The sequence below is a fragment of the Nansenia antarctica genome, assembly GCF_963989245.1.
Source record: "Nansenia antarctica genome assembly, chromosome: 6".
Taxonomy (NCBI): Eukaryota; Metazoa; Chordata; class Actinopteri; order Argentiniformes; family Microstomatidae; genus Nansenia; species Nansenia antarctica.
The window spans coordinates 33,964,038-34,108,216 of record NC_137676.1 but is presented as its reverse complement, the minus strand read 5'-3'; the positions used below and the strand labels follow the sequence as shown (position 1 = coordinate 34,108,216).

The 144,179-nt window shown below is 46.1% G+C and overlaps 1 protein-coding gene across 1 annotated transcript; it reads left to right on the top strand.

Annotated features, from left to right (window-relative positions):
• Positions 1–33,049: 33,049 nt before the first annotated feature.
• Positions 33,050–131,635, top strand: ubr4 (ubiquitin protein ligase E3 component n-recognin 4; the record flags this gene model as incomplete). Its single annotated transcript, XM_080534371.1, has 104 exons — positions 33,050–33,174; positions 38,469–38,566; positions 39,035–39,138; positions 39,499–39,628; positions 41,092–41,231; positions 44,447–44,549; positions 45,365–45,506; positions 46,141–46,265; positions 46,668–46,792; positions 51,705–51,764; positions 51,958–52,148; positions 52,794–52,893; positions 53,172–53,309; positions 53,811–53,928; positions 59,683–59,870; positions 60,276–60,432; positions 60,718–60,803; positions 61,058–61,227; positions 61,952–62,231; positions 62,497–62,632; positions 62,752–62,831; positions 63,006–63,134; positions 63,576–63,758; positions 64,307–64,429; positions 64,719–64,948; positions 65,543–65,661; positions 65,877–65,974; positions 66,565–66,722; positions 69,163–69,369; positions 71,499–71,600; positions 71,744–71,844; positions 72,278–72,665; positions 73,331–73,394; positions 73,486–73,677; positions 73,788–73,858; positions 73,990–74,137; positions 76,199–76,429; positions 76,889–77,059; positions 77,339–77,521; positions 77,746–77,904; positions 80,118–80,270; positions 80,426–80,653; positions 82,649–82,806; positions 82,960–83,131; positions 83,336–83,537; positions 84,080–84,243; positions 84,527–84,743; positions 85,757–85,973; positions 88,799–88,862; positions 89,522–89,656; positions 90,252–90,426; positions 90,936–91,067; positions 91,389–91,510; positions 91,994–92,105; positions 92,202–92,332; positions 92,573–92,750; positions 93,708–93,812; positions 94,622–94,759; positions 95,038–95,200; positions 96,250–96,454; positions 96,656–96,769; positions 97,179–97,388; positions 97,761–97,910; positions 98,047–98,274; positions 98,389–98,467; positions 98,715–98,939; positions 99,247–99,415; positions 99,931–100,075; positions 100,326–100,411; positions 100,575–100,662; positions 100,808–101,001; positions 101,482–101,721; positions 102,072–102,210; positions 102,805–102,930; positions 103,360–103,488; positions 106,696–107,048; positions 110,600–110,690; positions 111,182–111,266; positions 111,419–111,546; positions 111,645–111,774; positions 111,895–112,052; positions 112,215–112,324; positions 112,572–112,713; positions 113,115–113,196; positions 113,481–113,654; positions 113,865–113,986; positions 114,692–114,889; positions 115,689–115,769; positions 116,134–116,221; positions 116,678–116,805; positions 117,997–118,104; positions 118,771–118,887; positions 119,233–119,423; positions 120,585–120,758; positions 120,852–120,951; positions 121,208–121,426; positions 121,938–122,051; positions 122,409–122,551; positions 124,939–125,064; positions 125,587–125,781; positions 128,558–128,782; positions 129,385–129,475; positions 129,764–129,926; positions 130,307–131,635. The coding sequence occupies 104 exons, from the start codon at positions 33,050–33,052 to the stop codon at positions 130,369–130,371; spliced, it is 15,447 nt and encodes a 5,148-aa protein (XP_080390497.1). The 3' UTR covers positions 130,372–131,635.
• Between the last annotated feature and the right edge of the window lie 12,544 nt (positions 131,636–144,179).

Genomic DNA, 144,179 nt, shown 5'->3' with positions numbered 1-144,179 from the left:
AGATGCGCAGGGTCTTTGACCATCCTGTCGCTGGTCGGGACACCGCCAGACGTCTTCACTCCCTCCGTCAGGGGACCCGTAGTGTGGCTGAACTAGCCATCGAATTCCGTACCCTGGCGGCGGAGAGCGGGTGGAATGACGAGGCTCTCCAGAGTTCCTTTTCACAAGCGCTTAGTGAGAGACTTAAGGACGAACTTGCTTCCCGGGACGAACCAGAGAGTCTGGAACAACTCATCACTTTGGCCATTCGTCTTGACAACCTTTTTCGGGAGCGCCGTAGGGAACGGTCTGAACATCAGGTAGTGCCCACTTCCTCCTCCTCAGCCCCGCCCCGATCCTCTCTCCTGTCCTATGCCGGATCCTCCCGAGTACGGACGGAGATGGCCGAGCCTGAGCCCATGCAACTCGGTAGGGCTCGCTTAACAGCAGAAGAACGTACTCGCCGAGTGACTTCCAAGGCTTGCCTATACTGTGGGTGTATGGGGCATTTTCTGTCGTCTTGTCCTCTCCGCCCGCTAAACGAGCAGGCTCGACCGTAATTGACGAGGTACGTTCGAGCCAGACCTATATGTCTTCCCCTCTCTCTCGTCTCCAACTTCAGGCTCATCTTCTGTGGCATGGCCAATCCCAGCCCTTTTCTGTCCTTATTGACTCCGGGGCAGATGAGAGTTTTATGGATATTGATGTGGCACGGCAGCTGGGGATTGAACTGGTCCATTTAGAAACACCTCTCAAAGCTAAGGGACTCAATGGCAGACACGGGCCAGGTTAGTTCTTGGAGCCCTCACTGTCTCACCCATTGCCTTCGTGCTGCTCGGAGCTCAGCCCCCACCAAGACACTCCCGCTTCATGAGCCTCCTGACCTAACCTCTGTGCCTGTGCAGTACCACAACCTCGCTCCGGTGTTCAGCAAACACCATGCCCAGTCACTATCCCCCACCGCCCTTATGATTGCGCCATCAACCTCCTTCCCGACGCACCCCTTCCTAGTAGCCGGCTGTTCAATCTGTCCCGGCCGGAGCGTGAGGCCATGGAGACCTACATCCAGGACTCATTATCCGCCGGTGCTATTCGTCCTTCTTCCTCTCCTGTGGGTGCTGGGTTTTTCTTTGTGGGGAAGAAGGACGGCACTTTGAGGCCCTGTATTGATTATCGAGGCCTTAATAACATCACTGTCAAAAACAAGTATCCTTTGCCTCTTATTAGCTCTGCCTTCACCCCCCTTCACGGCTCCACCATCTTCACCAAACTGGACCTACGCAACGCTTACCACCTGGTCCGCATCCGTGAAGGGGATGAATGGAAGACGGCTTTCAACACCCCCCTAGGCCATTTCGAGTACCTAGTCATGCCTTTTGGCCTTACCAACGCCCCCGCGGTTTTCCAAAACCTCATAAATGACGTTCTTCGAGACATGATAGGAATTTTTGTTTTTGTCTACCTGGATGACATTTTAATTTTTTCTAAGGACCTTGCCACCCACCAGCAACACGTCCGCCAAGTCCTTCAGCGGCTGCTGGAGAATCGCCTGTTCGCCAAGGCGGAGAAATGTGAGTTCCACGTCCCCTCGGTTTCCTTCCTGGGCTACATTATTGCCCAGGGCGAGGTTCAGATGGACCCCACCAAGGTCACTGCGGTTACTCTTTGGCCCGCCCCAATCACTCTGAAGCAGTTGCAGCGGTTCCTGGGCTTCGCCAACTTTTACAGGCGCTTTATCCGGGACTATAGCCGCATCGCTGCCCCTCTCACAGCCCTCACCTCAACCGCTGTATCCTTTCGGTGGACTGAGGAGGCTGAGAGAGCCTTTAAGGACCTCAAGAAACGCTTCAGCTCCGCCCCTGTCCTCATCCAGCCGGCCCCTGACCTACAGTTCGTTGTGGAGGTGGACGCTTGGGACACAGGTGCGGGAGCTGTTCTCTCTCAGAGACCCAAGGCGGACAGCGGGTGGAATGACGAGGCTCTCTAGAGTTCCTTTTCACAAGCGCTTAGTGAGAGACTTAAGGACAAACTTGCTTCCCGGGACGAACCAGAGAGTCTGGAACAACTCATCACTTTGGCCATTCGTCTTAACAACCGTTTTCAGGAGCGCCGTAGGGAACGATCTGAACATCAGGTAGTGCCCACTTCCTCCTCCTCAGCCCCGCCCCGATCCTCTCTCCTGTCCTATGCCGGATCCTCCCGAGTACGGACGGAGATGGCCGAGCCTGAGCCCATGCAACTCGTTAGGGCTCGCTTAACAGCAGAAGAACGTACTCGCCGAGTGACTTCCAAGGCTTGCCTATACTGTGGGTGTATGGGGCATTTTCTGTCGTCTTGTCCTCTCCGCCCGCTAAACGAGCAGGCTCGACCGTAATTGACGAGGTACGTTCGAGCCAGACCTATATGTCTTCCCCTCTCTCTCGTCTCCAACTTCAGGCTCATCTTCTGTGGCATGGCCAATCCCAGCCCTTTTCTGTCCTTATTGACTCCGGGGCAGATGAGAGTTTTATGGATATTGATGTGGCACGGCAGCTGGGGATTGAACTGGTCCATTTAGAAACACCTCTCAAAGCTAAGGGACTCAATGGCAGACACGGGCCAGGTTAGTTCTTGGAGCCCTCACTGTCTCACCCATTGCCTTCGTGCTGGTCGGAGCTCAGCCCCCACCAAGACACTCCCGCTTCATGAGCCTCCTGACCTAACCTCTGTGCCTGTGCAGTACCACAACCTCGCTCCGGTGTTCAGCAAACACCATGCCCAGTCACTACCCCCCCACCGCCCTTATGATTGCGCCATCAACCTCCTTCCCGACGCACCCCTTCCTAGTAGCCGGCTGTTCAATCTGTCCCGGCCGGAGCGTGAGGCCATGGAGACCTACATCCAGGACTCATTATCCGCCGGTGCTATTCGTCCTTCTTCCTCTCCTGTGGGTGCTGGGTTTTTCTTTGTGGGGAAGAAGGACGGCACTTTGAGGCCCTGTATTGATTATCGAGGCCTTAATAACATCACTGTCAAAAACAAGTATCCTTTGCCTCTTATTAGCTCTGCCTTCACCCCCCTTCACGGCTCCACCATCTTCACCAAACTGGACCTACGCAACGCTTACCACCTGGTCCGCATCCGTGAAGGGGATGAATGGAAGACGGCTTTCAACACCCCCCTAGGCCATTTCGAGTACCTAGTCATGCCTTTTGGCCTTACCAAACCCCCCGTGGTTTACCAAAACCCCCCCTTACCCCCGTGGTTTTCCAAAACCTCATAAATGACGTTCTTCGAGACATGATAGGAATTTTTGTTTTTGTCTACCTGGATGACATTTTAATTTTTTCTAAGGACCTTGCCACCCACCAGCAACACGTCCGCCAAGTCCTTCAGCGGCTGCTGGAGAATCGCCTGTTCGCCAAGGCGGAGAAATGTGAGTTCCACGTCCCCTCGGTTTCCTTCCTGGGCTACATTATTGCCCAGGGCGAGGTTCAGATGGACCCCACCAAGGTCACTGCGGTTACTCTTTGGCCCGCCCCAACCACTCTGAAGCAGTTGAGAGAGATTGAGATTGAGATTGAGATTGAGATAACGTTTATTGCCACTATGCATTACACATATAGCAATTTGCTTCGTCACCACAGCAAGTGCGTTTATACTTTTTTCACATATCAAAAAGTTGCAGCGGTTCCTGGGCTTCGCCAACTTTTACAGGCGCTTTATCCGGGACTATAGCCGCATCGCTGCCCCTCTCACAGCCCTCACCTCAACCGCTGTATCCTTTCGGTGGACTGAGGAGGCTGAGAGAGCCTTTAAGGACCTCAAGGAACGCTTCAGCTCTGCCCCTGTCCTCATCCAGCCGGACCCTGACCTACAGTTCGTTGTGGAGGTGGACGCTTCGGACACAGGTGCGGGAGCTGTTCTCTCTCAGAGACCCAAGGCGGACAGCAAGATGCATCCCTGTGCTTTCTTCTCTCGCCGTTTTTCCCCCGCAGAGAAGAACTATGATGTGGGAAACCGGGAGTTGTTGGCAGTTAAACTGGCTCTGGAAGAGTGGCGTCATTGGCTGGAGGGTGCGGTCGTCCCTTTCATTGTTTGGACGGACCATAAGAACCTGTCTTATATTCAGTCTGCCAAACGGTTGAACTCCCGGCAAGCCAGATGGGCTCTCTTCTTCGGGCGTTTCAATTTCAGTCTTACCTACCGTCCTGGGTCCCGCAACATCAAGCCTGACGCGCTTTCCCGTCAGTTCACGGGGGACGAGACCTGCTCAGACCCGGAACCTATCCTACCTCCCACTTGCCTTGTGGCAGCGGTTACTTGGGAGATCCAGTCTCTGGTGCGCCATGCACAGCTTGACCAGGCTGATCCTGGCAACGGCCCAGAGAACCGCCTGTTCGTCCCTGACGCTGTTCGCTCCCAGGTCCTACAGTGGGGCCACAGCAATCGCCTGACCTGCCACCCGGAGGTAAACCGCACCCTGGCCTTCCTACGGCAACACTTCTGGTGGCCAACGATGGGGGGGGGATACCCGTGAGTTCGTCTCGGCCTGCCCCGTCTGCGCCCAGAACAAGAACCTGCACCGGCATCCCACTGGTCTCCTTCAGCCCCTGCCGGTTCCCCGTCGCCCCTGGTCCCATATATCTATGGATTTCGTCACCGGACTACCACCGTCCGAGGCAAATACCACCATCCTGACGGTGGTAGATCGCTTTTCCAAGGCTGCTCATTTTATTCCGCTGCCTGGCTTGCCCTCGGCAAAAGAGACGGCTCAGCTGATGGTCCTTCACGTCTTCCGCATTCACGGACTACCTTCAGACATCGTATCGGACCGGGGCCCACAATTTACCTCTCAATTCTGGAAGGCTTTCTGTACCCTCATTGGTTCCACCCTCAGCCTGTCATCAGGCTTCCACCCCCAGTCCAATGGACAGTCGGAGCGGGCCAACCAGGACCTGGAGACCGCCCTGCGCTGCCTGTCCTCCTCCAACCCTACTACCTGGAGCCAACAATTGCCCTGGGTGGAGTACGCCCACAACTCCCTTCCCAACTCCTCCACGCTTCTTTCACCCTTCCAGTGCGCCCTCGGATACCAACCCCCTCTCTTTCCGGACCAGGAGGAAGAGGTCGGGGTACCCTCGGCCCAACATTTTATTCGCCGTTGTCGCCAGACCTGGAAGAAGGCTCGGACTACCCTGGTCCGCTCTGTGGCCAGGTATAAGCGCCAGGCCGATCGCCATCGTGTCCCTGCTCCCCGCTACCAGGTTGGACAGAGGGTCTGGCTCTCCACCCGAGACCTACCCCTCAAAGTGGAGTCTCAAAAGCTAGCCCCCAGATACATCGGACCCTTTCCCATCAGCAGGATTATCACCCGCTCTGCTGTTCGCCTCTGGTTGCCCCGCTCCATGCGAATTCATCCTACCTTCCATGTGTCCAAGATAAAACCGGTTACCTGACCCCCCGCTTGCCCTACGACCATTCCCTGCCTACGCCCTAAAATAAATCATACTTTATTTTACTCTAACCTGTCTCTGTCTGTGTCTGCGCTTGGGTTCCCTATCTGACCGTAACACCACGTTGGAGAACAGCCTTTACCGCCGTCTCAATTAGACTTAAACTTTGTAGCACAATCACATAGCAAGCTAAAAGGCACTTAATGAGCAACGTCTTCTTGGTTGTTGCTTCTTCAGGGACAGAGGTTACCAGCACGTGACCCCTGTTGGAGAACAGCCTTTACCGCTGTCTCAATTAGATAGAGGGTATAGAGCTAAAAGGCACTTAATGAGCGACGTCTTCTTGGTTGTTGCTTCTTCAGGGACAGAGGTTACCAGCACGTGACCCCCGTTGGAGAACAGCCTTTACCGCTGTCTCAATTAGATAGAGGGTATAGAGGTGAGAGAATGTAAACTTAAACTTTTTAGCACAATCACATAACAAGCTAAAGGCCACTTAATGACCGACATCATTAAGAAGAATCTGACCACAGGTTGGACATAGTCCATGCTAGAGTAGTGAAGAGCATATAGTCCATGCTAGAGTAGTGAAGAGCATTTTGTCCAAGCTGCAGTGCTCCAAATTTCACAGTAACCACATGATAGAGTAAACAGTTGTATCAGAGTAGAACTAGATGCCACCATGCCAGACAAGACCAAAACAGGACCACAGACTGCCCAGCACTGGACCAGAAAGAGAGAGAGTGTCTAACAGCTTTGGGGCCAAAGCTTCATTCCAGCCAGCATGAATGAATGAATGAAAACCCTTGTTCCTACCTTGTCATGATCCCTATTCACAGTGTAGTGAAGAGTCTCTAGTCCATGCTAGAGTAGTGAAGAGCATATAGTCCATGCTAGAGTAGTGAAGAGCATAGTCCATGCTAGTGTAGTGAAGAGCATATAGTCCATGCTAGTGTAGTGAAGAGCATATAGTATATGGAAAATCCCAGTAGATCAGCACTTTCTGAAATACTCAAAACAGCCTGTCTGGCACCAACACCCATGCCATGTTCAAAGTCACTTAAATCCCCTTTCTTTCCCATTCTGATGCTTGGTTTGAACTTCAGCAGATCGTCTTGACCATGTCTACATGCCTAAATGCTTTGAGCTGCTGCCACATAATTGGCTGATTTGATATTTGCGTTAACGTGCAGTTGAAAATGTGTAGTGGCTTCAAACTATTTAGTAACCACCATCCAGGCAAGGCAGGGGTTTTGACGCACGTCCAAATATTCAAACCAACAAAGTTGTAATCCAGTCCAGGTAGAATTGAGAACAAAAATATGGATTTATTCTCCTTTAAAATAAACATAACATTCACAGTTCCAATGGCATCTTTAGAAAACAGAAAATAACAACAGAACAAAATATCATTCCAATACTGACTCACTTTCTATAATGTCTTTCTTTGAGTTTCCTTAAGTTGTTTCCTTGAGTGTGTGTGCATGTGCACCTGTGATGTACGCTCAATGCAAATGCAAGCTGCAGTGCTCCAAATGACACAGTAACCACATGATAGAGCCAACAGTCATATCAGAGTAGAACTAGATGCCACCATGCCAGACAAGACCAAAACAGGACACAGCAAAATGCCCACCACTGGGCCAGAAAGAGAGAGAGAGAGAGAGAGAGAGAGAGAGAGAGAGAGAGAGAGAGAGAGAGAGAGAGAGAGAGAGAGAGAGAGAGAGAGAGAGAGAGAGAGAGAGAGAGAGTGTCTAACAGCTTTGGGGCCAAAGCTTCATTCCAGCCAGCATGAATGAATGAAAACCCTTGTTCCTACCTTGTCATGATCCCAATCCAACAACATGTCCATTTTGAAGACCTGGGAACAGAACAAAGGTTTCAATACTAAAAAAATACTATACCTTTAGAGACTTAAGTCCATGTGACACAGTCTGGTGAAAAGGTGAATTCTCCAGTTGAGCAAATGAGCAAAGTATTTAGTGATCCTTCTTTAAAAAAAGCAATTTTTTTCATTTTCTTATGAAAGTTGAAGTGTTGAAGAGCCCACTAACAGTTTTAGGATCTGAACACTGTGGCTGTGTTCGGAATAGCATACTAGCATACTACTCATACTAGATATGACGTCAATTTTTAGTATGCAGTGCGTTCACACTGTACAGTATGCGAGATTTGAGTATGCGAGAAATGTAGTATGCGAGCAATATTTCCGGGATAATTGAAGTATGTTACGATGGACACTTTTGGCGTACTGCTTCCCCAAAATGCATTTCGCGTCCAGGGTTGCAGGGTTGCGTCCAGGGTTGCCAGATGGGGCGGGTTACCGCCGAATGGGCTACTTGATTTTGAGGTTATAGAAAGTTTGTAAATTGTCAATCCCATCTGGCAACCCTGTGCGCTTTCAGCCTCGTCAAACTGCGTCATACAAACTTGTCATACAGCTGTTGTTTACATTGCCTGGGAACCGAAAGCTTGCAATAAACATCGGTTTTTGCACATATTTGAGTGTGCAGATGCTGCTTTTTTGCACTCTATTTGATACTCTTCAGTTGCAGCACCCCAGCTAAGTCTGATCACGGATGAGCGGTGGTATTTTCACTATACTGGGAATTAACATGGTGAAATGCATTCTTAGACAAGGCTACGTCGTCACGATTACAAATGCCACTTGAAATGCATGAAATCCAAGTTTATTTGTGTCTTACACACATGTTCGCTTAGTATTTGACTGATTGTAACCCAATCACGAATGATCCCAGTATTGTCGCATCAGACGGACAAGTTGTGGGGCTTTTCCATTGACCGGCCTGGCACGGCTCGGCTCAGTTCGCTTCGGCCCGCTTTTGAACAGTTCTGGGTACTGGCGCTTTTCCACTAGACACGAGAGACCAGGATCGAGTAGGAGGAGTAGGAGATAGTAGGCGGAGTTACGCGTCATAACAGCGCGCCATGGTGGTGATGTATATTTTCACGAGACACAACACAGCCACAACAACAGCAACATGGAGGAACTTGCAGCTATCCTATGCCTGTCCCTCGGCATGTGGTATATTATTAACCATGGTTTTTGGGAGAGAAAAGAGAGAAGACAGAAGAGCGAAGACAGAAGGAAGGATACTCGAAAGAGGAATGCTGAAAAGAGAAAGAAACTTATGTGGGCTATCGTAAGGAGATGGCTACTACTTTACCTCACTGTAGCATCATTGTTATGTTCAGCATATGAGACGGCTACTGCCTGATTGTCTGCATGTTTGAATCATTTCTATTGGATTTTGTTCTACACATAATAAAGTCATGTTTTTTGAACCCTTAAAACCACTGCCTTCACTTGTCTGCTTTATGAACTGTAGCATCATTGTTATGTTGAGCATATGGGATTGGGAAGCGATGTATTTCTACGAAAAGGCTGACTGACGCGGGGCTCCAATCTCCGCGTTTATAGAGTGCTCCGGTGTCTTGCTGGTAGTCAAATATATGTATGTATATATACAGCATATGGATGTTACGTGCCTGTTACCTGCCGATTTCAGTTCTAGTAGTTTAGATCTCGCAACCAGGGAAACGCCGACAAGACGCGAATCTACCGGCATTTGACTCATGAGTGTTACGTCTGTAGTTTTACGACAGTTGGGACTTTACGACGTGCCGTATTACGTTTTGTGTTACACACGTTGTTGATTAAATGGAGTACACGTTCTGACTAAGCTCTGAGTTCAGTCTCCATTATTGAACATAACATTGGCGACGAGGATGGCTGATTGTTCTCTATCAACACCCCCTCCTTTCCTAGCAGTCCCGGCAGAACCACCGATTCCGTGGGGCCGCTGGATTTCCTCTTTCGAAACATACATCCTAGCTGCCGGCTTGGAGGATGTATCAGACAAGAGGAAATATGCGCTGTTGCGGCACTGCCTGGGAGCGGAGGGTCAGCGCGTGTTTGAAACTCTCGGCCCTGCGGCGAGATACACAGACGCTGTGGAACTATTGAAGCAACACTTCGCCCCTCCACAAAGCGCTCTTCTCCGCCGCGTCATATTCAGACGAAGACACCAACGAACAGGTGAGACAGTGACACAGTATGTGGCTGATCTGCGGGGTTTGGCGAGCGTATGCAAGTTCGGGACATTACAGAACGAAATGATAAGAGACCAACTCATCTTACACACGAACTGTGACAAGATTAGGGAAAAACTGTTACTGGAAAATGATGAACTTACATTATCAGCAGCTCTGAACATGGCGGCCCAGGTTGAAACAGCTTTAGAATGTGCAGTTAGTTTTTCAGCCTCTCCCAGCTCACCGGCAGAGGGCGCGCACAGCCTACAGGTGCCCCTCCTCCACGTGAGTGCAACCAGCGGCGGGGAGAGCATTTTACTGGCCTCTCGGTCACGCGACCAGCCACACCAGCCGTGTGGGAATTGCGGCTCTTCTGCACACAATTCAAGAGCTCAGACATGCCCAGCCCGTGGTAAAACCTGCTCCAACTGCGGGAGACTAAACCACTTTCACAAGGTCTGCAGGTCTGCCCCAGCTAGAGCTTCCCAGTCACCTACCACAGTCATCCATAATGTCAGCTCAGGACGAGCGCCATTCAAAACATGCTCGTTGATGGTTGGTGATGTCACTCTGCCGCTCCTCCTAGACACTGGAGCCACAGTGTCCCTTGTGAACTTGACGACCTATACACAGTTCTTCTCCCATGTGCCCCTGGGGTTGCCCTCCACCACCCTGCGTGGCTATGCCAACTCTAAGATTGACATTGTGGGCTCTTTTCAGCTGCCTGTGAAGTACGGGGAGAGGACACTGCCGGCTTTCAGGTTCAACGTTGCACGCCACGGGACCAACTTGTTAGTCCTCGACCTGTTCAACGCCCTCGGTTTCACCCTGCTAGACACAGCTGGCTCAGAGATTCACACCGTTTCCATCCCCTGGCAGCAACAGTGGCCTGCGCTGTTCAGCGGTGTAGGCTGCCTCGACACTTTTGCCCACCAGCCTCTGTTAGATCCTACAGTGATGCCTGTTATACAGCCCCTCCGCCGCTCCCCCCTGGCTCTCCGCGATGACATCTCCTCTCAACTACAGAGCATGCTCGATAGCGACATCATTGAGCAGGTGAATGCATCGCCTTGGATCTCCAACCTGGTGGTGGCGAAGAAGAAGTCTGGGGGGCTGCGCATCTGCGTGGATCTGAGAGCGGTAAACAAGGCCATCATCCCTGACAAATACCCCCTGCCAACGATAGAGGAGCTCACCGCCCAGTTCTACGGGTCCAGCGTGTTCTCTAAACTGGACCTCCGTCAGGGTTACCTCCAAGTGCCACTACACCCCGAGAGCCGCAACCTCACAGCGTTCATCACTCACAGAGGGGTTTTCCGCTACAAACGCATGGCTTTCGGTTTAAGCTCCGCCCCCAGCTGCTTCCAAAAGATCATGGCCTCCATCTTCGCTGGGATCCCAGGTGTGGCCATCTATCTTGATGACATCGTGGTTCACGGGGCCACCGTCGAGAGCCACGACGAGCGTCTCCACAGTGTGTTCAGTGCATTGGCCAAGCATCACCTCACACTCAATGGTGAGAAGTGTGTATTCGCCGCCCCAGCCATTGACTTTGTGGGGTTCCGCCTCTCAGCTGATGGCACGTACCCGCTGCACTCGAACACCGAGGCCATCCATCATGTCCCGGAGCCCACCACAGCCGCTCAGGTGGCCTCCTTTCTAGGCATGACGGCGTACTACCTCCGTTTCCTGCCACAGTACTCGGCCACAACCACACCACTGCGGAAGCTGTTGAAGCATGACGAGCCCTGGCTCTGGACGTCTGCCTGCTCAGACGCCGTACGCCTCCTGAAGGCCCAACTCACCTCGCCACCGGTCCTGGCGCATTTCGACCTGGCCAGCCCCACTCTTGTCACGTGCGACGCCTCTGCCACAGCCATTGGTGCGGTGATGTCCCAGCTGCAAGGGGGGGTGGAGAGACCGATCGCCTTCGCCTCCCGTGCTCTCAGCCCCACGGAACAGAAGTACTCGGTGGGGGAGCGGGAGGCCCTAGCATGCCTCTGGGCATGTGAGCGCTGGCACATGTACCTCTATGGATGTTTATTCACACTGAGGACAGACCACCAGGCCCTCATCACCCTCCTGGCCACGTCTGGCACCGGTCACAAGCCACTCCGCCTCCACCGCTGGGCCGACCGCCTGCAGCAGTACAACTATCGGCTACAGTTCACGCCAGGACGAGACAACGTGGTAGCCGACTTGCTATCACGCTCAATCCCCAGCCCACCCACAGCCCCAACCTTGACCCCCGGACTGGACCAGGCTGAGCATGACCTCGTCCAGCTCCTCCACACACCCCTTCAGGAGACGGTGTCGCTGAAAGAGCTCCGGGATGCCTCAGCCGATGACCCCACCCTCTCTACACTCTCAACCTACATCACGCAGGGGTGGCCGGCAAGAGTACCTGACGAGCTACTCACTTACTCCAGGATCAGGGAGGAGTTGTCGGTTTGGAATGACACCTGTGTCGCTCGCGGGTTCTGCACTGTGGTCCCAGGTGTCCTTCGGGCGCGTATCCTTGCTATGGCACACGAGGGTCACCTGGGCATAGTCAGGCTCAAACAGCGCTGTCGTGATGTTGTGTGGTGGCCAGGCATCGACAGGGAACTCGAAACCCTGGTCAAGGATTGCACTGCCTGTCTCCTTAGTGGCAAGACCAGGGCTCCAGCCCCACCCCCGCCCATGCAGCCGTTGGACTGGCCATCTCAACCCTGGGAGCACCTGCAACTGGATATCTGCGGCGAGCTGCATGGGGTACCACATCACCAGCGTTTTCTCGTCGTGACCTACGACCTCCACTCTAAGTGGCCAGAGGTGACACCTGTGGGCTCGGTCACAGCAAAGCTGCTGATCGACATTCTCGACGCTCTGTTCGCACGTTGGGGCCTGCCCAAGAGGATCACGACTGACAACGGTCCTCAAATGATTTCCCATGAACTGTCCTCCTATCTAGTGGGTAAAGGGATCCACCACATCCGCACAGCGTTCTACCACCCTGCTGCGAACGGGGGGGTGGAACGGCTGAACCAAACACTGAAAAATGGCATCAGGGCCCACCTGGCACAAGGGTGCACGCTCACCACCAGCCTCCTCCAGACGCTGTTGCATTATCGGGCCACGCGACACGCCACTACAGGAGTCTCCCCAGCCTCCCTCATGCTGGGGCGGGAGCTCCAGCTGCCTCTCGATAGGCTCCGCCCTACACTAGCTCAGCCCCCGGTCCATCCAGTTCAAGCCACAGTCACCAAACACCAGCGCTTGATGAAGGATCGTTTCGACAGGGCCAGACGTGCTAGGCCACCTGTCATTGCTGTGTCGGACTGGGTCAGGATCCGACGACCTCATCGGGACAACAAACTCCAGTCGTTTTGGTCTGACCCTGTCCAGGTCAGCAAGCAGCTTGGCCCGGCCTCGTTTAGGCTCGCCGACGGCACTCGCTGGCATGCTACCCGCCTGCGTAAGGTGCAGCCTCCCCCTGGCCCAGCGCTGGGTGTGGCCTCTTCCACAGTCTTGCCAGCCGCACGGTTGGATGAAGCAGCAACCCCGGCCTACCAGGCTCAGCCCCAAGGCGTGGAGCCGCCACCAGTGGCTGTGGCTGCACCAGAGCCACGTCTGGTTCGAGCACGCAACAGGCCCGATTACTTGCGTGACTACATGACTGAATATCACACCTAGGTTGTGTGAGGGGGGGGGGAAATGTTACGTCTGTAGTTTTACGACAGTTGGGACTTTACGACGTGCCGTATTACGTTTTGTGTTACACACGTTGTTGATTAAATGGAGTACACGTTCCGACTAAGCTCTGAGTTCAGTCTCCATTATTGAACATAACAATGAGTGAACGGCGAAAATGGCTGGACGGCACAGCTTGGGATTCCATTGAAGTTGAAGTTGACATCCAGTCATCCGCTCACTGCTCTCCATCAAAAATGGCACATCCATCAATAATATGACATAATAACAACTGCTCTGATTAGATTGCTTAGATTGTTTAATACATCAACGGGGGGGAAAAGCGAGATGAACTCGCGAGTATCATGCGGTGCTTTATGAACTGCAGTATCATTGTGTGCCGTGTTATTCACGGACAAACATGGTGCCCTTTGCGGGTTAATAACTTCGGTTTACCGTGGGTTAGGATAACAATTCAAACGTGTCCGGATAGGGGAGAGGACAGGGAATCCAAAACCATTTGAATGGTGTAGATCCTACACTCCTATCAACGTCGACAGCGCGGAGCGAATTCCCTGTTAAAACGATTCTCTGCCCCCGCTGTCAACTTTCAAACAGCAGCAAGCGGTGCTGCGAGCAGCAGCGGGTGAACTCCCGGTTCATCGAGTTTACGGTTAAAAGCATAACTTCTCGGGGTGTCAGCGCGGTGGTTAAGGGCTCAAAATGACCGTAGACCGATGGTGAAGTTAGCAAAGGAGTATTGTGTTTGTACCACCTCCACAGCCGGTGTTATTCACGGGCAAAGACGGTGCATAATAGCGATTTTTGTGTTATGCCTGTTGTAAATAAAAGTTCTATGATTCATTGAAATGACATTAAACTAAGATAATACGATGGTCAGCATAATTTTTCGAATCTTTATTAATAAGCTATTACAGAAACTGTAGTGACATTTTCCAAGAGCGAATGTGGTATTTCAAGATGGCGGTTAGTGAAGAAATCTATGAACATGGGATGACGATTTCCATTGACCAATCAACGGTGTGCAGCGTCACACGTCACACGCAGCCTGGCAAAAAGATCCGGATCTAAAAATTTAGACCCTGGTATCGAAGGGGAGCTAAAGAAGCGAGCCGAGCCGACCTGACGCGACCTGGGCCGACATATGGAAAAGCGGAAAAGAAGCAGGCCAGCCCGGGCTGGCCCGGCCTGGCCCTGTAATGGAAAAGCGCCATTGGTTGTATTGTGCTTGCTGCAGTAAGCCCACGATATGTTATTGCTCATATATTTATTTTAATCATGTTCTTTTACCAACTGCTAAGACAACAATATAGTAAACTAGTAACTTGAGCTAGCTAAAGATATTGGCCCCCCCAAATCATTTTACAACTTGTAATTATGTTACGATGTTTCTGTCGAACTCCGTAAGCAGGGTGCGTTCGTAAATTCGCTCTGAGAGCGCCGGAGCACACACTGGGTTCAACGTCATAAAGGGACCAGGTAATTTGATTGGACAAGATGCATTCCTTGAGTGCTGATCAGATTTCCTGGGCAAATTTACGAACGCAGCCGTAATATAGCTAGGAACAGAAGACGGAAAAAATCGTCAGATCAGATATATAAACGGGTTATTTTGGTAAACTGGACACATAAAACTTCATAAAATGACATGTTAACACTTGTAAAACCAAAAGTACAGGTTTTAGCTAATGGAGGTTTAAAATGGAGGTTTAAATTCGCCGCTCCCGGCGAAATGCATTCTGGGAGGCAGTATGCATACTGTGTAAACGGTCGGCTGGTTTTCGCATACTTATTATGAATTTAGTAGGCAGTATATACTCATTGAGTATGCTAGTATGCAGTATGCTAGTATACCATTCCGAACACAGCCTGTATCTAACTATACTCTAACAAACTTGTGTTTTAGGAGGCATGGGACACTGACAGACAGCTACATGGGACAGACAGACAGCTACATGGGACACTGACAGACAGCTACATGGGACACTGACAGACAGCTACATGGGACACTGACAGACAGCTACATGGGACAGACAGACAGCTACATGGGACACTGACGGACAGCTACATGGGACAGACAGACAGCTACATGGGACACTGACAGACAGCTACATGGGACATTGCCAGACAGACAGCTACATGGAACAGACAGACAGACAGCTACATGGGACATTGACAGACAGACAGCTACATGGGACACTGACAGACAGCTACATGGGACACTGACAGACAGCTACATGGGACATTGACAGACAGACAGCTACATGGGACATTGCCAGAAAGAAAGCTACATGGGACACTGACAGACAGCTACATGGGACATTGACAGACAGACAGCTACATGGGACACTGACAGACAGCTACAGGGGACATTGACAGACAGCCAGCTACATGGGACATTGGCAGACAGACAGCTACATGGGACACTGACAGACAGCTACATGGAACACTGACAGACAGACAGCTACATGGGACACTGACAGACAGCTACATGGGACACTGACAGACAGCTACATTGGACACTGACAGACAGCTACATGGGACACTGACAGACAGACAGCTACATGGGACACTGACAGACAGACAGCTACAATAGACACTGACAGACAGACAGCTACATGGGACATTGATAGACAGCTACATTGACAGACACAGCCTCCACAGCCCAAAACAAACAAGTTCCCCAGCTACAACTATCTGTTAGCATTTAGCAAACACTTATCCTGTCTTTTTTTATTCTAACAACATATTAAAAAGCAAACAACATATTCATGGAACACTAGTTAGTCTTTTGAGAGGTATTTTGGGAATTCATGAGCAAACGTATCAATGCAAGTTGTTCAGAAACAATTCTTAAACATTCTAAATTGCTTACTTGAATATTTGCTGTGCACAATACTGTACAAATTATCAGGACATTACATCATTTTGATAACAATCATTGCCTTTTCAATGAAATATTTGGAACATTTGGTACAGAGTGACTTACCAATGCGTAGTCTTTCTCCAACTGACTGACTCCCAGAATGTTCACATCCCAAGACTCTAGCCCTATGGCATCGTTTGTGACATCACATCATTGTGACATCACACTGTTCTTGAGCCTGTGAAGATGCAGTTTGGGCATTTCTCTCTAGTTATGGTAACTGTGTTAATTGACAGACAGCTACATGGGACACTGACAGACAGCTACATGGGACACTGACAGACAGACAGCTACATGGGACAGACAGACAGCTACATGGGACATTGACAGAAAGCTACATGGGACACTGACAGACAGACAGCTACATGGGACAGACAGACAGGTAAATGGGACATTGACAGACAGCTACATGGGACACTGACAGACAGACAGCTACATGGGACACTGACAGACAGCTACATGGGACACTGTCAGACAGACAGCTAAATGGGACATTGACAGACAGCTACATGGGACACTGACAGACAGACAGCTACATGGGACACTGACAGACAGCTACATGGGACAGACAGACAGCTACATGGGACACTGACAGACAGCTACATTGGACAGACAGACAGCTACATGGGACACTGACAGACAGACAGCTACATGGGACACTGACAGACAGAGAGCTACATGGGACACTGACAGACAGACAGCTACATGGGACACTGACAGACAGACAGCTACATGGGACATTGACAGACAGCTACATGGGACATTGACAGACAGCTACATGGGACATTGACAGACAGCTACATGGGACACTGACAGACAGCTACATGGGACATTGACAGACAGCTACATGGGACAGACAGACAGCTACATGGGATATTGACAGACAGACAGCTACATGGGACATTGACAGACAGCTACATGGGACAGACAGACAGCTACATGGGACATTGACAGACTGCGACATGGGACATTGACAGACAGCTACATGGGACATTGACAGACAGCTACATGGGACACTGACAGACAGCTACATGGGACATTGACAGACAGACAGCTACATGGGACACTGACAGACAGCTACATGGGACATTGACAGACAGCTACATGGGACATTGACAGACAGACAGCTACATGGGACACTGACAGACAGCTACATGGGACATTGACAGACAGACAGCTACATGGGACACTGACAGACAGCTACATGGGACATTGACAGACAGCTACATGGGACATTGACAGACAGACAGCTACATGGGACACTGACAGACAGACAGCTACATGGGACAGACAGACAGCTACATGGGACACTGACAGACAGACAGCTCCATGGGACACTGACAGACAGACAGCTACAATAGACACTGACAGACAGACAGCTACATGGGACATTGATAGACAGCTACATTGACAGACACAGCCTACACAGCCCAAAACAAACAAGTTCCCCAGCTACAACTATCTGTTAGCAAACACTTATCCTGCCTTCTCTTTATTCTAACAACATTTTAAAAAGCAAACAACATATTCATGGAACACTATGTCTTTTTAGAGGTATTTGGGGAATTCATGCATAATACTTTGAGCAAAAAACGTAAGTTGTTCAGAAACAATTCTTAAAAATTCTAAATTGCTTAATATTTTCTGACCACAATACTGTACAAACTATCAGGACATTACATCATTTTGATAACAATCATTGCCTTTTCAATGAAATATTTGGAACATTTGGTACAGAGTGACTTACCAATGCTTAGTCTTTCTCCAACTGACTGACTCCCAGAATGTTCACATCCCAAGGCTCTAGCCCTATGGCATCGTTTGTGACATCACATCATTGTGACATCACATCACACTGAACTTGAAGGTCTGAGTCTGTGAAGATGCAGTTTGGGTATTTCTCTCTAGTTATGGTAAATAACACAGTTGAATTTGGTGGAGCTCATATTACAGTATTAACACACAAGCTCTCTTTCAAATCAAATCTAATAGTTGTTTGGGGTAGAAACCCTTTACCACTACCAATAGACTCCCTTCACAGGATGATATACAGGATTATACACCAAGGAAATACACTACCAGTAAAATACACCACTTGATTTTGACTTTTGACTGAATTGGTAGGACGGAGAAGGTTTTGTTTAGTTTTCTTTTCAAGTTCATGCATATTACTCCAACCTAAAAACACATCGATACAAATTAATCAGGACTTTCTCAAAGTTGGGGGAATAAATAAATTCCAGACGACTTCCAATCTTACAAGAGAAATACATGTTGCTCACCATTAACTACTTATGTAAATCCACACTGTAAATTGTTGGAAATCAATTTCAGTCAACTAACACAGCTTGTTTTGTGAGCCTGCTAACAATGTAAATTAGTGGGGATTACTCACCGAATCCATTGCATTGCAATATTTTGGCTTGACTAGCGAGTGTGTCATTGATTTTCTGAATGAAAGTCTGAACTATTTGATTGGTTGCCGACAGTATCTTACACTTATGTGGGTGTATGGTAACATACACATAACATAACATGTTATTGATACCGATTCCATAAAATGTGTTACTGGTTCTCAACTGGAACCGGTTCTCGATTCCTGTCCCTAGTCCACTGTGATGCTGACTCAGTCTGAGATGCTTAAGATCAGACTGTATTCCACATTGTAAACCAATGGTACGAAACATTTATCACAGAGGTTATATGTATTGAAAGATCAATTTCAAAAAGTGCATTGTGTTAGATGAATGTATGTCGCAGTTGCTCCAATGCGGAGTGTATAGTACCCACTCATACTTGATTTCTAAAAAGAAAAAAGTAAGAATTATTTCAACGTGAAAGTGAGGTGAAAACAACAAATGGTCCTGTATCAGTGTTGGGTATGAAACAAACATGTTCTCTATCTAAACCTGTATTCCATTACATTCTTCCTTTTCACTCCCTTCCCCAGACTACAGCGCATTTTACTTCCTCGTATCCTGACGGGAAGAATTGTGCCTGCGCTCCAGGAACCATATCCATACTTGACTCTTACGCCCCAATCCCATTTCACCCTAATTTCACCCCTTGGCCCTCTATTTTAGCCCTACCCCTCTGTGTTGTGCGTTAGGCATGTGTAGGGCAGGTTGCATCCCAATTCTTGTTTTCATGTAGGGGTAGGGCCAAGTGGTAGGGCTACATAGCCCTCCAAACAGATGCTTTTTAAGAACCGCACTCCGAACGTAGTCACAAACAGGATTCACCCATGTTAGCATGGTTGAACTGTCCACCCCCCTCCGGATGTCCTTTCCGTTGTCAGACGTGATACGCTCTCCCTTGAGGAGCCCAGCCTGATGACCTGAGGTCCGGGCCACACGTGTGTCAGCATTGCCGGAGGGACGGTCGCCGACAGGGCGGACTCTACTCTCTGGGTTTGGCTGTTGTCGTCCATGACAAGTGCCACCCACCATGTTGTGGTCCGTAACGGTCTTGGGGACGTTTTCCCAGCTCACCTGTGCATATAGGGTTAGGATCTCCTCCTACAGTCTGGACAACTCAGCCAGCATTTGATCTGACAGCTCACGCTGTTGAACATCTCTCCATGTTCTCTATTTACTAAAATCAAGTTTTCAGCTGTCAATCACAGTCTCTCTCAGTAGTATGTATACTGTACATTGCTTTGATCTCACATTTGATTGTTCTTTTATGACCCCTGTCCTTTGATCTTTTATGACCCTTTGCTCTTTGATGTCTACCACTGTTTGGAACATCGTTTTTGCTGTTTAAAGTGACATAATACGTCATTTCACATAATACGTGCATGAGAACATTTCGCACTGTTATTTTGGAGACCCCCACAAAGCTCAGCTTATAACTCGAACCCTGCCTCCTGACCTCTGCCTCTTTTTCACACCTCAAGCATCTATACAGTGAAGGTGATAGGCCATTGTTTGTGACTGTATTTGCATACTATTGTTTATAAAATGGGGAGCAAGGCCCAGCTCTTCTCTTCTCTTCTATTCTCTCAGACCAGCAGCTCCTCTCTCTCTCTCTCTCTCTCTCTCTCTCTCTCTCTCTCTCTCTCTCTCTCTCTCTCTCTCTCTCTCTCTCTCTCTCTCTCTCTCTCTCTCTCTCTCTCTCTCTCTCTCTCTCTCTCAGTACCTGTACTTTGTTTCAATAAATAGTCTTAAACTACTCAGAATTATATTCTTCATTTTAGTATCCAACAAGTAGCTTAATAAACAACATTAAATGGCGAGCCAGAAATCCAGGAGTCTATAAAAGGAAATCTACGTTTGAAGACTGAATCTAGAAGCCCACGTCTGCACGTCTCCAATACAGGTAAAGAAAAAAATAAGCGCTCTTTTCTCTTTAAACCGGTAGGGTGCGCGTGCGCAATAGCTGTGATTTTCAAACATTTATTTGAGGCTAAAGAACCTTGTTAAGTATGGAGAGTGGATCATGCCACATTCAAATGCAATACACACATCGGAATGCAATACACACATCGGAATGCAATACACGTGTAACACTAAATACAATGCAAAAATACGGCATATTTGTGCCAAAATAAAATCTATGTGTATTACATTTGAGCGCAGCGTATTACATTTGGTCATGAGTGTATTCCATTGAGCATGTGTATTACATTTGGTCACGAGTGTATTCCATTGAGCATGTGTATTACATTTGAGCGCAGCGTATTACATTTGGTCATGAGTGTATTCCATTCGAGTGTCGGTGTACTCATTTGCATTGCTTTTCGATATCCGGTGTAATTTGCATTGTATTGCATTCGAGTGTTGGGTACTAATTTGAATTGCTTTTCGATATCCGATGTAATTTGCATTGTATTGCATTCCGATGTAGGTACCATATTTTCCTTCCGGTTCCGGCCATAGGTTCTATGGAGGGTGGATCATGCCACATTCAAATGCAATACACACATCGGAATGCAATACACACATCGGAATGCAATACACGTGTAACACTAAATACAATGCAAAAATACGGCATATTTGTGCCAAAATAAAATCAATGTGTATTACATTTGAGCGCAGCGTATTACATTTGGTCATGAGTGTATTCCATTGAGCATGTGTATTACATTTGGTCACGAGTGTATTCCATTGAGCATGTGTATTACATTTGAGCGCAGCGTATTACATTTGGTCATGAGTGTATTCCATTCGAGTGTCGGTGTACTCATTTGCATTGCTTTTCGATATCCGGTGTAATTTGCATTGTATTGCTTTCGAGTGTTGGGTACTAATTTGAATTGCTTTTCGATATCCGATGTAATTTGCAATGTATTGCATTCCGATGTAGGTACCATATTTTCCTTCCGGTTCCGGATAGGATTCGCGATGCCAACGATGACGACGAAGACTCGTTAGTAGATCTGAAACTGTTGTGTGTGTGTGTGTGTGTGTGTGTGTGTGTGTTTCGCGCGCCCGCGCGTGTGACCAATGTGTCACAGTTACATGTGAGGATACATTGTCTATCAATTTTACCAGGGAACGTTATGCGCCTGTTGCCCAAAACCAGCCACCACGAGTTCCTCCTTTAAAAAGGCAGAAGGGACACGGCTGTCCTTTCTGCCACTTAGGCAGAAAAAGTTGTGGGTGTAAGGTGAGGAATTCTCTCTTTAAAACCAAACAGATAAAATAATGTATTGTGCAACGTACTATGCACAGTTTTTTGTATATGTAAGCTATACATTGCCAAACTCGTAAGCCCCTCAAGCCCCCTTCTATTCATCAGCTTCTATTTATTATTGTAGTTGTTATAGTAATATTCTTGCAGTTCTATTTCAAGTATTCAAAAATATGTGATATTGTTACAAATGGCAAATAGGTGTCAGATATGACAAAAAGCACGTTTTGTGCTTATTCATAAAAAACTATTGTGGATGATAAATGAAAGTTGTTCTCATCTCACTCCATTTTCCAGGTGGACCAGGGAAGACCCTTTTATTTGAAGGGGAGGAAAATCATTTTGTGCCATCCACTTCCAAAGTCCTGCTTGACAGTGGGCTTTTTGTGGTTGTCGGCAGAATGATTGGCCATTCTTTTATCCACGGGGGTCCCAGGTTGACTGGACTGAGCCAGGCACTGTTTGACAACACTCAGCTGTCCTGTCTGGACTGCCCAGACATGGACATTCGGGAAATGGTTGAGATTGTGAGTTCCATGTTTATTAAAAGATTTTCCCTCCATATCCTTGCTTATCATTTGCATTTGACGACAATGCTGTAATGGTGAACAACATTAATGTTGTTCGGGATAAGTGCCTGCTAGTAATTGAAATCAAGGGTCAACTGATTGTGTAACAAACAACATGATAATATTTACATGTAACCTTTTAACAGGATTCGTGCTGCTTTGTTTGTTTTGTAATTCACAGCGTGATGGCCAGAGAAACCTCAGGGAGGACGAACAGCAAACCCTGCATGACCTGTGCCTGAACTGGGACCTGCCCCAATTCACTTCTGACAATAGGAAATGGCTGGCTGAGAAGATTCTCATCCATGCAGTAGGTTTCAGTATTTGCTGTTGAATCAATTGCCCTTTGGAGATTGCTGTTGTAATCAGGTTAGGCTCATGCCTTAACCAAGGCATTGGCCATAGAAGTGGATTCTTCTTCTAATAACTATTATAAATATTTTTCTTCTAATAACTATTATTGTAGGTCCTTGGCCGGAGAAGGGAGCAGGTGAAACAGCTGAGGAAGGGGCTGAAGGAGTGTCAGGTCCTTCACCTTTTAAAGGAAAGACCGGAGGCAGTGGAGGTTCTTCTTCCAAGATCGTCAAGCGTAAATGTGGTCCCAGAGGTATTAAAATTCATTCAAGGCATCAAATGGATCAGTGTGTAAGTTTTAGTGACCATCTAGTGGTAATGTTGAAGTTGCAACCAACTGATTATTTGGCAAAAATGTAATATAATATTCATAAGTATGTTTTAATTAAATTAAATCATAATTACACACTGATCAAATATGAATGGTCAATTATTTATCCAAACAAAATTAGTACTACACAATACAGTGCATACTGGCAACTCACTTACAAATACAGTGAGCACTCGATGCCTCACACCAGTCAATACCTGGCCTTGTCACTCCTTGCATGTCCAAGAGTACAGTATACTCACTATGTCCCATGTTATGGAAGTGTACATGACAGTTCTAACTGGTCCTATAATCCAAATATTTTGAGTAAAATTGTCTTATTTTCATAGATGATTCTAGGGCGAATTGTGTGGCCAACAGCAGAGAGCGAAGACTCGGACGAAGACTACTCCACCAATATCTCGCTACTTGAATGCTGGTGTCGTGTGACAGGGTTCTTGAGGGAATATATTGAGAAAGGTAAGTAATCGATTTGTATTGCTATTTATTCTAGACCGTTGTGTACGTGGATGTTCTGTTGTCTGACTTGCAGGTAAATTGAAATGTCCAATTGTATTCAACAGAACATTTCAGGGAATGTAGTTACATTTTACAGCACTGTGGATGTCCAGTTGTCAAATAGTCAGTTTGTTAAACGCGTGTGACTTATTGTGAGTGAAGTGTCTTTTTTTCTGCAGCCACATCAGAAGAACTGAACCAGCTTTTGAAGTTCTGGGTAGGGTAGAGTGTTCTGCCAGAAGTACTTCATGTTGAAGTTTGCTCGGTCCAGATGCCCACTTCAGCCACATGCTCAGAACTGTTAAAGCTACCTGGTCGCTACACATCCTTCCAGGATTTTTCAAATGATCTTGTGGCTTCTGTGTCCACAACTGACACTGGATTTGGACTTCTCTAGTCACTCCGCCTGCCTGACCCCCAGCCTGTCTGCCGACCACTCCACCTGCTTGACCCCCTGCCTGTCTGCCGACCACTCCGCCTGCCTGACCCCCAGCCTGTCTGCCGACCACTCCGCCTGCCTGACCCCCAGCCTGTCTGCCGACCACTCCGCCTGCCTGACACCCTGCCTGTCTGCCGACCACTCCGCCTGCCTGACCCCAGCCTGTCTGCCGACCACTCCGCCTGCTTGACCCCCTGCCTGTCTGCCGACCACTCCGCCTGCCTGACCCCCTGCCTGTCTGACTACCTGCCTGCCTGACCCCCTGCCTGTTCTACCTACCTCCAGCCTGCTTCCCCTGACACCCCAACCCTTACAATAAATCACTATTATTGTTGTACTACCTGTTCTCCGTTGTCTGCTTCTGGCTTCCACCCTCTGGTCCTGACAGGTCTGAATACACTTACGAATGTACTGTATGTAATATTAACTGTATTAGTTTATACTACTTTCATTTAGATGTGGCATTAGTGATTACTGTTTAGTTTCACATTGCCACTGTGTAGATGTTAATAGAACTGTCTGTAACATTGCCACTGTTTAGATTCAAATGGCAGCTTGCCCTGATGTACCCTCATGTATGCTGTCCAAATGCGCTCACATGCACAACGATGTTTACTGCTTGAAGGATTAACGAGGGGGCACAGAAACCACAGTACTTTTCTGACCAAGTAGTGTGTATAAAATAACTATCTGACCAGACAGGCCATTTCAGGACAATGGTAGGGACAGGGGAGGTGGTTAGGGGTAGGGGAGGCTGTATGCATATCAGGGGGGTGGCAGGGTTAGGGGAGATGGGTAGGGGTAGGGGAGGTTGTATGCATGTCCAGGGGGGGGGGCGGGGGTGGCCGGGATGGGGGAGATGGCATATGGTAAGAAGAGGGGTGTGGCCATAGTAATTAATACATCTCTACCATTCTCTGAAGAGAAAGTGATAAAAGATAATAGGAGAAGATATGTAATGGTTGACCCTATTACATTAACCATAGCTAAAGGTAATGAATCTTTTTTTCATTTCATACCTATTAGTTTACTCTAACAAATTAAAATGATTAACAAGCATAATGGCACAGAGAATGCAGAGATGTGTATATATACAAAGGGTTGAAATATATGTTATTATTATTATAACTTTATTATCACATAACAGCTATTTGAAGCAAACTATGGAAAATGTATAACTGAGTAGTGAAATACTCAGAAATAGTGAAATACATTCTTAGAAATGTCTACCGTGTCATCAGTGATGCCGGTAACGCATTACTAAGTAACGCGGTACTTTAATCTGAATACTTTTCCCAGTAAAGAGTATTCTAACGCGATACTATTTCCAAATCAGTAATCGGATTAAAGTTACTTATTCAAGTGGCTGTGCGTTACTATTGCGTTACTACCTCATAACTTAGGCTAAATGCAGTATTTCTTTGTAATATTCGATAGTAAACAAACATTTCTCGCTTCTTGGGGAGTGACGTCAGTGCTCACGTTTTCAACACGAGGTTACTATGGAAGGCCATGCCCGCAAAAAACGGCTCTCGACTATCGCGAGATTGCAGCAGAATCGCTCACGTGTATCACCACGCTGATTGCACAGTGTAAACAGAAGCGTAGCCTACACAATGGAGCGAGAACAGAGATATGCGTTAAATAGCTGGAAATATAAGGATTATTTTGAGTTTGTGTCAGCAAAGGATGACAAGAACATAAATGTTGATCATTGATAAACTCAGACTCACCCAGTTTAGGATTAGGATTATATTAGGATCATATCTGAATGGTCAGGGTAGGTTTTAGGTTTTGTGAAACCACTCCTTGCTAGTTACTGTTAAATAAAGATTATATTTATTTTATTGTTTAAAAACAAGTATTTATGTTGGGTGAGACAAAGAAAGACTCTTTATTTTGTTGTTTTAAGTTATTGTTTAAAGTTTAATTATGTAATTTAAGTTACTGTTAAAATAAAGTGAGTTTTGGCAAAACCAGTTTTCATTTGTATGTTGCGGGGGGGGGGTCGGGTGCCTAGGCAGCTGCCAATAGTAACTAAAAAAGTAACTAGTAATCTAACTTAGTTACTTTTAAAATCAAGTAATCAGTAAAGTAACTAGATTACTTTTTAAAGGAGTAATCAGTAATCAGTAATCAGAATACTTTTTCAAAGTAACTGTGGCAACACTGCGTGTCATGTACACAAAGAGACCACTTGAACACACACACTGTGACACATTGGTCACACGCGCGGGCACGCGAAACACACACACACACACACACACACACACACACACACAACACACAGTTTCAGATCTACTAACGGGTCTTCGTCGTCATCGTTGGCATCGCGAATCATAGCGAATCATAGCGCTACCTATGGCCGGAAAGGGCAGAACCTATGGCCGGAACCGGAAAGAAAATATGGTACCTACATCGGAATGCATACAATGCAAATTACATCGGATATCGAAAAGCAATTCAAATTAGTACCCAACACTCGAATGCAATACAATGCAAATTACACCGGATATCGAAAAGCAATGCAAATGAGTACACCGACACTCGAATGGAATACACTCATGACCAAATGTAATACGCTGCGCTCAAATGTAATACACATTGCATTCCGATGTGTGTATTGCATTCCGATGTGTGTATTGCATTTGAATGTGGCATGATCCAGGGCATGATCCACTCTCCATACTTAACAAGGTTCTTTAGCCTCAAATAAATGTTTGAAAATCACAGCTATTGCGCACGCGCACCCTACCGTTTTAAAGAGAAAAGAGCGCTTATTTTTTTCTTTACCTGTATTGGAGACGTGCAGACGTGGGCTTCTAGATTCAGTCTTCAAACGTAGATTTCCTTTTATAGACTCCTGGATTTCTGGCTCGCCATTTAATGTTGTTTATTAAGCTACTTGTTGGATACTAAAATGAAGAATATAATTCTGAGTAGTTTAAGACTATTTATTGAAACAAAGTACAGGTACTGAGAGAGAGAGAGAGAGAGAGAGAGAGAGAGAGAGAGAGAGAGAGAGAGAGAGAGAGAGAGAGAGAAGAGAGAGAGAGAGAGAGGAGCTGCTGGTCTGAGAGAATAGAAGAGAAGAGAAGAGCTGGGCCTTGCTCCCCATTTTATAAACAATAGTATGCAAATACAGTCACAAACAATGGCCTGTCACCTTCACTGTATAGATGCTTGAGGTGTGAAAAAGAGGCAGAGGTCAGGAGGCAGGGTTCGAGTTATAAGCTGAGCTTTGTGGGGGTCTCCAAAATAACAGTGCGAAATGTTCTCATGCACGCGCGCGAATCATGCCCACACAGCGATGGGACTTACAAGTTTTAATTAGCCATAGGCTACTCATTTCACCACATCAACAGCACCACATGAAACAACAGCTATAAGCGATAGTTACAGGTATCTCGGCCAATAATTTTGTTGTTTTTGCTATACAGTCCATTCACTTTCCCTGTTAGCACGACACATTGTCCACATCTCCATTTCCAGTGACATCGCACCTGACATAAATAATCATGTATGCTCGTCCATGAATTGTGCTTTCATCTAATGTTATGCTACTACGGGAATCAAGTGATTTGACATTAGAAATGAATTTGTTTCATCTCAATCTGGGCACATGAATGATCGGATCGGTGAGCAGGGGCCAAGCTGTCTCCTTATACATACTGGAGGTGAGTTCTGCTACTTTCTTCGGAAGCACTTGCTTTTGTTTGAGCTCTGCTATTTCAACAGTTTCAACGTTGGGTGTCATAACAGGTGCAGCTGAATTCAAGTTTGGTTTCTTGGTTGAAAACCCGAAACTTTCCAGGCTTGTCGACTCGGTCGGCAGCAGTGGCCTTTTTTGGGGCGGCATGATAGCTAGCTACTGAATGTTTTCTTCTCAATAATCACGTTTGCAAGCTCTCAACGATCATATTCTGCTGTTGCACAATATTCTACTGCGCCCCATAGTGTCTTGGTGGTAAAGTGCAGGCAGTCAAAGGCATACTGTCATTCACAGGAGATTAATGCTGGTGCGTGTAGTTCTTTTGGAAAACGTGTTTATTTTAGAATATTTATCATATAAATAAATATAAATAATACTCATTACATTGACATTTTGGATCAAATAATGGTTGTGGTAATGTATTATTAGCGACCCCCACAGATGTATGATTTTACTGCTTTCATGGGAGCTCAGACCTTCCTTATGGGAGCTCAGCTCCCATTGGCTCCCACATAACTCGAACCCTGTCAGGAGGCCATCTTAAGGTACAGTCACTTTGGCCCTCCATCTTGTAAATGACCATATGGGTTCCAAGAACAAAGGTTCGTAAAACCCCCACAGCCAGGAGAATCTTACAGAACTTATGCAAGTCAAAAGGCAAATAATACAGGCCCATACTATACAATTCATGTATGTGTGTGTGTTCAAGTAAAATATACTACAAGATCACAATGATAGGTGTAACCATGTGTTGAACCTATACAGTGTTTGTGTACAATTTGTTTACAACCAATGGCGTAAAATAAGTATATATTTTGCGTTCTGAGGGGGTAAGGCAGTTGAACTAAACTCATAAGGCATTTAGAATTGATTACCCTAACCCAAATACAATCATAAAAATGTCACACACAACTCTTGTCACACACAAAATTATAAAACCAAAAGTATAATCATTCTAATACTAATAAAATACGTATTTTAGCAGCTTAACAATTGTTATCTTAATCTGATATAAGTATTAGAAGCCTCAGAGTCCAGCTGCTCTTGACCATGTCCACCTTCTAGTAATCTGAAAATGAAGGAGAAAATATTGCAAGCTGTCATCATTGAACACCACAATCATGTTAAATACACACTGATGTATAAAGAGAAGAGAGAGAGGGGGTTGACAATGAAAAGGAATAGATTAGAGAAATCTGATTGCCCCAAACTCACCCTCACTGTTGCTGCAGATGAAGTTGAGTTCCTCGGTCTCAGGCCCAGTTCTGGTAGCAGCTGGACCGGAACCAGCCACACGTGAGGAGTGGAGGCTGTCTTGGCCCTGGCCTCGAGCCAGCGCTGGATGTCTTCATCATGGACAGAGACCCGGTCCTCGTGGTTCTCTCTGTCATCGTCCTGGGCATCTTTCCAGGTCTAGTTTATCTGGGGGATGACAGTGTTAGTTTCCTTGCCATAGATTAAATCTAATGACTCATTTTTAATAACAAATCTAATGCTTTTTATTCTAGGGTCAGGCTTCATAGACACTTCACCACTCCTATTCTAATGTAAAATATTGTGTTCTGTTGTGTCGTTGTCTGTAATTTTTTATTTTATTTTATAGTTCAGTATAGAGACTTAGTTACGAGAGTACTTTACAATGATTAGTTCATGTTAAGTCACATTCTAGGTGTAGCTAAACAGAAAATTAATGGTACATTTCAAATAGTTTTAAATGTATGGAGACTTAATATGATTGAGTTACTAGGTAACACACTTTAATTTATGAGGAGAATACTTCATTATGATCAGTTCATGTTACCTGCTAGAGTGCCAGATACCTCCACCTCACACAGAGTGTGATCTTCTCCTTCCCAGGGATGACCACACTGACGTAGCGACCCTCCATGTTGTTACACTGGAACTTGGTGGAGATCTTTCCTTCTGGGATGCGGGAGATGAAAGCACATCTGAGAGAGAGAGAGAGAGAGAGAGAGAGAGAGAGAGAGAGAGAGAGAGAGAGAGAGAGAACTAAAGTTCAACATGTAAATTGAACAATGTAAATCCATAACGCACCAATAACTTGTAGGAAGAGAGATATATTCAAACAAAACATAAAATATGTATGATTTCTGCACTTGTTGTCTGGTTCTTTTAAGCAGGAGAAGAAACATCCAACATATCACCTTGGGTTGTTGTTCTCCAGTGAGCTTCCGATGCGGCTCTCAGCAACATCATTCCTCTCAGCATGTGTGTCTCTGTTGGTGATGGACACAGTAGTGACTCTGTACACATCTAGCAGGTCCACTCTCCACCAGGGGGCAGTCTCCTCCAGAGTGCGGGTGCAGGATTCATCATCAACGTCTGGGTTTTTGTTTCCATCAATGGAGTTAGGAGCAGAGTGAAACACAGAGGAGAGTCTGAATATGTCATGTAATCTGTAAATACCACATAGAACACTTGGCACTCTAGGTGGTGAGTGTTCCGGAATTCTGAGGCAGTTAGTGAGTTAATGTAGTTGAGAAGTCACACATCACATAATATGTTATATAATAATAATAATATTAATATTAATAATAATAATACAAAAACTATGGCTGTCCCTGACTAGCACTGAGAGAGTCATCATGGAATCCTGAAAAGGCTTTATTAATCATGGACCAGATACTTGTGTCAGTTCAGTTGGCAAAGTTACATCCCACATGATTAAAATAGTTACTCACAGTAAAAGTGCAGATTGTATTATATAATATATGTACAATAATACACTGCTCAAAGAAATTAAGGAAACATTTCAAGGATATGCCGCCCCAGACCATCACTGACACGCCAAACCGGTCATACTGGATGATGTTGCAGGCAGCATAACATTCGCCATGGCGTCTCCAGACTCTATCACGTCTGTCACATGTGCTCAGTGTGAACCTGCTCTCATCTGTGAAGAGAACGGGGCACCAATGGTGAACCTGCCAATTCTGGTGTTCTCTGGCAAATGTCTATCGAGCTGCACAGTGCTGGGCTGTGAGCAAAAGTCCCACTAGAGGACATCAGGCAGACACCTCATGCCATCAGTTTGGTCAGAAATATGTATACGAGTGGCCCGCTGGAGGCCATTTTGTAGGGCTCTGGCAGTGCCCCTCCTGTTCCTCCTTGCACAAAGAAATCAACAATAATAGAATAAAGTAAAAAGTAAGGTAATTAATAAGAAAAAGTAGAATAAGGTATTAAAGTGTGAAGTTGTACTACAGTGGGACCAGTCGTACAGCAGTAGAACAGTAGTGCATGCTGTGCAGGTTACAATGAGATGAGGTGTCTTAGAGCCCATCTTCATCACTTGTTTTCGGTCCGACAGGATCCAGTTGCATAGGCTGGTGTTGCTGCCTCGGTCCCTGAGCTTGTTGTTAAGTCTAGAGTTAAATGCTGTAGTCTACAAACAACATTCTCACATAAGACTTCCTCTTATCAAGGTGGGTGAGGGCTGTGTGTAGTGCCGTGGTAATGGTGTCATCTGTCGATCTGTTTCCTCGATAGGCAAATTGGTGAGGGTCTAGGGAGGGTGGCAGTTCCCTGCAGATCAGGATCTTGATAATCTTCTCAAAGCATTTGCATACTATGGAGGTGAGAGCAACAGGGCGCCAGTCATTTAGGCATGTTACTTTACTCTTTTTCGGTACTGGGATGATGACAGATTACTTGAAGCAGGAGGGCACTATGCGTTGTGTTGTCACTTTCTTTGCACCAAAGCAGGTGAAATTGATTAACAATCGTTTATGCTTCCTAACTGGACAGATCGATATCACAGAAGTTTAATTGACTTGGTGTTATACTTTGATGATTAAGTGAAAAAAAAAGATGATTATTTTTTTAACAGTGTACTTAGTGAGGTACTGATTAGGTGATCATCTGAACTGAATCTTATTTAACAAGAAAAAAATATATATATATAAAAACCACTGCTGTGGTCATCACTGTCTTGCAATAGGACCAGCTGGATGGAAAAAACAGTGCAAGTACAGTACCTCAAAAGTCATTGGAATAAACTACTGACTAATAGTCAGTAATGGTCAGTAATAACTACTGACCATGCCAAAGAAAGAAAAGTTGAAAAGAAACGTTTTGAGCGAGGAAAAGAAGGGTTCAATTCTGGCTTTACGGGCTTTACTGGCCGGGGTGACGGCCAACTCATTTAAATGTCACTCAACAACGTAGGATGACATCAAGTGACCTACACAAACAATGGCAAACAGCAGCTGGGGTGAAGTGAACAGCAAGGACAGTTCAAAACAGGCTACTAAGGGGCAGGGCTGAAGTTGTGCAAAGCTAAAGACCATAAGGATTGGACCATAGAGGACTGGAGTAAGGTCATCTTTCTGATGAGTCCAATTTTCAGATTTGCCCAGCACCTGGTCATCTAATAGTGGAGACCTGGAGAAGCCTACAAGCCACAGTGTCTCGCACTCACTATGACATTTGATGGAGGATTGGTGATGATCTGGGGGCGCTTGAAAGAGAGCATGTCAAGATGCATGAAAGCTATGATTGAAAATCAGGGTTATTCCACCAAATATTGATTTCTGAATTTGAACTCAGTTCATATTCATTTAAAAAATGAATATGAACTTATTTTCTTTGCATTATTCGAGGTCTGAAAACACTGCATCTTTTTTTTGTTATTTTGACCAGTTGACATTTTCTGCACATAAATGCTCTAAATGACTATATTTTTATTTGGAATTTTGGAGAAATGTTGTCAGTAGTTTATAGAATAAAACAAAAATGTTTATTGTTTATTTTACTCAACCCCATATAGTAAAACCACAAAAACAGATTTTGCAGTGGTCTTAAATGTTTCCAGAGCTGTATATCCTAATGACAAGCTTCCTGGAAAGCTTTGTGTCAAAATGTGTCAAAGCGCATCATCACCTCATTTTTCCAGGACGTCAGTAGGATGACCATGTACATATGTAGGATGACCATGGATGACCATGTATGCAGGATGACCATGTATGTAGGATGACCATGTATGTAGGATGACCATGTATGTAGGATGACCATGTATGCACAACATAATGAAATTTTTGGACTGGTATATACTAGAAATTGTTTTTTTCTGTAAAGTACCCCTTCGATTAGCATCTTTCCTCTGGATTATGGCAATTCCAAGATATGTTACTTTTCCTTGTATGGAATATTGCAGAATCGAATGTCTCTTTGAGGGGTATCTCTTTAACATTAAACAATTCACACTTATAAATGTTTTAGGCAAAGACCAGATTATTAGAATAACACATTGATTGCTAAGGGAATCTGGTGAGCAAAAAAGAAGGGTTATTATCAGACAGATATCAGACACTCTGCTCTCTGGTTTATTTATCGGACCACTTCCTGTTGTTTGGTACCTGATGTTGGATCCAGATCCTGCTGCTTTAACACGGAACCTCAAGATGGCGTCGAGCGGAGGAGATGGAGAGCCTGAGTGGACTGCTGCTGTACGCCCGCTGTTATCAGCTTCCTACACAGCGTTCGAGACGAAAGAGCTACCTCAACTTATAGGATCCATCATTAACAGGTATGTTTATAGATTGGGGATATCTGGTCAACGCGAACGTTAAACCAGTGACAGTCAGCGGGCTGGCTAGTCGTAGCAGCTAGCTAGCAGCTAGCGTGCTACATCGCTACAGTACAGTACAGTGTGTTGACTCCAGGCTAACGTGATGTCAGGGGAGAATGTGCTTCATCATCAGAGGGTGGGGGTGTGTGTGTGCAACCTTGGCTAACAGTTACATCCACTGATCTAGCTAGCTAGCTGCATCTGTTAGCCAGCTGGTTATGCCAAGTTCCTGACTGTCATCTGGTTTTACGCCGGGGTCTAGCTGAGACAAGTACAGGATACGCATCGAGCTAAGCAAAAGCACTAGTCCCAAAGCAAATCACCTCGTTAGCTCAAGCTAGCACGTTAGCTAGCTAGCTAGCGACATAGCAGGACGAGTTAGCCAGACAGTTACCCTAACCTGGGTCCGTCTAACTGCTGGGCCAGACAGTAACCCTAACCTGGGTCAGTCTATATAGCAGGATAGTTAGCCAGACAGTAACCCTAACGTGGGTCAGTCTAATTGCTGGAACGGACTGTACATGGAGAGTAAAGCTGTCGTCATGGAGCGGCGTGAAACTTGCAAACTCATTTGTTGACTTACTAGCGACGCCAGCTAGCCATATCAGTGTCTAGTCCGAGACTCCACCTGATGTCAGCCAGCTAATGTCAGCTCGGCTAGCTAGCTAAAGCCAATGTTATTGCATTCTGTTTATGATATTAATAGATTGAAAACGAAAAGCTGTCGTTTGGTCACCATAACTGCGGAGGTGTTGTCATGGCTACTGGAAGGTGTTGTCATGGCTACTGCATTATCTCAGCCCATAACTGTATAGACCTCTAAGCTAAACTGACAATACTACTAGCACACACTGTATGTGACAGTCACCTATCACTACCTCTCTTGTTCTATTAATATCATGCCCTTATATCACTATTTGCAGATTTTGCACTTCTGGTTTGATGGTAAACTGCATTTCGTTGTATTGTACTTGTACTCTGCAATGACAAAGTTAAATGTCATCTAATCTTGTTTCTAGTAGCTAGCTAGCTAGTATAGTAACGTTAGCTGTATGTCAACTAGGGCTGCAACTAACGATTATTTTGGTAGTCGACTAATCTGTCGATTATTTTTCGTTTAGTCGCGATTAGTCGTGTGGCTTTTCCCTGCGCGTAAATGGCGACGCAGAAGCATAAATCCGGCTTAACTAGCTATCTAACCTAACGTTACGCCAAGCTACAGCTGCTCACAGAGCTAGTTGATTGACTACAGACAGCTCACGTTAGTAGGCTACGCTTGGCGCTGTTTATCTTACAGACAGCTCGCTGGTGGACTCAACATAATTGAAATAGCATTCACTTATCAAGCATCATTCATGATCATCCACCATGACTACCTGGTATTTTAATAGCGACCACCCCTCACTTCATTTCATCTCGCGTTCTCCTGGCTTCAACATGGAAAACCCCTGCTACGTAACGTTACATACAAGCGCCTCTGTCTGTCACATGCGTGCCACAGGGCAAATAAATTAATAGCACAAACGCTCATAGCATGTACAGCCCTGTCCATGAGACGTTGTTTTCCAACATGTAACAGTAAAGCTAACATAAACATTACGACCCTAACAATATAACGTTAGCCAGTTGGCTAACAACGTTAGCTAAAACTTACCCAGCTGATTCTTGCATGGCTCCCGTAAAAAAAAAAAAAAAAAAAAGAATTTTTTTTTTAAATATACATTTTATGCGATTAGTCGACAACAACATTTCACGGCGACGAATTTTCGTTGTGACTAATCGACTAATCGCTGCAGCCCTAATGTCAACAATCATTACTAGCTAGTTATGTATTCCTAAACGATGTCACTTGATGTGTTCCAAGTTATATTTGTCAGCTGGCAAGTCTGCACTCAGCTGTGTTATTGGAGGCTGACATTACACAGTGCAACCTCCTGCACACCATTTTAGTTGCTTGTTAATACTAGCTAGTTTAGTGGATTGCCTCATGTAACCACTAATTTGCTGCAACTTGTGATTTGTGTCATTCATTCTGCGACCACATTCTATGAAATCCAGTCGAAGTTGCTAGGTGTGGACACTACTAAGGTACATTACACAGACAATCGGTGAGCGTGCCTTCTCCTTCCGTGCACCAACTCTCTGGAACCGTCTTCCACTGGATATCAGACAGGCAGAATCAGTGAAAGTGTTCAAAAATAAGTTAAAGACCCACCTGTTTTCTGTTGTCTACATGTCATAGGCTGTGTATTTGTGCTGTTGTAATTATGTGTGTTTTTAAATTGAAATAGTTGTTTTTAAATTGTTTAAAATTGTTGTTTTTACCTATTGTATTTGTGCTGCGAAATTGTGTTTTTAAATTGAAATAGTTATTTTAAATTGTTTTAAACTGCTGCTTACCTATTGTAAAGCACTTTGATGTAAAGTGCTATACAAATAAAGTTATTGCAACGAAATCTGACTGCAATTGAGAATGCTAAAGGAAAACATCTTAGGTGTGACCGCAAACATCTGTCATCAGGTAGATCTGATCACTCATGGTCTGATGACAACCACATTTTTGGACCATGTCTGAATGAAGTCTTTGTGAAGATGATCTCCACTTAGTCCAACTTTGAATTTATAGAAGACAGTCATATCCTGTTCAGTAGTATGGCTCGATAGTGAAAATTGAATTATGTAGGCTACCTGATGCATTCACCAAATTGCAGTGTTATGGTTATCCTATTCGGTTGTTAAGTCGTGACGTGTTTCCGGGTCCAAAGTTGGCAGAGGCGCTCTCTTCGAAATGCCTCAGTAATAATAATAATTCATTATATTTATATAGCGCTTTTCTGAGGCTCAAAGACACTGACAAATATGGGAAAAACGGGAAAGTGCTGTGTCCCTTGTTGTATGAATAGATCCGAGTCTAAAAAACGATTGAACTGTCATTCTACAGCTTTAGTACACTGGTACTCTGGTGCAGGGAATTTCTGGTTTGGACCCGGAAATTGCTAAACGTCACGTTTGACGTCAGACCCAATCATCCAGGAATAACCCCTGTTCACGGTAAATGGCCTTCTATTGTTGACGCATTCATACCGATGGTATAACCTGGCTGGGACTTAAACAGGTGGGAACCGTTCATATAGAAAGGTTGCACCTCAGGTCTGTCAGTTGTGACGAATAGTGTGAGGTATTCTAGGAATTGAGTGTTTACAACTAGCCTCAGCTATGTTCATGGTGTCCATAAGCTGGTTCTCCAGCTGCACAGCCGCAGAGAGAAATGCGCTACAGAGAGTCGTGAGAACAGCCCAGAAGATCAGCGGCGCCCCCCTCCCCTCTCTGGAAGAGCTGTACAACACACGCTGCCTCAGGAAGGCCTCCAAGATCTCCAGAGACCCATCCCACCCTGGGTACGAACACTTTGCCCGGCTGCCCTCGAACAGGCGGTACAGGACCATGGCTGCAAGGACAAACAGACTGAAGCTCAGCTTCTACCCCAGGGCCATCCAGGCCCTGAACACAACAAAGACCTAGGTTCTGGGCCCTGGACAGTCTGGACGGATTGATGGCAGCTGCTGGATTGAAAAATCAGGTGTAGTGCTGAGGCACAAATGTGTACATTTCAAGCCTGCAAACTGCGACACTTTAAATGAATGTGCAATAACACTATGTGCAATATGACAACTAGGGCTGGGTATCGCCACTGATTTCCCAAAACGATTCGATTCCGATTCACCAGCTCAGTGAGCTCACGATTCGATTCGATTCACGATTCGATCTAGTTAAAATATACATTTTTTGCTTGAATATGAAAGAGATTCTCAGAATTAATGCTATAAATGGTTCAAGGAACCCTATAACATGTAGCATTGTTAAACATATCAATGAATTGACTCCAAAGCAGTTACATGAATGTACTTTTTATTGGAACACATTTTATTGGAACATATGAACATCATTGACCAACATTTTGCAACTACAAAAAGTGTTTTTTTAACGTGCTTTACTGCAGCCGATGTAAATAAAGGGGCTACAAACATAGCCTACCGGTAATAATCAACAAAAAAAGCGTTTCCGAACGTTTTTTGAGGGGTTTATATATACAAAAAAAAATAAAAAAAAATAAAAATAAATAAAGATCGATCTCGGGACTTATGAATCGATAAATCGCTCATTTAATGAAGATCGATTCAGAATCGGGAAATCGATTTTTTGAACCCAGCCCTAATGACAACCCTAGGGTACATAAGGTTTCAGAGAAATAGGAAATGTTAGAATAGGTATAGCATAGCATAGAGTACAGCACAGTGTTTTATCTGTACAGTATAGTATAGTGGATAGTGTACATAGCCTTTATTTATGTAAACCAGCTCCTTTCCCTTTTTTTTTTTTTTTTTTTTTTCTTTTTTTTCTTTCTTCTTTCCTAGCACCAGGGGAGCCACCCCTCCCAAATTTCGTTGTTTGGTACCTGTACTATAGCAATGACAATAAAGACCATTCATTCATTCATTCAAGCTACTTTTGCATGGTTTTAAATTAATGTTGAGCGGACCCCTCAGCCCTATACAACTTGTTTGTCATGGGGAATATTCGACTAGAGCAGGTGTGGACTATGGGAAGCCTAATTCTAGGTGATCTTTGGGTGTTGCTCATCCATGTATTAGGTTCAACATTCACTTGTAAACAGAGACGTGTATCTGTGAATCTGTTGTAGGCTACTTAAAAAGGTTCCACGTGGGTTCTTCCACAGGGAGAAGCTCACTCGGTGTCTTTTGTATATTTCTACCTTTGTGTCCCTATTTTGGCAACATCGTCATGTAAACAATGACGTTCAAAATGATGCATTGTTGTAGGTGAACCATGCTGTCATTTTCTTACCATCATTGTGTTACCGGATGTACATCCACTTCACTTAGTGTAGCTCAACAAACAAAAGAGATATTTTAAAACTCAAGGTGTCATAATATGACTGCAAACGGCCACTCCTTCTGCAGACATATTTGAACTTAATTTGGAGCAGATATAGCGCATAGGCTATATCTAGGCTACATTAACCACTAAATCTGTTCAGCATCTTCACTGGAAATGACGTTGTAGATCGAGTTCAGAGTGTTAGGTAGGTGTTTTGGAATATGGTAGCCTAATTCAGACACATTTTATAACCTAAATATGATGCGATATGGATCTGAAAACCGTTGTGAAATCCTCCTTTAAAAGCATAGTGTGACTGCTTTTTCTGATGGACGTTTACCTTTTCTTTGCAGTGAATCTGAGATTCTCCACCATGATAAACAGTATGAGCCCTTCTACTCGTCCTTTGTGGCCCTCTCCGCACATTACATCACCACTGTATGTGGGCAAAGTATGTACCTTTTTCTTTGCTTAGAAAATTCTTTCTTTGAAAATTTGTTTTGGCAGCAAAAGCGTGAGCCTAAAGCCCAATGCACAAGGCGTGCGATTTTGTTGCACCGCCGAATTCGATTCCATTGTTTTGAATGCATCTCAATGAGACAATGCACACGGCGTGCGATGCGATTTTGCCGCACGACAACATTCGATTCTCCATTCACATTCATTCATTCATTGGTGTGAATTGAGAATCGAATGTTGTCGTGCGCCAAAATCGCACACCGTGTACATTGGGCTTAATTGCTCCCTTCTTGTCACGTACACGTTCTTGCCACTACCTTCAAATGTTAAAACCTGTTGACACGGCTACTTTAATTATGAAATAAACTATCAAATGTATAGTGCAGTTTTGTAATTTGTCTGAAAGTGAGGCAGTTAATGTGAAATCTAATCCTCCTACATTTGCTGTCCTTACTTCTAGTCCCAAGAAGTCAGTTGCTGTCGGTAGCAGCAGCCTGTAAAGTGTTGATTGAATTCTCGTTGCTGCGGCTGGAGAACCCCGATGAAGCATGCGCCGTGTCCCAGGTGAGAAGCTCTTCCTCTGGTCCAGTCTGGGTGTTACCCCCCCCCCTCCCCCAGGGCCAGGGGTCCACTTCAAAACATTGAGCAAGTGAACCTGGTCAATCATGTGCTCGATTGGGCCAGGTAACTGCAATACTAGCGATTTCTCTGGTCTTACACAGCCTCACACTATTTAAACAAAAGATGTTCGACGTTAAGTAGAAGTTCAATAGATCACTGACCAATTGAAAAAATATATACATACCCTTGAGATCCCCCCAAGAATGGTTTGGGAAGTACTGCTTCATCCAGCATCACATGAAGTGTCTTTCATTTAGACAATTCTCCCACACCTTCATGTTTTTTTTTTCCTCCTGCCTCCAGAAACACCTAATCCTGTTGATAAAGGGCCTCTGCACAGGCTGCAGCCGCCTGGACAGAACAGAAATCATCACTTTCACCGCTATGATGAAGTCTGCCAAGCTGCCCCAAACTGTCAAGACCCTTTCAGATGGTGAGTTCTCCATCTACTGTTTTAAAGTGGCGTGTTAGCTCTTTACCAGTCCCCTTGTGTTTTGTTAGCGATAGCTGAAGTTAGTAGTGGCTATTTGAACAACTCCCAACCATGAATTCATGGATGTTCCTGGCCAATACTACTTCCAGTGTTTCCTCTACATGCGGACCGCCACGATGGAATTTCCTCCGCCACCATTCAGATTTCTCAACCCAAAAAAAAAAAAAAATTTAGGCCGCTTTTCAGACCTTCACAGCGCTAGACACACCCACAAGCGCTGAAACTGGACCAGTCCGTGTGTGTCGCGAGTATTGAACTTGAGGCTGCGTTCGTAAATTCGCTCTGAGAGCCCCGGAGCGCACACTGGGTTCAACGTCATAAAGGGACCAAGTCATTTGATTGGACAAGAGGCATTCCGTGAGTGCTGATCAGATTTCCAGAGCGTATTTACGAACGCGCCCTGGCTGTCACCCGAACACCGCGAGCTAGCGTAGTGTAGTGTAGTATAGGATGCGTAGTGTAGTGTAGTGTAGGATGGAGAGAGAGAGGAGAAGCCTCTCTATGTGTTACCTATGTCCAGTGTACTAGAACCACTCTAACAGGAGTGTTTGTCCGTGAATAACACCGGCTATGCCCGGGGTAGAAACACAAGACTATAGCTGGATAAGGTCTACAGGTCTACACGGTCATTTTAAGCCGTCGACCAGCCCTCTACGACCACGGGAAGTCATGTTAAAAGTGAAGATACTTCTGTTAAACTAAGCTAAGCTAAACATCGCTAATCGCTAACTCCCTCCTGGGCTTAAAGTGACAAGTAATAACGTTGTGAAAAAAAACGTCAGATCAGTGTTTTTGTTTTTATTGACAACGGAATTACATGCTGGAAAAACATGCAGACACAGACAATAAGAGACACACGGGAGAAGTACAGGAAAACATTTTATTTTTTTGGGCCATCCTCGAGTTTTGGCTGAAATTACGTCGTTGTTTTGAGCGCGCGTGCGCGTTTCATGCGCGTGCACGGTCAGCACTACCCGCCACCATTGTAAAAATTCCTGGAGGAAACACTGCTACTACTACTACTTTCAATACTGCTTTGACTACTTTCAATACTACTTTGACTACTTTCAAGTCAAGGGACCATCTGACTATGCATTGAAAGATCCTGAACCAAGCTTTCCATCACTATTCCAGTAAGGGAAATCTGAGGTTTTTTATGACTTATACAAATGTTGTTATTTAGAACCCCCCCCCCCCCCCCACACACACACACACACAAGTGTTTTTATTTGTCTGTCAAATGGTGTAAAGTTCTTGGTTAATAAAATGTAATATGGCAAATAGCCTGTGGAATGCCTGCTTGTCACTTAAATGACCGGTATAATAGTGTATCTGTATAATAGTGTATCTGTATAATAGTGTATCTGTGTCAATGTGTTCTCTGTCTGCTTTTTGTGTTTCAGTGGAGGACCAGAAGGAGGCACCCTCCCCGGTGAACCCTGAGCTCCGACATAAAGAAGTCCAGATGAACTTCTTCAATCAGTTGACCTCTGTGTTCAACCCTGACCTCACCATCTTGGCCTCTCCCTCTACACACGCACAGGTCATTTGGTTTTTCTTTTAAGTCTGAAGTATTTAGAATGCAACCCTTGCTGTGTTGTTGGGCTGGTGGCTATGACATTTTGAGTTCACAATGATGGATTTATGACCAGTTATGTGACCCATTGGTCAAAGAGGAAGAGATAGAGATGTGGTGGTGATCTGCCTGAATGGGTCCAGATGGACCAGGGTCATTTGGCAATATTTTAATTGTTGGAACTTGACTACTGACGGGCAGCTGGGTGGCGTAGCACACTGAGGTGTCAGCCATGTAATTCGATTCTGGCCGTCGACCTGTCCTGCGTGTCATCCCTCTCTCTCACCCATCCTTCCTGTCAATCTCTACTGTCAATCCCAAATAAAGCAGAAATACCCTAAATCATTCATTTATTTATTTTTAATAAATTGCCTACTGACACTTTAAAGATTTATTTTTTCTGAGTGCGCCAGTCCCACTCATCTTCGCATTTTAGTGGATAGAGTTAGTGAAGATAGACAGGAAAGTAAGGAGAAGGGGGCCGGATTCGACGGATTCGGTCACTGTTAGGGGTGGGACGATTAGAAAATGTCATGTCACGATTATCGTGGGCAAAATAATCGCCATCCACGATATTATCGCGAGAATTAAAAAAAAAAAAAAAAAAAAAACTTTTTTTTAGAATGCCAATAAAACACACTGTAATCACTTTAACTTAGATTTTGTTGTATTTTTATTGAATCATGTTAATAACATTAACATCATTTTAAAAACATCTTGACAAAAATAAAAATCTTTAATAAAATCTTAAATAAGGTAATGATAAATTATAAGGTATCACTGCATAAATAAAGGGAAAAAATACTGTCAAACAAAACTTGAACACTGACACTTTTCTGTCATCAAACTGAGTGCTAGCCGTGTGGCTTAGAGACTTGAAAGCTTCAAGATAGGTTAAAGTGCAAAAATGTCAACATCTTCACTTTTTCTGCCTTTAGCTGTGCTCGGAGAGGTGTGAGTATGTGCCCACTGACTGGCACTAAACACTCTCTCTGAAGGAACACTAGTTGCAGGTATGCATAGAAGCCCGCGTGCAACCCTGGAAAGGTGAGGCAATGGACACGGGGCCGATGCAGCCATGGTGAGAAGGCTAGCATACGTTAGTGACTGACTGACAAGGCTGACTTGACAGTCACGTTACCCATGCAGGCTGAACAATCGCGCGAGACAAATTTCTGTGAGGATATTCGCGCGCGGCTCATGTGAGAAATCTCAATTATATTACTATTTATTTATAACATACGATTATTACATCCTCCCTCTCGCCAGTTTGGGGCAACATAGACTTCTCCCCTGGTGCCACGGATAGGGGTTTCAAGCGGTGGGACAGCAAAGGGATGGTTACTATCGGACATTTATATGATACGGAAATACTACTTTCATTTGACCAATTATGTAAGAAATATGACCTACCACGAAATGAGTTTTTCAGATACCTTCAGATACGAAGTTTTTTAAATAGCCAAAAAGACACTGGCCTCTGTCACCAACCCTCTCCGCTGGAGGAGATAGTCTCTGCTGGAAAGACGAGAGGCATTCTGGGGCTTGGGTATAGAGCACTTTCGAAATATGATAAAGGCAAACCTGCATTTACGCCCAAAGACTGGAATAATGACCTGAACATTAATACTGATGCAGCAACTTGGTCACTAATATGGCAATCGGCAAACGACATCTCAGTCTGTAATAGGACGAAGGAAACGCAATTTAGACTACTACAACGTTTGCAGATTACTCCCCAACTTAGACATAAAATGGATCATAACAAATCGGAAATGTGTACAAAGTGTATTACCGAGGTTGGGAGCTTTGTTCATTGTGTTTGGACTTGTAGATATATAGATGATTACTGGAAAGGCATAGTGGATAAAATTCATCTAATTCTAGATGTTACATTGGATAAGGACCCCATGTGTCTATTGTTTGGGTTGCCAGACAAACAACTTACAAGTATGCATTCCAAAAGACTTCTGTGTATCCTTACTTTTTGTGCAAGGAAAAATATATTGCTGAAATGGATAGACTGCAAACCGCCTACAATAGCTGGATGGCACAAGGTAATTTTTGATATGATTCCTATGGAATATCTGACATATAGGTCTAAGTGTAAAATAAAGACATTCTATAAGATTTGGTCTCCGTTCTTAGATTATATTGGTACCAGACTGGCTGCCATTGTAATGAAAGGTTTGGTGGATTACACTCAAGAAAGTACACAAGACTAATGTGTAACAGATCTACAATGTATGGGTCACAATAATATTTACTGTGCTGGTGTTGTGCTGCCGCTGTGTTTAGGACTGTAAGACATGGATGCTGTCTCCGATGGGGGTGATCCCCCCATATATTATGGCATTTGTTGTCATTTTCTTTTCTGTTTATTTCTGATATGTGACATGGCCTCCTCCCCCCCTGTTTTTTTGTTTTTGTTTTGTTTTGTTTGTCTTTGTTTTTTGTTTGTTAGTTTGTTTAAATAAATAAAAAAGAGAAAGAACATTTTCTGTTATTGTTTATGGACAATGTACTGCATAACAAAGTGCAAAACTAGTTTTCTACTATTAATGGGACAATAACCTCCCCAACGGATACTAGTTGTTGTTGTTATGTCCTGTTGTGTACATGTCTCTGTGAAACTCAATAATAAAAAAAAACACACATAGGTCACATACATTAATACATACAATAAAAACAGACAGATCAAATCATGATACAGGTGATGGTACTCCTGCTGGGCATTGCTGCCTGACGCACCTCCAACAGTGCCTTTAGAACAGGTGTGCTGTGACACCTCACTGAACACCTATGTGGGCCTAACTGGGTCATCAGCTGGGGACCACCAGTCAGACAAAGCAGTGTTTATAAAATGTAGTGCCTATTTAAAAAGTCCAGTCATTAAAAAATAATAATAATTTAAAAAAACAAAACAAAACCAAAAAAAAACGATTATGACGATTATTCAACTAATTAAAATTCTCCACGATAAAGTTATCGCGGGTGTTTTTATCGCGATTAACGATAAACACGATAATCGTCCCGTCCCTAGTCACTGTGGACATTGATGTTCTGATGGGTCTGCTCTGTGTTCTGAGAGCAGGTTGAGAGTTCTGCTGGGCTGATGGTTCTGTTGTGTGTTCTGAGAGCAGGTTGAGGGTTCTGATGGTTCTGTTGTGTGTTGTGAGCAGGTTGATAGTGAGAGTGAGGACCAGACGCCGGCAGATCAGACTCTCCAGGCCAAGATGAAGAACGCCTTCATCTCCCAGAATGTGTCCAGTCTACAGGAACTGGGTGAGTAGCTGTACTATCGTTTCTGTCTCTTTCTCTCTCTCTCTCTCTTTCTCTCTCTCGCTCTCTCTCTCTCTCCTTCGGTCTCTCTCTCTCTCTCCCTCCTTCGGTCTCTCTCTCTCTCTCCTTCGGTCTCTCTCTCTCTTTCTTTCTTTCTCTCTTTCTTTCTCTCTCTCTCTCACTCTCAGTCCCTCTCTCTCAGTCCTCCTCTCTCTCCTTCGGTCTCTCTCTCTCAATCCTCTTCTCTTTCTCTCTCTCTATATCTATCTAGATTCAAGCTACAGTGCCTTCGGAAAATTGATTAAATTAGAATAATTTGCCCTCGATCAAATCATAATGACAAAGCGAAAACATGTTTTTAGAAATGTCAGTAAATGTATTGAAAATTGAAATACAGAAATACCTTGTACATAAGTATTCAGACCCTTTACTATGACACTTCAAATGAGCTAAAATACAAAAATGTCATCAACAAATCACTCAATAAGTTGAATTGAGTCTTATCTTGATGCAACGATAATAGTTCATGTAATTTTGGAATGTCCTTGTTTTTATAGGGTCTCGGATTTGCATAGGAATCAATTACCGGTACCCACTGTGTAGATTAGGATGTCTTTCTCAGGAGGTATTTCTGCATTTAAACATGTACCGAAATGTCATTAATTTAATTGTATTGTGTGTGGATTGATAGCTTATCCATTTTAAAATGAGTCTATAACGCAACAAAATGTGGATTGTGTGTGTGTGTGTGCGCGTGTGTGAGCGTGCCCGTGCGTGTGTGTGCGCCACGCTAAATGCTCCTCTCCTCTCTCCGGCAGGCGGGTCTGAGAAGCTGCTGCGCGTGTGCCTCAACCTGCCCTACTTCCTGCGCTACATCAACCGCTTCCAGGACGCCGTGTCGGCCAACTCCTTCTTCATCATGCCGGCGACGGTCGCCGACGCCACCGCCGTTCGCAACGGGTGAGTCTGTCTGCTCTCTCTCTCAGCACGTCTGTCTGGTCTCTCTCTCAGCACGTCTGTCTGGTCTCTCTCTCAGCACGTCTGTCTGGTCTCTCTTTCTCACACGTCTGTCTGGTCTCTCTCTCAGCACGTCTGTCTGGTCTCTCTCTCTCAGCACGTCTGTCTGGTCTCTCTCTCAGCACGTCTGTCTGGTCTCCCTCTCTCAGCACGTCTGTCTGGTCTCTCTCTCAGCACGTCTGTCTGGTCTCCCTCTCTCAGCACGTCTGTCTGGTCTCCCTCTCTCAGCACGTCTGTCTGGTCTCTCTCTCAGCACGTCTGTCTGGTCTCCCTCTCTCAGCACGTCTGTCTGGTCTCCCTCTCTCAGCACGTCTGTCTGGTCTCCCTCTCAGCACGTCTGTCTGGTCTCTCTCTCAGCACGTCTGTCTGGTCTCCCTCTCTCAGCACGTCTTACACATCCATAAGCTGCACAAGACGTTTGGATATGTGGTTTTTACAGTTGGGATGCAATACCTTGTAAGAGGGTCGGGCATGCCTAGAACGTTGTGTACTGTACCGTCATGTCCGTCATACGACTGGCCCACTGCATTCTGAATGTTTGCACCCCCCCCCTCTCTGTGGTCCTGTCAACGCTCAGGTTCCACTCCCTGGTGATAGACGTCACCATGGCGTTGGACACCCTCTCCCTGCCCGTGTTGGAGCCTCTGACGCCAGGGAGACTCCTGGACATGACCGTGCTGGCCCTCAGCTGCCTGTATGCCGGTACGTTTTTACCGCACTCACTCGCGAGTTCCATTTCCCAGCTCTGGGTCCTTATTAAACATGCAACTGGCTTGATTTTGATTTGATAACAACCTGAGAATTAGTCCATTATTCACAAACGTGCCCAATCCCAGCCCCAGTCCCAGCCACACCCCCAGCCCCCAGCCCCAGCCCCAGTCCCAGCCACACCCCCAGCCCCCAGCCCCAGTCCCAGCCCCAGTCCCAGCCACACCCCCAGCCCCAGTCCCAACCCCAGTCCCAGCCACACCCCCAGCCCCCAGCCACACCCCCAGCCCCAGTCCCAGCCACACCCCCAGCCCCAGTCCCAGCCACACCCCCAGCCCCAGTCCCAGCCCCCAGTCCCCAGCCCCATGTCTAAGGTGGATGTCTCCTCTGCCCCAGGTGTGAGCGTGGCCACGTGCATGGCCATCCTCCAGGTGGGCAGCGGCTTGCAGCTCCGCACAGCGTCCACCGGCTCCAAAGAGGACGACTACGAAAACGACGCCGCTACCATTGTCCAGAAATGTGTACGTACTGCAACCCTAACATCCCACCCGTCCTTCACTCCGTTATCAGAGGAGGGCAGTCCACACGCTTCTAGCCCTTAGTCGTACTTCACCCCAGTCCCAGTAGTTCATGATGGGTTGATCCACAGTTTCTGCAGCCGAACAGGCTGGGTTCTATTTGAACCTTTTTCAATTTCTACATGCTCGTGAATTATACAGGGATGTGATTTTTTTCCTGATTAAACAGGATTTCCTGCTTTTCTGACCTGATTGGCTAGACTTCACTGCTGTGTTTTTGTTCTTGTGTTATATAATTGTGTTATATATATATCAGGGTTTCCGTTAGAAAAATTTGCCGTCGGACATCGTGTCCGGGAAGAATTCGATTTACCGGACAAACGTGATATATTCCGGTCATCATATTAAAATATAATATTTTTTTTTTTTTGCAAAATCATGTTTTTTTTCTCCAAATCTAATATAGCTGTTTGTCGCGGTGATTACTGTTGTGTAGCGGCCTATATATGCCATTTAATGTCTATTTCTCATCCGATACGATTAGATGCGAGCTATATAATATATAATAATATAACATGATTTGACGGATGCGCGCTATGCCATGCGTCAAATCCAGCGCTGAACGGGTCCAGCGCTGAACGGGCGCCTCACTGGGAACTGAACAGACAGCATCGATCAATGAACGGACTCCACATTACGTTAACTGAAGTTTGTTAAATTGTTTGGGATTAATGTGAGTTTTCTATTTTCTCTTTCCAGTTTTACCCTTTTTTTTTAAATCAATAAAACAACGTCATTTCTATAAGTCTCGCTGGTTGGGAAGGCATTTCGTTTAGCTCGGGAGTATGACAATGGGAAGAACATAACTGTATAACTGAATGACAACAAATGTATGAGTAATGAGTAAAACAATGTCACTTTTATAGTATGTTGTTTAACTTGCCGTTCGGTCGCCATGGCTCTAGTGTGTGTAGCAGCTTCAGCTAGCTGGCTAGAAACTTCTAGGGGTGCGTTCGTAAACACGCTCTGAGAGCGCCGGAGCGCACGCTGGCTTCGATGTCACAGAGCGACCGAGTCGTTCGATTGGACGAGAGGCGTTCCGCGAGTGCTGATCGGATTTCCAGAGCGTGTTTACGAACGCACCCATAGATGGGAAATCAAGAAACCGTATTACTATGGTGGACGGGTTGGCAGGGTTGCCAGATAGGCATGGGTTACCGCCGAATGGGCTACTGTGTTTAAGCGGTAATAGACTGGTTAAGCTGTAATCCCATCTGGCATCAATCCCATGTGGCACCTGTGCGCTGTTTCGCATAGGCCGGCCTACACATTAGGAGTCATCATCATGCCGGTGTCAAATCATATCATAATAAAAGAAGTACATAGCCTATATATTCGTCTTTTTTAAAATAGAAGGAATCAGAATGTGAACTTTAGCGAATTGTATTCAAAGGGAATTATTTTCACCGGACAATATGTCCGGACAATATGTCCGGACAATATGTCCGACGACTTTTCAATTTGTCGGACTTCAAAAAAAATTACCGGACAAAGTCCGGGAATTACCGGTTAACGGAAACCCAGATATATATATACTGTATATGTTACGGTACATGTGGGAAGACGGTACATGTGGGAAAACTAGGGTTAGGTGCTAGGGTGCTAGGGTTAAGGTTAAGGTTAAGGTTAAGGTTAGGGTTAGGGTTAGGGGTAGGGGTAGGGTTAGGGTTAGGGTTGGGGTTAGGATTAGGGTGAGGGTTAGACATGCCAGCATGTACTAAATCGACGTAGCACCTAACCCTAACCCTATTTTTCCCACATGTACCGTATTCCCACATGTACCGTAACATATATGTATATATTATAAGGACAGCCCTGATCTGCTCCACCATCAGGGAGGTATAGGCTACTCAATGGTCACTCTTGATGAGCTTCAGTGTTCCTGTGCATAGATGGAGAATCTGACAGAAGGTCTACCATCTCCACAGATCAGTCCATCTCCAGTCCAGAGTCTAGTCAGGCAAACCACACTTACCGTACTCTGACTCTAACAGAAGGTCATCATAACACTCTGGTCTAAGGAGTTGACACGTTCTGGTTGCCAGCTGGGCTTTGGCTTCCGTCTCCCCATGCAGGCCTGGTTGATGGAGGGCTGGAGAGATGGTTGTCCTTCTGAAAGACTCTCCCGTCTCTGCACAGGGAACTCTGAAGCTCTGTTACAATGACCGCTAAGTAGCCTACCTCACTGATGGTGGAGCAGAGAAGTGCTGTCCACCTGCAGGGAAGGGTCCTGTGTTGATGATGTCATCATCTGATCTAAGAGAAATGATATAACACAAGAATAAAAACACAGCTGTTAAGGGATGGTCTGGCCGCCAGAACTACTACAGAGCTGTCACTATGATATAGTAGGCAGTGTTTCCTCTAGGATTTTTCACATTCGTGGCGGGCTGGTGTGTTTTCGCCCACGTAGCGCGCGCGAACTTTCGCGTGCACGCGCATAAAACGCGCACTGGTGTTCAAAACAAAGACGTGATTTCATGAGGGTGGCAAACATAATAGCGGTTAAGTCATTAAAGCCGAGCAGGTGATTTTATATAGAAGGTGATCAAATACCAACATATCCTACAGCTGCAGCAGAACATGCGGAACATGCGCATACAGCACTGAACAACATCCGTAGAATATAAACTTGTGACTGACAGTCACATACATACACACACACACAATGAAAGATCATCAGCTCATCAATACGAAGTAGGCCTACATGATAGTACACGCACAAAACGGGCTAACGTTACTGTTTACACAAGTAAAATCACAGTGTGACAGTCAGATGGAGCATTCGGTAAACAACCAACAGCAAGGTAATGATCAGCTGAGTTAAAGAAAAACCAACTCTTACCTTTGATGACACCGACATGAGCCTTGTTTACCCGTACCTCCGCCGTTCTGTTCGTGGTGATTTTAGAGGCAATAGATTATTTTTGCCCCGCGCATATTGCTATGAATAGTTCGAAACTAGCCTTAGGTGCGAGGCTGCTCGGTTAACTCATTAGCGGGAACATTATTTGTTTCACAAAATAGGCAGATTTAGTTGACCATGAACATCAGAGACATACATTACGAATGTTCATTTAAAATACTTGTATACTGAGCACTGGTATAAGAACATGAACCAGAGAACAGCAGTAAATGCAATAACCCACAGCCGTTGCTGATGTTGCATTTTCGATTAGGATACGCATACGGGATTAAAGGGACGGGCGACGGGCGAAGAGAGAGAGAGAGGAGAGTGACCGAAATCCAAATGTCCCGCGAAATTCGGACCAATCACAAAACTGTTTTGCAAGTGCGTCGCCTCGCGCGTCTGTTGGGAGCGATTCAGTCTCGATTGCAGTGCGAACACAAACGACGTGGTTAATTGCAACATATTGTAACTTACTACACCCTAAATCGTAACGAAATGTAGGTCTGGAAGCGGCCAAAATCTAGCTTCAATCTGCATTTTTTCTGTTCTCCGGTCATAATAACTGAATCAATTAGTGGCGGAGAAAATTCATTCGTGGCGGCCCGCCACGAATCAATGCATATAGAGGAAACACTGGTAGGCCTAGGCTAATGCAAATAGAAACTATTCCTAAAAACACACTCAAGTATATACACACACACGCACGCACATAGTTAGCCATATAACATGATAATATGTGACTGCTCCTGGTGTTTCTGGACACCTCTCGGAAATGAGAAAGACGTCAAATTCGTCTTTGAAGTTTTTTTTATTTTTCTTCAAATTTTCGTTTTTTTAGCTAACATTCAACTCGAAGATGTGAAGTACCCACTCGTTATTTTTCCGAACAGTTTTACGTTCATTAAATAAGTGTAATCTATAACACAATGACTTCGTTTCTTGTTGTTTGATGGGGATTCATTATGATGATTTGATGGGGATTTTCTGTGCTTAGTGATTTCCGGTGTAGCAACTTTCAAATACTCATGTCGTCTTCAATTTGTTTCCGATTTCAATGTATGATGCATCATTTGAAAGCTTACAATCTGTAGTTTAAGCACATGTACAAAACTGAAAAATGATTTCGCCTACAGGTAGCCCTTTTCATTGGGCTGTGTCACATATGATTAAATATACTCACATGCTCAGCACTGTATATTTTCCTGCTTCTTTGTCCTTTACAGGCCTGATTATGAAGTGCGAGATGGTTTTAGGGGTGCGCTCTTCTGAGATGGTTTTAGGGGTGCACTCTTCTGAGATGGTTTTAGGGGTGCACTCTTCTGAGATGGTTTTAGGGGTGCGCTCTTCTGAGATGGTTTTAGGGGTGCGCTCTTCTGAGATGGTTTTAGGGGTGCACTCTTCTGAGATGGTTTTAGGGGTGCGCTCTTCTGAGCTGGTCAAGCTAGCCTCATTGTTGTCTAGTATTCTAGAGAACCAGCGACAGTGTTAACAGTATGTTTGTCCTGTGGCTTGTGAAGAATAATACCATTGAAGTGTATGGATATGTATGTATGGAAATGCAATATGAAAATATGGAAATGCAATATGAGATGTACGATAGGCAGCTGGACTAAGAGATGGATAGACACCTACATTTGGACTAAAGCCCAGATCAGGTGTGCACTTCTGTGCAGATATTGAGAGGACACGTTGATATTTAGTGCAACATTCGATCAACCTGGCAGAAATGTTCATAAGAAATGTTGATATCGGGGTCTCAAACATAACAAAGAAAATGTTTCTCCACTTGTATGTGACGGTGGAGCGTGTGATGCAAAATGTATTTCTGCACAAGCAGATGAAGACCAATCCCTGTTTGTTCGTTCCCCCCCCCCCCCCTGCTTGATAGACATGATTTAGCATTAATTCAAACTCTGCTCTCTCCCTCTCCCTCTGTGTTATCAGCTGGAAATCTATGAAATGATCGGCCAAGCCATCAGCAGCTCCCGTAGGGCTGGAGGAGAGGTACGTGGTGGGACGAAAGAAAACTGTCAAAATGCGCTTTTGTCTTGTTTTTTCTGAGAACCACCAGTAATCGTTCGAGCCCCCAGTGTAACTCTGGTTGTGCGTCTCCATAGTAACTCTGGTTGTGCGTCTCCATGGTAACTCTGGTTGTGCGTCTCCATGGTAACTCTGGTTGTGCGTCTCCGTCCTACAGCACTATCAGAACTTCCAGTTGCTGGGGGCCTGGTGCCTGTTGAACAGCCTGTACCTGATCCTGAACCTGAGCCCCACAGCCCTGGCCGACAAGGGCAAGGAGAAGGACCCCCTGGCGGCTCTCAGGGTCCGCGACATCGCCACCCGCACCAAGGACGGCGCAGGGTCCCCCAAACTGGGCCCTGGCAAAGGGTCAGCTGCCTTCTGTCACCACAGTGACCTTCCAGAGTATCCACCCTCCCCCTCCCCACTGTACATTGCTCACATTGTGTTGCTGTTCCCATTATGTAGCCTAGAATACATTTAGAATTTGCATCACTGATTTGCACAACCTAGGTTTGCACAACCTAGGTTTGCACAACCTAAGTTTGAAAATGTGTTAAAAATACTAAACTGAAATCTGGATTGGATACATAACCTCACCCTTTTCTATGACGTGAATTAATTAAGAGCAAACGTTTTCCTAATGTATCAAAGAATTTCATTGGCACTATCTATTTGAACTAGTGTGTTGCGTTCCAAGGCTACACAATTTGATATAGTCGATTTTAAAGGGGTGGATACTTTCTCTTTACAGTTTCACCAAAATCTGGGTCAAATACGTATGACATATGTTTGTGACTAAGCTCGGCCAGCACTTTTGGGACTATCCCGTGGCCAGGAAAAGTAAATCAAGTATGTCAAAGTATTTATGCGTTTGACCCCGGTTTAAAGTATTGGGATGTGAGAAGATAGTTAGTTGGAATGTTTGTGTACTTAATAATATAAATGGAGAGAAAGAGCAGTCTCTCTTTTCGCTGTAGAGACTGAAGGCTATTTCTCTTTCCGTTATTCAAGACACCAAGGCTTTGGAGTCCTGTCAGTCATCTTGGCCAACCACGCCATCAAGCTCCTCACCTCGCTGTTCCAGGACCTGCAGGTAGAGGCCCTGCACCGGGTGAGCGCCGTAAGTAAACATTTTTATTTTTTTTTAACTCCGCCGCGCAAACACACATGCTTCAGTTCTTCACTGCTATAGGGTCCGATTGACTTATGTTAACCACGGAATAGAAACGGGATGAAATCCTGTTTCGTACACGGTTGCGGGAACCGCTTTAACGAAACGGAACAGTTTTGACGACAGTTTTAACGGTACCGATTGCGACGACTGTCGGGTCCCTTGTGTGAGTCTGGAGGTGAGGCTCCATTCACGTTTCCCCCTTTTGTGTCGGGCAGAGTTGGGCCAGCGACGGGCCTCCTGCTGAGCTCAACATCATGGCCCAGAGCAGCTCCATCCAGAGGGTCCAGAGGCTCATCGACTCGGTGCCCCTCACCAACCTGCTGGTCACCCTGCTCTCCACGGCCTACAAGAAGGTACCCACGCTTACCTTCCTCGGTGTGTCCCAGGCCTGTGTGTGTGTGTGTGTGTGTGTGTGTAGACTAGACTATGACTATGTTGTTGGTGTGTCCCAGGCGTGTGTGTGTGTGTGTGTGTGTGTGTGTGTAGACTATGACTATGTTGTTGGTGTGTCCCAGGCCTGTGTGTGTGTGTGTGTGTGTGTGTGTGTGTGTGTGTGTGTGTGTAGACTATGACTATGTTGTTGTTGTTGTGTCCCAGGCCTGTGTGTGTGTGTAGACTATGACTATGTTGTTGGTGTGTCCCAGGCCTGTGTGTGTGTGTGTGTGTGTGTGTGTGTGTGTGTGTGTGTGTGTGTGTGTGTGTGTGTGTGTGTGTGTGTGTGTGTGTGTGTAGACTATGACTATGTTGTTGGTGTGTCCCAGGCCTGTGTGTGTGTGTGTGTGTGTGTGTGTGTGTGTGTGTGTGTGTGTGTGTGTGTGTGTGTAGACTATGACTATGTTGTTGTTGTGTCCCAGGCCTGTGTGCTGCAGAGGCAGAGGAAGGGCTCGGTCAGCAGTGACGCCAGCGCCTCCACAGACTCCAACACCTACTATGAAGACGACTTCAGCAGCACAGAGGAGGACAGCAGCCAAGGTACTCACACACACACACTCTCCCTCCCTATTACGAGGGACTGCATCCCTTATCTGCATATCATCAGTAGGGCTTTGAGAGTTTCCACTGATGCCGAACAGCTCAGAGAAATCCCCATGAGAGTTTGAAGAGAGTGTAGATGGTCATGGGAACCATTTCAGGTGTTATTTCCTTGCACCTCAAAAATCCAGCTCATGTCAAGCACTCTGGCGTGGTGAGAGAACTAGGGTAAGGCCTTCCATCATTACTGTGATGACTATAAGCGCCACACTGGTGTTAAAACCACAGTGATGAGTACTTAGTAGAATTGAACTGAAACGTTCTGAACAGAACTGTATCACACCTAGCGTGTGCTTAACTCTTTTTAGCGTTGAGGGTGAATAAAGTTAGAAATACCACATACAACTTTTTTTGCACTGTAGGTGGTGAGTGTTCTGGAATTCCTTGTCAGTTTAGTGAGTTAAGGCAGAGCTGTGTTTTGTGTTTGACCTGGGCTAGCAGGTCTGAGGAGACTCAAGGATGTTCTCACTCAATTCTGGTATGCTGGACGATGTAAAATCACAGCAAGACTTAACCGGAACAGAGTCAGTCCACTTGAGAGGGTACAACCAGGTCAGTGGATGTTATGGCAACTGAGAGGGAACTCCCGAGCCACACACACACACATACACACACTTCTAATTCAAACCCTCTCATCTCCATGGGACACCAGCAGGTTAGTGACAGTGTGTACTATCTCAGCAGAGAGAAGACAGGAGAGGACAGGAGCAGCTTGTGTCTCAGGTCAGCAGCCCCCCTCCACCCCAACCCCCCCTCCCCAGCCACAGACCTAGTTAGGGGCTTTCCCACACTACAGGGCCCACCCAAACCGTACTGGCTCCCACATTTTCTTTTTCACGTGTTCCCTTTCCAACACCGTCGCCAGGCCAGCACAGTACCAAGCTGGGCTGGGCTCTGTAGTGTGATGTAGGGTATTACCATCCACGTGTTAAAGACCAACTCCAGCAAAAAAAAAAAAATATATATTGCTGTCACATCCTTAACGATTCTGACATGAAAAGTGCACTCTAGTGTAACATTTCTTTTGAATAATATTTTGACTGAAAAGGGACATGGGAAAAGTCATGCGCCTTGACACTTCACACTTTACTGAGCACCAAGCCGCCACCAGACAGTTCTATCACACAAGTGGTGTCACAGAGTTAGTGAGACGACTTTGGTCAACAATAGGGCTGTTACGATTAGTCGACGTCATCGACTACGTCAATACGTCGGTTTGCGTAATATGCGTCGGTTAGTCGTAAATCAACAAAATGGCGATTATTTTTTTTTTTTTTTTTAAACCTTTATTTTACCAGGCGAGACAATTAAGTGTATGAGTGAAAAATGGATAGCTACTAGCTAATGTTACACAAGCAATGTAGCTCACCACAGTTCGTATGTCTTGTCTTCTGGTGTTAGTAACGTTAGCTATGTAGCTGGCTAGCTACGGTAGCCTATTGTCATTGTGGTGCTCGCACCTACTGTACGTTATCTAGCTCGTAGCTCGCATGCTACGTTAGCATCAATTTAGCTAATCATAACATAGCAGCGAGAGTAACGTTAGCTAGCTATGTAGCTACTAGCTAGCTATGTGTTGTGGTGATGGACAGACTTCTAAATGGCCATGTTGGCATTCAAGTTGGCTAAACATAGCAGTGAGGTGGAGACAAATAAGGTTTTTTTTGTTGTTTTTTTTCCGATCAGTACAAAAATTATCGCTAGACTTACCGATAAATTAGTCGTTAGACTAATCGACTAATCGATAAAATAATCGCTAGATTAATCGTTAGAAAAATAGTCGTTTGGGACAGCACTAGTCAACAACCAACTCTGGATAACTCCCAAATGTCCCAAAGGTTGCTCAGCGTCGAGTCATGTATGTGACGACAGCAACACACCCTGGACCTTGACCCTGCTCCAGGGCAGGTTCCCATCTTCTTAAAAGCCCTCCCCTAGATGGTGCACAAAAGGTGTCATGTATGAAGTATTACTTTGTGCAAAAAAAAACTCCTCAAAACCTTCGGCAGCAATGAAAACGGGGGCACGGACTCGCCGCTTTCTGCATTGACATCAGTGTTTCGTTTGATTAATGTGGAAATGCACGTCCTGTTACTTTCGCTGCCCCTGCTGGAGTCTGTCTTTAATATGCTTTCTTTATTATACAATATCACAATCAAGTATTTGAACTAGGCCCCCTTCGGTCTGTAGAAGCAGTAGCACCAGAGCCATACATCTACACACTTCAGCAAGAGATGTCGGATTTTGATGGTTGCCATGTCCGCACCAAACGTTAAAAGACATCTGTATTACTGTTGGAATTACTGACTAGAATGTTTGCATTTGATGAAAACGACACAGAGGAAGTTTGCCGTACGTTGTATATCTATGGCTCTGGGTAACCCAAAACCACATGAAGCTGTTTGTTGGATCAATACACCGTCATATGGTCAGAAATGAAACATTTTTGGACAACATCTAAGCATGGTAGCTATTGTATGACCAGCTCCTTGTTTACCCACTGATCACCTTGGTCTTGCTGCATGACACTTCCCTGGCATAAGTCTATAGTCATCTGTGGTGGATGGGGAGACGCTCCCTCCTCTTTGGGCTGGCTGAAGGTTTGCATCTCCTACTCTGCTGGCTGCATGGCTGTAGGCTTATTGCTGCCGGGTTGGTGAGATGATGTTAGAGCTTGTCTACAACTATAGATATGGATGTTCGTTGTATTTGTCAAAAATGTATGCTCCTCCCCTGTGACAGTCCAGCAAAGAGGTCTCTGTCCATTCCAACATTTCCGGTGAAGTCCTGATCAGCAGAGACATGCCCCTCCCCCTTCTCGTTTCCTGAAACAAAATCACCAATGTAGCGTCCATGTCAATGTAACGTCCATGTCAATGTAGCGTCCATGTCAATGTACCAATTAATGTAGCGTCAGAGGCAGGTCCTACCTGAATTATTCCACCTCTTAATACCATCAATATGACACACCATGGCTCTAGAAACTATACATTTAGACAGAAACGCAGTATAACCATATAACCAGGCATTGCCATTTTTATTATAGCGGCACCTTGTCTGGGTGTAAATTCATTGCCTGAAAACGAAAGCGTCAGTTATTTCCCGAGCTTTGCTTATCGGTCTGTCCATCTCGATAGGAGAACCGTATCGAGTCCATTCAAGGCTGGTTATCTTCCTCATGTTCATACGATCACAGGGGTGTGTTAATGTTAATGTACCAATGTAGCGTCCATGTCAATGTACCAATGTAGCGTCCATGTCAATGTAGCGTCCATGTCAATGTACCAATGTAGCGTCCATGTCAATGTAGCGTCCATGTTAATGTACCAATGTATAGGGCTGCACGATTTGGGGGAAAAATCGAATTGCGATTATTTGGACAGATATCGCGATTGCGATTAATTTGCGTTTTTTTTTTTTAAAAATAGCAAAAAAAATAAAATAAAAAAAATAATAGGGAGTTTTTGTAAAGTGTGGCCATATCTCCGGCTAGGAAGGTCGTATCAACGTGCAGTTTGTTTGTACGTCTTCAGGGGACTTAGAGGCTCCCTCCTCTAGCACCCCCACAGCCCGAGCTACGAGTGAAAGAACTAAACTTACATTGGGTTGCTTTAAAGTTGGGTTGCTTTAAAATCAAGCTTCAGATTAAAACATGTGATGGAGCATTACTAACCTGACTCAGGTGGTTTGTTTCACACAACCATCTAGGAAAGCTTAATTGGAAGCTGTTTGGAAAAGGGCAGGTACTTTCAAAAAATACTTGGCAGGTGATTGGATGAATATCACCTATTTTCAGAGAGCATTACCACATGATACCATCAAACTATTAACTGCTCTAATTCTAATGCAAGGATGAGAACTTAAAAGATATGAATTGTATATATGATAACCTCATCTCATCTAGACAGGTGGCTACTTTCTAAGATGATCCAGCTATTAAAATGATCATTTGGGGATACACTGTGACTATAACTGAAAGGACCACATCTAGATGACTCGGTCAACAGTCGAACTGATGAATGATAGAATGGTGGTCTCTGACTATGGAGCACAGACACACGTCACCTTGACTTAGGAATCTGTGACATACTTCAGCCCAAGGCTAGGCTAGGCTAACCTCTGCGTCTTTAAAGCCGGCTGGTATGAACGAATGGTATGAGGTTATGCATACAGGACACATTCATGTTTGACAACAGAACAGTTAACTTCCATGTATCCATAAGCCTGCTATACGATATAAACACCAACCCGCAGGTTGCTGAGACTGTCAACTCTGTGTCTGTACTTTAACGCCGGGTTAGCATGAGTAGCTAAGCTAAGCTACCGTCTCAAAGACTACAAGTTAGCTAAGCTAAGTTTAAGGCTGGACTAACAGCACCGACATGCACTTGGCTGGTACAGTTAGTATAGTGAAATTGTACACTTACCTGTCGCAATTATAACATACTAACGTTTATCATACGTCCAGTAAGCCATGTGGTGTCTAATTGTCTCCGTTACGTTAGCCCAAAGTCTCATAATAATTGGACTGACTGTCGTGACACAACCTATGCCTGCGTTCGTAAATTCGCTCTGAGAGCGCCGGGTTCAAAGTCATAAAGAGACCAAGTAATTTGATTGGACAAGAGGCATTCCATGAGTGCTGATCAAATTTCCAAAAGAGGTTTTAATCTCAATGTGACTTCCTGGTAAAATAAAGGTTTAAAAAAAAAAAAAAAAAAAACGCAGGCAAATCGCAGGCTTTGCGATTAGCTAATCGCATAATTTCAAATCGCGATTTCGATTTAAAATCGATTAATCGTGCAGCCCTACCAATGTAGCGTCCATGTCAATCTAGCGTCCATGTCAATGTGGCGTCCATGTTAATGTACCAATGTAGCGTCCATGTCAATGTAGCGTCCATGTTAATGTAGCGTCCATGTCAATGTAGCGTCTATGTCAATGTACCAATGTAGCATCAATGTACCAATGTAGCGTCCATGTTAATGTACCAATGTAGCTTCCATGTCAATGTAGCGTCCATGTCAATGTGGCGTCCATGTTAATGTAGCGTCCATGTCAATGTACCAATGTAGCGTCCATGTCAATATAGCGTCCATGTTAATGTAGCGTCCATGTCAATGTACCAATGTCGCGTCCATGTCAATGTAGCGTCCATGTTAATGTACCAATGTAGCGTCCATGTCAATGTACCAATGTAGCGTCCATGTCAATGTAGCGTCCATCATCCATGTTAATGAAACTTTGCGGTGCGCAGCACACTTTTGCGCAAGCAAATTGGAGCCCAAAGAGAGTGCGAGAAACAATGCTTGAATGTTGTTAGAGACTTTTACTGACAATATACGGCTGCTGAATTAGCGCCAGGCCTTCCCTCCCTGTAATGCACGCAGTGCTATGCACTCAACCTCAGCTACGTCCATGAATTATCTCATGTAAAATGCGTTTACTATTTTGTCTTATTTTAATGTTAAAATGTTGTTGAGATTTGAAATGCACTATAGACGGTTTGGTTTAGTCTGCTAGTGGGATATGACGTGTCCTCAGGCCTGTTACACCACAGACATGTCTGTTCTCAGGCAGGCGGGGCGTGTCATATCACAACCCAGCGCTTTAGGACACAGAGCTCATGCGTCTTACCTTACTGTCGTCACCAAGGGGTGTGTTGTGTAACCGCTTATGCCCTGCCTGTTTCAGACGACGACAGCGAGCCCATCTTGGGCCTGTGGTTTGAGGAGACCATCTCACCCACCAAAGACAAGGTGGCCCCGCCACCCCCTCCCCCTCCCCCTCCTCTGGAGACCTCCCCCAGGCTGAAGAGTCCCAGCAAGCAGAATGCCGGCGAGAACGGCAACATCCTGGCAGGCCGCAAGGACCCTGAGCTGGTGAGGTGCCGGCCTTCAGCCATACAACAGGGGGACCAGTTATGAGTGGCTCCAAAAATAAAAAAATGGCTTTTTGAAGTCCTTGAAGATAAATCAAACATTTGCAGTCAATGTTTTTATTTAATGTAAGCTTGCTAAAGCCCTATACCACTCATCACTGTCAATTAGGGATGTGCATAACTCAACATTTTCATGATCGAATAATCGGTGGGTGGTATTAAAGATAAGTTTGTTCCATTTGTCCCGTGCTACAGAGCTGACATTCGTTCTATCCGTTAATTCATGTTTATTTGAATGGGGGGGTAAAAATGATAATGGTCCGAATGTTAAATCGTTTCTTTGACCCTGGGGAACGAATAATCGATGATTCTGACCCACATCCCGACTGTCAATTTCATCTTTCAGTTCCTGAGTCTGGCCTCAAGCATTCTGAACTTCATCACCACCTCCATGCTCAAGTCCAGGAACAACTTTATCCGGAACTATCTGAGCGTGTCCCTGACGGAGCAGCACATGGCCACCCTGGCCAGCATCATCAAAGACGTGGACAAAGATGTCAAAGGTCAGATAGAACCACCCCCCTCCCCCCAGGCTGAAGCCTGTCATTCACATGCACGTCTGATATCTGAATGAAGCTATTGAAAAGTGGGATGAACAAATTGCAATTCTGCCAGCCCAAATATACCTCAGATACTAGAAGCCGTCTTGTGAGATGTTTACTTCGTCTCACTGTAACCGAGGCGGCACACACACACACACACACACACACACGCACCTGCACCTGCCAGCCAACCTGGTGACGTAACTGTATAGTATAGTGTGATAAGTGGGCTCGACTTTTCTCCAGGTTCCTCGGACGAAGAGTTCGCCTCGGCTCTGTATCACTTCAACCACACCCTGGTGACGTCAGACCTCCCCTCCCCGGCCCTCCAGGTAAACCGGGGCTCGCCCTTTTTAACGCATTCAGTAGCCAGTAGAATCTAGTGTTCAGTCGACATAACGGACCGTATCACACACACAGTGAGCCTTTAACGCACACCACACATTTTTTATCAGTATGTTGTTAATGTTTGTATTCATCGTTATCTAAGCTTAACTCCTACGTTAGTAAACGGTCATGAATGCAGTCTGAAATGATGAAACATTTTGTGCGTCGAACGTTTCAACTCTCTTCTGTCCTCTCTCAGAACACCCTCCTCCAGCAGCTGGGCGTGGCCCCCTTCTCCGAGGGCCCCTGGCCCCTCTACATCCACCCGCAGTCCCTGTCGGTGCTCTCCAGACTGCTGCTCATCTGGCAACACAAGGCCAGCCTGCAGGGGGACCCCGACGTGCCCGAGTGTATGAAAGTATGGGAGAGGTAAGACATCAGTCTGACGTCAAAATGAATTGTGTTGAAGTCAGACTCGGGAAGGGGGGGGGGGAAATGTTCCGTTACCCACGGTGGAGTGGAATGACGTCAGACGTCAGCTTCCAGCCCAGCGACACTAGAGGTGCCAACGCCATACCCACAACGTGCACGACTCACAGTTCCACACTTGCAGATCAGTCCAGTCCATTTAGATTTCCCCACATCTCCTTCCAAATCAAATCCAAGTTGACTGGTCACGTACGTAGAATACAGCCGTATACGACGCAACGAAACACTTAGGGCAAGCTAGCTGCTCAAAAACGCAGCAAACGGCAATCAAATGATCAACAGTGCAAATCAATATAATGATAATAATTATAAATACAGCCAATTAAGGGGCGCAAGGGTTAACCTCAAATGTTGATACACATCTCCGTTATGGCACTGTCTCAAAGCACACTCACTTTGAGATTGATCAGACTAACGCTGACTGACAGCCCTATTTGCATGTCATCATTCATCGTATATATTCATTTGCATTTTAGTGTTGGGCGGTTTCATGGCTGAACCGTGAATCGGGGTTTCTGTCCAAAAACGGAATAACTAACAGTTACAATAGGGCGGCCCTAATAATACAACATTGACGTACGGTGGCAAAAGTGTATAGCAACAATGCAAATGTGTCATTTGATGTCATTGCTGAGTAATGTCATTGCCCCTACCCTCCCTCCAGATTGGTGGGCACCCTGAAGCAGCACACCCTGCAGGGCTGCGCGCCCGGGGACGAGGACCTGAACGTGGAGCACCTGCAGCTCCTGCTGCTGCTCTTCCACAACCTGTCTGAGCGCGGCCGCAGGGCCATCCTGGCCCTGGTCACCCAGGCCGTCACAGAGGTGGCCCAGCACGTGGACTCCCAGCTGCAGGTGGTGCCCCTCAACCTGTCTCGTATGCTGCTGATCCTGGACTATCTACTGCACCAGTACTCCAAGGTCCCCATGTACCTGTTTGAACAGGTAAGGAAGGAGGAAGTTCTCCTCCTGTATTGAGTCACGTCTAAAAAAATAAAACTGTGACATAGTTTCATGTCAAAAGAGGCTTTGGTCAGTGTGTTTCCCCATGTGTCAATAAAGGTGACTTCTGACGCTAGCTAGTTTTGTAAGCCAGCCTAGTCGGCCTGCTAGCTGGTCAGCTCCAGATGGGGGAACCGAAGACTGTGACAGTGTGAGGGACAGAGGGAGCGTTTGACGTCGCCCTCACATTGTGACTTGTGACCTGCAGGTCCAGTACAACCTCCTGACGCCCCCCAACACGGGGGCCTCCGCCTCCGGTCAGGACGGAGGCAAACGCAGCGCCCTGCCCTTCTACTACGGCTTCAACGAGGTGGAGGAGAACTGGGCCAAGCACTGCTCAGCAGGTAGGACGTAGCCAGTACCGCACTCCTCGATTTGTCCAATTCTAGCATCAGAGGCCATTTAAGCCGTTTCTGTCTTGCTCCACTGAACTCCCCCCCCCCCTCCCCCCCATCTCTCTTAGACGCCACACAGCAGCCCAAGTTCTACTGCGTCCTCTCCCCCGAAGCCTCCGAGGACGACAGGAGCAGGCTGGACAGCAAGGTGAGGTCTCAGTAATCCACGTCGACCCGTCTTCAAAAAAACTCTCGTCCCTTTTTGGTTTTGTACAGAAAGAAAAAAGAAAAAACCCCACAAAAAAACCCCACTCTCCTTCCTGGTATTGAGAGGGCCCAGGCCACTCCCCTTTCTTAGGAATGTTTTTGTTTTTGACGACAGGTGTTCCAGAAGCTGTTCAACGGAGCGGTGAAATACGACGAGCTCTACTCGTGTCTGATCTCCCTGCTGGCCGCCGGCTCTCAGCTGGACACGGCCAGGAGGCAGGAGAATAAGCCCGTCACGCCCATGGTGAGAAGCCCCCCGCTCACCGCCACGGCCTCCCCTCGACACGCAGTTCCCCCTGGGGGCCCGGACGGATTCACCTTTTTTACTTCACCTTCACTAACTGCCCAAATAATTCCTGAACACTCACCACGCCCAAACGTGTTTTTTTTATGTGGTATTTCCCTAGCAACACATACTTTGATTGGCTACGGAATAAAAAAAACAGATACGTTTATCGCTTTTCTGGTGAAATGTCCCCCATGGCACTCTAGAATGTTGACAGTCTGAGTGACTTTATGATCGTCAGCAGTGAATGAGTTAAACTGTCATAGTGAATGTCAGTGTTGACTGGTAAATGCCTAGGGGATAATGTTGTGTTGACTGGTAAATGCCCTAGGGGATGATGTTGTGTTGACTGGTAAATGCCCTAGGGGATAATGTTGTGTTGACTCTGGCCCTCCACAGGAAGCGTGCTCCCTGCAGTACTACTTCCTGGTGCTGTGGAGGATCCTGGGAGTCCTGCCGCCCTCCAAGGCATACATGGAGCAGCTGAAGGCCGGCTGCGGGGAGCCCAGCGAGAGTGACATCCTGCACACCCTCCGGTGGTCCTCACGCCTCCGAGTCACCACCTACGCCAACTGGATCAAGGTCTGAGTTGCCCCCCCCACCCCACCTCCCCCCCCACCCCACCTCCCCCCCGCACCCCACCGGAGCTTCTGGCTGGCCCACTCCTGCAGTCCCTACTAGGGGCCAGATGTGTTCACAGCTGTAGCCTTGTGGACGTCGTTATCATTAACCCTTCACTACAGACACAACGTCCATGAACGATACTCTTCTCCCTTCTCCCCGATCATCGTCTCTGTCTAGAATGTTACCGAAATGTATTGTATTGTGTATTGAAATGTATGTACACAACAAAACAGAAATGCCTGAAAGAGTTCTCTCCTTGTCAGTAATCGTAGTCAATATCAATCACACCAACCTGGATTAAACACGTCCAGCCACAACTTCACCATAATACGACAGCAGCCGTTTCTCTGGAGTCGGTTGATTTTGTTATTCATAACCTACTGAAATCTATTCGATAACTTTGACTTTGATTTAAACTCGCTCACTCTGTGACGAGAGTGAGCGAGAGGGTTTAGACCGTTTTTTTTCTAACCACCCCTTCTCCCCTCCCCACCGTGGAACGGCAGGAGCACCTAGTCAAACAGGGGATGAAGTCAGACCAGGCCGCCTCGCTGACGGAGGCCACCGCGGCCAAGTGCAGCACCGTCAAGTACGACGTGGACCTGGCGGAGGAGTACATCGCTCGACAGGTACTCACTCGTCTGTGTCTGTGTCCTCCTGATTGCTCGTATACTGCCTGTGCGTGCGTGTGTGTCTGTGCGTGCGTGCGTGTGTGTCTGTGCGTGCGTGTGTGTCTGTGTGTGTCTGTGTGTCTCTGTGTGTGTCTGTGTGTCTCTGTCTGTCTCTGTTTCTGTCTCTGTCTGTCTGTCTCTGTCTGTCTGTCTGTCTCTGTGTCTGTCTCTGTCTCTGTGTCGGTCTCTGTGTCTGTCTCTGTGTCTGTGTGTGAACCCATGACCCTGAACTCTGACCTTTCCTCAGATCTGGACCTTCTCCTCCGTGGACCCGACCTCCATCCTGCAGCTGCGCCAGGTGCCCTCCCTGCAGGCGGTCTACACGCTGGACGCCGTCCTCTCCAAGGTGCAGGTCTCCCTGGACGACCACTTCTCCAAGGTGGCCGCCGAGACCGACCCCCACAAGTCCTCCGAGATCACCAAGAACCTGCTGCCCGCCACCCTGCAGCTCATAGACTTGTACACCGCCTTCACCAGGTGAGACCACCCCGCAGCTCGTAGACGTGTGTACACCAGGTGAGACCCTTTAGGGGTCTCGAAAAGCGCAACACTTCCGTTTTGTTTTTTCGGGTTTTCAAAAAAAAGAAAGACATTTGTGCCGATATGCTTTGCCGCTATAGGGTGACCTTCTGAACAGCCGTGCCTATTTTACCTACTATAAGAGCCGCCTCGGGGGGGTAAATGACCATAGTCTTTACAATGGGAGGCTGCTATTTACACACAACGACCACTAGTTGGCCGTCTTGTAAATTAGCCTGCCTCCTACACAGAAAAACTGCAAAATAGCTTTATACTAGCTTATCCTGATGTGATTTTGAAAATGTAAGGATACTGGGTGGTAGAACGCACATATCTAGGAAAAGTCATGAGAGGAGGGTCCTGAAATTTGATGGAGTGCAAAGATATAAATGTGTTTACTCGCAAAGATATACATATGTTTACTCCCATGGTCAAATGACCCCACCCACGGCTGTTCTGGTGTTAAAAGCACATTTTCTCTTAAAAACCAGCACCAGGATAAAGAGCTGGAGTGATGAGATTCTCGGGGCGTACTCTGGTGTGTTTCCCCAGGTCTTACCTGCTGATGAGTCTCCCAGAGGAGGGGGAGAAGAAGCCTTCGGAGGCCAAGCTGCAGGGCTACGCCGCGGTGCTGTCCATCGGCTCCACGCGCTGCAAAGCCAACCTGCTCGGTACGTAGCAGCAGCAGCAGCAGCAGAACAAGCCTCTCATTTCTCTCTCAAAAGGAGCTCATTTCTTTCTCAAAAGGGGCACAAGGGAACACTACACAATGGTGACGTGTGTGTGTGTGTGTGTGTGTGTGTGTGTGTGTGTGTGTGTGTGTGTGTGTGTGTGTGTGTGTGTGTGTGTGTGTGTGTGTGTGTGTGTGTGTGTGTGTGTGTTGCAGGTCAGAGTGTGATGCAGAACCTGCCTTCTGCTGTGCAGACACTGTGTGAGACATGGAACAACATCCACACCAACGAGTTCCCCAACATTGGCTCATGGGTAAGTGTACTGGTGTGCGTGTGTTTGTTTGTTTATTAGGATCCCCATTAGCTAAAGCCATGACATTAGCTAGTCTTCCTGGGATCCGATACAGAAATCATATTTGAACAATTGTCAACATTATACAGACAATTGTAAACATTGTATACATACATACATGCATCATAATAACAAAAGAAAATAATAATACCGGTATATATTAAAAAAAAAGAAAAAATAAGAAAATACAACAGATCAGCAAATTAGATAAATCATCTATTGTTCATTCAGAGTAAATTGTGCTCTTTTATTGTTTTCTTGAAAGTGCATCTAGAATTAGTTTTACTGCTTTGGTAAAGAGTTCCATCCTGTAATGGCTCTGTAAATTACAGTAGATTTGAGAAGATTTGTCCCGAGGTCTAGGTGGTAAGAGATGTCCTGAAATGGCCTGTCTGGTCAGATAGTTGTTTTGATTTCTGATAATTGTTCATTTCTGTGTGTGTGTGTGTGTGTGCGTGTGTGTGTGTGTGTGTAACCGCTCTCCAATTTGTCTGTGATTTGTTTTTTAAAGCCAAAAAAGTCTGACAGACCTCTTTCTCTCCCTCCCTCAGCGTAACGCCTTCGCCAACGACACCATCCCGTCAGAGAGCTACATCAGTGCCATCCAGGCGGCCCACCTGGGCACCCTCAGTAACCAGTCTCTGGCCCTGGCCTCCTCCCTCAAACACATCCTCCTCTCTCTGGTGCGCCTCACGGGAGACCTCATTGTGTAAGTGCTCCATCTAAAAAAAAAAAGTGTACTTGTGTGCTTGTCTTCATGGGCATGATGGTTCCTCCTGTATGGCCTAAACTGGTCCAAAGCGTCGTGGGCAATTTACCTTTTGAATTCAATTGTTATTTTTTTTCCAATTGTCCATGTCTGCCACACAAGCACTTAAAGTAACCCATTAACTAACAAATGAGTCCAGTAAAACGGTCCTATACCATTTCACTGTTCTTTCATTGGACTTCAAGCAACTTCAAGAATTTCAACATTGACAGTGCTAAGTGTTTAATAAGTACAAATAATGTTCACTTCGTCCCACCAAATACATTAGTAGAGGATTAGATTCTGTACACATGAGGCCTGTTGAATGTATACAAGAGCTCAGAAGCAGCTTATGACGAGCAGCGTGGCGGTGGATTGCATTATCAAAACAACGACACACCTTTTATTAATATCAAAATATGGAAAACAGACAGCTGAAACGCTGAATTCACTGAGGAACATTCAAATGTTTTGTTTCTTTTTTTTTTTTTTTTTACAACAATGTCATTGACGATCAAGGATAGTTACTCTGTCGTTACTAAATATACGATTCCTATTGTAATGTTGACATAAGGCGCTTTTCCACTGACCGGCCCGGCACGGCTTGGCACAGGTCGCTTCGGCACGCTTTTGAACAGTTCCTGGTATTGGCGCTTTTCCACTATACACAACAGACCAGGAACGAGTAGGAGGAGCAGGAGATAGTAGGCGGAGTTACGCGTCATAACAGTGTCATAAGATTCCCCCCGCTATACAGATCTGCAGGGGGAAAGTTAAACTGTTCAAAAAGTGCAACTTCTCTGCTTTCAGAAACTCTTTGAATTTTTTAGATTGGGCATATAGTTCATGAATTACGGTAGTTTGAATCCGCTGTAGACAGCTCCGGTTTCGGAGCAAGACTATCGGCATTAGTCAAATACATGCTCACATCAAGTCATCCGCTCACTGCTGTCCATCAAAAATGGCACATCCATCAATAATAGTACATAATAACAACTGCTCTGATTAGATTGCTTAGATTGTTTAATACATCAACGGGGGGAAAAGCGAGATGAACTCGCGAGTATCATGCCTCATTGAACGGAAAGTCCTATCTATCCCATTCAAAGTGTTTTAGCCATCCCCCTTTCCACTGGTAATAAGGAATTGGCAAGAATAGATCGATATAAATAGATCAACATAATGCAGCACTATCATGCACAGATCAGCCTTAAAACATGTAACGTTAGATATATAACGGAGCGATGTATTTCTACGGAAAGGCTGACTGACGCGGGGCTCATTCAATCTCCGCGTTCGGTATAGATACGCTTGCAGCAGCGGGTGAACTCCCGGTTCATTGAGTTTACGGTTAAAAGCATATCTTCTCGGGGTGTCAGCGTGGTGGTTCAGGGCTCAAAATGACCGTATACCGATGGTGGAGTTAGCAAAGGAGTATTGTGATTGTACCACCTCCATAGCCGGTGTTATTCACGGGCAAAGACGGTGCCCTTTGCGGGTTAATAACTGTGATTTACCGTGGGTTAGGATAACAATTCAAACGTGTCCGGATAGGGGAGAGGACAGGGAATCCAAAACCATTTGAATGGTGTCGATCCTACACTCCTATCACGGTCGACACAGCGCGGAGCGAATTCCCTGGTAAAACGATTCTCTCCCCCCACTGTCAACGGGAGTTTCAACCAGCAGGCGCGGTGCTGCGAGCAGCAGGTGGTTAAGGGCTCAAAATGACCGTATACCGATGGTGAAGTTAGCAAAGGAGTATTGTGTTTCTACCACCTTCACAGCCGGTGTTATTCACGGGCAGAGACGGTGCATAATAGCGATTTTTGTGTTATGCTTGTTGTAAATATGATGCATTGAAATATGATGCATTGAAATGACATTAAACTAAGATAATACGATGGTCAGCATAATTTTTCGAATCTTTATTAATAAGCTATTACAGAAACTGTAGTGACATTTTCCAAGAGGGAATGTGGTATTTAAAGATGGCGGTTAGCAAAAAAATCTATGAACATGGGATGACGATTTCCATTGACCAATCAACGGTGTGCAGCGTCACACGTCACACGCAGCCTGGCAAAAAGGTTCCTGGTCTCAAAAAAGGTTCCTGCCCTCGATGGGTAGCTAAAGAAGCGACCCGACCCAGGCCGACAAATGGAAAAGCGCCAAAGAAGCAGGCCAGCCCGGGCTGACCCGGGTCAGCCCTCTAGTGGAAAAGCCCCAATAGTGGTGCGGCTAGGTTCACAGCGTCACTTCTTCGGGGCGCGGAGGGGGGAGGGGGGGGTGGTGTGGTGTGTCACAACTGATGAGTTGTGGATGGTGGTGTGTGAATGGTGTAGAAAGGGGGGGTGAATGGCTTGTTTACCACGGGCGGTTTCTCTCTCTCTCTCTCCAGCACAGAGGAGCTGAACCCTCCCCAGGTGGTGCGCTCGCTGCTGCCCCTCCTCCTGGAGAGCAGCACGGAGAGCGTGGCGGAGATCTGCAGCACCTCCCTGGAGCGCATCCTGGGCCCCGCCGAGTCGGACGCCTTCCTGGCCCGCATCTACGAGCGCCTGGTCACCGGCTGCTACAACATCATAGCCAACCACGCCGACCCCGACAGGTACGACTACGACACCTGGTACTTAGGCTCCTAGCCTTAGTACCACACATGGCTCCTAGCCTTAGTACCACACCAGGCTCCTAGCCTTAGTACCACACATGGCTCCTAGCCTTAGTACCACACCAGGCTCCTAGCCTTAGTACCACACCAGACTGGCTAGCCTTAGTACCACACCAGGCTCCTAGCCTTAGTACCACACCAGACTGGCTAGCCTTAGTACCACACCAGGCTCCTAGCCTTAGTACCACACCAGGCTCCTAGCCTTAGTACCACACCAGGCTCCTAGCCTTAGTACCACACCAGGCTCCTAGCCTTAGTACCACACCAGGCTGGCTAGCCTTAGTACCACACCAGGCTGGCTAGCCTTAGTACCACACCAGGCTGGCTAGCCTTAGTACCACACCAGGCTCCTAGCCTTAGTACCACACCAGGCTCCTAGCCTTAGTACCACACCAGGCTCCTAGCCTTAGTACCACACCAGGCTCCTAGCCTTAGTACCACACCAGGCTCCTAGCCTTAGTACCACACCAGGCTCCTAGCCTTAGTACCACACCAGGCTCCTAGCCGTAGTACCACACCAGGCTCCTAGCCTTAGTACCACACCAGGCTCCTAGCCTTAGTACCACACCAGGCTCCTAGCCTTAGTACCACACCAGGCTCCTAGCCTTAGTACCACACCAGGCTCCTAGCCTTAGTACCACACCAGGCTAGCTAGCCTTAGTACCACACCAGGCTCCTAGCCTTAGTACCACACCAGGCTCCTAGCCTTAGTACCACACCAGGCTCCTAGCCTTAGTACCACACCAGGCTCCTAGCCGTAGTACCACCCCAGGCTGGCTAGCCTTAGTACCACACCAGGCTCCTAGCCTTAGTACCACACCAGGCTAGCTAGCCTTAGTACCACACCAGGCTAGCTAGCCTTAGTACCACACCAGGCTAGCTAGCCTTAGTACCACACCAGGCTCCTAGCCTTAGTACCACACCAGGCTCCTAGCCGTAGTACCACCCCAGGCTGGCTAGCCTTAGTACCACACCAGGCTCCTAGCCTTAGTACCACACCAGGCTCCTAGCCTTAGTACCACACCAGGCTAGCTAGCCTTAGTACCACACCAGGCTAGCTAGCCTTAGTACCATACCAGGCTCCTAGCCTTAGTACCACACCAGGCTCCTAGCCTTAGTACCACATCAGGCTCCTAGCCTTAGTACCACACCAGGCTCCTAGCCTTAGTACCACCCCAGGCTGGCTAGCCTTAGTACCACACCAGGCTGGCTAGCCTTAGTACCACACCAGGCTAGCTAGCCTTAGTACCACACATGGCTCCTAGCCTTAGTACCACACCAGGCTCCTAGCCTTAGTACCACACCAGGCTAGCTAGCCTTAGTACCACACCAGGCTCCTAGCCTTAGTACCACACCAGGCTCCTAGCCTTAGTACCACACCAGGCTCCTAGCCTTAGTACCACACCAGGCTCCTAGCCTTAGTACCACACCAGGCTCCTAGCCTTAGTACCACACCAGGCTAGCTAGCCTTAGTACCACACATGGCTCCTAGCCTTAGTACCACACCAGGCTCCTAGCCTTAGTACCACACCAGGCTCCTAGCCTTAGTACCACACCAGGCTCCTAGCCTTAGTACCACACCAGGCTCCTAGCCTTAGTACCACACCAGGCTAGCTAGCCTTAGTACCACACCAGGCTCCTAGCCTTAGTACCACACCAGGCTCCTAGCCTTAGTACCACCCCAGGCTGGCTAGCCTTAGTACCACCCCAGGCTGGCTAGCCTTAGTACCACCCCAGGCTGGCTAGCCTTAGTACCACACCAGGCTAGCTAGCCTTAGTACCACACCAGGCTAGCTAGCCTTAGTACCACACCAGGCTGGCTAGCCTTAGTACCACACCAGGCTCCTAGCCTTAGTACCACACCAGGCTAGCTAGCCTTAGTACCACACCTGGCTAGCTAGCCGTAGTACCACACCAGGCTAGCTAGCATTAGTACCACACCAGGCAACCAAGGGGTTGGGGGGTGTGTGTATCATTTCTTCAAGCTACAATACGGTATCGAAGAGACAGAGAATTAGCTGAATAAGTGCAGCCTGTCCAGTCAGTGACGCGTGTCTGGTCTCTCCCAGCGGTCTGGATGAGTCTGTCCTGGAGGAGTGTCTGCAGTACCTGGAGAGACAGCTGGAGAGCAGCCAGGTGCGCAAGGCCATGGAAGAGTTCTTCACCTTCAGGTACTTTCCCCCCACCACACTTTACTTACCCCCACCACGCCACCACGCCCTACTTACCCCCACCACGCCACACTATTATCATACCAAATGCATTCAGCCCAGACAGTCCCTCTTACTTACTTGTGTTTCCTCTGTCCTTCCAGTGGTGAGCTGGTCCAGATCATGATGGCAACAGCCAACGAAAACCTCTCCGCTAAATTCTGCAACAGAGTGCTGAAATTCTTCACCAAACTTTTCCAACTGAGTAAGTCCACCCTAACTCAGGGCTTTTCAAACTGTTTGTGCCCAAGGCACACCAAAGGCAGAAATCTCAAGGCACATCTGTATTCATAGCGGTGCAAAATAACCTTTAACATGTTCTCACTCTGTAAACGTTCATTCTCTATTTATTAATGCCAAATACACTTCGACAAACAATTCAAGACAAACGAAACAAAAATAATTCATTCGAAACTTTTGTCAAATGACATCAAAGCAGCAATATAGTCATTGAGTTGACAATGGTCCTCATGTCATTGTAAATGTAATTCCACACTTGGATGGGAACCCAGTTTATCGTTATTGTGATGGTTGACTACTACATCATTCTCGGAGTGTTTCCCTGTATGTTATTCCACCCCAGAGAGTTTCCAGAGTGCTTCACCCTAACCTGCATGCCGTCTCCCCTCCCCCCCCAGCGGAGAAGAACCCCAACCCCAGCCTGCTGTGCCTGTGTGGCTCCCTGGCCCAGCTGGCCTGCGTGGAGCCCTCCCGCCTGCAGTCCTGGCTCACGCGCATGACGGCCACGCCGCCCAAGGACTCTGAGCAGCTGGAGACGGTGCAGGAGAACCGGCAGCTGCTGCAGCTGCTCACCACCCACATCGTCCGGGACAACAGCCAGGTGGGCGAGGGCGTGTGCACCGTTCTCCTCAGCACGCTCATCCCCATGGCAACAGAGATGTTGGCCAACGGCGACGGAGCCGGCTTCCCCGAGCTCATGGTCATCATGGCCACCTTGGCCAGCGCCGGCCAGGGGGCGGGGCATCTGCAGCTGCACCGGGCGGCCATGGACTGGCTGACCAGATGGTGAGACGCTCTGCTGCACGGGTCCACGTCAGTCACAGGGACACGGTTAACATTTCAAGTGGTAGCGCACTTCACTTTTCACTTTTTGGGGTTAGGGTATGGTCACTATTCGGCGTGATGGTGTCTGTACAGTGTTTCCCACAGGATTTTGTGAGACTGTGTCGGGCGGACCACGTATTGAAAAAGAAAGAAAGACACCAAGAAAGGAAAAAAGTCCGTAAAAGTTTCCGACGGGGGGCCCTAGCTCCAGCCTTTCGGCGAACCTGCTCAAATGCTTTCCGCAACAGAGCGAGCAATGCAGACAAACAAAAAACTAATTGTGACTTAACTAAAAATAAATAAAAAGCTTTGCAAATAACACTTTCGGCTCGTTAGGAGATTATAGCGGGACAAATTACACTATGGCGGCCCGCCACAGTCCTGTCTATGTATGGGAAACACTGCTATAACTAAGCAAGGAAGTCTATAAACTAGGCACTTTAATGTAAAGTGTTACCTAATTAATCAACAATTATTTTGATTGACTGACTAAGTTCATACACTTCATCGGAGGGGAAGAGCCAAGTCATGATGACCAATGAAAATGTCTCCAGGAATATATGTTTTTCTTCCCATGCCAACTGTCGGCAAATTAAACAATAGATAATTCTCCTCTTTTTTTGCAGCAAAAAGTACCTCACCCAGAAAAACGTTGTGGAGAAAGTGAGCGCTAATGTGTCGCAGGGCAAGGTAAGACTCCATTTATTTGTATTCACAACGGTGCCTTTTGTGATTGTGCAGGAGACAAACCGCTATCTCTTGATGTGTTTTCCTCCCTCAGCACGCTAACATGCTGGAGTGCTCCTGCCACATCATCTCCTACCTGGCTGATGTGATGAACGCGCTGAGGCAGAGCAGCGGCCAGGGCTCGTCAGCGCTCCTGGTGGACGGGGAGGAGAAGGCCATCGAGGTGGACTCTGACTGGGTGGAGGAGCTGGCCATGGAGGAGGACGACTCCCAGGCTGAGGACTCAGTAAGGCGCCCCGGTCCTCCACCTGCTGGGCCTCTGGAGGCCACGGCCCTCTGTTTAGGAGGAGAATGTCAAAAATGTAATGAGCTCATATATGTTTATTTGCATCATAGGATGAAGATTCCCTTTGCAATAAACTCTGCACCTTCACCATCACACAGAAGGAGTTCATGAACCAGCATTGGTAAAAGAAGCGTTTTCATGCCCCCCCCCCCCCTCCCTGACGCAATCCCATAATGAGAATTGAATTTGACTAACGCGCACATTTTTCTAGCAGCTTAAAGTCTTGCCCTGCCTCCTTCCTTCCTCCTGTAGGTACCATTGTCACACCTGTAAGATGGTGGATGGGGTAGGTGTGTGCACAGTGTGTGCCAAGGTCTGTCACAAAGACCACGAGATCTCCTATGCCAAATACGGCTCTTTCTTCTGTGACTGCGGGGCCAAGGAGGATGGCAGCTGCCAGGTGAGACCGAATACCTCAGGTCATCATGGGAAGAGAACAACTGCGGTAACTTTGGCTTGCAAATCATTTATCATTGATTCTCATCGTCATTTCAGTTAGTCAGGGTTTTAGCCTACCCCACACATACAGTGCAGGGTTTTTCCTGCATTGAAAAGGCTTAGGCGGCCCGCCTACGGCATTCTTCGCCCCGCCTAAGTCTTCTAGGAGAAATCGCACAAGAAAAATCATGTAAAAGCGGTTAAACATTTATCCATGCATTTTATTATTTATTGCTACAATTCGGACATCCCAGCAGCAGGTGCTGCTAGACTATTGTTACGTTATATACGCAATACTTGTGGAAGATTAATTTGTGCGGAGCTATGTACTCATTTAAATAGTCTGGCTTGTTCGGTCACGTAATACTGCATCATTACAAAGGTAATAAAATAATGTTTTAGTTGTTTACTAAACATCGGGCGCCTTAAACCGCTGTTGTGCCGTTTTCCGACTCCCCACAGAATCCGACTTGCCTTCGTATTATTTATAAACTATTACATATTTAAGTGCTTTCGTAGTTCATTATCTTGGATTATTATAGTGTACATTGGGTCGCCTATCACTAGTGCCATTCTGAGGTTCGCATTGTGAACTTAAAACTTAAAACATCAGATCGCATCAAACTAAATGAAAATGAGCGGCATTGAGAAGAAGCAAATGTTCACGCGAATGGCACCAGTGATATGACACACAATGTACGCTATAACACTGACGATAATGAGCTACGAAAGCACTTAAAGTACTTAAAGTAATTCGAAGGGGAGTCGGATTCTGCTGAAAACAGCATTCATCCCGCAGCTCCAGTATTTAATGTTTAGGAATAGGTTGAGATAGTTTTGGCCCCAAGACCTCTAGTCATTCGCTTTACCAGACTTAGAGCGCCAGCTATCCTGAGGGAAACCCAGGTCGGACGGCTGATTTGCACGTCAGGGACTCCACCAGAGTTTCCTCTGGCTTCACTCTGCCCAGGCAGAGTTCATCATCTTTTGGGTCCTATCTCACGCACTCACGCTCCACCTCCCCGGCAGAGCGGCCGTTTTAGTTCAATAACTTCAATAAATATTTTAAATGTTCAAATTTTCAATGTTTGTCAAGCATTGAATTTTTTTTAGACATCTCAATAGTGTCAGCACGACGATTATAAGAACCACCACCTGGTTTGCGGGCGCATAAAAAATGTGCACGTGCTTCAGCTCCACTTCTGCCGCCTAAGCTTTATTTTGAGCCAGGAAAAACCCTGCAGTGCTGAGAAAGTATGAACAATTTTTACATTTTGATTTATGAGAGCCTAAAATTCTATTTTTTGTCTAACACCAAAAAGGTGTCCCACCAATTGTTTCAATTTATAGAACAAAGCATAAGAAATGTCATTGCATTCAGAGCCACCTTTTCTTTTTTGAAACACAATTTGGAACACTGAAAAAGTGTCTCATACTTTTGAATGAAATACAAAGATGAAGAGACTGAGAGAAGTTTTTTTTTTTTCATGTAATGAAAAGAAACTTGATCTGGCAAGACTTGCACATACGTTTCTCTGCACTGTATGAGTAGAAATAAGGACATCCATCCATGTTATCTGTTTGTGTTTGTTATGAAGTGATGCAGTACACCTTGCAAATAGTTTTTGCTTGGAATTAACTGACCACGGTTGAATTAAGAATATGAATAAGTATCAGTCTGGACTGCCTCAGTTGAAGCAGTTGGGGCCCGTGTCATGAATTACTTCTCTCTAGTAGCAGTTCCAGACTGATATTCATTGAAATTAAGCTAGGCTAAATCACGTCTGGTTACAGACTAAATAACATGTGCATGCTCTAGTGAGTGTACTGTAACAAAACCCACTGTGTGTGTGGTGCATGAGTGAGCATGGGCGTGCGGGTGTCGGCCAAATGAAACTCTGACCTTGTATGTGAAATTGAGTGTTTGCCGACCTCCCTAACTCTGATAATATGCACGTGTTCATTTGTGCTTATCAGTGTACCGTCTTCGTTGACTGACCCGCTGTGTGTTTCTGGATCTCAGGCCCTGGTGAAGCGCAGTCCCAGCAGTGGTATCAGCTCCACCTTGAAGGAGTCGTCTGCGTTCCAGAGTGAGCTGCGTATGCCCGAGAGCGCCATCCGCCACCAGAGCGCCTCCCCTGCCGACAAGGGCAAGGTGACCATCTGTGACGGCAAGGGCATCGACGAGGACCGACCCAAGAAGAGCAGCGTGTGCAAGAACATCGAAGGCTGCCAGGAAGACTTGCTGGCACAAGTGGTGAGTGCTAACAGGCAGTGCAGACTTGCGTCCGCTCCTGTAAGGTTTGGCGCACCTGAGAGGCCGGTACCGTACCTCACGGGACCCGTCGGATTCAATTCCTCTAATAAATTGTCCTAGTCAAGAATTTCTCTGCCAACTGAACTTGCTACACATACAAGTGCCAACCTCCCCCTTTTTTTATTATTATTTTTATTTTATTAAATGTTTTACTCCAAGTGGATGAAGAATCCTCTGTCAGAGGAACAGTTATGTGATAGAAATATGGAAATTGCACGTCATCATCCTGTAATTTAAAACCTATCCTCAAGGCACACATTTTGCACTCCCACAGTCCTGACAGTTCCACAACTGTCCTTCCACTGAACGGCGCATTTGGTGACCAAAAGATTATTTCCTCTCTCTCCCCTCCCCTCCCCCCCCCGCCCCTCCTCCACCCCATCTCTTCTGTCGCAGTCGGGCTCGTCCACGGCAGCGGTCGTCTTGGAGATGCTCATCTTCCTGATGGACGCCATCCAGACCAACTTCCAGCAGGCGTCGGCGGTGGGCAGCAGCAGCCGCGCCCAGCAGGCCCTCAACGAGCTGCACACCCAGGACAAGGCCGTGGAGATGACCGACCAGCTCATGGTACTAAAGTGAAGTTGAAACGTAGCTAGATATGTTCTGGTCAACCCAAAGGCCCTCCTGTAGATATGGAGCAATCGGCTAAATGTAAGAGATATGGATGGGACCTTCGTCCAGAAGAATTACAAAAAAACAGTCGTCTCAGAAACTTCAGTCGTCCAGTCGTGTCTAGAGCGTGTTGAGGCAGGGCGGCACATTGGGAATGCGGAGTGACATGTGAAAAGCTATTCTAGATGGTTCCCAGTCTTCCACTTCAGGTGTTTTCCTCCGCCCCCCCCCCAGGTGCCCACGCTGGGGTCCCAAGAGGGCGCGTTTGAGAACGTGCGCATGAACTACAGCGGCGACCAGGGCCAGACCATCCGCCAGCTCATTAGCGCCCACGTCCTGCGGCGCGTGGCCATGTGCGTCCTCTCCTCCCCCCACGGACGCCGGCAGCACCTCGCCGTCAGTCACGAGAAGGGCAAGGTGAGGCCACTGATCAAGCCCTACTCAAACGCGCCGCAAACGTCCGTCCGCCAAGTCGGACATTGTATTATTATTACTAAAGAATACCAGTTAAGTTGTCCTCCATCCCACGGGGGGTGGAGGCGGGGCCAGCAAAAAAAACAGTTCAGTGTCCCCCCCCCCCAACCCCTCTTCCACTGCAGGTTTTGTCTGTGTCTAACCCGTTCATCCTCTACCTTTGGCAGATCACGGTGCTGCAGCTGTCTGCTCTCCTGAAACAGGCGGACTCCAGTAAGAGGAAGCTGACCCTGACTCGCTTGGCGTCGGCCCCCGTCCCCTTCACCGTGCTCAGCCTCACAGGGAACCCCTGCAACGAGGACTACCTGGCTGTCTGCGGCCTCAAGGTCTCACATACATACATACATACATCAGTGTTTCCTCTACATGCATTTATTGGTGGCGGGCCGCCACGATGGAATTTCCTCCGCCACGAATTGATTCAGTCCACAAAAAAAAAAAAAAAAAAGTCTCAAAAAAAAAAAAAAAAAAAACATTTTAGCTGATTAAAATATATCTGATCCTAGATCAGCGCTATAATGGATGTTGACTAAAAGTGCACCTAAATCCACGCCCATCTCTCTCTAACCGCTGATCCAAAATCAGATTAATGACATTCAGTTGACGACGTGACACAAGGGCTCCTGATTGGTCTAAATGTGAACTGTGGTATTATTGTTATTGTGTACAGGCCACCGTAGTGACATCCGGGGGGTATTCCATCAACATCGCTAAAGGGAAAATCCAGGTTTAGTCTGATAAATCTCGCGAGAGTTCTTACAAATATCCAGGCATATTCTGATAGGTCTCGCGAGAGTTATCAAAAATAAGCCAGGATTTTCCTTTAGCGACGTTGATGGAATACCCCCCAGGTCAGGTGGGCAGGTTACGACGAGACAACAAGAGACCGGTATTGTAGAGCTTACAGAGCGAGTTAAAATAAAGACACTTACATTGAAATACAGAAGGACTCACGTGTATGTTTAATAGAATAACACGACATGGTGTCAGAAGTCCTGTAAGTGAGTGTTAAGAGTTAGATCGGCCGACAAGTGTCATTTGAGCTCGTGACGGTGAGAAGGGAGAAGAAAAGATGGATGCTAATGCTAACGCGGGAGCAGCTGCAGTCCAGAGAACGGCGCCAGTTTCAAGTGCTACGTTAGCAGACATTTGCAAGTCAAAAAACGATTCTTATGTGCCGTCACTTTAGCAACGACACAGTATTGTCAAGGGGAAAAGAAGGGGAGACGATTTTTTTATTGACAACGGAATTACATGCTGGAAAAACATGCAGCTAAAATTCAGGGAACATTTGGACAATAAGAGACACACGGGAGAAGTACGGGAAAACAGGGCTCATGTGGGTCTCATCAAAGGTAAGAGTTTGTTTTCTTTAACTCAGCTGATACTCAGCTGTTTACCGAATGCTCCATCTGACTGTGATTTTACTTCTGTAATGTGGTGGGTTGACATAATTCACGCACGGAACTATAGGTTGAGACTATTGTTCCGTCCGTAGTACCCAAGTTGTTTAGACTGTTCTATTTACTGCTTGAGTGTGTTGTTGACAATCGTTCATGTCCTTCATTAAACGTTTAGCTTTGTCATTTGATACGCCGCCTACGACTACCATCTCTCTGCACTACAGTAAACAGTTAATCAGTAACGTTAGCCGCTTTTGTGCTCATGTAGGCCTACTTCGTATTATATTATAGCTGATGATCTTTGTGTGTGTATGTGACTGTCAGTCACAAGTTTATATTCTGTATATTCATTTTTTCTTTTTTTTGGCCATCCTCTAGTTTTGGCTGTGATAAGGAAGAAAAAAAAAAAAACGTTGTTTTGAGCGCGCGTGCGCGTTTCATGCGCGTGCACGCGGAAAAAACCGCGCGCGGTCACGCCCACCCGCCACCATTGTCAAAATTCCTGGAGGAAACACTGCATACATACATACATACACACACACACACACACACACACACACACACACACATGCATACGCTCACAGGCGTCTCAGAATATCCTACTTGTTGCGTTGAAATGTCGAGTCATTGTATAGTCACTTCATACCATTGAAATAAGTAGTACATACAGTACAGGCCAAAAGTTTGGACACACCTTCTCATTCAATGTGTTTCCTTTATTTTCATGACTATTTACATTGTAGATTCTCACTGAAGGCATCAAAACTATGAATGAACACATGTGGAATGATGTACTTAACAAAAAAGTGTGAAATAACTCTAAATATGTCTTATATTTTAGATTCCTCAAAGTAGCCACCCTATGCTTTTTTGTTGTTAATAAAATAAGATAATTTTTTTGTTAATAAAATATATAATAATAATATTATATATATATATATATATATATAATAACATATTATTATTATTATAAATTTTGTGTTCATTCATAGTTTTGTTGCCTTCAGTGAGAATCTACAATGTACCAAATAGTCATGAAAATAAAGGAAACGCATTGAATGAGAAGGTGTGTCCAAACTTTTGGCCTGTACTGTATATCTATCTCTCTCTCTCTCTCTCTCCTATCCATCTCTCAGGACTGCCACGTGCTGACATTCAGTAGCACAGGCTCTGTGTCGGACCACCTGGTCCTGCATCCTCAGCTGGCCACCGGCAACTTCATCATCAAGGCCATCTGGCTCCCGGGGTCTCAGACGGAGTTGGCCATCATCACGGCAGACTTCGTCAAGGTCCGCTATTATCCCAGCCATCACTGAGCGTTCCTGTCGTATGACCATCTGAACAATTCGTGACGATGTGTCCATTGTACCGTTGTAAACTGTTGGCTATCAAAACCATAGGTGTTGTCATTGCGTGTTTTTGACTATTTATTTGCCCCGTTCAGATCTACGACTTGTCCACGGACGCCCTGAGCCCCATGTACTACTTCTTACTCCCAAGCTCCAAGATCCGAGATGCGACGTTCCTCTTCAACGAGGAGGGCAAGAACATCATCGTCATCATGTCCTCAGCCGGATACATGTACACCCAGGTGATGGACGAGTCCAGCAGCGCCCAGCACGGCCCCTTCTACGTCACCAGCGTGCTGGAGATCAACCACGAGGACTTGAAGGTAAATACATATGCACTCCGAGACCTGACCTAAAAATCACATTCTCAAATTAACTTGGAAAAAGAAAGTAAGCAACCGATGATTCTCAGTGCCTGTGACAGCCATCATTGATCTCAATATAAGACCGAGGGATGACACTCCATGAGAACATCATTATAACAACATCATTTAAGACTTTTCACCACGTCTCCACAAAAACAAACAACGGAATGCTCATTGCTTGAATTCAACCAGTTGAAAAGCTGACAACATTTTTGTGGAGCTAGTTAATGCCATTCTATTTCACGTTTTACCTTTACTATCGCGATGCCTGCAGTGTTTCCTCCAGGAATTTTTACCATGGTGGCGGGTGGCCGTGACCGCGCGCATAGCGCGCGCGATTTTTTCGCGTGCACGCGCATGAAACGCGCACGCGCGCTCAAAACAACGTTTTTTTTTTTTTTTTTTTTTCTTCTAATCACAGCCAAAACTAGAGGATGGCCAAAAAAAATAAATAATGAATATACAGAATATAAACTTGTGACTGACAAGTCACATACACACACAAAGATCATCAGCTATAATATAATACGAAGTAGGCCTACATGAGCACAAAAGCGGCTAACGTTACTGATTAACTGTTTACTGTAGTGCAGAGAGATGGTAGTCGTAGGCGGCGTATCAAATGACAAAGCTAAACGTTTAATGAAGGACATGAACGATTGTCAACAACACACTCAAGCATGCCTGGATATTTGTAAGAACTCTCGCGAGATTTATCAGACTAAACCTGGATTTTCCCTTTAGCGATGTTGATGGAATACCCCCCGGATGTCACTACGGTGGCCTGTACACAATAACAATAATACCACAGTTCACATTTAGACCAATCAGGAGCCCTTGTGTCACGTCGTCAACTGAATGTCATTAATCTGATTTTGGATCAGCGGTTAGAGAGAGATGGGCGTGGATTTAGGTGCACTTTTAGTCAACATCCATTATAGCGCTGATCTAGGATCAGATATATTTTAATCAGCTAAAAATTTTTTTTTTTTTTTTTGAGAATTTTTTTTTTTTTTTTTTTGAGAAATCTGAATGGTGGCGGAGGAAATTCCATCGTGGCGGCCCGCCACGATGAAATGCATGTAGAGGAAACACTGGCCTGTTAGGAAATGTCTCCGGTACTAGATGTTCAAGAAGGTTTCAGTTTCACACAGAACTTTGAAGCCTGAAGTGGGGAAAAGTGCCATGTGAACGGCAGTTGAGGTGGGAGGACCTCAGCCAGAATCAGTGTTACAAATGTGGCTTTGCATAATCAGGATCATGATGGGACAGGGAACACTAAGGGAAAGGAAGGAACAGACTCAGGAAGGAACACTACTGGGCTGCAGAGAACAAGCTCGTTGCAGAGGAACTGCTCAGCATAGTGACTGGGAGGGGAGAGAGAGGCTGCAAATGATAGGCCCTGAGGAGCCGGAGAAGTATTTGAGTCAATATTAGACCGGTCGTCCTTGGCCAACTTAAGGACTTGCACGGCGTGCACCCCTTACGCTGTCACAGAAAGGTCAAACATGCCTGACCATGTATGCTATCTTGAGGAGGTTTATCCTAGCTGATCACAACGACGTCCTTGTCTGGTCTATCGAGCGCAATCGGGATGAGCGGTAAACTTACTGAACAGAAAAGTACAATAAAGTTGGCCCTGTTTGCTTGACTGATTGGCCGCAGTGCCCTTAAAAGAAATCCAACCCATCAAAGATGATCAGGTTACCTGGTGGTCTTCTGGCTGTGCGGGCAGAAAGAAGAAGGGCTAGGCTATGGCACAATTTCTGAGATATTAGCTACCATCTCTCAGCTTTGTCTATTTTTGGAAAGCTCTTATCATCATGCCATCATTATGTCATAGAAGCTCCCGGTTTTAAAGGCCCAATGCAACGTTTCGCCACTATTTTGTAGGTGGCCTTGCTTTAAAACTGTTGTAACTTTAGGCCTGGCGGTGGTTCTTGTGTGTTCCAGGACAGCAACGGTCAGGTGGCGGGCGGCGGAGTCTCTGTGTACTACTCCCACGTGCTGCAGATGCTGTTCTTCAGCTACAGCCAGGGCAAGTCCTTCGCAGCCACGGTCAGCCGCAGCACCACGGACGTGCAGAGGCTCTTCACCATCAACGTCAAAGGGTAAATAAGGCCTGCAGCCCCTGATATTTCTACTCCCCCAAAATATGTACTGGATGTCGAAAAAAAAGAAAAACAAAAATACAGAGTTGTATGCGTTCTCTTTCTTGTCCCTTCTAGATGTCTCACTCTTTCTCTTGTTTCCCACCTCTCCAGCTCCAACGGGGGCAGCAAGACGTCCCCGGCGCTGTGCCAGTGGTCGGAGGTGATGAACCACCCGGGCCTGGTGTGCTGTGTGCAGCAGACGACGGGCATACCTCTGGTCATCATGATCAAACCTGACACCTTCCTCATCCAGGAGATCAAAACCCTGCCCGCTAAGGCCAAGGTAAGGCTGGAACAGACGGACACACACACACACACACACACACACACACACACACACACCACACACTGAGCCCCAAGACACACACACCTGTCTGTCTCTGACAAGCGTCAACAACGTCATTCGCATCAGCCAGCCTGTGTGCTTCACAAAGAGGTAAAGCAGTTCCCCTTCCCGGACCTCCTCCCTCCTCTCTCCTCTCCTCAGATTCAGGACATGGTGGCCATCCGGCACACGGCCAGCAACGAGCAGCAGCGCACCACCATGATCCTGCTGTGTGAGGACGGCAGCCTGCGCATCTACATGGCCAACGTGGACAACACCTCCTACTGGCTGCAGCCCTCCCTGCAGCCCAGCAGCGCCATCAGCATCATGAAGCCCGTCCGCAAGCGCAAGGCCGCCGCCGCCAGTGAGTCCCGACTCTGACTCACTCTGACTCACTCTGACTCTGACTGTGACTCTGACTGTGACTCTGACTCTGACTCTGACTCTGACTCTGACTCTGACTCTGACTCTGACTCTGACTCTGACTCTTACTCTTACTCTTACTCTTACTCTGACTCTGACTCTCTGTGCCCTGTGTGCCAGACTATATAATCTCACGGGTGTCCTGTCCAAATGGATTTGCTAATGTGTCGAGCAAAAGAATAACAGGGTTGTTTCACGACCAGGGTGACATCTTATCCTTCTTAAAGGGATGGGTCATCTTATCCTTCTTTAAGGGATGGGTCAGGTTATTTCCGTGATGTGCTGAAAATGTTGTCTTGCCCTCTTTATGTCAGTAAGTGACCGCATCCCTGGTAACCCAATCTCTACTTTTTAGGCTAATCATGAGCAGCACTCTCCTCGCAATGTCTGGGTTTGAGTTTACCCATGTTTATGGTCCTCTAAGTTGTAGCTAATATAGCCTTTTGTTCATTTGAGTCGGATTGTCAACTTTTTCCGTTCTAGCCACACGCACGTCCAGTCAGGTGACATTCCCCGTGGACTTCTTTGAGCACAACCAACAGCTGACGGAGGTGGAGTTTGGCGGGAACGACCTGCTCCAGGTTTACAACGGACAGCAGATCAAACACAGGCTCAACTCCACAGGGATGTACGTGGCCAACACTAAGGTGAGGACTCAGGTAGTGGTGTTCGGCAAGGGGAGGGGCTAGTTAGGTGGGGTGGGGGGCTATGGGGATGGATTCTTTTCAGGTTCCCTGTGTAATAAACAATAAAACACTCCTCTTCTTTTCTTCCTCCGTTTTTGCGGTTGCCAATTGTCGCTAGCCTCAGCTTGAGGTTATTCAGGTCTTATCGGTGCACTTTGCGACATTTGTCGATGTACAAAGTGCTCTCCCAATACATGGTGATGGTTCTTGATTGGTCATGTTGTTGCTCCCCGTCCTGTCCCAGCCCGGAGGCTTCACGGTGGAGGCGGTCAACAACAACAGCTCCATGGTGATGACGGGCATGCGGGTGCAGGTGGGCACCCAGGCCATCGAGCGGGCCCCGTCCTACCTGGAGATCTTCGGGCGGACCATGCAGATGAACCTGACGCGCTCCCGCTGGTTTGACTTCCCCTTCACCAGAGAGGAGGCCCTGCAGGCGGACAAGAAGCTCTCCATCTTCAGTAAGAGCAAGACTTTGACCACTAGGGATGCAGTGATTAGTCGACCACTAGGGGTGCAGTGATTAGTCGACCACTAGGGGTGCAGTGATTAGTCGACCACTAGGGATGCAGTGATTAGTCGACCACTATGGGTGCAGTGATTAGTCGACCACTAGGGGTGCAGTGATTAGTTGTCCACTAGGGGTGCAGTGATTAGTTGACCACTAGGGGTGCAGTGATTAGTTGACCACTAGGGGTGCAGTGATTAGTCGACCACTAGGGGTGCAGTGATTTGTCGACCACTAGGGTTGCAGTGATTAGTCGTCCACTAGGGGTGCAGTGATTAGTTGACCACTAGGGGTGCAGTGATTAGTTGACCACTAGGGGTGCAGTGATTAGTCGACCACTAGGGGTGCAGTGATTAGTCGACCACTAGGGGTGCAGTGATTAGTCGACCACTAGGGGTGCAGTGATTAGCCGACCACTAGGGGTGCAGTGATTAGTCGACCACTAGGGGTGCAGTGATTAGTCGACCATTAGGGGTGCAGTGATTAGTCGACCACTAGGGGTGCAGTGATTAGTTGACCGAAGGTAGAGATGGTTTCCTCCCCCCAAAAAGCGTCAAAAGTGTGGGAATACTTTAAACAGAAACTAATATGGCTTTGTTCCCTGTGCAACGCAACACTTGTAAAGGAGGCATCCTGGAGCTTCCAAAGCAGCTACTTTAAATAACGACAAAATTGCTGTGACACATTGAAATGGTTGCACAGTGTAAATTTGCGTGACTAGTACATGACTAATCCTCTTGCCCCCTACACGACTAATCGTTTTTGTGTACTCGCAGGAGGGCCGGGTAAATAACAATTAAATAAAAAATGTTTTAAAGCTAATGTACATTCAAGTATTATAAGTAATTATAAATAATACTTGAAATAATGAAGTATTTTTGTATACAAGTCCCATCGCGGTGTGTGTCTGTGTCTGCTTGAATCCCCGCCCACTCCCACGCCCCCTTTTTTTTTTTACATTTCCAGTCGGAGCGTCGGTCGATCCGGCCGGAGTCACCATGCTGGACTCCATCAAGATCTACGGCAAGACCAAGGAGCAGTTTGGCTGGCCCGACGAGCCCCCCGAGGACTTCCCCTCCGCCTCCGTCAACAACGTGTGCAGCCCCAACCTCAACCAGGGCAATGGCGCGGCGGACGGCGACGCCGCCACGCCCACCTCCACCAGCTGCACCGTGTTGGAAAGGTAAACGCCGTACCCGGGGGGAGGTGCGGGGGTGGGGGTTCAAAGGTCAAACCAGACGCTACTGCAACAGAGCCCTCTGGCTCAGCTCACTGTGCCAGGGAATGGATGTGTTTTGGATTAGTTTTCTTCACCTACAACATATCTGAGCCTCCCTGTGATATGTCATGTGTCTGAAGGTGTTGATTTAGCGTGGTGGGGGTGGAGGGGAACCCAACCCCTACGCCTGTGCTCTAGATAAGTCTACTGTAATAGTTGTGTGGAGACTGGAGTATGAACCACAGAGTCTGTGTGGAGTTGAGGTGGCAGTGGTAACGGTGGTCCTGGGGGAGGGTGTGTGTGTGTGTGTGTGTGTGTGTGTGTGTGTGTGATGTGTGTGATGTGTCCAGTGCATGGCTGCTGTCATAATGCCCTGTTCGGCATGCTTCTCCTCTGTTTAAATTGCAGGGCTCCAGACTCAGAACGCTTAGAATTGCTCACATTTGTCGGCCAAATTATTTTTTTTACTGTGCAAGCCACATGTCCTTTAATAAGACTCACTCTGTGCGACTGCTTGCCTGGGAGTCATGTAGAGAGACTGTCATGTAGTCTAGCTGTTACAGTTCTCTGAACCTGAAGTCATGTGCAGGATCTGGTCTGATCTGGTCTGAATGTCCATTTGGACTATCCTACCTACAAGTCCAAGTGGACTGTCTATACTACTTATCTATATGATTTGTACTTGGCCTCTAGACAACAGGGTTGGGAGCCAGAAGAAGATTACATTTTCTGTCCCAAATCATCCTCTACTTGAATGGCCTTACGGCGATGTTATGATAGACAGGTAGTCCAAATGTGTGACTGGTGGTAATGTCCTCCAATGCCTTGAGTAATGAAATAAGCAAAATACTTGTTGAATTTAGTTGAATAAAAATGCATTATTGCACTTTCAATAGTACCTTCTGTAGCTCTGCACCACTATTATAATGTATGCTCTATGACACTTACTCAGTTTTAAATATTGCCCTTTCACAATTTTGTGTTGGTCGCACTGGTGCTGCTAGGGAAACTGTTAGTCTGGAGCCCTGCATTCAGTCATTTACTTTCACTTGTTTCTTTCTTTGACCCTCACACATTTTTTTTCTTTTTCTTTGCTCCCAAAAATACAATAAAAAAAAGTTGTGAAACTGAGTCCTTATCAACCTTGGACTGGTTAGTAAACTGCCCTTTCTCTGCTTGTTTGCATGGTGTGTGCGTATGCGAGTGTGAGCGTGTGTGTGACCGAGCGAGCGTGTGTGTGTAATAGGGCTGTCCCAAACGACTATTTTTCTAACGATTAATCTAGCGATTATTTTTTCGATTAGTCTAACGATTATTATTTTTACTGTTCGATTGATGTATCACTTAATTTTCCCAAAATAAATGTCAAAAACTTCTCTTATTAACATTTCAGTAGTTTATTCAATTATTCTTGTACAAATATATACATTAGGCTTCTGCACTGCAGGACACAACAAAAAATATCCTCTCTTTCTTACAGTCCAACATAAAATAAAATAATTATAAAATATAAAAGTTCACTTCAAATAAAAGGAAAAGTGCAAGTAATGCAGTAGGCAAGTTCAAGTAATTTTCAGGAGGAATACCGAAATAAATACCAACATAAAATCCTCTAATTAGTGCAATTCGAGTGAAATTCTAACCGGAATACCGTAACTATACCTCTCAGTAACAATAACGATCTCAGTAACAATATAACATTCTCCCCCTCTCTCTGCTCCCCCCCTCCTCTCTCCCCCCGCCTGCCTCCTGGTTATTATTATTATTATTATAGGTCAGTATTTCTCAAAGTGTGGGGCGGGTGCGTCGCGAGAGACAGTTAGGAGGTCAACAAGTTACAGTATCTTAGCTGTTCATAATGATGGCATGTCTAACAGGGACACTGGACAGGGAAAAGAAAAACGACAGAAAATCACAATACTTGAGTAGGGATGCACCGAATGATCGGCCAGGTTCAGAGGGATAAGCCTTAACCGCGCCATTGATGTACGACTGTGTCGGAGATCTCCTGTCGATAAAAGCTCGCATGATTATACTACTATCTAGTATACTAGTATACATACTATCGCATGTGCGGAGTCCATACTCCACTCCACCCACTTTACAGCACAGTCGGAGTTCGGCCATTCCGTGTTCCGTGTGAATGTTCGCCAATGAGAGACGTTAATTTTTTATGACGCGATCAAACAGTGCAAGCAACCCATGCTGTTCTGTAAATGACACGAGCATTGAGTAATGACTGCCTACTGCCAAGTAATATAATTATAGCAAACATGTTTGGTATCTGTTCTCTGACTCTGAAAGACAACAAGAGGCACATTCTGATATTATAGACTTCCGGTTTCGTTTTCGCGTCTTCAAAATAAAAGCGTGAGTTAAGCGTTGTTGAAAATCAATGACACGTCGCTCGTAACTGGTCGCAGCCATGTTGTTTATTTGCGACGCACATTACGCAAGTCGACGTATTGACGTAGTCGATTACGTCGACGCGTCGTCCCAGCCCTAGTGTGTGAGCGTGTGTGTGAGCGTGTGTGTGAGCGTGTGTGTGAGCGTGTGTGTGTGTGTGTGTGTGTGTGTGTGTGTGTGTGTGTGTGAGTGTGTGTGTGTGTTTGAAACACTCTTCATACATAACATCACTTTATGAGGGTGCCTCTAATGCAACCCATAGTTCTCCCTACATTTATTTTTGATAAATTCACTAGTAGTTTAGACTACACGTGGCTTTTGATTGATTTGACAGTGAAAGTGGTTGATGATTCAGGATTCTAACGGTAGTCTCTCACTCTTAGGTTGGTGGTAAGCTCTCTGGAAGCCTTGGAGAGCTGCTTTGCTGTGGGTTCCTCCAATGAAAAGGCAAGTTGAGACTGAGGGGAAAGGCCAGTGAATTGGTTACTCCTTCTGACAGATGCTGCGTCCCAATTCTCTACCTTTTTTTCTGAAGTGTGCACTTGTGCACTGCCAAACCTGGATTTTAAAGCATAGGATTGGTTTCCACCGCGCCTCTTAGCTAGGATCACTGTCCAAACTGGCCATGCCATTTTCTCAATTTTAAACAGTGCGAATGGTGTGTTTTTTCCTGCTTTTGGACCGTGCATCAATGTCACTTTGGCTTGTAAACCAATTAAATGAATGGGAAGAGTTCGTTTCTGTCTAAATGCTTTATGATTAAGTTATACACAGGAATATTTCTGTCATTTGGACCTGTAATATGAAAGCTCTCATAGTGCCCGTTAGCAAAAAAGGTATCCCATAAATGTAAAAGGTGTATTGGACATTTGTGCACTGTCACCCCACTCTCGCCAGGTGGACGTGCCACCACGCAATATCTTTGAACTTCTCCTTGTCCTTTTTAAGCCTTTTTTCTCCACCCGAAATATATCATTGTTGCACTATAGTGTGGATTTTCGCAACGGGATTGATGTGTTTCACCATATACAACCTCAACTTTATTTTTTCTCTCAAATCCCTGGGGTAATGAAGTAGTGTTGTTGTTGACCGTTGACTGTGTGTAGGAGAAGAACAAGGCTGCGGCGTTGGAGCTGGCCACCCTGCTCCTGTCCATGCCCACACCCGCGGGCGTCCAGCAGCAGACCAAGGGCCTCCTGGCCAGCCTGCACACCAGCAGGACAGCCTACCACAACCACAAGGTAACCACAACCACAAGGTAACCACAACCACAAGGTATCCACAACCACAAGGTATCCACAACCACAAGGTATCCACAACCACAAGGTAACCACAACCACAAGGTAACCACAACCACAGCCTACGTCTAGAGCCGGCGTCTAATGATCGCACGGTCAGCAGATCGGGGGTTCGAGCCCCGGCTGGCCACATGTCCAGGTGTCCTCGGGCATGACACCGAACCCCAAATTGCTCCCAATGAGATGAGCTTGACGCCATTAGTGTGTGAACGGGTGAACGAGAGGCCGTTGTAAAGAGCTTTGAGATAAGGCGCTATATAAGTCAGTCCATTTACCATTTACAAGGCCATGCCCATCTGACTCTCAAGCAAGTGACATAGAGATGTGATCGTAGAAGATCTTTTGGACATTTAACGGAACGAAACCGGTTACACTCGCCTCTTAGACCGGGGGGTGAAACTGTGACAACGTGGATCGAACCGACCGATACCCGCTTGTTTCTAATTCAAGAGCAATTGAAATAATCAGGCGATTGCCGGAGGTGGTGGGGGGGGGGGGGGGGTAGTATTGATGGCTGATCCCTGTCTTTGCCCTGCAGGACCAGTCTCTGCTGAGCAACGCCGTGCAGTGTCTGAACAGCTGCAGCCGGGACAGCAGGGACCTGGACCCTGACGTGTTCCAGAGGCTGGTCATCACCGCCCGCTCCATCGCCATCATGAGGCCCAACAACCTGGTGCACTTCACCGAGAGCAAGGCCCCGCACACGGACACAGGTATGCCCCCCTTCACCCCCCCTACACACACACACACACAGGTACGCCCCACTTCACCCAGCCTCCACACACACACACACACAGGAACGCCCCTCCTTCACCCAGCCTCCACACACACACACACACACACACACACAAGTACACCAAGGGACTACTAGCTACCGTCTGTTTTATCAGATGCAAACACCATCGAAACACACAAACACCTGAAGGATGGATGGTCTCAAGGGCTCCATTTGTTGGAGTTTGGTGCTGCCCCCCCCAAAAAAAAGACAGGGCCCTTGTTACCCTTGGACCTGTTTTTCTTGCATGTTTTTTATTTTTATTTGAAAGGTTGATTACAAGTAATAGTATTCATAAGTAGTCAGTGGCAGCTCCTCTGGTCTCATTTGACTGATACTTGTGATTGTGAAAACACACTTGTGAAACTCCACACTGAGACACAGTAATGTGTTGGTGGGGGGGGCGTTCTGAAGCCCCCAGTGTAACAGTGTGATTCTGTTCCCCAGAGATGACTGAGGACGGGCAGAAGCAGCCGGACAGCGAGGGCTGTAACTTCATCATGCAGCTGGTGAACCACTTCTGGAAGCTCCACGCCCTCAAACCCAAGAACGCCTTCCTGGCTCCTGCCTGCCTGCCAGGTAAGAACACCTCCCTGGCTCCTGCCTGCCAGGTAAGCTAGCGTCGAGAAGTTAGAAAAGGGCTTTTTGGTGCTTGTTGCCAACGAAACCCGAAACAGAACTGAAAGATAGCCTGTATGTTTTTTCTAAACACTTAAAAAAAATAAAAAAATTAAAAAAATGATTAGATACCGTATTTCCATCCACTGTCTCATTTGGATTCGTTTTTTGCGGAGAGATGTTCTGTTATTCTAAACTTGGAACGGACATGGCTGTTTAGTGTTTACCTGAAAACAAGTGTAGGGATAATTGAGAGGGTGTTGAATGTCCGTCCTTCTCCAGGTCTGACTCACATCGAGGCCACGGTGAACGCGCTGGTGGACATCATCCACGGGTACTGCACCTGTGAGCTGGACTACATCAACGTGGCCTCCAAGATCTACATGCAGATGCTGCTGTGCTCCGTACGTCTCTCACCCACTCAATAACCCCAGCAGGGTCGTCCACCTCACCCTCATTTTGTTTAGATATTTTATGGGTCTTCTCATGATGGTTGGACTTTATACAGTCCCCCAACCTGGTCTTACCTGGTACTTACAGTACTAAAATGACATACTGTTAGCAGAATGACTTGATACTTGGAGATTCATTGTAAACACATGCTTGGAAAACCAAGCCTGCGTTCGTAAATTCACCAGAGCGCACATTGATTGGACGTCAAGAGGCAGTCACGTGGACGCTCAGGCGCTCTCCGAGCTCATTTACGAACACGGCAACACGAACACGTGTTACCCAGATTTAATCATAAATAATTCTAAATGTAAGATTTAGCTTTTCAAGTGCCAACTATCCATCCAATTCTAATGTGATGGATGCAGTGGAAAACACTGTAAAATGATTGTAAAAGAAGAGAAACTCTTAACGACTTATTCTCTCCTGACCTGCAGGACACCTCTGTGAGCTTCGCTTGCAAGCAGGCCTTGATCCGAGTTCTCAGACCGAGGAATAAACGTCGCCATGTCACTCTCCCGTCCCCCCCTCGCTCCAACACCCCCATGGGTAGGTACAGTTAACCCTAGGTACAGACCCAACAGTTAACCTTGACCCTAGGGAACCTTGACCCTAGTTCACCTCGCCCGTTCCGTCCCAATTCAGGAGACAAAGACGACGACGACGACGATGATGCCGATGACAAGATGCAGCCGTCAGGCCTAGCGAGCAGAGAGGGAGGTAGACAGGAGAGTCAGGAGCAGAGTGAAGTGGACCACGGAGACTTTGAGATGGTGGTGAGTCTGGACCAACAGCTACGTGTCCCAAAAGCGAGCGCTTTTGGATCTGCATTGATACGTTGTTTTGCTGAAACTGCTGACTGATTGTATAGAACCGTACCCATATGGTAGTGGTACTCAACTCCCCCCTCTTTTGTGTGTGTGTATCTGTCTGTGTATCTGTCTCTGTGTGTGTGTGTGTGTGTCTCTCTTTCTCTCTCTCTCTCTCTCTCTCTCTCTCTCTCTCTCTCACTGCAGTCTGAGTCCATGGTCCTGGAGACAGCGGAGAACCTGAACAACGGGAACCCGTCTCCCCTGGAGGCCCTGCTGGTGGGGGCGGAGGGCTTCCCCCCCATGCTGGACATCCCCCCGGACGCAGACGACGAGACCATGGTGGAGCTGGCCATCGCCCTCAGCCTGCAGCAGGACCAGCAAGGTCAGCACTCTGGTCCTACCCTGGCCTCTGGTCTTACCTCTGGTCCTACCCTGCCCTCTGGTCTTACCTCTGGTCCTACCCTGCCCTCTGGTCCTACCTCTGGTCCTACCCTGCCCTCTGGTCCTACCTCAGGTCCTACCCTGCCCTCTGGTCTTACCTCTGGTTCTACCCTGCCCTCTGGTCTTACCTCTGGTCCTACCCTGCCCTCTGGTCCTACCCTGCCCTCTGGTCCTACCCTGCCCTCTGGTCCTACCCTGCCCTCTGGTCCTACCTCTGGTCCTACCCTGCCCTCTGGTCTTACCTCTGGTCCTACCCTGCCCTCTGGTCCTACCCTGCCCTCTGGTCCTACCTCTGGTCCTACCCTGCCCTCTGGTCTTACCTCTGGTCCTACCCTGCCCTCTGGTCCTACCTCTGGTCCTACCCTGCCCTCTGGTCCTACCTCTGGTCCTACCCTGCCCTCTGGTCCTACCTCTGGTCCTACCCTGCCCTCTGGTCTTACCTCTGGTCTTACCTCTGGTCCTACACTGCCCTCTGGTCTTACCTCTGGTCTTACCTCTGGTCCTACCTCTGGTCCTACCCTGCCCTCTGGTCCTACCCTGGTGGTTTTATTAGTACTCCTGCCTCTGGTCCTACCCTGGTGGTTTCATCACTTTGATTAGCTCCTATAGCAGCCATGATATCTGAACTAATCTGAACGATGTATATATCTCTCTATATATATATGAACTATCTATACAGTGGGGGAAATAAGTATTTGATCCCCTGCCGATTCCGCTACGAGGGGGGTTCACCGCTAGTTTTAGTTTAGTTTACAATTATTATTTTTATTTTTTTATTAATCCAACAATTGACTGACAAGTCGATTGCACAGCAAAAAAACCTGTAAAAGAACCTAGCGGTGAACCGCTGTCACTCTAAATGTTCCCTCCCTCCCTCCCTCCCTCCCTGGCCCCCTAGGCAGCAGCAGCAGTGCCCTGGGCCTCCAGAGCCTGGGTCTGTCTGGCCAGGCCCCCAGCTCCTCCTCCCTGGACGCTGGCACCCTGTCGGACACCACCGCGTCAGGTAAGGAGGCACCACCTCTCTCTGCACCTTCTGACCCGGCTCGACTCACCGTTCAAGGGCCGCGGTCCGTCTCGATAACACCGTAGAGAGTCACGGTAACCCCCCACCATCGTACACCACTGCTACGTACGCCCCGGGCCGTAAGGGTTTGGCGGTGTCGTGGTTTAAAGGTTTACTAACACTGGTTAGCGTCCCGATAGGTTCCTCTCGTCCTCTCCTCCCTAGCTTCCTTATCAGAAAAGCGAATCAGGCCCCATGCCCTGCTGACACACCCTCTCCTCCTTACTGTCCCTTCTTCCCTATCTCTGTCCAATAAAAATTCAGACAAAATATAGCCAAAATATATAAGTTAAAAAAGCATTGGAGGACAATATGGAAGGGGAGGCGTTTTGAGAAGGAAGGGATGTGAAGAATAGAGAGTGATGACTATCAGGACGCACCTTTCATGTGGATTTCATCAGATGTGTCTGTGTGTGTCTGTGTGTGTCCGTGTGTGTGTGTCTGTGTCTGTGTGCGTATCCGTCCATCCGTGTGTGTGTGTGTGTATCCGTCTGTGTGTGTATCCGTCCGTGTGTGTGTATCCGTCCGTGTGTGTGTGTCCGTCCGTGTGTCCGTCCGTGTGTGAGTGAGTGTGTATCCGTCCGTGTGTCCGTGTGTGTCCATCCGTGTGTGTCTGTGTGTATCCGTCTGTGTGTGTGTGTGTGTATCCGTCCGTCCTTGTGTGTGTGTGTCCGTCCATGTGTGTGTGTGTCCCGGCCGTGGTAGAGCCTCTGGTGTTTTTCCTGTAACAGCTCTGGTTATGCTTTCAGCCCCAGCGTCTGACGACGAGGGCAGCACGGCCGCCACGGACGGCTCCACCCTGAGGACGTCCCCGGCCGAGCACGGAGGCAGCGTGGGCTCTGAGAGCGGCGGCTCCGCCATCGACTCTGTCGCCGGGGAACACAGCGGTACGTGGACCGCAAGGAGGGAGGGAGGGAGGGAGGGCCTGTGTGTGAGCGACTGTGTGTGAGCGACTGTGTGTGTGTGTGTGTGTGTGAACGACTGTGTGTGTGAACGACTCTGTCTGTGTGCCTGTGTGTGTGTGTGTGTGTGTGTGTGTGTGTGTGTGTGTGTGTGTGTGTGTGTGTGTGTGTCTGTGTGTGAACGACTGTGTCTGTGTGAACGACGAGCTGTGTTGAATACGAGAGGCTTAACCCCCCCCCCCCCCCCCCGGTGGTGTGTGTAGTGTCGGGGCGCAGCAGTGCATACGGGGACATGGTGGTGGAGGGCCACCCTGCGGGGCCGGGCAGCGTCAGCTCCAGCACCGGGGCCATCAGCACCACCACGGCCCAGCAGGAGGGAGACGGCTCCGAGGGAGAGACGGAGGGGGACATCCACACCAGCAACAGGTCAGAGGTCACATCACCACCACCACCACCACTACTACTACTACTACTACTAGGCCTACTACTACTACTAGGCTTACTACTACTACTACTAGGCCTACTACTACTACTAGGCTTACTACTACTAGGCCTACTACTACTAGGCTTACTACTACTACTACTACTAGGCCTACTACTACTAGGCCTATTACTACTACTACTACTAGGCCTATTACTACTACTACTACTATTAGGCTTTCTACTACTACTACTACTACTAGGCTTACTACTACTAGGCTTACTACTACTACTACTACTAGGCCTACTACTACTACTAGGCTTACTACTACTACTACTAGGCCTACTACTACTAGGCCTACTACTACTACTACTAGGCTTACTACTACTACTAGGCCTAGGCCTACTACTAGGCTTACTACTACTACTACTAGGCCTACTACTACTACTACTAGGCCTACTACTACTACTAGGCTTACTACTACTACTAGGCCTACTACTAGGCCTACTACTACTAGGCCTACTACTACTACTAGGCCTGCTACTACTAGGCTTACTACTACTACTAGGCCTACTAGTACTAGGCTTACTACTACTAGGCTTACTACTACTACTAGGCCTACTACTACTAGGCCTACTACTACTACTACTACTACTACTACTACTACTAGGCTTACTACTACTACTAGGCCTACTAATACTAGGCCTACTACTACTAGGCCTACTACTACTACTACTACTACTACTACTACTACTAGGCTTACTACTACTACTACTACTAGGCCTACTAATACTAGGCCTACTACTACTAGGCCTACTACTACTACTGGTAAAGTGAGACGCAATATAGGTAGGCGTGGGATGGCATCTTTCTTGTTTCTCAACTCTCCCGTGTCTGTGTGTCTGTGTGTGTGTCTGTCTGTGTCTGTGTGTGTGTTTCTGTCTCTGTGTCGTGTGTGTCTGTGTCTGTCTGTCTGTGTGTGTGTTTCTGTCTCTGTGTCGTGTGTGTCTGTCTGTGTCTGTCTGTGTGTGTGTGTGTGTGTGTGTGTCTCCAGGCTCCACATGGTGCGTCTGATGCTGCTGGAGCGGCTGCTGCAGCACCTGGGCCAGCTGCACAGCGTGGGGGGCGTGCACGCCATCCCCTACATGCAGGTGGTCCTCATGTTGACCTCCGACCTGGACGGGGAGGACGACAAGGACAAGGGCGCCCTGGACGACCTGCTGGCTCAGCTCATCGCCGAGCTCGGCATGCACAAGAAGGTGCATTGTGGGATTGTCTTTTTTAGAATAGTTTTTTTGTTACATCTTTTGCTTTTTGGGTTTGTTTGTTTGTTTCTTTTTTACATTCCAAGGCTGGGTTGAAGTGTGTGTGTCTGTGTGTGTGTGTCTGTGTGTGTGTGTGTGTGTGTGTGTGTGTGTGTCTCACCCCCTGTGTCTCTTGTACCCCCCGCCCCCCCCCAGGATGTGTCCAAGAAGAACGAGCGCAGCCCCATCAACGAGGTGCACCTGGTCATCATGAGGCTGCTCAGCGTCTTCATGTCCCGGACCAAGTCTGGCTCCAAGTCCTCCTCTGAGGTACCCCCCTCACCTGTACACACACCAAGTCCTCCTCTGAGGTACCCCCCTCACCTGTACACACACCAAGTCCTCCTCTGAGGTACCCCCCCCCCCTCACCTGTACACACACCAAGTCCTCCTCTGAGGTACCCCCCCCCCCTCACCTGTACACACACCAAGTCCTCCTCTGAGGTACCCCCCCCCCCTCACCTGTACACACACCAAGTCCTTCTCTGAGGTACCCCCCCCCCCTCACCTGTACACACACCAAGTCCTCCTCTGAGGTACCCCCCCCCCCCCTCACCTGTACACACACCAAGTCCTCCTCTGAGGTTCGAGGTTGTTTCTGTTTTTAAAAATGCATCGTTTAATCCAAATGTGAAGGTTCTTAATATTCCACTGTAATATACCCCCCCCCCCCCCACAGTCATCCTCCCTCATCTCCAACGCCACGGCCACCGCCCTGCTCAGCCTGGGCGCCATCGACTACTGCCTGCACGTGCTCAAGTCCCTGCTGGAGTTCTGGAAGAGCCAGCAGGGCGAGGAGGAGCCCCAGGCCGCCAGCCAGCTCCTGAAGCCCCACACCTCCTCCTCCCCCCCCGACATGAGCCCCTTCTTCCTGCGCCAATACGTCAAGGTGAGCAAGGCTCCACCGCCAGAACCCTCTGCTCCCTCTCACAGGGATCAGGGATCTGTCTCAGAGCATCTTGAAGTGAACGTATCGAGTTTCGGCCAGTTTTTTGTCCAATTGACGTTTTAATAATATATATTAATAATAATAATAATAAAATAATTTGTCATTTAGCACAGGCTTTTATCCCAAGCCAATTACAGTTCAGTGACGGCATACATTTATTATGGTCCCAGCAGATGACAAACCCACAAACTTGTGTGTCGTGTGTGTGTGTGTGTGTGTCTGTGTCTGTGTCTGTGTCTGTGTCTCTCTGTGTGTATGTGTGCATGTATGCGTGTGTGTGTGTGTGTGTCTCCCTCCCTCCCTCCCTCCCAGGGTCATGCTGCTGATGTGTTCGAGGCGTACTCTCAGCTCCTGACTGAGATGGTGCTGCGTCTGCCCTACCAGATCAAGAAGATCGCCGACACCAACCCCCGCATCCAGCCTCCCGTCTTCGACCACTCCTGGTTCTACTTCCTTTCCGAGGTAAATCATCTTACTCTGTTTGAGTAAGACGGCGGGGGGGTGTTCACCATTCCCAGGCCCCCCCTCGATCCTCACACCACCCACAAACACACACTAACTCTCCCTTCTCCCCCCTCCCCCATATGTCTGGCTGTAGTACCTGATGATCCAACAGACTCCGTTCGTGAGGCGGCAGGTGCGGAAACTGCTGCTGTTCATCTGCGGCTCCAAGGAGAAGTACCGTCAGCTGCGGGACCTGCACACGCTGGACTCCCACGTCCGCGGCATCAAGAAGCTGCTGGAGGAGCAGGGCATCTTCCTCCGCGCAGGCATAGTCACGGCCACCTCGGGGTCCGCCCTGCAGTACGACACTCTCATCAACCTGGTAAGGTTCCGACCTTAACGTCGGTCGGAAAAAAAAGGACAACTCCCTGACGCCGGTGTCGCCGTCACCCCTCGTTCTCGTGTTTGACGTCGGCGTCTTGTCTCTCCCTCCCAGATGGAACATCTGAAGGCCTGCGCTGAGATCGCCACCCAGCGGACCGTCAACTGGCAGAAGTTCTGTATGAAGGACGACTGTGAGTAGCTCGGGATTGTTAGTCACTCGCTTTTTCTGTAACCTCATTTTGAACGCTTACGGCTTCAGTCACATCGGGTAGACCGTTAAGCACCAGGTTCAGTGGAGGATTGTGTCTGAATGTTGGACTCGACGCGCCATCTTTCTTCCCTCTTGTGCGATTGTTGTTGTTGCCCTGAGCGTTTCGTTCCGGCGACTGTGTTCTCTGGATATCATAAATAACTTTGGGCTTTTGATTGGTCCTCCAGCGGTGCTCTACTTCCTGCTCCAGGTGAGCTTCCTGGTAGACGAGGGCGTGTCCCCGGTGCTTCTGCAGCTGCTCTCCTGCGCCCTCTGTGGCAGCAAGGTGCTAGCCAGCTCCTCTTCCTCCTCGGGAGGGGGCTCTGGCGCCGGCATGGGGGCCTCCCAGCCCTCCCAGAGCAAGTCCTCCAGCAAGAAGAGCAAGAAGGAGGACAAGGAGAAAGACAAGGAGGGTGAGCTGAGAGAGAGAGAGAGACCCGTTCCTATCTGTACAGCTGCCTTTACTAACCAACGGTTTGTTTGTGTCAGTAACGTGTCGTCCTGAGACTTCTTCCAGAAGTGTTCCTACGCTTGTTATTAAGGTGTCATTATTTCGCACACACAGCCTCATACAGCAGATATTTCGGGAATATATCAATGGTGGACTGACGAAAAAAGTACTTAACATAAAAGAACGTCTATCGTTTCGTCATTTGGGTGAAGTTTCCCTTTTTAAGGGTTGGGTTTGGTGTGATGAGCCGGTGTGTTGTCTCTGAACAGGCGACGGCGTGGGCAGCCAGGAGGACCAGCTGTGTACGGCTCTGGTCAGTCAGCTCAACAAGTTTGCAGACAAGGAGACGCTCATCCAGTTCCTGCGCTGCTTCCTGCTGGAGTCCAACTCGTCCGCCGTGCGCTGGCAAGCCCACTGCCTGGCGTTGCATATCTACAGGTTTGTATTCAGAAAGTCCTCGGCCACGCCCACTTGTAGATGGATTTTGGAGTGGTCTCTTAATTTTTTCCCAGAACTGTAGAGACATACCCATGATGGAGACACACACAACACCTGCCCCACCTCCCTGTTCTCCCCTGCGCGCAATTAGCAATGCTGCTCTTTAGTCCACTTTACATTTCAAGACACAGGCATTTTATAGGACCGTACAGTTCATACTAGGTGTTGTGAATCCAACTCTTTCTTCAGATAACTCTTTGTGTTTGTCTATGCTTGTGACTTTGAAGATCAGATCACATTTTATGTCCAATTAATGCCAAAAACCAGGTCATTCCAAAGGGTTCACTTACTTTTTCTTGCCACTGTATGTGGTGAATAATAAGGCCGATCTTGACAGTTATAATCGGGGTGGGGGTGGGGGTCTTTCGTTCATATTGCGTTTTATCAGAACCGACGTTGTCCACATGACCAGCTGGTCAGCTGACGGCCCCTCCTGCCCCTCCTCCTTCCTCCAGGAACTCCAGTAAGTCTCAGCAGGAGCTGCTGCTGGACCTGACCTGGGCCATCTGGCCCGAGCTGCCCGCCTACGGACGCAAGGCCGCCCAGTTTGTGGATCTGCTGGGCTACTTCTCCCTCAAGACGCCCCAGACAGAGAAGAAGGTCAGACTGAAATGACACTGGATTTATACCTCACTTTAAAGTCCCAACAGATAGCATTTACCATACCATGTTTATTTCTTTCTTATACTACATGTTCTAGTAACTACTCGGTGGTATAGGGGCAGCTGATTGTCAAGTGTTGCCTTAAAGGGTTTCGGAAATGCATAATAACACTGTGGACAAAACTTGAATCACCAAAACTAGAATATTGACAGGAGCAGCTTTGCATCACATTCTTCTTGTTTTCCAGCTGAAGGAGTACTCCCAGAAGGCTGTTGAAATCTTGAGGACGCAGAACCACAATCTGACCAACCACCCCAACTCCAATATCTACAAGTAGGTCTCAGTGAAGACATACTAGATATAAAACAATTAAAAAGTTGGGGTAAAAAGCTAAACACTAATACAGGCCTGACTGACTATACAGTCTGCTGTCACATTTCTCACTCCCAGGTTTTTCACCCATGAAACGTTACGTATTTCTTGTTTTGTCTTCCAGCACCCTGTCTGGCCTGGTGGAATTTGACGGCTTTTTCCTGGAGAGTGACCCATGCTTGGTCTGCAACAACCCGGAAGTGCCCTTCTCTGTAAGTGCAGCCTTCAATGTGTTCTATTTTGTTCTATTTTGTTCTATTTGCAGATCAGTTTATTAAAAAAAGAAGTGGCTCACGTTGAATTTTCTTTCCGCATCCAGAACTTAATCCAGTCTTTTCCCCCATTACGGCTCCTCAGAATATCAAACTGTCGTCTATCAAAGTGGACACGCGTTACACCACCACGCAGCAGGTGGTCAAGCTCATCGGCAGCCACACCATCAGCAAGGTCACAGTGAAGATCGGCGACCTCAAGCGTACCAAGATGGTCCGCACCATCAACCTCTACTACAACAACAGGACCGTCCAGGCCATCGTAGAGCTGAAGAACAAGTGGGTTTTTTTCCACCGTCACCTAGTGAATACCAAAAGAAATCATGACACTATCCATAAGATGATGTCATCTCGTTTCCCTTCGTTTTCAGTCGGCTGGATTCGATCGCTGTAGTGAAGCCTTTTCAGTGTCACAGAGCTTCGCTGAGTGCATGTTGTGTTTCCACTTTACCATGTTGTGAGCTAAGGATTATATGGTTCTATCTCCGTTTAGGATAGTTCAGAGATATTGAGCATCAAAGTTTTTACATTCCATTATGTTTTGTGAGATGGAACCTTTGTATTTTATTAATTACTAACTCAAAAATGTCAACATTTTAAAAATAACCCCACACAGGCATTAATAAACACCTAATGGATCAGATTATGTAAAAAAACTACATTTTGACAAAAATGGAGATGGAACCTTATAATTCTAACGTCACGATGTGTAAAAAAATAAAAAATAACTCTCCCTCCCTCCCTCCCCCCCCCCCCTAGACCTGCTCGTTGGCACAAAGCCAAGAAGGTCCAGCTCACCCCGGGGCAGACGGAGGTGAAGATCGACCTCCCGTTGCCCATCGTGGCGTCCAACCTGATGATCGAGTTCTCCGACTTCTACGAGAACTACCAGGCGTCCACGGAGACCCTCCAGTGCCCCCGCTGCAGCGCCTCGGTGCCCGCCAACCCGGGAGTGTGTGGCAACTGCGGGGAGAACGTCTACCAGTGCCACAAGTGCAGGTAGGCAGGAGACCCAAGTTGGAGAGAGAATAAGGGGGGGGGGTTATGAGTGTCAACCATTGGGAACCTGTGGACACATTGTTCAGTGGGTTGGGAATCGTTTCACACTCAGAACAGCAAGACAACACTCGCTGTGATGCCTGATGCCCACGCAGTGCTGAGGTCGAATCATTTGAACATTGAACACAGCAACACCTAAATGGTTTGGTGCTCAAAGTTTCATGGAAAAGCTGATTTACATTTTATGCTGGTTAGCAATGGGGACACTATTCTCAACTCTTTTTTTACGTTGAAGGGGATATATGTTTTGGTTATACTACTATCTACTTTTTGGTCGTTCTTCATCCAAGGTCCATCAATTACGACGAGAAGGACCCCTTCCTGTGCAACGCCTGCGGCTTCTGCAAGTACGCCCGCTTTGACTTCATGCTGTACGCCAAGCCGTGCTGTGCCGTGGACCCCATCGAGAACGAGGAGGACCGGAAGAAGGTATGGTGTTCGGTCATTCCCACGCGCCATGGGGAGGCTGTGGCGCAGGATGGGGCGGCTGTGGTGGCTGTGGCTCAGGAGGTTCGAGACCCGGCTGGCCACATGTTGAAGTGTCCTTGGACAAGACACTGAACCCGTGTGGTAGTGGTGGTCTAGTGTGAGTGAGTTGGACTTGTGATCGGAAGGTTGTGAGTTCAAATCCCGCCTGAAACCACACCACTACTAGTGTGCCCTTGAGTAAGGCACTTAGCCCTCAGTTACTCCAGGGGGAATGTCCCTGTAATTCGTAATTGTAAGTCGCTTTGGATTAAAAGCGTCTGCTAAATGGCAAAATTAAATTAATTAACCCCAAATTGCTCCCAATGAGCAGGCATGGTAGCTTGCATGGTAGATTGCTCCCATTGGTGTGTGAATGTGTGTGTGAGTGGCTGAATGAGAGGCCGTTGTAAAGCGGTTTGGAATAAGGCGCTATATAAGTCAGTCCTTTTACCATTCACGCACAAAAGTCGTAAGTCTGACACTCCCCTAAAAATCTGCCTCAGTGCGATCCTCCCTCACTCTCCCCTGCGGTGTTCTCTCTGCTGCCCCCTGCAGGCGGTGACCAACATCAACACCCTGCTGGACAAGGCTGACAGGGTGTACCACCAGCTCATGGGCCACCGGCCGCAGCTGGAGAGCCTTCTGTCCAAGGTCAACGAGGCCGCGCCCGAGAAACCACAGGTGAGACACGGCCACACACACATCACACACACACTCTCTCTCTCACACACACACACCCTCACACTCACACACTCACACACTCTCGCTCACGCACTCCCACACACACCCTCACTCTCAGACTCATCACACACCCACACACACCATCACTCTCACACGCTCACACACATACACACTCTCGCTCACACACACACTCCCACACTCACTCTCACACACTCCCACTCTCTCTCACCCGCTCATACACTCACTCACTCACTTCATCTCTGTCTGTCCAACGGGGGACTAACACTCGCCTTTGACCCTCCTAAAAAGCACAGATAACCTCTCAGACACACTTACTCCAGCCGACGTTACCGTGATTAGAGGAGGAGGGTTGTCAAATGTTGTTTTTCCGTGAAGGTCCTCTAATCCCTTCTGTCACGTCTCCCACAGGACGACTCTGGAGCGGCGGCGGGGCTCGGCACCTCCACAGCCAATGTGAACCGCTACATCCAGCAGCTGGCCCAGGAATACAGCGGTGACTGCAAGACCTCCTTCGACGAGCTCTCCAAAATCATCCAGGTGAGAGGCGGGAAGGGGGGGGAAGGGGGGTGGTGTCCACCATAACCTTGAGCACACAGAGGTTCCACGTCCAAGGCTCATCGCCCCACACCCTAACGGTGTGTTCCTTAACTAGCTCACTGCCGGAACACTCCTCACGCCTAGAGTGGCGAGTGTTTTTTTTTTTATGTGGTATTTACACAAGCGACAATACTTTTTTTTGGTTCCAAAACGAAGAATCTTAATTTCTGCCATTTTTGGGGGTGAATTAAAGTCACCCTCGGCACTCTAGATTTCGGCGACTTTATTCACCTTCGGCACTAAATGAAAACAGATCTGGGTGGGGGTCATTTGACCCGACGAGTAAATAATTTTTTTATATCTTTGCGCTCAATCAAATTCCAGGACCCTCCTTTTATGACTTTTCCTAGATATGTGCGTTCTACCACCCAGTATCCTTCCATTTTCAAAACCCCATCAGGATAAGCTAGCATAAAGCTATTTTGCAGTTCTTCTGTGTAGGAGGCAGGCTAACTTACAAGCCGGCCAACTAGTGGTCGTTGTGTGTAAGTAGCAGCTTCCCATTCTAAAGACAATGGTCATTTGCCCCCCCCTAGGCGGCTCTTATAGTAGGTAAAATAGGCACGGCTGTTCTAGTGTTAAAACACCCCCCCTCCCACTAGGGGTGGGACGATTAGAAAATGTCATGTCACGATTATCGTGGGCAAAATAATCGCGATCCACGATATTATCGCGAGAATTAAAAAAAAAAAAAAAAAAAACTTTTTTTTAGAATGCCAATAAAACACACTGTAATCACTTTAACTTAGATTTTGTTGTATTTTTATTGATAACATCATTTTAAAAACATATTGACAAAAATAAAAATCTTTAATAAAATCTTAAATAAGGTAATGATAAATTATAAGGTATCACTGCATAAATAAAGGAAAAAAATACTGTCAAACAAAACTTGAACACTGACACTTTTCTGTCATCAAACTGAGTGCTAGCCTTGTGGCTTAGAGACTTGAAAGCTTCAAGATAGGTTAAAGTGCAAAAATGTCAACAAAATGTTCACTTTTTCTGCCTTTAGCTGTGCTCGGAGAGGTGTGAGTATGTGCCCACTGGCACTAAACACTCTCTCTGAAGGAACACTAGTTGCAGGTATGCATAGAAGCCTGCGTGCAACCCTGGAAAGGTGAGGCAATGGACACGGGGCCGATGCAGCCATGGTGAGAAGGCTAGCATACGTTAGTGACTGACTGACAAGGCTGACTTGACAGTCACGTTACCCATGCAGGCTGAACAATCGCGGGAGACAAATTTCTGTGAGGATATTTGCGCGCGGCTCATGTGAGAAATCTCAATTATATTACTATTTATTTATAACATACGATTATTACATCCTCCCTCTCGCCAGTTTGGGGCAACATAGACTTCTCCCCTGGTGCCACGGATAGGGGTTTCAAGCGGTGGGACAGCAAAGGGATGGTTACTATCGGACATTTATATGATACGGAAATACTACTTTCATTTGACCAATTATGTAAGAAATATGACCTACCACGAAATGAGTTTTTCAGATACCTTCAGATACGAAGTTTTTTAAATAGCCAAAAAGACACTGGCCTCTGTCACCAACCCTCTCCGCTGGAGGAGATAGTCTCTGCTGGAAAGACGAGAGGCATTCTGGGGCTTGGGTATAGAGCACTTTCGAAATATGATAAAGGCAAACCTGCATTTACGCCCAAAGACTGGAATAATGACCTGAACATTAATACTGATGCAGCAACTTGGTCACTAATATGGCAATCGGCAAACGACATCTCAATCTGTAATAGGACGAAGGAAACGCAATTTAGACTACTACAACGTTTGCAGATTACTCCCCAACTTAGACATAAAATGGATCATAACAAATCGGAAATGTGTACAAAGTGTATTACCGAGGTTGGGAGCTTTGTTCATTGTGTTTGGACTTGTAGATATATAGATGATTACTGGAAAGGTATAGTGGATAAAATTCATCTAATTCTAGATGTTACATTGGATAAGGACCCCATGTGTCTATTGTTTGGGTTGCCAGACAAACAACTTAAAAGTATGCATTCCAAAAGACTTCTGTGTATCCTCACTTTTTGTGCAAGGAAAAATATATTGCTGAAATGGATAGACTGCAAACCGCCTACAATAGCTGGATGGCACAAGGTAATTTTTGATATGATTCCTATGGAATATCTGACATAAGTGTAAGATAAAGACATTCTATAAGATTTGGTCTCCGTTATTAGATTATATTGGTACCAGACTGGCTGCCATTGTAATGAAAGGTTTGGTGGATTACACTCAAGAAAGTACACAAGACTAATGTGTAACAGATCTACAATGTATGGGTCACAATATTATTTACTGTGCTGGTGTTGTGCTGCCGCTGTGTTTAGGACTGTAAGACATGGATGCTGTCCATGGAGGACGGAGGATGGGGGTGATCCCCCCATATATTATGGCATTTGTTGTCATTTTCTTTTCTGTTTATTTCTGATATGTGACATGGCCTCCTCCCCCCCTGTTTTTTTGATTTTGTTTTGTTTTGTTTGTCTTTGTTTTTTGTTTGAAAAAAAAAAAAAGAGAAAGAAAATTTTCTGTTATTGTTTATGGACAATGTACTGCATAACAAAGTGCAAAACTAGTTTTCTACTATTAATGGGACAACCTCCCCCACGGATACTAGTTGTTGTTGTTATGTCCTGTTGTGTACATGTCTCTGTGAAACTCAATAAAAATATTAACAACAACAACAAAAAAACACATAGGTCACATACATTAATACATACAATAAAAACAGACAGATCAAATCATGATACAGGTGATGGTACTCCTGCTGGGCATTGCTGCCTGACGCACCTCCAACAGTGCCTTTAGAACAGGTGTGCTGTGACACCTCACTGAACACCTATGTGGGCCTAACTGGGTCATCAGCTGGGGACCACCAGTCAGACAAAGCAGTGTTTATAAAATGTAGTGCCTATTTAAAAAGTCCAGTCATTTAAAAATAATTTCAAAAAAAAAAAAAAACGATTATGACGATTATTCAACTAATTAAAATTCTCCACGATAAAGTTATCGCGGGTGTTTTTATCGCGATTAACGATAAACACGATAATCGTCCCATCCCTACCTCCCACACATCCTTACCCCCCTCCTCTATCCTCCTCTTCCCCTCAGAAAGTGCTCGCGTCGCGCAAGGAGCTGCTGGAGTACGACCTCCAGCAGAGGGAGGCGGCCACCAAGTCGTCGCGGGGCAGCAGCGGGGGCCTCCAGCCCACCATCACGGCCAGCCAGTACCGGGCCCTCTCGGTGCTGGGCTGCGGCCACACCTCCTCCACCAAGTGCTACGGCTGCGCCTCGGCCGTGACGGGCCACTGCATCACGTTGCTGCGGGCTCTGGCCACCAACCCCGCGCTGCGGCAGATCCTGGTGCTGCAGGGCCTCATCAGGGAGCTGTTTGAGTTCAACCTGCGGAGGGGCACCGCCGCCATGAGGGAGGAGGTCCGCCAGCTCATCTGTCTGCTCACCAGGTGAGCGGGGTTGGGTGCACACACACACACACACACACTCTCTCTATGCATGCATGCACGCACGCACACTCACTCATCTATGCGCATACACACACACACACACACACGCACACACACACACTCTCTATGCATGCATGCATGCATGCACGCACGCACGCACACTCACTCATCTATGGATGCATGCATGCATACACACACACACACACACACATACACACACACTCTCTATGCATGCATGCACGCACACTCACTCACTCACTCATCTATGCGCAAACACACACACACACACACACACATACACACACTCTTTATGCATGCACGCACGCACACTCACTCACTCACTCACTCACTCATCTATGCGCATACACACACACACTAGGGATGGACGGTTTCCAATTATTGAAACCGAAAAACCGTCAAAGACTAAAACCGGGGTTTTCCGGTTAACCGGAAAAAAGAAAAAAAAGAGCGCCAATTTCAAATAATTGAGCCCTACTGCTACAATACACTCATGTCGAACACCATTAAAACACCGTAAGCACAGTCGCAACACATTTAGGCTACTTAGTTTCACAAATATAAGTGGAAAGGCAGACTTTTGTAAGCTACACCATACATGAAAACACATGAACACTTAACACACCAGCTCCGCTGATCCAGGGTGTACGCCTGCACGGAAGATCATCTCTTGGAACAGCGTCTTCATTGAATGAACTGCTTTCTCAATATCTTGGTTCTTAGACAAAGTTTCAGCTGCTGCTCAATGTATTTAAATATTTGAATACTGCTCAATAATCACTGAAATATTAGACTTAGAATTATGCAGTGAACATACTTAAAGCTTTTCATAAAAACCACATGCCGCGAGACTGACTCGTCCTGAACTGTCGTAAGTCAATCAACAAAGAATGCCCCATCAAAATAAAAGTGCCCATGGTAGAGCTGTCAAAATAGAGCTTTCAAAATAAATGTACTAATACAGATAGAGATAAATACAGAACTACCTTTGCGTCACTAAGTGGCCGCGTATCTTCTGAGACATGCGTTCTGTCATCACGTTCAGTAGCGCCTTCACACACAGTGGCGCTGTGCACAAACACTCTTGATCCGTATAGCTCTTGTTTTATTATATTGTGGTTTAGTAAATACTGCACTTGGAGTTACATTCAATGCATGATTTGTGCTATAGAACATAAATAAAGTTTGATTGATTGATTGATATCAAATCAAATCACATTTTATTTCTACAGCCCGTTCCAAATTATTATGCAAATGATATTTTTCTCAGATTTTCCTAAATAGTCGATGCAAATGACAATCAGTATAATTTTCAAGTCATCAACCGTTAGAGTATAATTCAAATTTTATTGAACAAACCTCCGAATGATAACAGTATTTTTTTAAAAAAATAAAAAACTCAAAATCCACTGTTCCAAATTATTATGCACAACAGAGTTTCAAAACATTTTATAGGTTGTAAAGAACTACAAATGGTAATTTGATGAATTTAGGGTTAGGGGGTCATATTAGGAGGTCATATTTACTGAAATCAAAAGCTATTTCAAACAAAAACATCTTAACAGGTCAAGTTACATGTTAACATAGGACCCCTTCTTTGATATCACCTTCACAATTCTTGCATCCATTGAACTTGTGAGTTTTTGGACAGTTTCTGCTTGAATTTCTTTGCAGGATGCCAGAATAGCCTCCCAGAGCTGCTGTTTTGATGTGAACTGCCTCCCACCCTCATATATATTTAGCTTGAGGATGCTCCAAAAGTTCTCAATAGGGTTGAGGTCAGGGGAAGATGGGGGCCACACCATGAGTTTCTCTCCTTTTATGCCTATAGCAGCCAATGACACAGAGGTATTCTTTGCAGCATGACATCGTGCATTGTCATGCATGAAGATGATTTTGCTACGGAAGGCACGGTTCTACTTTTTGTACCACGGAAGAAAGTGGTCAGTCAGAAACTCTACATACTTTGCCGAGGTCATTTTCACACCTTCAGGGACCTTAAAAGGGCCTACCAGCTCTCTCCCCATGATTCCGGCCCAAAACATGACTCCGCCACCTCCTTGCTGACGTCGCAGCCTTGTTGGGACATGGTGGCCATCCACCAACCATCCACTACTCCATCCATCTGGACCATCCAGGGTTGCACGGCACTCATCAGTAAACAAGACTGTTTGGAAATTAGTCTTCATGTATTTCTGAGCCCACTGTCATGCTGCAAAGAATACCTCTGTGTCATTGGCTGCTATAGGCATAAAAGGAGAGAAACTCATGGTGTGGCCCCCATCTTCCCTTGACCTCAACCCTATTGAGAACCTTTGGAGCATCCTCAAGCAAAATATATATGAGGGAGGGCAGTTCACATCAAAACAGCAGCTCTGGGAGGCTATTCTGGCATCCTGCAAAGAAATTCAAGCAGAAACTGTCCAAAAACTCACAAGTTCAATGGATGCAAGAATTGTGAAGGTGATATCAAAGAAGGGGTCCTATGTTAACATGTAACTTGACCTGTTAAGATGTTTTTGTTTGAAATAGCTTTTGATTTCAGTAAATATGACCTCCTAATATGACCCCCTAACCCTAAATTCATCAAATTACCATTTGTAGTTCTTTACAACCTATAACATGTTTTGAAACTCTGTTGTGCATAATAATTTGGAACAGTGGATTTTGAGTTTTTATTTTTTTTTTAAAAATACTGTTATCATTGGGAGGTTTGTTCAATAAAATTTGAATTATACTCTAACGGTTGATGACTTGAAAATTATACTGATTGTCATTTGCATCGACTATTTAGGAAAATCTGAGAAAAATATCATTTGCATAATAATTTGGAACGGGCTGTATAGCGCATTTCTCACAAAAGTGACCCAATGCGCTTTACAGAGAGCAGCGAAAATGATCTTATTTAAATGTAAGCGAGTAATTGTAAAAAAACTTTCCTATCTACCAATAACTGAAGGCAACTATCTTTCCCATAGAGTGATTCGTTACCCTTAAATATAATCCCAATTAGATATTAATCCTCAGTTATTCTTCACAACTGACCAAACCTCTCACTCATTGCGCGGCAGATTCAGACTGTATCATTGTTATTTTCACACACGACAAACATGTGACATGTTCCAGTTTTATTCTTTGAACAACATAGAATATACAATAGAATAGAAAACGTTCGCGCTCGTTCACGCTAGCCATTGTTTTTTTTCTCCTCACTCTCTGCTCTGAAGAGAAGCTGTCACGTGACCCGTCTTTTTAGACATGTCATTTATTTGACAAGTTATAACAAAGTTATAGTGTTTACAAAATCACTTTTATAGCATCTTCAACCACACACTCTTGTACACACTCTAGGCATGTATTATATAGCAATCTATGATATTTTGATAAAATGTAAAAAAAAAAAAAAAAGAAGAGGTTCTATTTTTATAAACCCCGGTTTTCGGTATAACCGAAAAACCGTCCATCCCTAACACACACACACACATACACACACGTGTGAATCCATTCTTATGTCTCACCATCTCCTTGTGCAGAGATCATCCAGAGGCCACTCAGCAGATGAACGACCTCATCATTGCCAAAGTGTCTGCAGCCCTGAAGGGCCACTGGGCCAATCCTGACCTGGTAAGTCCTCTCTCCTGAAGGTCACTCTCAGGTCACTCTCAGGTCACTCAACAATGTTGCCGGCAGAATTCCAGAAGGTGGCACTATAGCAACGGTTTGAATTGATCAAATTTGAGAGACGGTAACTTTTGAAGCGTTTGTCCTAGATACTCCAGACCAACACTGGCAGACCCGCCTCCATCCGCTAGTCAAACTGAAAACACACGTCCCAAAAGATTTTCCTCTATTTAGAATTTTTATGAAAATATAATATCTTATATATCTTCAAATATAAACCGTAAGTCCGATCGACATGACACTTGGTACATGAGAAGTTTGAGAACTTAGTCCCCACGTTACAAAAAATACCACTGTCCATTAAATCAGCACCATAATTAATGAAATATGCAAATGCAGCAGAAAAAAAAAGTGGTGGGCACTGCAGACCCATTTGTTGTTTTGAATCCCAGTTTGTCCCCTTTAAATATCTCTGCCTGGTTGTGTTCCTGTAGGTCAGCAGTCTGCAGTACGAGATGCTGCTGCTCACTGACTCCATCTCCAAGGAGGGAGGATGCTGGGAGTTGCGACTGCGTTGTGGTGAGTTCACTTTTCTGGACCTGATATTGCACAGAAAAATGTCAATCTGATTGTATGTACATTAGGAGGTAAAATGAGTCGGCTAATTAGCAATAAGAGCTGTGAACTTCCTGTTGAAGTGCACCAATACTCCTCTTCCTCTTCCTGTGCAGCCCTCAGTCTGTTCCTGATGTCAGTGAACATCAAGACCCCTGTGGTGGTGGAGAACATCACCCTCATGTGCCTGAGGATCCTGCAGAAGCTCATCAAGCCCCCCGCGCCCACCAGCAAGAAGAACAAGGTACACAGCAACACACACACACACACACACACACACGCACACGAAAGCACACACCGGGATGTCAGCCTCACCAGTTTTGTGTGTCCGGCTTTAATTAGGATGCTGCAGTGGAGTCCCTGACGACAGTCAAGCCCTACAGCAATGAGATCCACGCACAAGCCCAGCTCTGGCTCAAGAAGGACCCCAAAGCCTCTTATGAAGCCTGGAAAAAGTGCCTTCCAGCAAGATGTGAGTGCATGTCCATGTATTGGCTCTCTGTGGTCCCCTGAGGCAGCTTCCAGGAAGAGAACACCTCCAGAGAGGCTTTTTTTTAATGCAGTTTTTTCCCCCCCTTGTTGTCCTTCTCAGGTCAGGAGACGGTCTCCAAGCCCCAGAACAAGGTGGAGGTGCGCAGGCAGTACCTGCTGGAGAAGTATGTGTGGAAGTGGAAGCAGTTCATGAGGTCCAGGACCGAGGGCCTCTTCCCTCGCCTGCTCAAACTGGGCCACAACAACTGGCTGCGTCAGGTAAGGACCCTCTTTCTCTCTCTCTCTCTCTCTCTGTTTCTTGCCATACAGCGGTCAACTTTTTAAACGATTTCCCCAAGAAAGTGTTGAAATGCTGCTCTTGTCTCCCGAGTCCTTCTGGCAACGCCGGGTGTTGAGCTCTACCGTCATCCCCTCTTCCAGGTGCTGTTCACCCCTGCTACCCAGGCAGCCAGGCAGGCAGCCTGCACCATCGTAGAGGCTCTGACCTCCATCCCCAGCCGCAAGCAACAGGTGCTAGACCTCCTCACGAGGTGAGTCACCCATCTGGAAAAACACTGCTGGTAGTAGAGCCCCCCGGCCAGCCCCCCGGTTTACTGCACAGCCTCCAGGTTCAGCTGTCGAACTGTTGTTCTAATCGAGGTGTGTCTGTGTGTGTGTGTGTGTGTGTGTCTGTGTGTCTGTGTGTCTGTGTGTCTGTGTGTCTGTGTGTGTGTGTGTGTGTGTGTGTGTGTGTGTCTGTGTGTGTGTGGGTGTCTGTGTGTGTCTGTGTGTTGTCAGTTACCTGGACGAGTTGAGCATCGCGGGGGAGTGTGCGGCGGAGTACCTGGGTCTGTACCAGAAGCTCATCAAGCCAGCCCAGTGGAAGGTGTACCTCGCCGCCCGCGGCGTCCTGCCTTACGTTGGCAACCTCATCACCAAGGTACTCTTTCAAACCGCCACGAAGCGTCACCCTGCTTTTTTCCGGTCATTATAAATATCTATATTTATATATTTTTATTTTTTTTATTTTTTTTACAAATCTTTTTATTGCTAACAGCAGTCAGTGGCAAGTGACAAGAAGTTAATTAATTTAATTAATTAATTAAAGAAGTAATAGCAGTCTTTGTTTACACATTTTTTTTTTTTTTTTTTTTTTTTACCCCCCCCCACCCACAGGTATGCTTGGGCCGCAAATAATTTTATATATATATATAAATATTGAAATAAAAAAGGAAATAATAATAAAAGCAATCTGTAAGAATACGATATACAGGAAGAAAATGATGTCTCTCTTGATGTAGAGAGATTTTGGATGTATTTACAACACTTCTGTCCCTTTAGGAAATCGCCAACCTGCTGGCCTTGGAGGAAGCTACTCTGAGCACCGACCTGCAACAGGGCTACGCTCTCAAGAGTCTGACTGGTACGGAAACCTTCAACCCTCCAACAGAACAACTTGGGGGGTTTTAAGTGACTGGCATTCCCTGGGCATACACTCCGAACGGAGGGGGAAATGCAACTGCAACTGCATCTTTAGCTTTCCTGTTTCTGATGGGCTGTTTTTTTTAACGACTAGATGCATTTCACTATCGTTAGACCCTAACAGTTAGCAACAATTAGTTTGGCCCGCAAAAGTATACTGACCAAAAACAAACTAGTAGCGGGTGTGATTGACACAGTGTGTGTCTGTCTCTGTCTCTCCTGCAGCCCTGCTGTCCTCCTTCGTGGAGGTGGAGTCCATCAAGCGCCACTTCAAGAGCAGGTTGGTGGGCACGGTGCTCAACGGGTACCTGTGTCTGAGGAAGCTGGTGGTGCAGCGCACCAAGCTGATCGACGAGACCCAGGACATGCTGCTGGAGATGCTGGAGGACATGACCACAGGTCTGCACACCCACATGCTCTTCTTTTCTTTTTTTTTCTTTTTTCCCACTCTCCATTTTTCATTTTATTGGACAGATATACGGTCTGTCCAATAAAGGTACATATATATATATATATATATATACATATATATATATATATACGGTATGTGTCTAAAGGTCAGTGTTCTCTGAGTTGCCAACGTTTGTTTTTGTTTTTTTCCATTTTCAGGGACGGAGTCAGAAACCAAGGCCTTCATGGCTGTGTGCATCGAGACAGCCAAGCGGTACAACCTGGACGACTACCGCACGCCAGTGTTTATCTTTGAGAGACTCTGCAGCATCATCTACCCTGTGAGTGGGCTTTCTGATCCCTCCCTGTCTTTTCACACTACACATTTCTCGGCACGCATTGCGTTGTAAAAGAGATTGTTTAATCTCAATGGGACATACATGTGTTAATATACACTGAACAAAAATATAAATGCAACACTTTTTGCGATTTTTTTCAGGAGTTGAAATCAGAGACCTAAGACTTTTTTCTATGGACACGAAAGACCTCTCAAATTGTGTTCTCAAATTTGTTTAAATCTGTGTTAGTGAGCACTTTACCAGGTATTTGAAGTACCAGGTATTTGAAGTACCATGTCCTTTGCCGACATAATCCATCCACAGACAGCCTGATTATTGCACGGATGTGCCTGAGGCTGGTCACAATAAAAGGCCACTCTAAAATGTGTCGTTTTAAAATGTGTAGTTTTGTTTAGTTTACACAGCACAATGCCACAGATGTCACAAGTTTTCAGGGAGAGTTCAATTGGCAGGAATGTCCACCAGAGCTGTTGTCAGTGAATCGAATGTTCATTTCTTTACCGTGGGCCGTCTCCAAAGGTGTTTCCGAGAATTACAAATGGACGTTTTATTGGAGACGGCTTATGGTAGGGAAATGAACATTCAATTCACAGGCAACAGCTCTGGTGGACATCGATCCAGGATGGATAAATGACTAAAAAACGAATTCCATGGCTGAATATCTTGCTCTTCTTCTCCACCCCTCAGGAGGAGAACGAGGTGACAGAGTTCTTTGTGACGCTAGAGAAGGACCCGCAGCAGGAGGACTTCCTGCAGGGCCGCATGCCGGGGAACCCCTACAGCAGCAACGAGCCGGGGATCGGCCCCCTCATGAGGGACATCAAGAACAAGATCTGCCAGGACTGTGACCTGGTGGCTCTGCTGGAGGACGACAGTGGCATGGAGGTACAGTAGGCTCGAGGAAGGCAGCATGGAGGTACAGTAGACTAGGAAGGCAGCATGGAGGTACAGTAGACTCTAGGAAGGCAGCATGGAGGTACAGTAGGCTCTAGGAAGGCAGCATGGAGGTACAGTAGACTAGGAAGGCAGCATGGAGGTACAGTAGACTCTAGGAAGGCAGCATGGAGGTACAGTAGACTAGGAAGGCAGCATGGAGGTACAGTAGGCCTGCCTAGGACAGGATTCCCACAGGTCCTTGAAATCCTTGAAAGTTTGTGAATTTGAGAAAAAGAAATCAAGGTCTTAAAAGTTTTGAAAATAGACATGGGTCATTGAAAGTGCTTGAATTCCCCTCTCTCTCTCTCTCTCTCTCTCTCTCTCTCTCTCTCTCTCTCTCTCTCTTTTTAATTGTTGTCTGTGAGCAGATAGTTCCTATTATATAAATTATCATCTAGATCTGTCAAACTATGCCGTGTTGGGTCCTTGAATTTGAGGGAATTGAGTCTTGAAAGGTGCTTGAAAGGTGCTTGAATTTGATGTTTCAGAAGGTGTGGGAACTCTGCTAGGAAGGCAGCATGGAGGTACACTAGGTCATTGTTAGCACATATGTGGTTTGAGAGGATGTTCTATCGACCTTTGAGGGATAGAAGTACCGGAACTAGCAGTCGACAACTGTCACTAGATGGATGGATGGATGGATGGATAGACTAGCTAGCGCTGTGCTGCCTTAGTTTTTCCTGTCATTAAGTGAGATAAGAACTGTTCTACACCATCTGCTAATGTTTTCCTTCTCCATTTCCCACAGCTTCTGGTGAACAACAAGATCATCAGTCTGGATCTGGCCGTCGCTGAGGTCTACAAGAAGGTGTGGTGCACCACCAATGAGGTGAGAGACAAGGCATTTCCACCAATCACAGGAAAACCTCAATTAAACAGAGGGTACAAGTGAATTGTCCCCAGGCTTCATACGCAGGTCTGGAATAAAATATTGACACATTTCAAGGTCATGAAGCAGATCACACACTACATGCAATTTTTTGACAGATACCAAAACACAAATCACCTGAGCAGTCTGAAAACGTACGCCTGGAAAAGTGGATTTTTCTTTTTGCTGAAATATGTGCGACAACCCTGTGTTAATTGACGTTTTACAGTAGTTTGTTCTGAACCCTTCAGTGTTGCCTAGCATTGTATTCATAGCCGTGGTTAGCAAAGTGTGGTGGTTAACAGTGCGCTGGTTTCTTTGTCAGGGTGAGCCGATGAGGATCATATATCGCATGAGAGGTCTACTGGGAGACGCCACAGAGGAGTTCATAGAGTCGCTGGACTCGACCACAGGTAGGACGGGCTCTTACTGACCAGACTGCTTTTTACCTTGTTTGAACTTATTTATTTAATTCATATTTTTAATAAGATTGTAGTTGGCAAATAATTACATTCATTTGACAATGATTTTGGGAGTCGTTGATTAACGACCAATTAGCAATTACTTGTGTTGAATTATTTGAAGTACCAGGTATTTGAAGTACCAGGTATTTGGTATTTGAAGTACCAGGTATTTGAAGTACCAGGTATTTGAAGTACCAGGTATTTAAGGTACCAGGTATTTGTAGTTACCGCAACCATTTGCAGTAAATCCCAGGAGTGTTAGCTACAAACTACAGTCAAATAAAAAGCAGTTTATTTAGTGTTTAAGTGATGCTACAGTTTATTTACAGTGTTTAAGTGATGTTACAGTTTATTTACAGTGTTTAAGTGATGTTGCGGATTAACCGTCATGCTGTCCCTCTGCAGATGAAGAGGAGGATGATGAGGAGGTCTACAAGATGGCTGGAGTGATGGCCCAGTGTGGGGGGTTAGAGTGCATGCTCAGCAGGCTGTCTGGGATCAAGGACTTCAAACAGGGAAGACACCTGCTCACAGTGAGTCACGGCGCTGCGTCTCCATGTTCATAAGCAGAAGGCTTTATTTCCCATGCAATCAACTTGTCTATCAATTGTTGGAATGGACCTATCGCTAAGCCACGCCCCAAAATAGAAATTGTCCAATCATATCACAGCAAAAGGTCACTACAGGCAGAAAACTCGGACAAACAATTTGCTTATATCTGATGGTGAAAAGCTTCTAGACTAAATATTCTTGTCATCTTTAAAAAACATGTCTATTACTTGCTGTGGTAAATCAGAAATTTGGCAACTCCCGCCATTGTAAGTCATTGAATGTCATGCAGTCGGTCAGTCAGTCACTGTCAGTGAAGCGTTGTTTGTTTGTCCGAGTTGTCAAAGGGGGCGTGGCTTAGCGATAGGTCCATTGTTTTCCTCTAGGCACAGGGTCAGCCATAGTCGGCGCTCCTGGAGCAATTAGGGGTTAAGTGCCTTGCTCAAGGGCACATGCAGCTCCCTCCGGAGGCGGGGATCGAACCGGCGACCTTCCGATTGCTAGCCGGCCTCTCTAACCTCTAGGCTGTTGAAATGTCTGATCGTCATGTGCTTGGGCTTTGCAACATAGAGCATGAGCTACAAAATCTGATTACCAATGTTGATCATGTCCACCCCAAAAAGACATGAGGCAACATTTTTGTGCAAAAGAAAACAACACCGAAACTCCTTTGCGAACACGTCATGTCTGTTAGAAGTGTACCAGTATCAGCGCCACGAAGACTTGAACTAGAACCAGAAATACGAAACCTGAAGCGTGACAGGGGCGGTTCGATGCTATCTGACGTGATACCTTACCCCTCGTCATTGAATAACCACACCACTACTGAAAAGTGGTCGTTGCTGTTCGGAAGCTCACAAACAAGGTTGGCACACACATTTTAAGCGTTCGTTAGAAGCAATAATAGTAATAATAATAACTTTAATTTATATAGCGCCTTTCAAAAACCCAAGGACGCTGTACAAGGGGATGAAACGGATAGACAAAACAATAGAGGCAGCACGGTCGTACACACAGCTCACTGTTTGACGATCACCAAGGGACTCACAATGTCAGCCAGTCAGAACCACCAATGCTAATCCAGGTGGACTTCCTGTAGCGTTCATGTGAAGTGTCACCAGTGATCCTAATTGACAGACATTACAGAGAATACCCCCCCCCCTCTCCCTGCCCAGGTGCTGCTGAAGCTCTTCAGTTACTGTGTGAAGGTGAAGATCAACAGACAGCAGCTGGTCAAACCAGAGATGAACACCCTCAACGTCATGCTGGGAACTCTCAACCTGGTGAGTACCGCCACTGGCTCACTAGCTGAGGAAGTGTGTGTGTGTGTGTGTGTGTGTGTGTGTGTGTGTGTGTGTGTGTGTGTGTGTGCGTGTGTGTGTGTGTGTGTGTGTTTCTCTGTATCAAAACTGTTCATGCAGGGGCATCACTGCTGTTTAGAAGGTGACGATACAGATTCGCAACAGTCGCTTAACACTAGAACAGCCGTGGGTGGGGTCATTTGACCCTGTGAGTGATTTCAGGACCCTCCTTTCATGACTTTTCCTAGATATGTGCGTTCTACCACCCAGTATCCTTACGTTTTCAAAATCACATCAGGATAAGCTAGTATAAAGCTAGTTTGCAGTTTTTCTATGTAGGAGGCAGGCTAATTTACAAGACGCGCCAACTAGTGATCGTTGTGTGCAAGTAGCAGATTCCCATTCTAAAGACAATGGTCATTTGACCCCGGAGGCGGTGCAAAGAGTAGGTGAAATAGACATGGCTGTCCTCGGGTTAAATGTCACGTTCCAAATCCGTTTTGTGACCAATACTCCTCCCGGGCGTTCCTGTGTTTCCGACAGTAGCACGGCTTTCGTTGCACTGTCACTACTTGTTGGGTTACGGTTAGACCAGGTTTGGAGGTAAATTCAATGCACTCAAAACTGATTTTGTGTGCTGTTTTTCAGGCTTTGGTGGCAGAGCAAGAGAGTAAGGACAACGGAGGGGCCTCCATCGCCGAGCAGGTCCTCAGCATCATGGAGATCATTCTGGACGAGGCCAACGCCGAGATCTCAGAAGACAAGGTAAGGCTTCAGGGTTCAGGGTTCAGTTGGTCCACGGTTCAGTTGGTCCACGGTTCAGTTGGCTATCGGCTCGGTATGAACCCGTTTTTGTGCGTAAGGAGAATTTTTTTTATACTATTTATATATAATAAACTGGTTTAATATAAAACCGAGAACCGTTGCACCCCTAGTCGGCATAGGCAGATCACAATCTGATCCTGGCACCTCGAATTTAACACCCCCCCCCCCCCCCCCCCCACGACAAGGTCCTTTATAAACATCAAATTATAGACTATTAAAGACTGTCTATTCAGAAATACACTGTCCACTATAAAAGTGATTTTGGAGGGAATGCGTCTTCTCCAGGGGAACCTGCTGCTGACGGGAGACAAGGACCAGCTGGTGATGCTGCTGGACCAGATCAACACGCCCTTCGTGCGCTCCAACCCCAGCGTCCTGCAAGGCCTGCTGCGCATCATCCCTTACCTGTCCTTCGGAGAGCTGGAGAAGATGCGCATCTTGGTAGAACGCTTCAAACCCTGCTGCAGCTTTGACAAGTAAGGCGCTCGCTCGCTGCTTTCCTGAACACTATAGGGTTGGGTAAAGGGTTGGGTAAAGGGTTGGGTAAAGGGTTGGCTAAAGGGTTGGGTAAAGGGTTGGGTAAAGGGTTGGGTTCGTGCACGATCGCACCACTGCCTTTCCGAGGCGTCGTGTTTAATCCGGGGGGTTTGCATTTGTATATTACTAACAGTGTAACTAGCTAGCATCGGGGGGCAAAATTAAATACATTTGAAAAGAGTTTGTTTCATACAGAAATAGTGTTGATTTATTTCAGTAACTAAAATGAATGGACCTATCGCTAAGCCACGCCCCCTTTGAAAACTCGGACAAACAAACAAACAACGCTTCAATGACTCACTGACCGACCGTGACTGAATGACATTCAATGACTTACAATGGCGGGAGTTGGCACATTTCTGATTTCTGATTTACCACAGCAAGTAATAGACATGTTTTTTAAAGATGACAAGAATATTTTGTCTAGAAGCTTTTCACCATCAGATATCAGTGAGTTAAGCACTAGCCACTAGTGCAAGCTGCCCACCGGGGACTGGGATCGAATCCCAGCTCGCCAGACCCGGATATGGCCGGGGCACATACAGGGAGCGGCATATTGAGCGGCCGCTCCCGAGGGCGGTATAGGAATATTTCCGGACAAGGATCCGTCGCGCAACAGCGCCCCTGGGGTGCCGGAATAACGGTGCTGGGCTCGAGGAGCCAGTCAGCTAGTCTGCCTGGCGGTCTCCTCTGGGGCTGCCGGCCACGGGGTCGTGCGGCGGATCCTACGCAATAGGCAGGGGATAATTGGATGCTAGGTTGGGTTCAATTGGATACCAAATTGGGTGAAAATTGGGATAAAATCTGAAAAAAAACAAATTTAAAAAAAAAGATATCAGTGAGTTGTTTGTCCGAGTTTTCTGCCTGTAGTGACGTTTGCTGTGATATGATTGGACAATTTCTATTTTGGGGCGTGGCTTAGCGATAGGTCCATTGGATTTTTTACTGGGCCCAAAGTGCCGCTGATGCGTGGTGCTCCTCCACAAGACTAGAAAACAACTACTTGGAACATTTTGCTAAAAAAGTGTGGCTGCGCAGGATTAAAACTGTCCATATTTTAGTTCGTTTATGACATTTAAACTTTTCCCGGTGTTTTCAAGGTATGACGAGGAGCATAGTGCAGACGATAAGGTCTTTCTAGACAGCTTCTGCAAGATCGCTTCTGGGATCAAGAACAACAGCAATGGCCATCAGCTGAAAGACCTGATCCTCCAGAAAGGGATCACACAAAGTGCACTGGACTACATGAAGAAACATATCCCCAATGCCAAAAAGTAAGTTGCGCTTCGTGTTCTCTTCTGGATTAACCCTTTAACAAACACGTCCCAGAAGGCTGAACTGATCTCTCTTTATCTCTCTTTTCTCAGTCTTGACGCCGATGTCTGGAAAAAGTTCCTTTCTCGTCCGGCGTTACCCTTCATCCTCAGACTCCTCCGTGGCTTGGCGACACAGCACCCCCCTACACAGGTAAATATACCCCATACCCCCCCCCCCCATCACAGGTAAATACACCTCATACCCCCCCCCCCTACACAGGTAAATACACCTCATACCCCCCCCCCTACACAGGTAAATACACCTCATACCCCCCCTACATAGGTAAATAAACCAAGTGTATATGTCAATCAACAATCAAATATACCAATGAAATGTGCAGGGGGGTGAATACTGTTCCTAACAAGCCCTTCCCCTGGCCCGCCCCTTCCCTCCTCCCTCTCCCCAGACGTTGATAGGCACGGACTCCATCACCAACCTGCACAAGCTGGAGCAGGTGTCCAGTGACGAGGGCATCGGCACACTGGCCGAGAACCTGCTGGAGGCCCTGCGGGAGCACGCCGAGGTCAACCTGAAGATCGACGCGGCGCGGAGGGAGACGCGCTCGGAGAAGAAGCGCATGGCCATGGCCATGAGGCAGAAGGCCCTGGGGACGCTGGGCATGACGGTGGGTCAGCAGGTCACACTGACCGTCTGCAAGGTTTTGACCTCTGGGGGGAGCTCTTGAGTGATGTGGGGATAGAGGGAGAGAGAGAGAGAGAGAGAAAACAACACAGACAGTTTGAGCATGACTAGTTTGCCGCTACCTCAACTGAGCGTTTCTGTGTTTTAGGGGCGTAAAGTAACCCTATTGTTCGTGTCCCTGTCGACAGAGACCCTAACGATGAAAGTGAAAAAAGTAACCCTACATTAATAAAGTGATGGATTTTTACAGTGCCTTCAATAGTCCCAAAAGTGTTATCGTCATACTCTGCACAGCATTTTTGCACAATTGAAGCCACTGTAAAATCCATCACTTTATTACTTTATCAATGTAGGGTTACTTTTTGACTTACTTACATTACTTTAATGTGCTTTTTCTCTCTGAATGCTGCAGTGTCAATGTTAAGGAACCAAAGCCAACGAATTTGACTTGTGATTCTGATTGTGACTCTGTGTTTTCCTTTCTGCTGTTTCAGACCAATGAGAAGGGTCAGGTGGTGACCAAGACGTCCCTGCTGAAGCAGATGGAGGAGTTGATCGAGGAGCCTGGCCTGACCTGCTGTATATGCAGGGAGGGCTACAAGTTCCAGGTACCTGAATCACAATCTCTTCTTTTTTTTAATATTCAGTCATTTACAGTAATAACAGTCAAGTAATAGTGGAACTGCTGTGTGGATTGCCGTTTGTTGCACTTAATAACATTATGGTAACTATAGTGAATGTGGACATAACTGGTTGTTGTTGTTTTTACACATAACAGAGACAGTTGCAGTTTTGTACGAGGCTTTAATGGAAAGTGGTACTAGACTTACTAGACTTACTAGACTTACTAGACTAGACTACTACTGAAAACCTAATTTATCAGTTGTGTAATTCCGATGCATCACAGCTGTAAGATGTGTCTGATAGCCGCTCTTCAACTCCTCTTGTCTGTCTTGTGTCCCCAGCCTACAAAGGTCCTGGGTATCTACACCTTCACCAAGCGCGTGGCTCTGGAGGACTTTGAGAACAAGCCCCGCAAGCAACAGGGCTACAGTACCGTCTCGCACTTTAACATCGTCCACTACGACTGTCACCTGGCTGCTGTCAGGTACGTATCTACGACACCACTTTAATATGGTCCACGATGACTGTCACCTGTTTGTCAGATTCGTATCTACTGTACGTCATTTGACTGAACTATTACTGTCTCAAATGTACATTTGACATTCTCAGACACACCAGCGAACATTTCAAATCCATTCGATTTCCCCAACAGGTTCTGGTAACTTAAGATGCGTAGTGACAGCGAGCTAACTAGTATTATGCTGACCTCCACCAAGGTCGCTCCTCAACTAAAACACTTGATTGATAAAACTAAACTGAGCCCCTTGCCCCACGTGGTGTCATGTGGACCAGGGGGTAGTGGAGGCTGAAAGCCAGAGTTTTACGTACCGGCATCAGGCCTGAGTAAGCACAGTTAAAGCCAGGGAGTGACTGGGAAAGAGGGGCACACCACTGGTTCCCACTGCGTGGACCCTGCTGAAGTTACGCGTGAAATTAGCATGCTAGCAGGTGTTTTAATATAAAATGGCCATGCCAACATAAACGCTATAGCTGACCAATTGAGCCTGCGTCAACCGTAATGCTATTCAAGCGTGAGGCGATTACATTTGTCTTCCCAATTTAAGATGCACATTCAGTGTTTCCTCCAGGATTTTTCACATTAGTGGCGGAGCGGTCCTCTTTCGCGTGCACACGCATAAAACGCGCACTGGCGCTTAAAACAAAGACGTAATTTCACCAAAAACTAGAGGGTGGCAACAATTATAATTTCTTCAATAGCGGTTAAGTCATTAAAGCCGAGCAGGTGATTTTATATAGAAGGTGATCAAATACCAACATATCCTACAGCTGCAGCGGAACATGCGGAACGCGCATTACACACGCACACAGAAAGATCAATACGAAGTAGGCCAGTGGTTAACGTTACTCATTAACTGTTTACACAAGTAAAATCACAGTGTGACAGTCAGATGGAGCATTCGGTAAACAACAACAGCAAGGTAATGCATCAGCTGAGTTAAAGAAAACCAACTCTTACCTTTGATGACACCAACATGAGCCCTGCTTACCCGTACCTCCGCCGTTCTGTTCGTGGTGGTTTTAGAGGCAATAGATTATTTTTGCCCCGCGCATATTGCTATGAATAGTTCGAAGCTAGGTGCTTGCACGTTAGGTGCGAGAATGCTCGGTTAACCCATTAGCGGGAACATTATTTGTTTCACAAAATAGGCTGATTTAGTTGACCATGATCATCAGAGACATACATTACGAATGTTCATTTAAAATACTCTATAGTGAGCACTGGTATAAGAACATGAACCAGAGAACAGCAGTAAATGCAATAACCCACAGTCGTCGCTGATGATGTTGCATTTTCGATTAGGATACGGGATTAAAGGCACCGGCGACGGGCTAAGAGAGAGAGTGAGGAGAGGGATTTCCTGAAATCCAAATGTCCCGCTAAATTCGGACCAATCACAAAACTGTTTTGAAAGCGCGTCGCCGCGCGCCTGTTGAGAGAGTCGATTCAGTCTCGATTGCAGTGCGAACACAAACGACGAGGTTAATTGCAACATTGTAACATATTGTAAATAACTACGCCCTAAATCGTAACGAAATGTTGGTCTGGAAGCGGCCTAAATCTAGCTTCAATCTGCTTTTTTTCTGTTCTCCGGTCATAATAACTCGCTGCCTTTCTGCGCAGCCTGAATCAATTAGTGGCGGAGGAAATTCATTCGTGGCCCGCCACGAATAAATGCATATAGAGGAAACACTGACATTATCCTGTGGTAGTGAGCACACAACGAGCGGTGGAGTTTACTCAGGAATGTCCGGAATGCTAGCGTCGGCGCCGGTATATCCTTCTGTGCACCTGACCCCTGTCCTCCCCTGGTCTCTGGCCCAGAGAGACATGTTCCAGGCTCACCCTCTCTGTCTTGTTCTCTGGTCACTCTCACCCTCTCTGTCTTGTTCTCTGGTCAGACTCTCACCCTCTCTGTCTTGTTCCCTGGTCACTCTCACCCTCTCTGTCTTGTTCTCTAGTCAGACTCACCCTCTCTGTCTTGTTCCCTGGTCACTCTCACCCTCTCTGTCTTGTTCCCTGGTCACTCTCACCCTCTCTGTCTTGTTCTCTAGTCACTCTCACCCTCTCTGTCTTGTTCTCTGGTCACTCTCACCCTCTCTGTCTTGTTCTCTGGTCAGACTCTCACCCTCTCTGTCTTGTTCTCTGGTCAGACTCTCACCCTCTCTGTCTTGTTCCCTGGTCAGACTCTCACCCTCTCTGTCTTGTTCTCTGGTCAGACTCTCACCCTCTCTGTCTTGTTCCCTGGTCAGACTCTCACCCTCTCTGTCTTGTTCCCTGGTCAGACTCTCACCCTCTCTGTCTTGTTCTCTGGTCAGACTCTCACCCTCTCTGTCTTGTTCTCTGGTCAGACTCGCCCGTGGGAGAGAGGAGTGGGAGAGCGCCGCCCTGCAGAATGCCAACACCAAGTGCAACGGGCTGCTCCCTGTGTGGGGGCCACACGTCCCCGAATCTGCCTTCGCCACCTGCCTCGCACGGTAACACACACACACACACACATCAGGGTTTGGGTCAGTGCTACTTGCTGCTCTGTACATTCAGAGGGTTCATTTAAATTAAATTGAATTCATGAATTGGATGGATGGAGAGGAAACAAGGAAATCATTTTTTAAATTAGATTTCCTGCTAATGGAAACCTTGACACACACACACACACACACACGCACACCACACACACACCATTCTCAAACTAAATTCAGCCTGCTCAGCTACTCTCAGTTATTCTATTATTGACGCTCTGACGCTACTGTATATAGGCCTGCAGCCATTGTTGATTGTTGTCTCTATCCCGCTTATTCTTATTGATTGTTGTTTATATCCTGCTTATTCTATTATGGATTTAGATTTTGTATTTCTACTGCAATGCTGACGCCTATTTGAACCTGTACCCGCAAGTTTTACTCCTTGTATCCGTACATCGAAGTAATAAAAGCAATTCTGATTCTGAATTAGGGCAATTTCTAGCCCCTCCCCTTTTAACCCCCGCCTCTCCCCCCCAGACACAACACATATCTGCAGGAGTGCACGGGCCAGCGGGAGCCCACCTACCAGCTCAACATCCACGACACCAAGCTGCTCTTCCTGCGCTTCGCCACGGAGCAGTCCTTCAGCGTGGACACGGGGGGCGGAGGGCGCGAGAGCAACATCCACCTCATCCCCTACATCATCCACACGGTGCTCTACGTGCTCAACACGTACGTACCGCTCTGTCACCTGACACACAGCGTCGTTGTCACTTCCTGATGCGTTTAACACTAGAACAGCCGCGCCTATTTGACCTACTATATGAGTCGCCTCCTCGGGGGTCAAATGACCATAGTCTTCACAACGGGAAGCTGCTACTTACACACAACGACCACTAGTTGGCCGTCCTTGTAAATTCGCCTGCCTCCTACACAGAAAAACTGCAAAATAGCTTCATACTAGCTTATCCTGATGTGATTTTGAAAATGTAAGGATACTGGGTGGTAGAACGCACATATCTAGGAAAGGTCATGAAAGGAGGGTCCTGAACTTTGATCGAGTGCAAAGATATAAAAAAGGATTTACTCGTAGGGTCAAATGCCCCCCACCCATGGCTGTTCTAGTGTTAATGACTCCACCCATGGCTGTTCTAGTGTTAATGACTCCACCCATGGCTGTTCTAGTGTTAATGACCCCACCCATGGCTGTTCTAGTGTTAATGACCCCACCCATGGCTGTTCTAGTGTTAATGACCCCACCCATGGCTGTTCTAGTGTTAATGACTCCACCCATGGCTGTTCTAGTGTTAATGACCCCACCCATGGCTGTTCTAGTGTTAATGACCCCACCCATGGCTGTTCTAGTGTTAATGACCCCACCCATGGCTGTTCTAGTGTTAATGACCCACCCATGGCTGTTCTAGTGTTAATGACCCCACCCATGGCTGTTCTAGTGTTAATGACCCCCACCCATGGCTGTTCTAGTGTTAATGACCCCCACCCATGGCTGTTCTAGTGTTAATGACCCCCACCCATGGCTGTTCTAGTGTTAATGACCCCACCCATGGCTGTTCTAGTTTTAATGACTCCACCCATGGCTGTTCTAGTGTTAATGACCCCACCCATGGCTGTTCTAGTGTTAATGACCCCACCCATGGCTGTTCTAGTGTTAATGACCCACCCATGGCTGTTCTAGTGTTAATGACCCCCACCCATGGCTGTTCTAGTGTTAATGACCCCCACCCATGGCTGTTCTAGTGTTAATGACCCCCACCCATGGCTGTTCTAGTGTTAATGACCCCCACCCATGGCTGTTCTAAATGACTCCACCCATGGCTGTTCTAGTGTTAATGACCCCCACCCATGGCTGTTCTAGTGTTAATGACCCCCACCCATGGCTGTTCTAGTGTTAATGACCCCCACCCATGGCTGTTCTAGTGTTAATGACCCCACCCATGGCTGTTCTAGTGTTATGACCCCCACCCATGGCTGTTCTAGTGTTATGACCCCCACCCATGGCTGTTCTAGTGTTAATGACCCCCACCCATGGCTGTTCTAGTGTTAATGACCCCCACCCACGGCTGTTCTAGTGTTAATGACCCCCACCCATGGCTGTTCTAGTGTTAATGACCCCCATGGCTGTTCTAGTGTTAATGACCCCCACCCACGGCTGTTCTAGTGTTAATGACCCCCACCCATGGCTGTTCTAGTGTGTTCAGAAGCAATTCTGCGTGATCGGCGTTCAGTTCAGTTGATCGTCTCCCCTCTGGGCGCTAACGCCGCCGCTTCCAGACGGGATGCCGTCAGTCAAGACCACGTTGAATCAATCCTAATCAATTCGGTTGGGGTGTTGAACTTCCAAAATTCAGTAAATGAAGGACATGTAGAAATGTAATGGCAACGACTAATAATATGTCTTAATACAAGCTTGCATGAGTACCAGAGTAAGTCGGGGGTACAGAGTAGGGATGGGTCAGAGTCATTGATTATTATATTATATTTTTTACATTTGGACTGTTAACATTTTCATTTCTCTCTCTCTCTCTCTCTCTCTCTCTCTCTCTCTCTCTCTCTCTCCCCCCTCCCACCCTCTCTCTCTCCCCCCCCCCCTCCCACCCTCTCTCTCTCCCCCCCTCCCTCCCACCCTCTCTCTCTCCCCCCCTCCACCCTCTCTCTCTCATCTCTCTCTCTCCCCCCCCTCTCTCCCTCTCTCCCCCCTCCCTCTCTCTCTCTCCCCCCTCCCTCCCTCTCTCTCTCTCCCCCCTCCCTCCCTCTCTCTCTCTCCCCCCTCCCTCCCTCTCTCTCTCTCCCCCCTCCCTCCCTCTCTCTCTCTCCCCCCTCCCTCCCTCTCTCTCTCTCCCCCCTCCCTCCCTCTCTCTCTCTCCCCCCTCCCTCTCTCTCTCCTCCCTCCCCCTCTCTCTCTCTCTCCCCCCTCCCTCCCTCTCTCTCCCCCCCCCCTCCCTCTCTCTCCCTCCCTCTCTCCCCCCGCTCCCTCTCTCCCTCCCTCTCTCCCTCCCTCTCTCCCTCCCCCCCCTCCTTCCCTCCCTCTCTCCACCCCCCCTCCCTCTCTCTCCCCCCCCTCCCTCCCTCTCTCTTCCCTCCCTCTCTCCCCCCGCTCCCTCCCCCCTCCCTCTCTCCCTCCCCCCCTTCCTCCCTCTCACTCCCTCCCTCCCTCTCTCCCTCCCCCCCTCCTTCCCTCCCTCTCTCCATCCCCCCTCCCTCTCTCCCTCCCCCCTCCCTCTCTCCCTCCCCCCTCCCTCTCTCCCTCCCCCCCTCTCTCCCTCCCCCCCCTCCTTCCCTCCCTCTCTCCACCCTCCCTCCCTCTCTCTCCCCCCTCCCTCTCTCTCTCTTCCCCCTCCCTCCCTCCCTCTCTCTCTCTCCCCCCTCCCTCCCTCTCTCTCTCTCTCCCCCCCCTCCCTCCCTCTCTCCCCCCGCTCCCTCTCTCCCTCCCTCCCTCTCTCCACCCCCCCCCCCTCCCTCCCTCTCCCCCCTCCTCCTCCTCCTGCAGTACCAGGGCCACGTCCCGGGAGGAGAAGACGCTGCAGGTCTTCCTGGAGCAGCCGTGTGAGAAGTGGGTGGAGAGCTCCTACGAGGTGGAGGGCCCCCACTACTTCACCGTGCTGGCCATGCACATCCTGCCTCCCGAGCGCTGGAGGACCTCACGCATGCACTTCCTGCGCCGGCTGCTGGTGTCGGTGCACGCCCGCAAGGTCTCCGTGGTCTGCACCAACAAGTAGGGACACGCACCTTAACGTCACGTTCAGTAACGAAGGGGTTAACGAAAGGGTGCGTTCGTAAAAATTCGCTCTGAGAGACACTGGAGCGCAACACTGGGTTCAGCGTCGTAAAGGGGACCGGGTCGTTCGATCGGACGAGGCGTATTCCGTGAGCGCCGGTCAGATTTCCAGAGCGAATTTACGAACGCAGGCAAAGACTTGAGTTGTGTGTGTATGTGTTTTAAAACGTTTTGTGCTTTTCTAAAATGGTAAAACATTGAATTGAAGCTGACAATCTCTACAGAGGGGCACTGTGGAGGATGAGGGAACATAACTGTTTAAACGACAGAGAGAATTCAATCTGTTTCCCCTTTTGTTGGTGACCCAGATGAACGCTTGTATGCTTCTGAGGATTTTCACGTTGATTTAAAGTGACTTATCCAAGTAGAGGACAGTAAAGGCACAGGTCTGTCTGTCTGTCGGTTTCATCTCATTAGGTCTGTCGTTGGTTGTGACTCCCGTACGGCCACGCCCTCTGTTGATGTTCATCTAGGATGACCTCTGATGCTACGTTCTCTTTCTCCCCCCCCCCCCTTCCTTTTCGTCTTCCTCCTTTCAGACTCACAGATAAGTCAGCCAAGGAGTACGCCGTCTACCGCTCCCCTCTGCTCTTCTGGGGCCTGGTGGACCTCATCTACGACATGTTTAGGGTACGGCTTTTCTCAGAGCTATGACACTTCCCAAACACCACGCTTTTGTTTGAATAGGAAAGTGTTCTACGTGACGTCAATAGACATCACGTCTGATCTGAACACCTGAAATGTTCCCTGACGTTCAGCGTTTGGTGAATCGTCCCCGTGTGCGGTTTGACGGCAGGGGTTCCTATTTTACTCAGATGCCGCTTCTCTTCCCTCTCTCCTCCCTCCTCCCTCTCTTCCCTCCCTTCTCCCCTCTCTTCTCTCCCTCCTCCCTGTCTTCCCTCCTTCCTCCCCTAACAGAAAGTGCCCACCAGCAACACAGAGGGAGGCTGGTCCTTCTCGCTGGCCGAGTACGTGAGGCATAACGACATGCCCATCTACGAGGCGTCGGAGAGGGTGCTCAGGGCCTTCCAGGACGAGCTCATGACCGCAGAGTCCTTCTCCGAGTACATGGACGTCGTAGGTCAGTGTGGACAGACGACTCACGCACACACACACACACACACACACGTGCGACACACACCCATACACAGGCTCACACACACACACAACAAACACCCATACACAGGCAGGCACACACACACAACAAACAAACAAACACACACACAACAAACAGACACACACACGTTGAAATGTATTGACTTTTATTCTGAATAAAAGTCTGAACATTTTGATCGGTTGCCCGCCATCACCGGCTGCTGTCACATATTTTTGTGGAAATGCGCTAAAATAGCAAGTTGTTCAGTTGTGCTTGTTTGCGTAGACAATACCCACATTCCACTGCAACGTGGTCGGGCTGGCGGTTAGCGAAGCGTCTGACTCTTTCTCAACCGTTGTTTTCAGGACTTCTGGCGGACATTCCTGACCCAGACCTCTTCCTGCAAGACTTGTTGAACTCTGTGCCCTGACGGCACCCAGACGCCCCTGACCCCTCTGGATCAGTGTCCAGGCTGTCCCTGAATAGGTGTCCCACATGGGGAGGCTGGCCGCTACATTGACCCTGCAGACGGCACTCCCCAGGGACACCCCTCCACTGGGGCCCCAGGCTCCCCAAACTCTGTCTACTCTGTGTGTCTCTCTCTCTCTTTCTCTTTCTCTCTCTCTCTCTCACACACGCTCACACACGCTCACACATACTGCACTCACACACACACACACACACACACACACACACACACACACTCAGATCTGTTTCACAATCTCCACTTTGGTCATGTCCCTTTACGTCCTCTTCAAATCTAACTCTTAAAGCAGAGATTCTATGTGTAGTTTGAGGATGCATTCATGACAATGTTTCTGTAACATTTAGTTCACCATGAACCGTGTTCTGACCCCACAAGTCAAGTTTGAGGTACAATCTTCAATTAACTCAAAAACAATGTTTTGGGATCACTGCATATAAAGAGTGACATTTTAGTTTTTTTGTTTAAAGTTTGAAATTAGTTTTTTCATGACGGTGTATTTGCCTTCAAAATGACAGGTTTTACTAAACGTCACAGGATGGTGAGCTCTGTGTCATGCACTATTCTCCTTGGCTTTCACAGATTGGTCAGAACAATTGTTCCTGACGGTCATCGGAGTGTAAGGCCAGCCCTGATAACAGTGGTGTTTTGATGTGATTGTGCATATGAAGGTTTCTCTTATCAATTACAAAAGCAGATGGAGAATAAAACAAAGTGTTATTTGTAAAGCCTTCCCTTGGTAACCTGATTAATATCCTGGTTTGTGACTGCTTCCACCTGCTGCAATGAAACGTGACAACTGTCTCTGTGACAACTGTTTTATCATAACTGAGTGATAAGGGCCTCTGCATCCTTTCTTTGGATACTTTCTCTTTTCTGACATTGTTTTTGTTTTCTTCTTGATTTGTCCCAACACTACACTGGCAGGTTTTGTTTTGGGTTTGTTTTTTTGTTTCTTTTTTTGGGGGGGGCGTTACTTTCTTTGTTTTGGTCTTTCACCCCATCAATAAGGACAACATCCTACAGACCATTCATTCCCAGAGCTGTTTCTGTTAAGCAAGGTGCCGCTGGGTTTGAAGCTCAGTGAAAAATTAACTCTCTAATATATAGTCGCCAGTGAAACGGCATCCTTGTACTCAGAGCTGAATGCATGGTGTGGAGTTAAAAACCCAATTTAGTGTTAATTCACCTATTCCCGCTGCTACAATGTTCAAAAGTTGCTGAATGTCTGCTTTTTGGATTAGCAAATGATTAATAAAGCAGTAATAATTCCATATCTGATGCAGTGTGACAATTCTTTTTTCTATTTCTTTTTTTGGCAGGGTATGAACTTTTCAATGAATTGGGTGGTATTTCAGTATTATAGTATTGTATATGATTTCATGATTTTTATTATTATAGTATGCTTAGTTACTGTATCAACAACTCATAAACGTCAACTGCGCAATATCGATGTTGACACATAGTTGTACATGGTAAACATCATTCTGATCTAGATTAAATGTTTTGAAATACTGGGATAACGCTAATCCTAACCCATATTTACCCAGTGCAGTGTGTAGGGAATCAGGATTATTCGTAACGATTGCCTGCTGTGATTAATCTCGTTGTCAGACTCTTCCGCAGAGCTGCAGCCTGTGGATGAGGTCAGATTAACACCAGCTGTGGACAAGGTGACTCTGATTGATACCAGCTGTGTGAACCTTTGGCGCTGCCTGCATGTTCTACTTGAAAGACGAACAGAATATTTCTTTTGCTGGTTGTGGGGGATGTCTATGAGGTCAGGAATGTGTGAAATGTCGCACACACGTAAATAAGTGTCGCACATTATGTCGGTGCCTCCAGTTGTTTCCTTGAGCAAGTTCCACAACTTGTTCAAGGCGCATCCAACATCTCACTCTGGGGCATCGGTGCACTGATCTGCGGTGCTCGCCATTGGGACGCCTATTGTTAAGTAGTGGGCTTATGGCTGTTAGTTAGCTAAAACATTGAATTAAATAGTTAATTTGTCTTAACATCTATAACATTTTTTTACATTCATTTCAGTCTTTACTAACAGCGCTGCATCAGATGTCATTTAGCCAGTCCCCACAGCCCATCTCCAACCTGCAATGTGGCGTTCATACCACCAGGGGGCGGAGGGATTTGTTAATCCAGACAGGATTCATCGTCATAGTTTTACAACGCACCTGTTTTTCGGGGAGCATGCCTATGTTCCCCGGGTCCTATGTTCCCCGGTTCCCCACTTCCGAAAAAGGGTTCTATGTTCCCCGCTTCCGAAAAAGGGTCCTATGTTCCCCGCCTACCGTTGTGTCAAGCGACCTCATGTGTCGTTATGTGGTACTGCATGAGAGTTTGACTCTTTTTTTTTTTTTTTTTTTTTTTTGGGGGGGGGGGGGGGGGGGGTCTTAAGATGACTTGGAAATAATGAAGAACACAATGAATGTCATAGTATTGTCTCAGCATTTTATATAACTCCCTAGATAGATCATTTTCGAGATGGAATTGAAAATCTTATATTCCTAAAAGAACACCAGTGATATATATATATATACACATTATTAAATATTTTTTCTATATTTTTGTCAAACGAAATCAAATAAATACAGTAGAGATATCAATCCAAAATATAGGCTTTTATTGCAACCAACAACAACAACAAAAACTATGTTTGTGCAAACATGGTGTTTGTTTCCAAGACCAAGCATCAAAATGCCAACCTATGAGACAATAATGTACATCCCATTGGCAGGACGTCACGTAACAGCGCAGTGTGTCTCTAGGTTACAGTGTCACATATCCCATAATATAATCCCTAAGTAACTAGCCAGTTTCCGTAGCACAGTGAGTGACGTCTTCGAAATCGAAAACCCTGCTGTGCGGCTTTGAGCGACATTGAAAAATATGCTTTTCGTATTATATCTCGTTAACGGTACATGACTATGACTCCATTCAAAGTTCAGTTTGTTTAGCATGCTATTGTGATCATGGAGAAATTTAGTTTGGAATTATAACCCATTGTGACCCTGAGATATTCGTCCATAAGCGACGCGCCCCCCCCCCCCTGCTGTGCGGTTTTGAGCGACATTGAAAAATATGCTTTTCGTATTATATCTCGTTAACTGTACATGACTGAGACTCCATTCAATTTTTAGAGTGTTCAGCATGCTATTGTGATCATGGAGATCATGGAGAAAGCCTGATTAGTCACTTTTACAACGAGGTATGACTTGTAAGGATCATGCATTTGTGGAATGAGCAACACAGCTAAACGTGTGGGTAGCGGCCCAACATTTGCAATTGTATGCATGGATTAAAGAAACATTTTTTCTATATTTTGGTCAAACGGAATCAAATAAATACAGTAGAGATATCAATCCAAAATATAGGCTTTTATTGCAAACAACAACAACAAAAAAAACTATGTTTGTGCAAACATGGTGTTTGTTTCCAAGACCAAGCATCAAAATGCCAACCTATGAGACAATACTGGACATCCCATTGGCAGGACGTCACGTAACAGCGCAGTGTGTATCTAGGTTACAGTGTCACATATCCCATAATATAATCCCTAAGTAACTAGCCAGTTTCCGTAGCACATAGAGTGTGACACATCCTCTTTCACACATCAAATCCTCGGGGGATCCTGGCATACAGAGATGTAGTCTCTTTCACTCTAGTGTTTTAGTAGTCAGGCACAGCAACAAACAGCAACAAACATAATAACAATAACAATATTTAGGCCAATAACAATAACATAATAATAACAATAATAATAATAATAACAATAATACAATTAGGCCAATAACAATAATAATAACAACAACATAGGCCAAAGTGCTATCAAAATAAATGTGGAAATCTAGCCCATACAGACGCTACGGCTGACAGCCCTCCAGTACGAAGCCAGATCTCTGAGGCCCTGCATGTACTGTCCTTTCAGCCTCAGTAGACGGGCCTCCAACTCCCTCCACTTCCGTCTCCTTGTTGGGGGAGCGTGGCCTCTGTCTGCCATCCCCAGCTTACCCTCTGCAAGCGTTTGCTGATCCTTCAGGTGCCGAAGGAATTTCCAAAGTGAAGGATGGCGCACTTGGACAGCATCGTTCAGAGTACGATGATAAGCTAGAACAAAAATACAGAATTATAACTTATTAGCCTATTAATGGCCTATTAATGTGCAAACTGGTTCTACATCTGCAGGCTGATCTACTAACGGTGTGCAGTGAGGATTGTTGATCTTTCCAATGTAGAAGATAGCGGGCCTTATTTGAAGTATAGCCGAAAACAAGTATATCTCAACTTCCCCTGTGTGTGAACTTCAATTAGTATTCGTTATTTGGGATCTTAGTAAATCAGGCCCTAAATGTTATTAGTTTGGCATGAACATTTTGACATTGAACATTTTCCCCTCTGTGTCCCCTCCTTTCACAATTTTAAATCCTTTCTTAATCCTTTCTCAATCACGGTGCCCGCCCATGATTGGACTGATGTTACGTCCATCATCATTAGCGCGCCTTAATCCTTTCTCAATCACGGTGCCCGCCCATGATTGGACTGATGTTACGTCCATCATCATTAGCGCGCCTTAATCCTTTCTCAATCACGGTGCCCGCCCATGATTGGACTGATGTTATGTCCATCATCATTAGCGCGCCTGTACGTGGCAACTCGTCCACCTGCAAAGAGCCCTCCTGTCCTCTGCTGTGTTTGATGTTTCGTTAATTTTTGTTTCGGCTCATAGTTAAACCTATACTCGATATACGCACAGGCCCAGAGGTGATAGGATAAGAATTAATTAACCCATAATTAGCAGACAATATTATATTAACAATATAAAATAATTAACTTAATACAGATTTAGTTATTAGATGAAATTATATTTTTTTTCTTCAGATCTGTCATTGTTACACTTACATTCAACATGGTTATTGGTCCTTTGCTCCATGTTTCTTTCGAACACATTCCACATCGCTGGAGGGAAGGCCGCTCCAGGATGGACATATGTGTTACGAACATACGCGAGGAAGTCTTGTAACTCAGGGTGGTTCCTCAGGGCACGCCTGGTGTTTCTGTGGTTGAGGAGAAGATCAAAATTGATCTGGACCAGAGGCAGAGGCAGGTGTCCTAAGGCCATCACCTTGAGATGAGATGAGATGAGAGATGAGATAACGTTTATTGCCATTTATGCATACACATTAAGCATACACATATAGGAATTTGATTTGGCGTTACAGTAAGAGCATTTCTAAATGCAATGCAAACAAAACAACACAGGACAGACAGCAGTGCAGACAGAACACAACAAACCTTGCGGATGACTGCTGCCAGTGGATGGTCATGACGGAATGGACCAGCCAATCCAAGTGCCTGTACCCTCTTCCACAAGGCTTGGTTGAAATGGAAGTAGCATCCTCCGATTCTGGCTTGTGGCAACTCCGTTTCAAGAGCAGTTTTCAGCGCTTGCTCAAAGTCACAGATGACTTTACGCGGACGCCAACTGTGGTGGGTGATTCTCCTGACTGATGTTTTGACACACTGGAACACTTGTCGGTAGTGTCCAATTGTACGTTGCTCCATGAGGACATGTACAAGGGGGACAACGAAGCCATGAATGTCCCCGAGTATAGTAAATACTTGGTTGTATGGGCGTGGGCACGACTTAAATGTAGCATCCATGTATAATGTCCTGCAGTGTCGCAGCTGTCTCAGGTTGTCCTCTGTGGAAAACACTGCTATGCCCCACTCACTGTCTTGGTGCAGGAGGAAATGGTCTCTGCCCCATGTCTCAGCCCATTGACCGTCGATCCTTACATCATCAACGGTAGCTGGGATGGGAGGGATTACTGCAGCTCTGGCTCTGGCCATAACAGACCTAACTGAGGAGAATCTTTGAGGAGGTCGCCCCCTCCACGCTGGATGGGACGGCCCCGCTGTAGACCTACGCACTCAGCATTGTAAATGCGTTTGATTGGTACTGTGGGTTCTCTCACCACCTCTCCAGTAATCACTTGGCGAAATTGCGCATTGTTCACCATTTGTGTATCGGGGGCATGCACATGTTCGTAGACCTCCCGAACTTCTATGTTGGGATTGACCCCCTCTACATCAAAGATGTTTGTAACCAGAACTGTCCGGCAGTCTTCTCTCCAACACCGCCACCGAATATTCTGTAAATTTGTGCGGTGTTTGTGGTACCTAAAATCATCCAGAACTAATATTTTCCCCCCTCGGTCTCCAGTAATTATTTGAGCCATTGTCACTACGCATGTGTTACGAACATACCGGTATGTGAGGAAGTCTTGTAACTCAAGCTCAATTACAATTGAGCTTAAAACAATTGATAGGGGGTGTTACGCCCTCTGGTGACTCGGAGTAGAAGGGCGCAACAGAGACACACTAAATATCAGAGTGCAACATTGTCCCCTGAAACATACAATTATATTATATCAATGTGTTTCTATGCAGTATCAATAGCATCTAATTTAGATTTTTTTATTTTAGTTGTTTATCTAAAGAAAATAATATTTTAAAATAATGAATTATCTAAAACAATACATTAAAAACAATCTAAATGATATGCTACATTTAGCATATCATGCTACAATGATATGTACATTTCAAGCCTGGAAACTGCGACACTTGAAATGAATGTGCAATAACACTATGTGCAATATGACAACCCTAAGGTTGCCGAGAATAGGAAATGTTAGAATAGGTATAGCATAGAGTACAGCACAGTGTTTTATTTGTACAGTATAGTATAGTGGATAGTGTACATAGCCTTTATTTATGTAAACCAGTACTATATCAATGACAATAAAGACCATTCATTCATTCATTCATTCATTCATTCATATTATCAATAGCATACCCCTTTTATAATAAGCATACTGAATTTCATTCTCAGATTTGATATAAAGACTATCAGAGTTGGGTCATTTGTGAAGACAACCCCAACCCAACTCAACTCAACCCAACCCTACTTGGTGAAGACAGGAACCACAGGCAACCGGTGAAAATCACAGGCATATGGGCTACCATGTCAGGTAAAATAGTCTTACTGAAAGACCTTGTATAAAAAATATTGATGGGAATCTATAGCCTACCTTAATACTTGATGTCTTTTATTTTCAGAGAATCCACAGCTCCTGTTTGAAGGGACCATGTTCCTGCCACTCCACAGAGAAGATCCCCTGACAGGCTGTGAAGAGTACAAGGAGGGAGCAAAGCTTCTCTTGCACCCTCAGCCATCACTGACACCCTCCTGTTCCTACATCATAAATGTGTTTGGGAACCACGCCAACTTGTTGGGATAGGTATGAAGTCAACTGCCACCAATGGGCAATACTGTGAAATTGTTGATAAAAGAGTAGTCCACAACATCAGGAACACATGCTACCTGAAGAATAGGTTTCTCCACTCTCATATGGAGTAACTCTCCCATGTCACACTGTAATGGTGGTCATTGTAGTCTGTCTGGGATGGAGGATGTCAGTGTAGTCTCTTTCAGAAGGACAGTTTAGTCTCTCTGTGGTGGAGGGGAATGTTGGGGGAGTTGTTACACAACACATTCTTGTTTATTTATTTATTTGTATTTTAAAGGGACATAACAGGCGCACCCCTGCGCTATCAGAACAAGCTACCCCAATGTCACGTCGGAATTCGACGTTTGGATGCAAATGTCACGTCGGAATTCGACGTTTGGATGCGATCTCACGTCAGAATTCGACGTTTGTTAAAGGCAAAATATAATTTATCTTCCACACATTTATTTCGATTTTTTCAAATCCGCCATATGATACAGACAACTCAAGGCACTCTTGAAGAACCCAAGCCCTCCAAAATAGAAGACCTTATCAATAAGGAGGTTCAAAGTTCTAAATGTATTTATCAAGTTTATTTATCTCTGCTTGAATGCTTGTCTACAAGTACAGATGCTACGAGGTGTAAATGGGAAAAGGATTTAGACATGGATATAAGTAAAGAGGACTGGTCTTTCTTTTGTCTTAAAGTTCATAAATGTTCTTACAATATGAGGCACAAACTCCTTTTTAACATTTTGCATAGAACTTATTATACACCTGCAAAACTTTATAAAATGAATAATGAAATGTCCTTTTTGTGCTGGCGCTGCAAAAAACAGAAAGGGGAGTTTTACCATATGTTTTGGTCATGTAATTTGTTGTTAACATTTTGGAACTTTGTAATTGACACGATAGCATTATGTTTAAATATTCACATTGCTGGAGGAGATGTCCTCTTTTTACAAGAAACCCATTTAAAGAAAAAAGAACATGACAAATTGAGTAGGGGACAAATTTACTCCAGTTCATATGGAACACAGAAGAGGGGTGTTGCTATAATTATACAACCACACATACCATTTAAAGAAGAACAACATATATACGACAAAGAGGGCAGGTTTGTTTTAGTAATTGGTAAAATAGAGTCAATTACTGTCTCATTCTTAAATATCCACTGGAATTAGGCCCAGAATTCATGTCAGAAATAATTGAAATGTTAATGACAAAATGTAAAGGAATCACCCTAATGGGAGGAGATATGAATCTTACAATAAATTCTAGTCTAGATTCCTCAAATAATAAACCACACAGAGCTGATAAAACATCATCAATTTTAAGAAGTGCAATGTCAGAATTTGGATTAGTAGACATATGGAGGGTGCTAAATCCAACTAAAAAAACATATACATATTATTCTGGACGATTTTCAACTTCCAATAGACTGGATTATTTCTTCATGTTTAAAAAAGACGTAGAGAGGCTGGAAACATGCACAATAGGCACAAGGGACTTATCAGATCATGCTACGCTATCTATAACTATACATTTGGATATAAAGCAAGGAGAAAAAATATGGAGATTAAACAATTCACTTCTTCAAGATAAGATCTTTGTTGAAAAAATCAATAAAGCCATAAAAGAATATGTAGAGATAAATGACAATGGAGATACTAATCCAACTATTATATGGGAGGGCCTTAAAGCGGTACTACGAGGACAGATAATAGCATATTGTGCATTTAAGAAAAGACAAACACAACAAAAACAGAAAATGCTTGAACAACAAATACAACACTTGGAAGACAAATTAAAAAATACAAATGAAATAATAGTAAAAAATGAATTAAAAAAGAAGTATAAGGAGTTGGATAAAATTCGTACAGAGGAAGTGGAGAAATTAATGACATACACCAAACAGAAATATTACGATGGAGGACCTAAGTCTTTAAAACTCCTAGCATATCGACTTAAGACACAGACTAAAAAAGCACACATTTCGAAATTGAAGACTGTAGAAGGCTCTGGAACAATAACGGATAAGGATAAAATAGCTGAAGAATTTGTAAAATATTATGAGAACCTCTATAAAAACACAGAAAATATTGACCTGGGACTAATGAAAGATTTCTTACATAAGTTAAACTTAAAGCAGGTAACAAGATCAAAAAATGAACAGCTCATTAAGGACATCACAGTAAATGAAATACAACAACAAATAAATAACCTTAAAATGGGGAAAACACCATTGATGATGGATATACTAATGAATTTTATAAAACTTTTAAAAAACAATTGATACCACTACTTTTACAAGCATATAAGTATGTATTACAAACGGGAAATTGGGCAACTACTTGGAATTCATCTATAATAACGGTTATACATAAAGAAGGTAAGGACGCTACTGAATGTTCGTCTTACAGGCCAATATCGCTACTGAATACGGACCATAAAATAGTAACAGCTATTATTGTCAATAGGTTAAAGGACATCGTGCCAGATATAATAGACAGCGACCAATGTGGTTTTATACCAGGTAGGCTGCTGTCAGATAATATAAGGAGGACGTTAAATATAATGGATTATGCACAAAATAATGGTGCAAACCTTCTACTCTTGACACTGGATGCAGAAAAAGCATTTGACAGAGTGCTATGGCCATTCATGTTTGAAATTGTAAGAAGCTTTGGATTTCATGAGAATTTTAATAAATGGCTTCAAGGAATGTATAAAAATCCAGTGTCAAGAGTAAAAGTAAATGGCACAATATCCAGAAGATTTCCAATCTATAAAGGTACAAGACAAGGAGACCCACTCTCAGCAGTTATATTTGCTATATGCATGGAAGGACTAGCAGAAAGTGTAAGGAAAAATAATACCATCAAAGGCATAACGATAAAAGAGGAACAGCATAAACTGGCATTATATGCAGATGACGTGGTCGTTTATTTAATATCACCAACCCAATCCTTACCAAGCCTAATGGAAGCAATTACAGAATATAGTAAACACTCTGGTTATAAACTAAATGAAAGTAAGTGTGAAGTATTAACAATTGGAGAACAGATAGATTCGGAAATTAAGGAAAAATATAAGTTGAAATGGGATGCAAAGAAAATCAAATATTTAGGAATCTACCTCACCGGAGATATAACAACATTATACACTGACAACTATCAAGCCCTTGAAAATAAAATACGAGAAGATCTTAATAGATGGAAGATAACACCTGAATCCTTAATGAGTAGAGTAGAAAGTGTCAAAATGATGATCCTCCCACAGTTTCTGTTTTTATTTCAAACATTACCAGTTCCCATTCCACATGGTAGCTTCAAAAAATGGAATACAATGCTCTCAAATTTCATTTGGAACTACAAAAGTAAACGGAAAAAACTTAGTATACTAACTCAAACCAGAGAAAAAGGAGGGTTTAATTTCCCTGATCTAAAGTCCTATTTCCATGCAACTCAAATAGATACAATAATGAAATGGATGAATAACTCGGTTCAAACCAAATGGAAAGACATAGAAAAACAAGTAATATCAATATCAATAGGAACACTACCTTTTCTGAGTCTAAAGGATATTCAAAAATATAGTGGAAATAACAGATGCATAGAAAATACCCTCATAAATTGGAAAACTATTCGTAAAATGTATAAATGTGATGACAAATGTATTTATTTGAGAGAGAGAGCCAGTGATCCAGACTTTTTACCTAATAAAACAGACAACATATTAGAAGAATGGGCTAGGAAGGGACTACAGGTGTACTCACAGATGGTTACAAATGACATGATAGACTCATTTGAAACGTTAGTTAATAAATTTAATATAAGTAATAGCCATTTCTTTAAGTACTTACAAATTAGAAGCTACCTTATAACACAACAGAGGAGACAGGAACAAAGATAACATATACTGATGGAATATCTGAGCAAAAATAGAAACAGCGAAAAGACAAAAATCTCAAAACTTTACAAAATCATGCAAGAAATCAAGATACAAGAAGATAACACTAAAGAAAAATGGGAAAACGAATTAGCAATAACAATTACGGAAGAAGATTGGAAAGAAGCATGCAAAAGAATATTTAAGACAACACAATCAAAATTCTGGAAAGAATTTGCTTGGAAAATAAATATGAGATCTTCCTAACACCGAAAATGTTGTCAAAATATAGGCCAACAGGCAATGCAGAATGCTGGAGGAAATGTACGGAACAAGAAGCCAATCACACACACATTTTTTATACATGCCCTAAATTGAAAAGGTTTTGGGAGGCAGTTCAAGTAAAAATTAAAAATACATTTACCTTACAAAATCCTATACATCCAGTCAATATTATACTCGGTCTTATTCCATTAGATATACACAGGCAGGGAGATAAATATTTGTACACTATATTACGTATTGCAGCTTTAAAGCAAATTACACGTAAATGGTTGGACTTAAACCCACCATCTGTTAATAATTGGAAAAAAACTGTTGAAGAGATAAAAGAAATGGAAAGAATTACTTATAAAGTGGGAAACCGTGAAGAGCAATTCACTATGAACTGGAGTAAATGGACCGAATGAATGAGTAGGAAGAACCCCCCCCCCCTCACCGATCCCACCCCTCCCACCCCCCTCCTTTTATCTCTTACTTTTCTATCTCTATCCCTATAATTTCTCTCTTCTTTTTCTGTATTTTCTCTCTATTCTTTATTCTTTATCATTTTATTTTTTGTTCTCTTTAAAAAAAATAAAAAAATGATGCAGGATGAACTTAGACAAGTGAAGAAAACTTGTAAAGTGTATGAAATGAACTTGAAATGTAATGTACAACCCTGCAATAAAGTATAAAAAAAAAAAAAAATCACATTGCAAAATCATCTCGCTTGTGTCTTTTAGGCACAATCAATATGGATCCTTGGAATGAATTTCCCAAAAAATATATTGATCTTGCTTTGATTGCTGCAAAGAAGTGTATTGCAATCCATTGGAAATCCGATTACTCTCCTACAATATCACATTGGTTAAATGAAATCTCTAGCTACATTCCATTAGATAAAATATACTATAATATAAGACATAAGAGTCAGGACTTTGTAAAAATATGGCAACCACATATAGATTTTATGGCAAGAAGGGCAGCTTCAGGTACTGTAGTGCTGAGGCACAAATATGTACATTTCAAGCCTGCAAACTGCGACACTTTAAATGAATGTGCAATAACACTATGTGCAATATGACAACCCTAGTCGTCTATCTGTACAGTATAGTATAGTGGATAGTGTACATAGCCTTTATTTATGTAAACCAGCTCCTTCCCTTCTTGTTTTTTAAAGTTTTTTTTTCTTTCCTAGCACCAGGGGAGCCACCCCTCCTAAATTTCGTTGTTTGGTACCTGTACTATAGCAATGACAATAAAGACCATTCATTCATTCATTCATTCATATTGTTTGATGGACAGTGTTTCTTGTAGGGATGCACGGTGTGTGAATTGCTGTTAATATCATAGCGCATCCCTAATGAATGTATTATTGTGTGTGTGTGTGTGTGTGTGTGTGTGTGTGTGTGTGTGTGTGTATGTAGGCATGTGTGTTTTGTCTTATTATTATTATCTTTTTGTTGTGTTGTCGTTGGGCGTTGCCGCACAATGGTGGGTGGGGGGGGGGGTGAATGTTTGAATCTTTGGAAACATAATTTTAAAAAAAATATATAAATTGATATAGAGTTAGTAGATTTGTGACAGCCCCCCAGTGTGTCTGAATTGGAGTCCTAGTATACTGTACTTCCAAATGGTTTAGCATGGGGGGTCAGGTTCAGTACTAGATTTGGGCCGAGGTCCAATAGTGTCCTACCTACAAAAGGTTTTGTACATATAATCATTGTGTTCATATAATAATGTTGTACACATAGTAATCCACAGTATGATTATGTATTTGTGTATGTTGTTTAAAAAAATAAAAGAAAAAAATACAGTATAATTATGTATTTGTGTATGTTGTTTAAAAAATAAAAAAACATGCAGTACTACATAACGACACCTGGGGTCGCTTGACACAACGGCAGGTGGGGAATATACGGAAGCGGGGAACATAGAACCCTTTTTCGGAAGCGGGGAACATAGAACCCTTTTTCGGAAGCGGGGAACATAGAACCCTTTTTCGGAAGAGGGGAACATAGAACCCTTTTTTTTTTGCTAAGAAACCGGGGAACATAGGACCCGGGGAACATAGGGATGACCCCGTTTTTCGAAGCCATCAAATTCATCATGAAATATTCATAAAAATAGCCAAACTATTAATATGAAAATACAGAAAGTGCTCTCCTGAGCAAAATACATGTATTCTTGTTTTGCCAGACTACAAATGATTAGCAAACACAATTTCAATTTTCTTACATTTTATTTGAGGAAGAAGCTAAACAGAAATGTGCATGAAGCAAACAATAGCCTGTTAAG